At 34.5% G+C, this 144,179-nt stretch overlaps 10 protein-coding genes and 2 pseudogenes across 17 annotated transcripts; 7 read left to right on the forward strand and 5 right to left on the reverse strand.

The window, feature by feature from the left end:
- Positions 1-7,688: 7,688 nt before the first annotated feature.
- LOC147282264 (RNI-like superfamily protein) lies at positions 7,689-11,626 on the forward strand. The gene is made up of 12 exons (XM_086247920.1): positions 7,689-7,882; positions 8,017-8,076; positions 8,458-8,541; positions 9,023-9,153; positions 9,244-9,319; positions 9,503-9,573; positions 9,909-9,995; positions 10,075-10,147; positions 10,248-10,315; positions 10,406-10,474; positions 11,030-11,135; positions 11,214-11,626. The coding sequence occupies exons 1-12, from the start codon at positions 7,706-7,708 to the stop codon at positions 11,277-11,279; spliced, it is 1,068 nt and encodes a 355-aa protein (XP_086104046.1). The 5' UTR covers positions 7,689-7,705; the 3' UTR covers positions 11,280-11,626.
- A 1,498-nt stretch (positions 11,627-13,124) lies between these two features.
- Positions 13,125-20,902, reverse strand: LOC147282265 (DNAse I-like superfamily protein). Of its 2 annotated transcripts, none has more exons than XM_086248663.1 (12): positions 20,101-20,901; positions 16,155-16,908; positions 15,700-15,786; positions 15,506-15,589; positions 15,339-15,425; positions 15,154-15,240; positions 14,919-14,972; positions 14,732-14,823; positions 14,526-14,640; positions 14,188-14,335; positions 13,936-14,090; positions 13,125-13,328 (listed from the first exon to the last, which is right to left on the reverse strand). In XM_086248663.1, the coding sequence occupies exons 1-11, from the start codon at positions 20,256-20,258 to the stop codon at positions 13,945-13,947; spliced, it is 1,812 nt and encodes a 603-aa protein (XP_086104789.1). In that variant the 5' UTR covers positions 20,259-20,901; the 3' UTR covers positions 13,125-13,328; positions 13,936-13,944. The 2 variants fall into 2 exon arrangements, with proteins under 2 accessions (XP_086104789.1, XP_086104790.1); XM_086248664.1 differs by lacking the exon at positions 13,125-13,328 and adding an exon at positions 13,424-13,691 and having other exon boundaries at positions 20,101-20,902.
- Positions 20,903-31,159: 10,257 nt separating this feature from the next.
- On the forward strand, positions 31,160-36,182 carry LOC147282266 (serine/arginine-rich splicing factor SC35-like). 4 transcript variants are annotated; one of them, XR_015122835.1, is made up of 11 exons: positions 31,160-31,491; positions 31,599-31,677; positions 32,171-32,250; positions 32,366-32,432; positions 32,993-33,064; positions 33,601-33,819; positions 33,918-34,095; positions 34,197-34,327; positions 34,633-34,844; positions 34,965-35,242; positions 35,778-36,182. XR_015122835.1 is itself a non-coding variant. In XM_086246728.1 (8 exons), the coding sequence occupies exons 1-8, from the start codon at positions 31,416-31,418 to the stop codon at positions 34,200-34,202; spliced, it is 777 nt and encodes a 258-aa protein (XP_086102854.1). In that variant the 5' UTR covers positions 31,160-31,415; the 3' UTR covers positions 34,203-34,494. The 4 variants fall into 4 exon arrangements, 1 of the variants encoding a protein (XP_086102854.1); XR_015122836.1 differs by having other exon boundaries at positions 35,922-36,182; XR_015122834.1 differs by having other exon boundaries at positions 34,965-36,182.
- A 3,115-nt stretch (positions 36,183-39,297) lies between these two features.
- Positions 39,298-41,004, reverse strand: LOC147282267 (large ribosomal subunit protein eL21z/eL21y). Its single transcript, XM_086246847.1, has 2 exons — positions 40,669-41,004; positions 39,298-39,724 (listed from the first exon to the last, which is right to left on the reverse strand). Exons 1-2 carry the CDS (start codon positions 40,903-40,905, stop codon positions 39,467-39,469), a joined length of 495 nt encoding a protein of 164 aa, XP_086102973.1. The 5' UTR covers positions 40,906-41,004; the 3' UTR covers positions 39,298-39,466.
- A 2,222-nt stretch (positions 41,005-43,226) lies between these two features.
- Positions 43,227-44,029, forward strand: LOC147282268 (dirigent protein 22 pseudogene; annotated as a pseudogene).
- Positions 44,030-46,099: 2,070 nt separating this feature from the next.
- LOC147282269 (dirigent protein 22 pseudogene) lies at positions 46,100-47,069 on the forward strand (annotated as a pseudogene).
- Positions 47,070-52,326: 5,257 nt separating this feature from the next.
- Positions 52,327-56,449, forward strand: LOC147282270 (uncharacterized). Of its 3 annotated transcripts, none has more exons than XM_086247770.1 (7): positions 52,327-52,510; positions 52,610-52,660; positions 53,229-53,280; positions 53,355-53,413; positions 53,539-53,584; positions 54,953-55,105; positions 56,345-56,449. In XM_086247770.1, exons 1-6 carry the CDS (start codon positions 52,385-52,387, stop codon positions 55,093-55,095), a joined length of 477 nt encoding a protein of 158 aa, XP_086103896.1. In that variant the 5' UTR covers positions 52,327-52,384; the 3' UTR covers positions 55,096-55,105; positions 56,345-56,449. The 3 variants fall into 3 exon arrangements, with proteins under 3 accessions (XP_086103896.1, XP_086103895.1, XP_086103894.1); XM_086247769.1 differs by lacking the exon at positions 56,345-56,449 and adding an exon at positions 55,301-55,732; XM_086247768.1 differs by lacking the exon at positions 56,345-56,449 and having other exon boundaries at positions 54,953-55,275.
- A 6,498-nt stretch (positions 56,450-62,947) lies between these two features.
- ZFP8 (zinc finger protein 8) lies at positions 62,948-64,001 on the reverse strand. The gene has a single exon (XM_086247978.1). The coding sequence runs from the start codon at positions 63,874-63,876 to the stop codon at positions 63,055-63,057; it is 822 nt and encodes a 273-aa protein (XP_086104104.1). The 5' UTR covers positions 63,877-64,001; the 3' UTR covers positions 62,948-63,054.
- Positions 64,002-79,416: 15,415 nt separating this feature from the next.
- On the reverse strand, positions 79,417-87,403 carry LOC147282272 (C18orf8). Of its 2 annotated transcripts, none has more exons than XM_086249113.1 (12): positions 87,331-87,403; positions 86,963-87,222; positions 86,544-86,803; positions 85,126-85,279; positions 84,012-84,121; positions 83,833-83,920; positions 82,795-83,127; positions 82,608-82,682; positions 81,690-82,318; positions 80,575-80,683; positions 80,301-80,480; positions 79,417-79,896 (listed from the first exon to the last, which is right to left on the reverse strand). In XM_086249113.1, the coding sequence occupies exons 2-12, from the start codon at positions 87,128-87,130 to the stop codon at positions 79,720-79,722; spliced, it is 2,283 nt and encodes a 760-aa protein (XP_086105239.1). In that variant the 5' UTR covers positions 87,131-87,222; positions 87,331-87,403; the 3' UTR covers positions 79,417-79,719. The 2 variants fall into 2 exon arrangements, with proteins under 2 accessions (XP_086105239.1, XP_086105240.1); XM_086249114.1 differs by having other exon boundaries at positions 86,963-87,225; positions 87,331-87,401.
- A 10,642-nt stretch (positions 87,404-98,045) lies between these two features.
- On the forward strand, positions 98,046-115,635 carry LOC147282273 (P-loop containing nucleoside triphosphate hydrolases superfamily protein). Its single transcript, XM_086245948.1, is given in 25 exon segments — positions 98,046-98,339; positions 99,083-99,348; positions 99,434-99,531; positions 99,957-100,046; positions 101,402-101,454; positions 101,647-101,712; positions 101,801-101,854; positions 102,008-102,067; positions 103,152-103,230; positions 106,170-106,237; positions 107,495-107,557; positions 107,717-107,821; positions 107,987-108,091; positions 108,262-108,369; positions 108,450-108,596; positions 110,041-110,223; positions 110,361-110,522; positions 111,393-111,623; positions 112,858-112,998; positions 113,086-113,211; positions 113,360-113,410; positions 113,963-114,010; positions 114,102-114,299; positions 114,813-115,323; positions 115,326-115,635. Coding segments are annotated over 24 exon segments (3,033 nt in total). The 5' UTR covers positions 98,046-98,339; positions 99,083-99,100; the 3' UTR covers positions 115,364-115,635.
- A 22,966-nt stretch (positions 115,636-138,601) lies between these two features.
- Positions 138,602-139,503, reverse strand: LOC147282274 (transmembrane/coiled-coil protein (Protein of unknown function DUF106, transmembrane)). The gene has a single exon (XM_086248579.1). It carries the CDS (start codon positions 139,441-139,443, stop codon positions 138,865-138,867), a length of 579 nt encoding a protein of 192 aa, XP_086104705.1. The 5' UTR covers positions 139,444-139,503; the 3' UTR covers positions 138,602-138,864.
- A 2,234-nt stretch (positions 139,504-141,737) lies between these two features.
- LOC147282275 (DNA-directed RNA polymerase subunit beta) lies at positions 141,738-143,941 on the forward strand. Its single transcript, XM_086248106.1, has 3 exons — positions 141,738-141,825; positions 142,408-143,198; positions 143,551-143,941. Exons 2-3 carry the CDS (start codon positions 142,574-142,576, stop codon positions 143,754-143,756), a joined length of 831 nt encoding a protein of 276 aa, XP_086104232.1. The 5' UTR covers positions 141,738-141,825; positions 142,408-142,573; the 3' UTR covers positions 143,757-143,941.
- Positions 143,942-144,179: the final 238 nt, after the last annotated feature.

A 144,179-nucleotide genomic window follows, 5' to 3' on the forward strand; every position in this document is an offset into this window, starting at 1 on the left:
AAGATGAAGAATTTCAAGACCGTATATATATATATGGTAGGTAATGCTTTACTTCCCCAATATGATATATCACTCTCTACACACTCTTTACATGTTGTGCCACATAAGCTAATTAAACACGTGGACAACTTTAAGTTACGTTAGAGTGCATGTGGTTGTTAGGTTAATCACCTATTGTCCGCCCTTTTGATAAAGAAATCGAAATATTTAACTCAAAATCAATTGCAATAATTAGAGACCCAAAGTTTTATAAATTGTTAGACAAAGCTTAATATATTCCTAACCAAGAATCTTAACATTCCCAGTTTTGTTCACTAAATAATGTGCCAATTAATAGAAATTAGGGCCAATTACAAAAAAAAAAAATAAATAAATATTAAGTAAATTAGCAAAAAGCCACAAAAATTGTAAGTTTCACTTAAAAACCCATGTAAAAGATATATTTATTTTTAAGCCACAAGGAGTGGCTTAAAACTAAATATTTTTCCTGACGCCGTATATATATATATATATCTCTCTCTCTCTCTCTTTCACAAAATTACACTTTATCTTGTTATAATGCAGTATGTAAAGAGTTATATTTTATTTTTGTTATGATGCAGTATGTAACTCTACATAATTTCGTAGATTTACATTTTGTTGAATGATATAGTATTATTTTAAAGTTTAAGCATGTAGAATTTAGATTATATGACTTCATATTTAGGGTTTTAGAGCTTTAGTCCTTTAAATTCTAAAGACTATATTATAAACTCTAAGCTCTTAAAATAATTCAAAAATTAATTTAACTATAACTAGGGTATGCTTGAGTTTAAATAGTATTGCATGCTCTATACTTATTTTTCTTAAATTGTGGATTAGAAATACTTTTTGTTGCTTAAAAATAAATAGATTAGAAGTTTGGGTTTATGACTAAAAAATGTTAGATGTTGTGACTTATTAATAAAGAACTCTAAATATTTTCAATATTATACTTATTTTTCTTGAATTGTGGATTAAAAATATTTTTTATGGCTTAAAAATAAAAATATTAGAAGTTTGAATTTATGACTAAACAATGTTTGATGTTGTACGTGGCTTATTAATAAAGAACTCTAAATATATACCAAGATAGTACTATTGACTAATTAGAATGAAATTAAGAGAAATTATGTGAATTAACAACAGGACAAAAAACCAAAGGAATTTACAGATCCTACCACTATACTAACATGTTGCTTACGTCAACATGTAATGTCCAATTTTTAAAAATTACATATAAGTCAATAACAACTACATACTGTTTTTTAATTGGTAACTGTCACACAGTTACCATTTTTTAATTTGTAACTGTCACACGATTACTCTTTCTTAATTAGTAATTATCACACAATTACCATTTTTAAATTGGTAATTACAGGTTTTAAACTTGGTGATTGTCACACGGTCATCATTTTAAAAATTGAATCAAACTATTTTTGAAATGCATAATAGTAATTTAATTAACATGAGGAATATTATTGGGCCTCTCAAATTAAGTAGAACCCATTGATTATGATGTAATTAGCAAATATATATGTATTTTGACTATTATAAAATTTTCGATTTATTTATAATTTATTATAGAAATTAATATCTTATACCAATTATAAAATGAAACACTGACGTAAATAAATTTAATGGATGCAAGAGCTAGTACTTGGTAGCACACTAGCACTAGTACCTCTGCTATCTTCCCAAATTTGCGCGTCTGCATGCACGCAGGTTCTCACGTGAGCCATTGCTTACAACAAAAGGACTTATATTCCCTTATCTAACTCTCTCTCTCTCTCTCTCACTCACTTTAATTGGTTGGTTTATATCACTTCAGGAATACGGGGTCTGACTGATGTGAAGTATTAATTGGACAGACTCACAGACATGCATAATTAATAAAGTTGTATCAGATGATGTACAAGATTAGGTTGACTGCCACAGTAGTTGGTGTAACTTTTCCTTGGCTGAAACATGCATATATAGATCCCCCAATTTATATATATAAGCTTCACGCATGCACTTGGGAAATTAAGTTCAACCGATAAATATTCAAACAATATATATTGAAACTGCGAGCTAGCAGTAGCAGCTAGCTAAGGGCATACATGGAGATTACATGAGACGATGTAGATCGAGGAGGCAACACCACTCACTTTGTGGCATACATGGGGAGAGTCCAGGCAAAGAATTTTCTATCTTTCTTTATTTTCTCGATCTCTTTGTAATTTTCCTTTTATGCCTTGCTGGGAAATTCCCCTAGCATGCATGAGATCGATGTAATCGTTTACCTGCCTTAATTGAATTATTAGTTAGGTTTATTATACTCTACTCTATAACTCCTACACTCCCAACTCTCTCTCTCTCTCTCTCTCTCTCTCTCTCTCTCTCTCTCTCTCTCTCTCTCTCTCTCTCTCTCTCTCTCTACATATATATATATAATTTGATATATCTTAATTACAATAATTCTCTAATGTTGATCGCAGTATAAAAAGACTTCACTGTACTAGGTCGTCTATATGAGTGGTACAGTTTGGTACCAAATTAAACTGAAAGCTCGAATATTAATTTTTTATGAAAACATAACCAAGCAAACATTTTAACTTTTCGAGGGCACATTGTAGCCGAGTTGCTATTTGGATGAAAAATAGTCCATTAGGAGTCGGTCCCCAAATGAGTTTCACAGAGGATCTCTTGGGGGACATCCAATAAAATAGGAATTGGGTTTCATGTGGACCAAATTTCAATAATATATATATGAATCTAGTTCAGGGGAGCCCAAATGTACTTTTGTGATTATCACATCTTGATCTGAGATGTGGAGATGAGGAAACCATAAACTTCCCATCTCAATCTGAAATAAAGGGTGGGGGTCTCATTTCCCATGAATATATGGGCCTCGTTTGAATCATGGGACGAGACATGACTATTTCATTAAAATGAACAGTGTCATATCTTATGTTTGGTGTGCTTACAAGATATATAAAACTAAACACTTATGGGTGCCGCTATTAAGATTCAATAACTCCAACACACTTTTTACACAACTAAAAATTATAAATTATAAAAATTTATTATTATACCCAACAAATTTTTCCAAATTACCTTTATTGAAACCAAGACCACATCTCACTTATTCTACTCTCTATAACCAACAAAAACACCCAATACTATCACCACCACTACCCAACACCATAACCATCACTATCACCACCACCACGTACGTACCCAACACCATAACCACCACTACCACCATTATTGAAGGATAGAATAAAGTCAAATGTTGGACACAGCAAGATTGTAGGATTGTGTATTTAATATAGCAAGATTATAGGATCGTATCATTCTTTGTATATACCTTCCTAGAATAGGTTGTCATTCTTGGTGTATATTAATTCTTGTATTGCTGTACATTCACAGAGATTTTCTCTACCACATCTGCATGCTTTACTTCATTCACCATATTTTTACAACCACCTAACATTAAGGTATTTTATTTATATACCTCTTCCTCTTCCTCTTACTCCTCCTTCTTCCCTTTTTTTCTTTCTTTTTTCTTTTACTGCAAATTCATATATAAAAAGTTTGAACAAAACTAAAAAACCCAGCCCCTCCTCCTTCTTCTTCTTCTTTCTTTTTCTTTCTTCTTTTTTCCTGCAGTTAATCCCAACTGAGAAACTAGCAGTCCCTCTCCTCCGTCCCTACCCACCCCCTCACCCCGGCCGATCGAGACGCCGGCGATGACGCCAAGTCTGCATCATCTCTTGCTCTTTCTTGTTTCTATCTCTTTCTTCCTCTTTCTCAGTCTCTCTAATCTGCTACAATGAAGCCAAATCATCTCCGGTTGCATATGAGACTGACCAACAAAGACTACTTTCTTTTTGGGTAAAATAAGGAATTATATATTTTGACTAATTGTGAATGACTTAAACAAATCAATTAAAGCATTGATTGAAACAGGAGTGGTTCAGTACAAGCCAATAATTTCCAGCTTCTAAATTAACTTTCGGATTAAATTACACACAGCAACTTTTAAGGTTTCAGCGGTCGGGATGATAACTTTGTGTCGTGATTTTGGTCTAAATAAACAGAAAAGAAAACTAGGAAGAAAAAAACAAATAAGGTCTACGCATGCATGCATGTCACTATGGGATATAGGTTCATATGGGTGGCTGTATTTCATATAGGTAAATAGGTCTCCAATTATGCTGGGTGAATTTTTATTTTTATTTTTGGTAATAATTAGTATGTTTTTTTGGTCAATTTACATTAGGAATAATATGTTTATTAAATTGTTGAGGCTATTAATAAATTAGTTGGGGTTAAATAGCCGCACCCAACACTTATTTAGGACTAGAGTCCCAAATAAATAAAAATTTATGTCCCACACTAATAGGTGGGACACGAATGGACAATCGTAAACAACGTTGTACGTCTCTTGCTGCTAGCTAGGTCGACTTCGTCTCTTGCCCTGCTCAACCCTGCTCACCAGCTTGCCTTCATCTTTATATCTGCTTCTCAAGAATGAATCGCCTCCATCTTCTCCATTCTTTGTCTTTCTCATCTCTATCTTCTCCTCACCAAGTATTTCTCTAATCTTTGGATTTTTTTTTTTGGGGTTTTGGGGATTACAAAAATCTTTATAAAATCAAGGTTTTTTTTCCGTAGTTCTGTCTTGTCCCATGGGATCGACACTGTCCTCCAAACAAGGCCGGGAGGCCGGGATGTGCGTGTGACCTTACCTCTGAATATATACCGATCGAGTCCACATGAGTCATGTAGGTAAAAACGTTTAAATCCACAGTCAATTTGACAAATGGTACGTATGCAATACATAATCTTTAAATATTGAGAAAAAATTACATGTAATGAGTGTTTATACTTACTTTCTCATAATATTTTCTTATATACTAGTTATGTGATCATTTATTATGATATATACATAATTACACACATTACAAAGCATGTTTTTCTCTCAAATATTAAATTAATATTTCAACTTTTGTGAAGATATGATAATGTACGTAATATGAACTTCGCTTAAACTTTAGAGATATATACAAAATGTACGTAATTAACTTTTGGGTTGAAAATAAATGTAATTAACTTTTGGGATGGATGTACAAGTTGCTGTTGCAGCTCTCAATGATGCTTTGCTTGAAGGAGCATGGAGGAGGCCAAGGCTTATTTTCGGAGTTTTTCTTTTCGTGATTGTAATCGGGCAGCATATTTGCTTCCTAAACATGTGCTTATGACTCCTAATTTTAAGAGTAAATTATGATTTACACTCATGAGGTTTAGGGTGTTTCACAACTTGCATTCTATCATTTCAATTTTTTTGATTTAGTACATGATGTTTTAATTTACTTACAATTGATTATCGTTGTTATCTGAGAGTCTAGTTAGACATTAATTGATAACGTGATAACTGCATGTCCCACTTTGCTGACCTGTAAAACCAACCTCTCTTCATAGGACTTTATATGTATTGAAGCATTTTAATTGAAGTTTTTTGTTTGTATGTTTAAGGTGTTTGTGCTAGCATTATGTATTGCATATGCATGAAATGTCCATAAAGAGAGGTTGATCGGCCTTACATATTAGAAAAAATGTAGGACTCGCATGCAATTGCCACATCATCAAGTAAAGAAACAATTATATATATATACCGAAAGTTTGACCAAACAATGATAGTTACTTGTAAGTAAATTAAAACGTTAAGTATCAAATTGAAATAATTGAAATGATAGGGTGAAGTTATAATTAAAACACTCCAAAACCTTAAGGGTGTAAATTATAATTTGCTCTAATTTTTGTGTGTGGGGAGATGATGACCCTACTTGACTAACTAATGTATTATTATAAGGTATTATTCATCCTTAAACAAAGTCTTATGTGTGAAAAAAATATTGTTTGGCCCAAATTGATTATAGTTATATATATATCGTAACACCTTATATACTAATACAAAAGCACATGCTATATCGTAATGTTATATCGTAATGTTATATATCGTAACATGCACCTTATAATAGTATATAAGGTGTATTAGTATATAATCTAAATGAGTAAAAGCACTTATGTGTGAAAAAAATATTGTTTGGCAAAATATTTAAAAGTGCTTTGAGTCCAGTAAAAAAGCACTTGGAGTGGTTTTGGGAGAAGCACATGAGAGGTGCTTCTTCCTAGAAGTGCTGCCACTCAAAAACACGGGAAGCACTTGTGGTGTTGTTTTAATGAAAATTTTGGGATGTGGTGATTTGGGCAATAGGTCATTTGGGTATAATATATAGTTTCCGCATATGCAGACTGGAAGGCCAATTTGCAAATGCCTTCTTAGCTTTTGTGCTTCTGATCTCAACAATTCATGCATTATTTTAATAAAAAAGTTGTGTTATGCACTTATGCATCAGCTCTTTTTTTCCTATTTGATTTTGCATCAGCCTTCTAATATGCTTTATAAATATATGTATGATTTTAAGTAGCATCTTTTGTTTGTATCTTAAAAATTTTTGTTTCATACATTGTCTTTTTTTTTTTTTTATTGAAATATTTTCTAGTGTTCAATTTTTATTTCTTAAACATTTTATTATGTAGATAATAAAAGGTTAACAAACTAAAAAAAAAAAACTTTTTCTTTAAGTAGCCAAACGCTGTCAAAAGTACTTATCTATAGTGTAAAAGTACTTTTATGTTGACAACCAAACAAAATATGCTTCCATGTAAAAGCGCTACTAATAAGAAGTGTTATTAATAAAAGCGCTACAATGTAAAAGCGCTTCTTAAAAAACACTGCCAAACGGACCTTAGTCACATTAACTATAAGTAGTAGACCAACTCTGTCCAATAAAGTAATGACACGTGAGATGGTATAAGAATGTGGTATAAGAATGTGATAAGTATAACATTATTCCTAATTTAATTACCCAAAGAATAATGCTATACTTACCACATTTCTTATACCACATTCTTATACCATCTCATGTGTCATTACTTTATTGGACAGAGTTTTTCTTTTTCTTTTTGGGTTTTTCTTTTTATTATTTAGTATCCAATGTATGAATGCCATGTAAGTTGCCACATAAGGTGGTATGAAATTATGGTATAAAAATGTGGTATATCTAGCACTACTGTTACCCAAATTGACAGCCGCTTACATTATTTTGTTATAGGACAAAAAGCAACGCCAAATGATCAACAACTATAACTGCAGATGTAGCTGCAATTAACTATATCTGTAGTTAAAACATTGCAGCTAATCTAAAAAACACTAACCTTAAATCTTAAACTAATAAATACATTATAACATACTTAAATACATTGTTAATAAAAATTAATCGGCAACTGTATCTAATCTATATGAGCACTTGACGGTCTAAGATCCACTTATGCACGTGCAAAAATGATTCTTATTATTACGTAAGTTGGTTGTCCATGTCCTTTTGAATAACAAATCAAACTTGTATCGCTTTAACTAATTTTAAGAGTTTTGAGGGTAATAAATTCAGTCTTTACTCAAAAAAAAAAAAAAAAAAAACTATTCACCTCTAAAAAATCTTATTAACCGGGTCTGGCCTCATCCGTATAAACCCGACCCGGCCCATGCTAAAAAATTAGACATAACTGCAAAATCTCGTACATATAAATAGTTTTTGCGTAAAGCCACGAACCGGACTCACTCTCTCCAATCAAAATGGAAGAGAAAGTGGAAGTAGAAGCAGCTAAGGAGGTGGTCACTTGGAGCAGAGAAACTGTTCCTAAGGTTCTGAAAATAGTAAGCACAAGACTTCCTCAGAGAGACCTTATCTCTCTCTTGCTAGTTAGCCCATGGCTCAACGCAACTCTCATCTCCTACCCTTCCCTTTGGCTGGTACTATTTCCTTATATATTTTCAATATGAACCTTGTTTTTTGTTTTCTAATTTGGATGGGTATGTTATTTAAGCTATATGGCTCTTTTGTTCTATATTGGTTTATGTGATATGGGTTTTGGTTCTTGTTTCAGCTTCTTGATTTTCGTGAGATGAACAATGCTGGGAATCGCCTTGTAGCTGCTCTTTCATTGGTTAGCTATAGTAAATTTGATTGTTTTTTTGTGGGTACCCATTATTGAGTGATGTATTGGGTAATCGTTGGCCAAAGAAACAAAATAATGATGTGTGGGAAATCTCATATTTGAATGTATGGCAAAATAGTGGCTAATTTGTACCTAAATCCTTTTTTTTAAAATGAAAAATAAAAAGTTATGGGTTTGACCATTATATATGGGAATCATAAAAATAAAAAAAAAAATTAAAAAAAATAAAAAAAACAATATTGGATTATGTGATATGGTATTTTGAAATTATTGGGATGAGAATTTGCTTGTTTTAGTATTTAAACTGCTTTGAATTGATGATTATATACAATGCTATATTGATAATATTTTCATGGGCATTGTTTCTAGCCGAGGTACCAGAACGTGAAGCAGATAAACCTTGAATTTGCACAAGATATTGAAGACAAACATCTTGAACTCATAAAGAACAAGGTAACATGTCATCCTAATATGAGTTTGTGTCAAATTTCATATATTGACAACTAAGCTCCAATGCTTGTGATAAAGTACATGTAATTTTTGGGGTTAAGTTTCACACTTTCATATTGACAATTATAGAATCAACTAAGCTTCAATCCTTATCCTTTAAATTATTTGTGGTTATTGGAGCTCGGGGTTCTTACAATACAAAGGCATGTTTGTGTAGTATGAGATAGAGAATGGAAAGGAAAATAGTTGCTCTGTTGGACCTAGCTTTTCATAACCTCTGTCTCTGAATGGTGGATTATCTGTTATTTTAAATCTGAATATTCTTTTCTGAGATATGTAATCTAGATGATACAGTTAACCATAGTTTTTATAATTCTTGCATGAAGAGCTATGTGTGTACTTGATGAAGTATATGACATTTTCACAAACGGATGCTTTTGCATAGCTTCAGATTGTTTCATATTAAATTTAAGCATTTCTACAGTGTTTAGGTTCTCTTAAAAACCTGGTGGTTTTAAATCTGAATGGCTGCCAGAAGATCTCTGATAAGGGAATTGAAGCTATTACCAGTACTTGTCCCAATCTGAAGATCTTTTCTATCTATTGGAATGTGAGGTATTTAAGGTTTATTTGTACTCCAAATCATATTGCTAGTTGGAACTTTGTTAGTTGTTAATGAATTTTGGAATATGCATCGAGTTTCAGGGTAACAGATATGGGTATAACGCACTTGGTGAAGAACTGCAAATATATAGTTGATCTGAATTTAAGTGGCTGTAAGGTATTTGATCACTGGATCCCATTTTACATACATACATAATCTGTATAGATATCTATTCAATTTTATCTCTGCAAAAATTTTCTTATAATTGTAGGTTATGTCATACTGATTAACCTTTGAGTTTTAATAAATATTTCTGAAAGAATTTTCTTTGAATGGAGTACTTTGATGTGGAAATTGCAGAATCTTTCAGACAAAAGTTTGCAATTGGTTGCTCAGAATTATCCAGAATTAGAGTTGTTGAACCTGACCAGGTAGGAAACAGTGCTCTTCACTGGATCATTTTGAGAAAAGCTCACTTTGTAAGAAATGAATATATGTCATCTGCTTCTGTATCACAACAAGGTATTCACACCAATGATTTTTCAATCGTGTTGCTTCTAGGCTATGACCAATCTGAAAATTGATAATTGACATGACATGGGTGATGGAACTGGAGTTGGTCAAAAGAATGTTTAGCAATTTTGTTTCTCAATTCTTCCCTCTAAATACATTCTCCCACACAAAGTTGAAGTGGTGAAATTGATTGTTATGTGCAAAAAACTGTTCCTCCCTCTGGTGCTTACATTTTGTTATTTGATTTTCATAGGTGTGTCAAGTTAACAGATTCTGGCTTGCAGCAGATATTGCACAGTTGCTCACGTCTCCATAGTCTGAATTTATATGCCGTTTCTAGGTATTTGATTGAGCCTTTGTATAATTTTGAGCTATGTTCTTCTTGTTGTGGTTTGATTGGCTGCATTTCCTTTGTTCAGCTTCACTGATGAAGCTTACAAGAGATTATCACTTCTAGCTCATCTTAAATTCTTGGATCTATGTGGCGCCCAGGTAAGATTTATTCAATTTGGTTATGCCGGAGTAACTCTTTCGAAGCCATTTACCCTACTTATGATAAATACTTATGGGTAATCTACTAATCTGATTTCAGAATCTATCAGATGAAGGGCTTTGTAGTATAGCTAGATGCAAGAGCCTTATGTCTCTGAATTTGACATGGTAACTGAACTTTCTGAATTCCTAAATATGTATATGAAGCAAAAGAGATGCATTAATTTTAATTTTAAACCAATCTCTACTTTCTATTAGGTGTGTACGTGTCACTGACGTGGGTGTCATAGCAGTTGCACAGAGTTGCACCTCTCTTGAATTCCTCAGGTAAATCTTGATAAGATATTTTGAAAGAACTGAATGATTAATACTGGCCTGTGCATTTTTTACTTGAGAAATATTGAACTATTTTCATTACTCAGCTACATTTATATTTGTAAATATGCCCTTCTCCAAAGATGATGATATTTGAATGTCTTTAATAGTTTGCATGCAATCACAACTGCCTCTAAGTGGCTGCATTTTAAAGCTGTCACTAATGGTGCTTTTGTGCTTTATCTCTTTGCTTAAACTTTTAAAGCCATGTTGAGACCTTGAAGCATCTTCATGCTGCACTGGATTGAACTGCAACATTGATTTTATATTTCTTCAATATGCTTGCGCCACAATAGTCAAGGAAAAAAAATAATGAACAAAGTACAGATGGGAAATGTCTCTTTATCTTCAAAGTCATGGTAAAAAATTTTAAACTATATAACAGAAACTGAAATAGTAAAACTTGTTTGAAAATTCTTTTAAGTGCACCTACAGGGTTCCCATGTTGAATGATAATCTTCTGGCATTCCCATTGACCTTACTGCTTTGTGAAAAAACAAAATGCAGCTTATTTGGGATAGTTGGGGTGACCGATAAAGGCCTGGAGTCCCTTTCAAGGACCTGCTCAAACACACTTACAACTCTTGATGTGAATGGATGTATTGCAATTAAGGTAATGATGCAGTTAATAATTAGTAGTAACTTTTAGTTTTGTATCAGTTTTCGTAATTGTATATTTGCTCTCTTGTAGAAACGGAGTCATGATGAATTGCTTCAATTGTTTCCAAAGTTGCGGTGCTTCAAAGTCCACAGCTAGTGTATGTAATTTTTAGACTTGTGGATGAAATGGTCCTGTTCCCTTCCATCAAGGTATAAGCTCTACGTATTATGAGCAAAAAACAACCGCGAGTTTAGTAGATAAGAAAATACAATCTATCCATTAAAGTACTTTGCATTCTATGGCATGTTAGATTCTCTGAATTTTGAAAAACAACTATGGTTTTTAGAAGCTCCATATGAGCAGACAACGTATCTAGTTGTTGCTTTGATACTTCAATTCTTTTTGTATATGGGTGTATGAGCTGTGTACAAAGTCTCATATCGGTTGTATGCTACATTGATTTGGGCTATACAAGTAATTATAGGGAGCTTTATTTGTGACTAGTTCTTTTGGAATATTTCATTGATGTGGCGAAAGCATACTTACAGCAAATGATATCAGAGGTAATCCGGAACTGTTAAGTGGGAGGTGACACTACAACACAATAAGTTTTTTAAGTCCTATCGGTTATTTTTAGGGTCAATGGTCAATTCCACACATAATTGACAAAGGATAATTATCAGATGGTTACATGCATTAACATTTTGTTAGAATTCCTCCCCTGAATTGTTACTTATAAATTAGTACTTAGTGCATTCTTCAGATGGACGGTCTTATAATTCAGAGCAAAATGTTAGAGCAAGAACTCTTGTGTCACCACCCACAAAAGGTAGACACGAAGAGAGAGAGACCACTGATCTATGCAGCATATTTTTCACTATCGTTGGGGCCTTTTTCAAGTTGAATAATACAAAATCAAACATATAGGAGGCAGATGACTCCATGTTGCGTTAGGGTGTGGAGAACTAGTTGGGGATTTATTTTGGTTAATGCATTTTTTATTTTATTAATGAACTTCCTTACACTGGAATTTTGTTTTTCTTGATTTTTAATTAAAGTTCCAAAGTCAATATCTTACTACCAACTAGCTTTTGATCTTTCCAGATAAAATGGAGCAATTCCAAGTTTGAATCCCCTTTACTAGATTGATCTTGACTATAACAAGATTATCTTATATTAATAAGAGGATGAGGATCAACTATCAACTTTCTCCCGTGTTACAAATTCTATGTGTAAAGTAAAAATTCCGTTATATTACATTAGGACACATGTCATGCGACCATAGGATTGTGGACAGTTGTACAGCCTGCCCATTATATTATAGTGAGACAGCCCAGATTAAAATTAAAGATTGGCACTTGTACCTAATTTCGAAGTTACCCTTCAGTTTGATTTGATACAATACTCAATCGACGAACTCCTGATGCTCTTTGTTAATGCTATTTTCTTTCATACAAATTGTATTCACCCATAGTTTACCAGTCCAGCTTGTTTCTTTGTACATGGATCTTGGGCGCGTATGTATTAGTGGACAAATCATAATTTGACCTGAAAAACTTGGCGTAATAATTTGCTTGAAAAAGAAAATTGAGAGAGAGAGAGAGAGAACTAATGTAACCCTCAAACATCCTACTCCATGGCTATCTACATCATTTATACTGAATTGGAAAACCAATGCACTTCCATTGCAGATAAGCCGAGCTGTTTTAAAGTAAAAGGGAACCCGAAAAATGAAAATCTTATTCCTCATCCTTTGTTTCCTTGACCAAAATCTAAAAGAAAAAGGGGAAATGGCGCTGTGACCAAATCCTGGGGGACATGGAGAACCCAAGGTTAAAAAAGGGAAAAAACAAAATAAACAGAAAAAGAAAAAGAGAAATGGGGCATACAATTGCAGGCCACTAACCACTTGCCTTTCAGGAATTAGAGTACAGGATTTTGACTAAAGATATATAATGAGCCCGTGAGCATCTCTAAGAAATTCTATTGGCAAAAACGAGATGGGCAATTGAGCAAGGCATCATCATAATAGCTTTTCTATAAAGACAAAGGTGGCATAATACAAAGCAGATCATAGCAAGGATCCCATATCAAGGATACCTGGAAAGAACAGGGGGAATGATCTACCATTCTTACAATAACTTAACTTCATCCAACCGGCTTCTCTCAGCCTTTTTTCTTGGATGTCTCCGGAACCGACCTTTCCTACAAGCATTCAGATTTCCATCAATACAATAATCACATAGTGCAATCCATGATCCATCACACATGAATTTTATGCATTCAATTTTGCAAAGAAAGCACAAGTCTCTTAGCAATAATGTATGATATTTCACATTCAGAGGTTCCCCTATAGTACAAGGGTTTCCATTTAGCCCATTATCGACTAAGTAGATGTCATACTATGAAACTTGTTTTGCTGGTACAATCATAAATTTAATTGAAGTATCCTAACCCCCACGGCCAAATGTGTCTTTGTTAGTTTGTCTTAAAAATTGGATACATTTCATCAGTGCATCTGATCTCCCCCATGCCAAAAATTTCCCAAAAGACTCCCATAGACTGGACCTGAAAAGGGTCCCACAAGTAATAAACAAATAGACATGCTCAGGCTATGTAATCAATATTATATATTTATATCTGAACAAAACATGACTAGTAAATGACAATAGGAAAAAAAAAAAAAACCATTTAGCCAAACAAACGATTCAAGCTTTAGCAACAAACAAACATTTCAACCAAGACCAAATACAAGAAAGCAAACAAAATTTTCTTCTTTAATCAGACAAACAATAATAATTACAAAACCTACCTGAATGTGTCAACGTCTAATTCTAGGCTTGCAGCGAAACTCAGCTAGAAGTGCAATGTGATCTGATGACCACTCTGGAGAAGGAAGAGCTGTGTCTTTCCTTAAGCTTTCCTCATCCAAGAGCTCCAACAACGACTCCACCGTTAAAGAGTCCGCTGAAACCACACATTAAATAGCCTTATGCATCATTGATCTATCAAAGAGAGGCATAAAAATGAACAGATCTAACAGATTTTTTAAGGATAAACTCACCAGTGTAAAATATGTAATCTAGGGTACCAATAAAATCTCTAGTGCAATTTGTAAATAACGGTTCATTTGTTGTGGGGTCCATTCTCCTCCTTTGCTGCTCCAAACCAAGACCAACTCCCAGCCTCGCAAAGGATGAATATGCACTTACCTATGAGTTGCAATAGTAATTGTGTCACAACCAGCACAAGACCTGGAAACCAAAAACATGCATACCCTCTCTCTCTCTCTCCCCCCTATGTACTCTTCCCTTTTAACCACAATCTTTTGGTAAGAAGGGGAAAGAAAGATAAACTTTAAGAATGCTCAAGAAACCAATACATTTCAAAGGAATATATTACCAGTGGAAGTTGATGTATCAGCTTGCTGAGAGGGCGCAATATATTAAGAGGGTCTACTTGTAAATCTGGATGTGACGGATCTACCTTACCCATAGCAAGAAGTGTATGAGGAGCACTGCAACAAAGTTCAGCAGTACCTTAAGCAAGCAACATACCGGTAATAAATTTTCAATTCCAGCTAAAATCATCAGTAACAATGAACGGACCTTCCAGGAATTGAATTAAAATCCCCACACACCAGCATTGGAATATCTGCACTAGCAGCTATTTTCTCTAATCCTTTTAAGAGAGTATGAACCTGATAAGAGACAAGAAAACACAATTGAATGCCATCTTGAAAATATATATACAACCACAATGCTACATATAGAAGACCTAATAAATATAAGTTACCTGCCAGAGTTTGACATCCTTTAGTTCTTGGTGGACATTTACATGTGTATTTGCCTGTACTCCATGCCATGAAAAAAATGTGATTACAAAAGATGCCATGAAAGATGCCTGTGCATTGGCATATGGGCAGTTGAAAAGAAAACAGAGCCCAACCAATAAAAAGAAGTTCAACATACAAGGCCACGTAAATTTCACCACATGCAGCAGTAATAACAATACAACATGCATATCATACCACACAAAGAAGTTGCCGTTTCCCAGGATTATCAGCTCCCTGATTGCTAAATTTTGCTTCCAGAACCACTATGAGCGCAACATTATCCTATGGACACATTGAGATCTAGGCATGAGTATCATAGACCAACATCAACCGCAAAAGATCAGGTTCAACCCAGAAAGAATCATAATTAACAAACCCACCTTAACTAATCGGTTTAAAGCACTTTTCTTCTGATTACTTGGAATCATGGCATCAGTCAAAGACTGAGCAGCCTTATTGAATTCAACCTGCATACAAGCACAAATTCCTTCACAAAAGAACCAAATACAACTACAATTCACGTGCTCCTCTCTATCTCTCTCCAAACCTCGTATTTTTTGACATGTGAAAATCTGTCTCTGCGGAAAAATGTTGCACAACCATCAATTGTTTGTGTGTTCCCACTGTAAACCTGAAACCAGAGAATATAAATAAATGGCAAGAAGAAATTCAGGAGCTATGACCATAATGAATGAAAAGTTTATTAAAGCTATAATAAATAAAAAGGATGAGCTACGAGACCTCATTTGTTTTTCTCTTGTATAGCGCTTGATAACCATGTTTATCCAGCTCAGGGGCAAAAAATTCCTCGAAATGATCACTTTGAACCTGAGAGTGCCATTAACGGTTCATATTAAAGGCACAATGCATAACTACTTCAAACATTACATTGAAATGAATGATATGAGATGCAACGTTCATTACTTCCAAATATCTAGTTGACATGCCTGCATTCCAATATGGCTAGATAACTAAATAAGATCTGTATAGTTATTTGCATTGTCGTTAGTTTTCTTAAATTTAGCCAGTATTTCAAACCTGAAATCATCTTTGGGAATACCTAATTTTGATCAATAAAACAAGAAATAAAAAATTCTAGGCCTGAATATTTCAGACCATGCTACTACTGCTCCAGTTATCAGTTTCAAAACAATATAAAAATTCAGGAAACAACAGGAGAAAGTGATGATGTATACCTCCTGAAGACAAACAACATCTGCACGATAGCCAACAATTTCCCGCAACAAATTTTGTCTGCGGTATGGCCAAGAAAGTGCCCATGAAGGGCAGTAACTGTATGATTCACTAGTGGCATACACATCAGACAAAATGTTGTATGAAAGCACAGTAAAAGTTCCAGAAGATGAAATACGGCCATCTGAATCTAAATGCCCCATCACATCAACTCCATTGACAGGAATCAAATGGCGTGGACTTGGAGAGGGTGCTGGAATGACACGAGAAGTTAATATGGTATTGACATGTCCCACAGGTACCTTTGATTCAGCATCAACTACAACACACTCAAACTTAAGAACATGCCCGATATCATCAGCTGTTGGTGTATATGTTTTAGAGCGCCCTACTTCAAACCACGTTTCACCACCACTCCTTTGTGTAACAGCTGCAGGATATAAAGGTGCTGAACCATTTGTCAAACTAGTGCTTGACACAGAACCAGATAAGCTAGTGTTGACAACCCCAGATCCTGCGCTGTTGAAGCGCCCAAACACCTCTTCTTCCTCATTTCCATTTTCATTTACAGCACTAGCAGCACGGTCATGCAAAACACGATGATGCTGCCAAGCATCTGAGAAGCACTTGGGAGAACAGTGATAACTTTTGGCAACAGGTATTTTGGCCTTAACACAACCTAGGCACTGCAATGTAGCCTGCTCAGATGGATGTACACTACAGATTGCAACCTTTCTATCACTTTGAATACGATACCTACAAGCAAGACCAAGAATGGATCAGTATAAATCACATCAACCATCAATGAAAAAAAAAAACTATAACCATCAAGAGAAGAATATAGTCATCTAACAAGAAAAACCTATTCCTATAACATTAAGACATTACATAATTCACCATTATGAAAAAAAATCCAAAACTACACAAACTAAAAAGCATTCTGTCATATTTACCAGCAATCTTGACACAAAAAAATACAGAATTTGCATAAAATTCAAATATTGGTTTTTGCAGATGACAAAAGATGTTCATTTCTTGCATCACAGAGAGTAAGGGAATTAGTCAGATAATTTGGATAGCATCTTGTTCTATATAGTTTAACATTTCCCATCAGCTTTACTTGCCCCTCTGCTAGTCCATATTAGGGATGTTTGAATCAAGGAATGAACCATCCATATTTAATCCATTTGAAGCTTCAACACCAATCACCTTGTTGAACTCGCTATCCCCTAGCTTCCATCCCTCAATAGATGGAAATGATTATAAGAACAACTATATATCAGGGAAATAACATTTTGTGTATTCAACTTTGGAAGCTATTAATTATGACTAAACAACATAGTAGAGAAGTGATATGTTGGAACCTAAGTATACTGTCCCTAATAAAATTTGCTGCACTATAAAGCTAAACCCCAAACTCCCCCCCCCCCCCCCCACCCCCTCTCCTTCCCCAACACACACAAAATATTAAATACGTGGAAACCAACAATAAATTATCTTCATCTTCAATTTTTCGTATAAGAAACAAAGGGCATCATGACAAGAGATCACCTATTATGACTAGGTGCACTATCAAATGCAAATTAAATACCCAATATTTTATCTAATGACGAGAATCTCACCACATTAATTGCATCACAGAAGGAAAAAAATATAGATAAATCTAAGCCTGGTACTTCAAACCTCTGAAATGTGCTAATCCAGGCACAAATTAAATATCCAAAATCTTATCATTTAATGATAGAATCTGGCCTCATTAATTACATAAGACAAACAAAAACTGGATATAATTTAAGCCACTAAAATGTGCTAATCCTGATACTTAAACCGCCAAATTTTGCTATGAGTATACAATAGTAGTAATTCCAACTGCATGCACCAACATCCATAAAAAATAGTTCCAAGTTGAAGTACTCCAATTTTATTCCAGAAGCATCTATTAACAGTACGGAGAGGAACCAATTAACAAAATAAAAATAAAAAATATAAATGCACAATTATACCTAACGTATCACAAGGTATAAAATTAAAAACTGATGATGCTTATGGGAATTAAAACAAAACTGAAAACACTGAAGCACACGAAACAGATCTGCATAAGAAAAACAGTGCATTTAAACTAAATGTAGTAAAGAAGTATTTCAGGGCCTTAGTGACAGATAAGGCATATATTTAACAATATAAGGACAGGTGATTACACCACCAACACTTAAGTAAGTAGGTAACATTTTTTCCCCTCAATGACAGGGAAAGAAAAAGAGTTTGACTAGCTCCTGACATGACTCATTTCCAACTCAATATTAAAAAATAATAATAATAAAAAAAGAGGCTCAAAGAACAACCTCTAATGGGTTTGAACCGGAAAAAGTATATTTAGTGTATGAGAATTCAGGTTAAATATACATTAGAGGAGAAAAAAACAAGGGTTTTTTTTGTAAAATAACTCGTTCATATACACCCATTGCAAAGCTAACCCTTTTCAAAAAAATTTGAAAATTAATAACCTGTGGACTTGAAAAGACCAAAATGGGGTTGATATGTGAGTTGATATTTTGTATCCACATCCTGACTCTCGATTCGCTCTTGACTATGGCACGGTCTTCACATAGCCCAAAACATGTCAGTTTCTAATTATTTTTAAGGTTAGTTTTTTAATGAGCCTACGTAAACGAGTTAGTTTTTAAAGAAACCCACAAAACAATATGGCATCAAAATTAAGAGGATGTCAAAAGTTAGGGAAGGAGCGGGCAAGGATTGAACTATGAACATAGGTGTGAGAGTAAGTGCTCTACCACTGAAATCATAAGGCCCACTAGTAGTAAGGTTTTCATCACAAGTCAGCAGCACAATGAATGCTTTAAACATATCTTTAATACATACCATTGGAGGAATATATGCTCCGAACATACATTTGACAATTTGGCGTTTAGTAGTGTTACAGGTGTTGCAATATTCATCGCTCTCCTATTAATTCTAATGTATGTTCAACAATTTGACGTCTAGCAGTGTTACAACTGTTGCAATATTCATTGCTGTACTATAAATTCCTACGTATGTTCGACAATTTGACGTCTAGCGGAGTTACAGCTGTTACAACATTCATCACTCTACCATAAATTCTTACGTATGTTCGACAATTTGACGTTTAGCAGAGTTACAGCTGTTGCAACATTCATCAATCTCCTATAAATTCTTACGTATGTTCGACAATTTGACGTTTAGCAGAGTTACATCTGTTGCAACATTCATCAATCTCCTATAAATTCTTACGTATGTTAGAGAATTTGACGTTTAGCAGAGTTACAGCTGTTGCTACATTCATCGCTCCCCTATAATATTCTTACTTTAACAAACTATTCTACGATTGCAAGGACTAACTCATTACACAACTTGGCTTGTGTGCAATGTGTCAGATGACTGAAATGACGTCGGTGACAAATCATTTAACTTTTTATGTGAAAGTAAAGGATGGTATTGTGATCACTCAATTATTAGAATTTAATTGCACAATTCAAGGAAATTAATACTGCAACAATGAAAAAGATGGTATTCAAATTCAAAAAAGGAAATTGAACACTCAAGGATGTAAAACGACAAATACACAACACCACATAGATATCCCCAGAAATCTTTTTTTGGAAAAAGATACCCTGAACCAAAGTACTATGATATCATAAAGAAACCCAAGAAAATATACAGGCAATAAACACATGTAAACTACAGTTAAACATCAATTCAAAATACCCAGAAGACTTTCCCTATTGACCAAATTAAAGTTCATATCTTTACCAAAACCCGCGTCACAAAAAGAACCCCAAACCATCCAGAACCCCCAAAACAAAGCTCAAACCCCCAAAAACACCCGAAATCAAAGGCAACAAAAAAAAAACCCAATTAAGCAGAAACAAAAACAAAAAGTTAAATTTGAGTTGAGGAATTGGCACTTACCACTTGTACCTCAAGAAGTGGCCGTCGAGAGGGGCCGACTCGGGCACATCGTCGGTGGTGACGGTCTTGTCAGGGCGGCGCAAGAGCACGTAGGGCGTGAGCTCGCAGCCTACAATGGGAATATCCGAAGGGAGGTGCACGCGTAGCACGCTCAGCATGCTTCGTTTTCGTTCCTCACTCTAACAGGCAGCAGCAGAAATCTTGGTGACAGCAGCAACGTAACCCTCTCTTATTACCTAATCGACAAAAAGCACAAACAAGAACTCCAAGTCCAAGACCTTCTTCTACTTCAGAGGAACCACACGTACGTCTTAGTCGGCGGATACCTGGCGGATCCGCCATTTACTTGACCCGAATGCCCGCCAGCCTTGACGGACCCAAAAAGCCAAAACCCTAAAAATTAGTCTCCGAAATCGACGACCTAGATCGAGAGCTTTGGACTGGGAAATTTCGGGTTCTGCGGCAAAGAAAAGACGAAAAGGATCTTCTTCCTATGCGCTTAAGAAGTGATTGAAGTGGATCGATTATCGGAGAGGGATCGAAGGTTGTAGAGACAGAGACAGAGAGCGAGAGAGAGAGAAAGAACGTTGGGTTCTTTTTAGAGGGGGAGAGAGAGAATAGAAAGGGGGATCGACAATTAGGGTTTTACAGAGGAAGTGAAAGTGATAATCTTGTTGGCTCCATTTTTCATGAATTGGGGACACACAGAGGACGAGAAGAGAAACGGTGGCTCTGCCTCTTTTCTTTTATACCATACGACTCTCTCTCTCTCTCTCTAACTCTACGACTTTGGTTTTGGTTTCTCCTTCTCTCTATTTCATGTTTTTTTTTTTCTTTTTTTAATATCTGTGTGTTTTGTGTATGTGTTTTTCCACTTTTGGGAAAATTGATAATATTGGAATAATTTTATATTTATTTTGATATTGTTTTCTTGAAGACTTCAACCATGTTGTGAGTTGCAACATGAATACATGATGGTATGTGGTTAATGTCATGGATTGGCACTATGCTCTTGTTTAATATTGGTACTCAACATTATGCATGTAAGAATTTGTTTAATTAGTTTCTAAGAAAAATGCGCATAAATATTCTTTATTTTTCTATCATATAGTTACATGTGTCTACTAAGGCTCCATTTGGTTCATGGAATTCATTACGTGGAAAAAAAAAATGTAAGATTTCAATTCCTATAATATTTGGTAATGCCGAGAAAGTTCTGGAAAATATTTTTATTTCCTTTCTTATGTTTAATTTGTATATAGATAGGAAACAAAAATAGTTTAGGGTGCGTTTGGTAAAGTTTTACAAAACGGTTTTTCATTTTACAAATTCAAAAAATGACAAAAATGCGTTTGGTTGCCGTATTGAGAAAACAGTTTTTGAAAAACACAAAATAGAATTTCTAGTTTATAGTGTAAATTCAGAAAACGACTAAATGATGTTTTCAGTAAATTTAGAAAACATAGATAACACAGATACAAATAAAAAAAAATTACAACTGAAAAAAAAAAAATGTGATCTGCACCTCCTCCCCACCTAGCCATACTCACCTCCGTCAGCAGCCCTACCCCCCGCCGCTACCCACCTCACCCATCTCTCTTCATCTCTCCTCTATTTGTCTTTTTTTTTTTCTCTCTCTTCCCATCTCTCAAAATATATACTTTGTAATCCCTCTATAGTTTCCAATTCCCGCTTCAATAAACAGATCAAGACTCTCAGTAACATCCATGGCAGGAAGCTCACGAACCTTAACAACTTTTATATAGAGAAAATACATCTATTCAACTAGATCATAGGTGCTTGCAGTGTTGTCTCCATTAATAATACGACCACCAACAACTCTTCCACCTCCAAGGTAGTCGCGCCAGCCGAGGTGGGTTGGGTTTTATAAAACTTCTCTTCTTTTTAATTATATATTTTATGAAATTGATTAATAATAATTTATAATTAATATCTTTTGTGAATATAATTATTTTGTTGTAATAATTGGTTAATATCAAATGTGTTTTCATTATTTTTGTTTTATATAATTGTTTTTCAATTACGCTACCAGACGCCTTCTCATATTTTGAGAATGCAAAATTTAATTTGTCATTTTCATTTTACAATACAGTTTTTAGAAAATTGTTTTGTAAAACGTTACCAGACGGGCCCTTAATTTTCCAGTTATACCTCTATTTATTTATATATATTAACTAATAAAAAATGTCAACAAATTATTATAGACATAATTGGTATTTTCAATTATTAAAAGGGATATTATGGTCTTGAAAAACTATTATTAATATTTTCCGAAGGATAAATCAAACTCAAGCTAGTAGGAGGGTTCATTTCCCCCATTTTGGGACATCACTTACCCATGACCTAGGAATTGTTTTTCCAAACTGGCACTTACTAAATATAGAAATGAAATAATTTTTCGCATTCTCAAGTTTTCAATCCAGAATCGAACGGGCCTTAATTGTAAACAACCATTGATTATTGTGAGTTTCACATTAATCAATAATTCATAAATATTCACGCACATGTATGTGACCGACGACAAAGTTTTTACTATGTCCTTTAGCATATTTATGATCTTTTAATTCAAATTTGTATTTATGAAAATATTCATCAATAACTATTAAACAATAAATGAAAATAAAATTTATGTTGAAAACATTTCTAAAGTTCTGAATTATAATGATTAAGTAGGAAGTGAGGAATAAAATTGCAAGATTTTGTTTATGCCTTAATGAGTAATTGGCCTTAAAAAGAGAAAATTGTATCGAAGAACCAATTAAAACAGATAGATAAATCATAAATCATTAGTTATGTTGATTGATGAGTTGAATGTGTGTCATACCCTACACCTAAAACTCCCAATTTAGGTTAATTACAAAGTATCATTTATAAGTAAGTCCAAATTAGAGAAACCATACATAAAATAGTTCAAGTTCTCGAAAAATTGAACAACTAGGTCATGTTTTAAGAATTGTTGAGCATTCAAAAGCTAAAAGTCTTGGAATTAGATATGTCAAATGAGCCAAGTTGGCATGAGCACGGACACGAGCACAAACCAACACATTAAAGTGAGCACGACATCGCACAAGCACAAGCATGAAATGAGCTCGAACTAAGCATGGCCTATTTAACATTTTTTTCTTTCTTAAAAAACTTTTCAACAAAAAGAATCAAATTTACAAGCAAAAAAGTGTTAAGTAAGCTTCTAACTCTTAAAAAAAATATAAAAATAATAATAATAATAAGGGTGTCACTATTTAAACCCAATTTTTTTTATCAATAGCCCCAACAATTTAATGAAATGTTAATTTTCAATTTTATTCTAATGTAAATTAACTGTTAAAGATTTAACTGAAGTGTTATATGAAGTCTGCTGTATATGTAGTTGTTAATTCATCATGTTCAATCAAAAGGAAGTCCTTTGAGATTGTTTGGGATTTTATGTCCATATTCAGAGACTCAATTTATCGCAATGGCTCCAGGCTCCAGCTACAAACTTTACAAGAACCGCCAACCTTATAAAAAGATAAAGAATTTGGATTCAAAACTTGGGTCATTGGGGAAAGGCCTCAACATGACATCTCCCTGAAGGTGAATTTGGGCAGAAGAACATCAAGAACAATTAAGAGCAAGCTATTGAGACACCAAGGTCAAAGCGAGGTAGGCGGAAATTAAAGTATGCTACCGGATTTGAAGACAAAGTTTAAGTAAGATAGATGAAAAAGCTTCACCTGCATCCTTTTTTGTTACATTTAGCCCAGGATCGTCCCTGCCTACTAAAGCTGATCTTCTCAAAATATATGGTAGATTTGGAGAATTGGATGAAAAGGAAACTAAGATGTTCTACAACAATTTTTGTGCTCAGGTTTCCTTTCTAAGGAGCACTGATGTGAAAGAGGCCTTCAAGAGTTTCTAATGTCAATTTCTAACTGGGTGTAATATTGATTTTGTGGTGGTGATGGTCATTATTGGTAGTGTTAATTCGGTGGTGGTGCAATTGGATCTCACGTTTTGGTGGTGGTGGAGATGGAGTTAATTGGGTGCATGTTTATGTTAGGTATAGAAAGTAAAATAGGTTGGATGTGGTGTTGAGTTTTAGTAAGGGTAATTTAGGAAAACTTGTTAGGTATACTAATAAATGGGTCTAGAAAGTGTGTTGGGCTATTCATAAAAAAATTAGATCTAAATAGCGTCACTCTAATAATAATTAGCCGTTTAATGCACTACACGAACACAAATGGGTTGCGGGTCGTGGGCCTTGCCGAGCCAAGATCTTGCATATATAGGCTGAATTGGTATTATACATGCTCTTGTTCAATCCTTAGTACTTACTACTTAATATTTTTTTTAAAGAGTTTTTTAATTAGTTCAAAAGAGGAATTAATGCGTATAAATATGTTTAGGGTTAAATACAAAAATGGTCTACAAACTTTACAATGAGTCTCAATTTAATCCACTAATTATAAAAAGTGTCAATTTGGTCCATAAAATTTCCAAGTTGTACCAAAGCAGTACAAACGCTAAGTTTTATCAAAAAATTAACGAATTGGTCATATGAAAATGTGATGAACGGATGAAAATGCCTCTGAAAATGTGGTCACTTGCTGTGCACATGACCAATTTTCGTTAAATTTTTCGATAGAAGTTAACGTTTGTACTGCTTTGATACAACTTACAAAGTTCTTGTACCAAATTGACACTTTTATAGATAATAGATCAAATTGAGATTCACTGTAAAGTTCGTGGAGCATTTTTGTATTTAACCCATACGTTTATTTTTCTACCGTATCACAGCCATGTCCGCCCATAGCTAGTTAACAACCTATGATTTGGTGTGAGTTTTATACATTAATTAACAATTATTCACACATGTGTGAGTCGTGTGACCGATGCTCACAAAGTTTTAGGAGACTAACAACTACGTTGTTAGATAGTATTTATGAGCAAATTTATACACGCTTTTTTACATACGGTCGTTTTAGATAATATTTGTATTTTTAGAAAATATTTGTCAATAAATACTAAATAAGACCAATGATAAATATAACATTTAAGTAAAAAGAACTTCCAAAGTTTTGAATTACAATGATTTTTTTTCTATTTTTTTGAGATTTGAATTACAATGATTTTTTTTTTTCTATTTTTTTGAGAATTGAATTACAATGATTATGTAGGGAGTGAAAAACAAACTTGCAAGCCTTTTTTTATTTTTTATTTTATCAAGGCAACTTGCCAATTTATTCAATTGGATCAAGACGCTAGATGCATCTGTTTGGAGGAGAGATTGAAGCCAATCTAACCTTCTTCCTTCCAAATTTGAGGTATCATCACATGCCAAACCAACTATGCTAAATGGTGAGCAACAATATTACAATTACGAGGCATACAACAAATAGAAATAGCAAAAAAAAAAAAAAAAATTCCTCCATATACAAAAAGCTCGGTCGTTCTTGGAACCAACCCAACAGAGGCTGAGTAATACGCCTTAAAAAAATAAATACTGGAAAATTGAAGAATCAATAATAAACTAATACCCCACTCCCACCTTGTGCATGTCAATCGGGTTTTTTATTTATTTATATTTCTATTATTATATACTTTAGCCATTTGTTTGATTTGTGAATGCATGTGACAAGAGATATTTAAGGAATAGGAGAGGATCCAAATCTTGAAGTATTTTGTTATGTAATTAATGCTATGCAATTATGCATTGGCATTATGCTCAATATTTTATTAGTTTGGACTGAAGAATTTGTTTAATTAGCTGAAAAGGGGAATGGATAGATATGTTTATTTATAAGAAAACTAAAGACTATGACAACAGAGGAGAGCCAGCAGATAGATAGCAAGACAAAAATAAAGAAACCACCATAAATTACAGAACCCCATCGGCCCATAAGATTCTAGAGGACATGGAAGTCTCTCCCAATTGAAAACAAAGACAAGAGAGGTTGGGATCACAACCCAATTGCTCAAGCACAACCTCTTTAATGCAAGCCAGGCGACATTATTGGGTATCGGCACAACAGACAGAAGTCATGACTGCTCTCTAGCCACTTAACATTAATGCAATCTTGATGATAAAAATGTAAGCAAGGCAAGCAGAGAAGAACTTGCTCATCACCAATATTACCATCAGAGCCCTCCATACAAATAACACACGACTGATCTCCCCGCTCGGCTTCTTCCAAACCATCCTTATCAACTCTCATTCTCTCCAAACCCTCAACGGCGGCGCCGCCCGATTTAGTTGCCGGAGCAAACTCACCCTCATACGTTTCCATGGATTCCCTCATAGTCCTAACCAAATCAACAACTTGATCAATGTCATAAATGTGATTACCAAACTCCAAAGTGGTGACGTCTACTAGGGCCACAAGAATAGGCACCTTTAGGTCTGCAAATTCGGTCACCTTCTCATATAATCCCCCCAAAATCACAGGGCACATATGTTTTGGGACATGCAAGAACTTACAAAGAACGTTATTCATGAACGTTGCGCAGGTTTTGGTATTCGATACAAGGCCGCGAGGGACAAGAAAAGCTTCTTCAGTTACAAGTTGTTCAAAAACTGTTTCTGCAACATCATCATCATCATCATCTTCGGCGAGCTGAAACGTGTGTTGGATTCGGTTGAAGAGCTTAAAATTGATCGGAACGGCGTCGCATGACTCGCATTGATGCTGGGAATGGTCGACTTTGAGGAAGGGTAAGGTTGCTGGGAACGCACCTACACGATAGGTTACTCTATAGGGTAGTGACATGATCGATCGATTGATAACAAAATGGCCAATGGAATGTGTATGTATTTATAAGATAGGATAGACCACATAGACCTAAACCGAGTAGGACTAGGAAAAAAAAAGTGCTTTAATTAATTTATCAAAATTTATTTTTCTTTTTATTGTTAATTCTCTCCTTTTCCTTTTTAAAATAGGAATGACGTTTGTGGTTTTCTTAAAAGAATTAAAATTTTCAATAAATTCATTAAAACATTCTATCTGGTTCAAGATTAAAATTGTATCATTTGTGTCACTTATTTAAAGTTCATAATCTTGTAGTTGCTTTGGAAACAAGGAAATGTGCCCCAAGCTTATGCGCACCACGATGCTGGACATCAATGCATTGCCAATATTGCTGCTCGGGTACTATTTATGATTGTTATTGCTTCTTCAATTGTAAATGATTTATAAGAGTTTGATGTACCTAGTGCAATCATGATAAATAAACAAGCTAGCAAATAAAAATTTCCGTTTTATGTTGATTCGAATACTTTAAAAATGTCTGACAAGTGGTAAGAAAGCAATATCGACTTGTACTAAATTGTTGGAATTAGTAAATTAACAAACTTTCAATAAGCTTTTTGTTTATTAATTAATGAGTGACAAGTGGTAAGAATGCAACACTAATCAAATTGAAAAACTATACCGATGATAAAAGGTAGATATGTAAACCCAGGTTGATTGATAAAAGAATTTGCATTTAGGTTAAAACAGGACACCAATTGGATCGACCCTCAGCTCCGAATCTTATATTTTATCTAGCTACGGCAAATTAATTTTGACTAATTCTCGATCCCGGTTGCATTTGTATTAGAACTGTAATTTCCCTTGCATGTATTGAAAATAGTACGTTTCTTTATGTTGATTTTTACAATTCTTTAATAATAATTGATAATATACGATAAAGGCACACAGGACACAAGTGATTGGTCTCTAGCCACTTAACAATGCAATCTCTATGATAAAGATGTAAGCAAGGCATGCGAATTAAGAAGAACTTTGTACACTATGATCACGCTCAAAGCCCTCCATTTCCACAGCTGATCAAGTCACCTGATCCTCCAAGTCGTTTTGATGAAGAAGCTAGTTCGATCCAGTTCCAAGAATTGATGGAAATATGAAGATAATGCCAAAGAATCAATATATAGGATGTCAATTTGTGAATGATATTTTTAGTTTGGTTTGGTCATATCTTAATTAAAGTAATTCCTGATAGGTCAGCAAATGGGCTAAAATTGGGCAGGTGATGGGTAATACAAACATAGTTGTCATTTTCAGAGCTACAAATTCCATATTAATCAAATGTTAGACCTATCTTAACTGACCATGAAATGATAATATCAATGATGATGAATAGGTCGTGAATAATAGTTTTACTTTGAAAAAATATAATTTCCTCTAATATCTCAATTGAATCGCATAAATTATAATAATTTTAAGACGATAGTAGAAGAGTTTGTTATTATTAAATAAAACTATGGATTTATAGGTTGCAAAAGAGATATCTAAATAAAGTAAAATGGGCATCATATATGTGAATAAACATATCATTAACTACTCATGAGTTTGAAAGATATCATAAAATTCAAACCAAAAAATAAGTCACAATAAATTTATTTTACATGTCTATAGACAATGGTAAAAGAGAAAAGGTTGTTTTTGTGTTTGTTTAAAACTTATTTTTTCCTCACCCAAAAAAAAAATCTCTTTAATTTGTACTAGGGTCAAGGAGTTAAATTCCGTTTTTTTAGGGTATGAAAATTTTAACATTAGTTCATCAATTTTTTGATAGTATTTCGCCAAAATTTCGCTCAAGAACCCAGCTATTTCTGTCTTCTACATTCTCCTTGCTGGCGGTTACAAACCCAGCCACCGGAGTGATTTGGGAGGGAGGAGAGAGAAGGGAGAGAAGCCATCGGGGTGATTTGGGAGGGAGGAGAGAGAAGGGAGAGAAGAGAGAGAATAGATAGGGGATGGAGAAGATCAAATCGGGGAGGGAGAGAGAGATTGGCGCAGGAGAGGGAGGAGAAAGAAGAGAAAGAGATGATATATCATATATGTCTATATGCGACACAGTGGCTGGGAGCCTGGGACTGACTGGGAGAGAGAGAAAAAAGAGGGAAGAAGGAGAGAATCACGAGAAGAAAAGAAAAAGGAAAGAGAAGAAAAGGGAAAGGAAAGAAAAAAAAAAAAAAAAGGTTAGGGTTGATTGGGGTTTGGGGTTTGGGGTCTTTGGACAATTGGAAAGAAAAAAAAAGGTTTGGGATTTCGCTTAGGGTTTCGTTTAGTTATTTTTAAACCCTAACCATAATACATTTCTATATATAAAATAATATAAAATACTCTGAAGGCCTAAACTCTAATATCTTATACTATATATATATATATATCCTAAAGAATATAGAGTATATAAGATTTAATGTATAGATTATAGAATATAAAGAGTATTATGGTATATAGAGTATATATGGTTTAGTATTAGGGTTTAGTGTATAGATTATAGAGTATAAATAATATACTAATTTTATTTATTCATTATACTAATTTTATTTAACGGTATTTGCCTCCAATGTTTTTTTAATTTCATTATACTATATAATTTGGTTTCTTCAATGTTTTTTTATCAATGTTGTAGATAATATGTTAAATAAACATATGGTAAAGTTGCATTCAAAATTTCCATATTTTGATAGTAATTTCCGTCTAATTTTTGTTGAAATTTTAAAATCTTCGAAATTTCCGTTTAAATTTCCATCGAAATTTCCTCGAAACCCGAAATTTTATTCCTTAACTAGGGCGGCCTATTTAAAACTTAAAAGTGGAATTCATATATTGTAATATGTCCCTATTATAAAACTAGAGAGAGAAACGAAAAGAATATGCACATATAAATATACCATGATAAAAAGGAAATTGAATAGTGAAAAATAATGGTTTAATTATCAAAAACTAGTAATACTCTTATAAGAGTTCGTTTTCGCTAGTTGTTATAGTATCTGTTAACTCATGGTTAGGATTTATCTTTAAGCAAATGGTGTAACACAAGCCCAACTCATCCAAAACAACTTCAGCAAGTTAGCGCTAAATTGAAATTGCAAATTGAAAATGCGTCAGAAACTGTGGGTCAAATTACCGAAATTGTGAGTGCAGACATATTTTCACTACAGTTGGACAAATATAAGTTTTATATGCCAAAGAAACTAAGAGAATTTGAGAGAAGAAAATTAAAAACGAACAAAACTAAAAAATACGAATTGAAACTACACTAAATAAGCTAAGTGACCTAGATGCTACAAATGTTATCTTATTGTTACATTTTAACAATCGATGTACTAGAGGATGCTTGTCATGCATCTTACGCTAATTTATTGTAGATTAAATTTGTAATCACCTCAATAATGGATAAATCAAATTTTTTGTATTAGATCCAACCACTAAATGTAACATGTATTCAAAGTTGCTCAAAATATGTCAATTAGGTGAGCGGGAGTGTAAATATATATATAGTAACCAATATGGCAATATTTTAGAAATTATTTTGGAATAAACATTGCATAAGCTGATTAGTCTAAATTGACCAACCTTTTCAAGCTACTCTATTTTTTGCAAGGGACTTGTAGCTAAAGTGATTAAGAGTATTTACTCATGCACTAAAGATCTTGTATTCGAATCTCCCATTCCCATCCCCATCCCCACTATTGTTACTACTAAAATATAAATAATAAAAAAAAAAAACCCGCTCCATTTTTGAAATTTATGCAATATGCATTGAGTTACGTTAAATCTTTGATCTCTTTTAAAGTAAAAAAATAAAGGGTTAACTTAATTATTTTTAGTTTGGGTCACATAAAAACAGTATAATAAATGAAGGTATAATTGTAAAACCAAACTATTAAAACGAAAATTAAAAATTAAGAAAAAGGCACTCCACCACTTTAAAACATAGAAAGAATGATAAATTATAAAACTATTAGGACTCAATATACAACCAATTGACACAAACTCTGCATGTCAATGAATAATTGGCCAACATTCTTTGTATACTAGAGGCTCAATGGACATTTTGGGTGTGACCATTTCCTCATGGGTTACAGGACACATGTACTCCATAATGTTGCACCATTAGTGATAGTGGTGAGTTTATCTTACGAAAAAAAAAAAGAATAATAGGCAATTATGCGCGCATTTGTCTTATAAAAAATAATATTAAAAAAGAAGCGCGCATTTGTCTTAAAAAATAATAATAATAAAGAAAAGAAGCGCGAACTCGGGTTTGGGTTTGGGTCCGAAATCCAAAAATCCAATCACCGCCACCCAAAGTCCAGACTCCGGACCTCTACTTTTTCTCTGGATTTATTGCCAACCCAGATACTTCACGAACTTTCTACCTCTCCACCTTCACCAAGACACCAACCACAAACCACAAACCACAAACCACAAACCCTAACCCTAATCCCAATCTCTCTCTCTCTCTCTCTCTCTCTCTCTCTCTCTCTCTCTCTCTCTCACCGAGCAAGAACGACAAAAACCATGTCTCACTTTGGCAGGTCTGGTCCTCCGGACATCGCTGACACATACTCTCTCCTCGTCCTCAACATCACCTTCCGTAAATTCTCTCTCTCTCTCTCTCTTATTTTTATTTTTTTTCATTTTGTCTTGTTTGGATTTCATGGTGGTAATTTGTTTGTTGATTGATTTGTTTATCTGAAAAAGGTACGAGTGCTGATGATCTGTTTCCGCTATTCGATAAGTACGGCAAGGTTGTTGACATCTTCATCCCCAGAGACCGAAGGTTTGTTTAGATAGCACCTTTTTTTTCTTTTCTTTTTAACTCTGTATCCTGTTTGGTTCCTGAGAAAATTGGATACCTTTGACCGAAGGTTTGTTTAGATAGCGCCTTTTTTTTCTTTTCTTTTCAACTCTGTATCGTGTTTGGTTCCTGAGAAAATTGGATACCTTTGATATGTCTGAAAGGAGATTGTGAATAAAGAAATATCATATAAGAAGATAAAAATCCTTGAGTTATTGTTCTTATTTGTTATATAATTTCTTTTAATCATGTTTTTCTTATTCTTATGGATGCTGAGAAGATATGGAATTTCGACACTTTAGATGTGCGGAGGAGTGATTTAGCTTCTCTTAAAGTGGAGGGCTAGGAAATTGTAGGAACTGAAAATTTGAATTTTATGTCCTTTTCCTTTTTTTTTTTGTTTTATTTGTTTTACAAAATTGTTTTTCTTTTTGAAGACTGAATTTTGGGTGTTTATCTTCCTCTTGTTGTTTAGGACTGGTGAATCTAGGGGGTTTGCTTTTGTGCGATACAAATATGCAGATGAGGCACAAAAAGCAGTTGAAAGGCTTGATGGTATGCAAATTTTACTAGTTTATTATTATTATTTTCTTTAACTGGGTTATGGTTCCTATTTTTTTTAACTTGTCACTGCTCGCCAATTCTCTTGACCATTCTAAATATTTTTCAGGAAGAGTTGTTGATGGTCGAGAGATAACTGTTCAGTTTGCAAAATATGGGCCAAATGCAGAGAGAATGTAAGTTTTTCTTTTATTGGTTTCTTATTAGTGGATTCTTAATGGGTGAAGCTTATTTTGGGTTGGATTTGTACTTTATGTACTTCAAGTTCAAGTGATCTACCTACTTTATGTAGGTTGAGGTTTTTTTTTTTTTTTTTCTCTTGTGGATTGCTGGTCCACCTTTGTTTATATTCTGTTTGCCTTGGTGAAAGTTTCTCGTTTCCTATAAAAAAAAAAGTGATCGATGAACTTCTATTACAGTCTTCCATCTACTTTTATTACTTTTTGGTTGAAAATTATTCTCAACTGCTGCATATGTTGCTCCTTAATAGTGAATCCTTAATGAGGTTTCTCTCTTCCCCACCCTAGTGCTTGCATTATTTATTGTCATTATTGACTATTTTAAATGGGTGTATTCTAAATTTCTAATCCTGGTATTATGTATATACTGTAAGTTGCTCTTGTATGTTGTTAATTTGGTATTCTGACTACGTTCATAATGAAATTGAACCTTGAAAAGCAAATTTTGTTCATTGTGTGGCGTCCATTTATCTTTTTTCTTTTCTCTTTTATTTCAGTCATAAAGGAAGGATTGCTGAACCTCTACCAAAATCAAGGCATAGGTCGAGAAGTCGCAGTCCTCGGAGAAGGTCAGTCCCCTTTCCTTGGTCTTTCTTTTTGATGGATAGTTACCCTTTTATTTGACCATTTCCTTTTATTGTTCATTTGTTCTTTAAAAAAACACAATTTTACAATGTATGATAAAATAATTTATCTTCTTTAATGGAAAAGTGAGAGAATGGTGTTTGTTTTTTATTGTCATCAAGAAAGGGAAAATGAAAGTGAGAACACCTTTTTTGATAGGGATGAGGACCAGATTTGTTGGAAAGCATTGGTACCTCTAGCTGTTGCTGCCCCTAGAGCTATGCTGCATTATGTGGTAGAATGTAATGTCATGCATCTAACTGCCAATTTAAATGTACTGTATGGAGAGTGAATAGCTCAGGAACTGTGAAGATCAATTAAATATGTTTCTACTGAACTCCAAAATTGTTTTTGCGGAGTTTACAAAGTTTGAACTTAATTTGCTACTTCATGCTAAAATTGCATTAGTGATCTTCCAAGTTATTTTATAAGCTTGTGATATACAAGTGAGTCTGTATATGTACTATTTATAATCTGCCAGGTACCGAGATGACTACGGAGACCGGGACTACAGGAGGAGAAGTCGCAGTAGGAGTTGGGATAGGTATGACCGTGACAGATACAACGGGAGGGACAGAGACTATCGTCAACGAAGCAGGAGCCGCAGTGCCAGTCCTGTTTACTACAGGAGCAGGAGAAGAGGGCGCTATGATGATGAGAGGCGGAGCCGTAGTCCAACTCAAAGTCGATCTATTGATAGGTTTTAAGCTATGCTAATCATCCTTTAAATTATGTGTATTAATCAAATACTAGTTCTTCCTTTTGATTTTCTTTAATTTGTAATGATCTGTGTTGCAGTGCCTCCCCTGCTCGGCGTAGCCCTAGTCCTCGTAAGAGCCTTTCCCCGCTGAGCAGGAGCCGCAGTGCGAGCCCTGATGCACGTAGTCGTGATAGATCCTCCATTTCTCGCAGTGTTTCACCACGAGGTCGTCCTGCTGATTCTCAAAGTCCATCCCCTCGAAATTTAGATGTTGATGTGAGTTGATGTCTACAGTTTTAGTTTCTTCTAGAATGACTACTTTCTGCTGTATGGGTGGAAGGTTATTGAACTGGTAATCTCTTGAATCTATTTTGCAGGATTGATGTTTCTGGTTGCATTGAAATTCATGGAAGCACCTTGAGTTATGTACTTCTGGCTGTTCAGCTGATGTCAGGGATCCTTGATCATCGTGCTTGTTTTTTATCGGAATTTTGAAGTGCTAGTTTTGGTAGGACTGGTTTTTTAAGTGTTCGACTATATAATGCTGAACCTTATGCATCCTTTATTTTGGTTGGACAGTTTGGCAATTTATGGACTAATGTAGTTTGTAGGCTAGTATTACAGTATTGACAAAGGATATTCTGTTGTAAGTTCCATAGTGTGTGCTTTTTATTCTTCTTTGTGTAATTTTTTTGTTCACTTTTATTTGTGCACTAGCACTCTTGCTCATTTATGAGTGTATGGGTTATTAAGTTGTCTGTTCCAGTTTATAGGAGGACTGATTCATCATGAATTATTTCTTGGGTTTTATAGTTGTGTTCGTGAAAAGAGTGATTGAGGCCAGAATAAGGAGGATGTTGATTTGTAGCCGTTGATGCGGTTTCTAATTCGTAGATGGATGGTTGTGACCGATGCTGGTTGCAGCAGTGTGCTGGTTTTAGAAGTATGATTGTTTTTGCTGTGAGCTTGTTGCAGCAGTATGCTGGTTTTAGAAGTATGGTTTTCTCCATATGAAATAAATTTTGGTAAGAAATATGGTTTGGCTCTTTGTTTCTGAAAAGTGTTATATACTTTTAGGATTTTAATGCTTGACCTGATGGTCCTCTCTGGGCTTTCATTAATCTTGAAAAAATTGGCTGTGAAAGGGGTGGTAGTTGCTGTGATGGTCTATAAGGTGGATACAAGTTGAATGGGTCTGTAGCTGATGCTGCATATGAGATGGACCTGTAATTCATTGTGAAGCTGAAAGGGTCTATAATTGCTGTGATGGTAGAAGTTGAACTGGTATTTACCTGTAGCTGATGCTGCACATAAGTTGGACCTGTGATTCGTTAACACTGATGTGGATATCAAGTATGAACTGCCGATACTAATGAAACTGTGACTGCTGGTCTCAACTTTGCAGCCACAGAAATGAGACATGGTAACAAGTTTATGGTTAATTTATTTAGGGTGTTTAAGACTGCTTATTAAATCACAAAAATTATGACCTCTTCTTTCTGAATTTATATAGATTTTCACAAGTTCATGGCTCTAGCTGTGAAGTGGTAGCTTGTTCGTATCATGTACTATATATATACCAGAGGGTACATGTGTGATTCAGAAAAGATGTTTTGAAACAAAGGTTTTGCGTAAACTTCCATTTTTTAATTTTTTAGCATAAAATTAAATCCAAGCGTCCATTGCATTAGCAGTTGGGGCCCTGATGATGGCTGCTTGGCTATCTATTTGGCATATGCTGATACTAAAAGATCTTTGATTTGTATGTTATGCTGATAAAATGGATGTTCATTGTTGCAAGTCTTTTGCTTCAGAACCTTGATTCTGGATCAGTCGTCTCTCCATTATTCATGCGTCAACATAATCATGACATTAATAATTTTTTGATCTGACAAAGTTCACACATGGATGCTCTTGTATATATAGTGATCCCTTGGTTAATCTTTCATGCCTTTCAGATTACCAGACCGACCTATTGCTTTGCTTTGTGGTACATAAATGTTGTTTTTCGAGTTGGCCATTATCCGTTGGAAGATATGCCATATCCAAGTTTGCTTACAATGTTTTGGAGATGAGAACAGCTAATTATTGGTTGTGTTCAGGATGGTATTTAAGCTGTGCGGCCACTTGCACGTGTTGGAGCTGGGATTTTGCATGCTCGGTTATACATAATCTATGTGTTCCTAGACAAATGATTGTCGTGCAAATTTGCTCCAAATGTTGATATTCACCAAAATTTTGTAGGCTCTGAGTTAATATGTTGTGAATTGGTTTGTCTCAGCTTTTATATTCATCTTACTATTCGCTCAATGAAATTGACTTAAATATATTCTTTTGCATGATTGAATCAAGTGAAAGTTGAAGGTATTCTATTCAATTATAGTGCTATTATTTCTTGTGTATTTTTTTTTTTTTCTCTATAGTTAATGCTGAATGTTATTTTTGTCCTTTGTGGTTTCTCGTATTGAGCTATGGATTGAAACATGTTATGTCTAACTGGTCCTGCGTTCCCGTTACCACCTCCCAAAACCAAATTGTAGTGATGTGGGACAGATTTATGTGTTTGAAATTGCAGCACATAAATGTAACCATTTAAAACAAATGTAAATAAATTGAAATGGGAAAACAAGGGAGCTGTTCTATGTATTCAGATATGGATGCCTGATATAGTTAATGCTCAGACTGTTGCACAAACTAGAGGGAAATTTGCTGGTATCTTTATTGAATTGGATTTAACGAAGCCACTCACACCTTAATTACACGTGTGGATAGGGAATGGTTTGAGGTAAAAATGAGGGACTCCACTAAATCTACTTCTTGGGGAAGCTTGGACATAAAAATGAAAGTTGTCCGTAAAAATGTGGGTGGCTTCTGCAAGGGAAAATTCTAAGGGAGGTGGTGAGAATGTAGCTTTCCATACTGGAAGAACAGAAAATTGTAATGAGAAGTCTACTCATTTCAAGTTAAGAACTTTTAGTTCATCTTGATCGGGTTCAAATAAACTCAACTCGATCCCAAGATTCCCAACCCTTTAAAAACTCTTGTTGCCCAAATTGATGGGTTAGGCTCAGACTCTGGTAGCAATCTTTTAGCAAGTCGGTGCAAAATATCAGTAGAGGAGAATTTAAACGCATCCACGAAATATTTTAGCTCAGTAATCTCTGAACAACAGAAACACCAAGTTGAATAAAATGCTCCCAAAAACAATAACAGTCATTCTATTTCCCAAATGTTTGTGTTTGATTAATATTATGACCCTAATGTACATAGTAGCCTCATGATGATCCATAATATAGCTGGAGACAACCCCAGTAAGTCACAGCAACATTGCAGGAGTATAAATGCATTATTTTGGTGGATCCTTACAATAATATGTGCAAAAACAAGTGGTGCTTTTGCAGACTCCCACACCAGATGGTTCTTTGGAGCATTCATGAATGCAATTTTTCAGGTCAGATTTGCTTGACTCAATTAGCTTATGACATGAGTTCTCTGGGATCCTCACTCCAGGTCCACCATGAACCACTGCGGAGAAGCAACAGCAGAATTATGCAAAATTATAAGACTATGAGCCACCCTGACAGAGTTTTGATCACTTGGTCATAGTTGATCATGAAAATCCATGCTCACCAACTATTACATCAAAATCCAACAGTTGGTTTTCAATTTTGGTTCAAATCCTAATTAAGCATTTTACATTTTAGAATTAATACCAACCATTGAATTTTGATCCAACAGGTGATCATGGATTTTCATGGTCACCAACCATTGAATGTATATCATGGCACTTATATGAGTGAGTGTGTGTGTGTGTGTGAGAATAAAGTAGGCAGCTAAAAATCAAAAATATATAATATCCCAAAGAAATGGAAAATCATTGGGTTGTGGTGCTGAGAGAGCAACCTGAGACAAGAAGAAAGAGCATGATAGGGTAGAGTGTGCAGGATGTCTTCATCTTCTTCAGTAAAACTCAGTGGTCAAGACTCAAAGCAAATTTTTTATTTTTTTTTTACCACGACTCAAAGCTTCTTCATTCATCATGGTAAGATACACTGGGTCCTTACACTCAATGGCCAAGATTCTTATTAAAAAACGTGAAAGCAAAAACAAAAGGAAATATAACCGTGGACGAGTCCATTTTTGCTCACCACAAAAATATGGTGGTGAGTATTACCAATCATTTAAGTGACACGTATCCTACCATCGTAGTAAGCACATAAGCTACATATAAAATTGGTTTTTATTTATTTATCAAGAAAAAAAAAGGCAATTAGTTTCGAAAATACTTCGATAGTTATAACAAATATATTGTAGTCCAAATTCATTCACGAAATTTGTTATCAAATAATGTCCGTATATAAGTTAGTACTTTACTTAATAAAATATTTATTTATCGTTTTTATAAATAAATTTGGTGAGTGTAGTATTTCCCTAAATCCTAATTATTGTCCCCAACTCTAAAGTAAGATGAAAGTTATATACTTATATCTATGAGCTACAAACCTACGGTATTAATTGAAAAGTGTTTTCAAATCAATGTATCTTTGTTGGAACCCCAGCTCACTTTGTGCAGTACTAATCATAGGCTTCCATGAACACATATTCTTTTCTTTGGTCTTGACAGACCTGCTTCTTAAACCATGACAGATGGTAAGTTCCTGGCTCCTACATTTGTAGATCAAATGTTGAATTTCTATCTTATAAATTCGTCGGGTGTCACATTAAACATTATTTGCTTAGTAGAAAACATCATCACCAATTCACCATTGGGTGTGTTTATAGAAAATTGACCAAATTGTACATTTGGTTCTCATAGTTTAAATACGATTCCATAGTTTTTTGGAACATTTTATAAAATTACTGTAAAATTCATATGAACATTTTGGTCGTCTTGAAAAGAGGGATTGAATTTCAAAGTTGGAACCTCTTACAAGTTACAACAACCAATAAAGTGGAGAGAAATAGATATATACTTAATCGTTTGTTATTTTTTCTCTTAATCTTTGAGAGGAAGATACAAACTTAAACAACTTCTCACAAAGCAGAAAAAAATACCACATTAAAGCAATAGTTAGTTCGTTTTTCATCAATTTGATTGTCATTACTATCAATTTAATAGTTTATTGAAAAATCATCCTTGACAAAATAATTTGGGCCCAATTAGGGAATTATATAATTAAAATTAGATTGATTTTCTGCCAAGATTACATTTCTTTAAATTGAAAATACCTTGCAAGGTAGACCGAGGATGATTAGTTCTGAACACACATTAAGAAACAACACAAACAACTAGCCTTTGAAAGTTTGATCTAAGATCAAGAAGATTCTGATAATTCAATGTAAAATAATAGCAAAGGTTAGCCTGCAAAGCTCCAAGTAGATCAACAGTCGTTAAAAACCCACCCTTGCGCCTTCCAACAACTCAAAACCAGCAGTAAACAGCACAGGGAATCAATCACCAAGCAACACTTTAAAGCATAATCAAAAAGATTATATGTAAATTCCAAAGACAATTTCCATATTCGCACAAAATTGTACTTAAACATCATAGCAGCAAATAAACATCCCTCAAAAATTTATAAAGCGAAAAGCTAAACTTCCAAATAAACTAAACCAGTACCAACATGGACCAAGGCCAGAAGTAGATCTAGTAACCCCCCTTGAGATCATTGACGACATCGTAAGGAATGGGAGTAACAGTTTCCATGACTGTACCTTCAACCATGAAACCTGGCTTAGGACCCTTTGGCTGCCTCTTGGTGCTAATGACCTCACCTTTATCCTTAGCCTCAGCCTTCAGCTTGTCGTTCTTAATCTTCCTCAGGCGAAATTCCTCAGTGCACCTTGAAGGCTGAACATGCTCTACACGAACATGGATCCTCTTCTTGATAATCCTGTTGCCCACCTGATTTCACATAGAAGTACACAGTTTGAAAACCTATCAATAAAATCAAGTGCAGAATTGAACATACAACAATCACAAACAAGTGGGTTCTATAATGCATAATTAGGGGATAAAAACTAACACAGAATTCCTCAATGCATCAGACAATAAAACACTAATGCTCAAATGGACAGTCACCCTTTGATTCACCTAAAGGACCAAAGGAGTAGCCTACAGTGCCTCCAGTCTATAGAAAATACACATCTATAACCACTAATACAATTGAACACAGAAGCACACAACCGATTCCACTTAACATACTAACACCAGCATTTATAACAGAAAATGAAACTTGGTATTCATTCATAAACAATGACTCAAACTAGTGAGACATTTATTTAAATTATTAACCTCCATAAGAGGATAAAATATTAATAAATTTCACACTCAGTAGAGGAAAAACAATTTAAACCATCAAAAAACACACACCGATCATAGGCATAAATTATATATGATCTACAAAGCTTTCAGATATTATTTCCCAAATAGAATCTGAGGCTATTCAAAACATATATTTGATTTTTTTCATCTCACTTGCAATGTTTTATTATTATCTAAAAACTTGCATTCAAACAATGTGTAGTCAACAACTAACCACATAGCATAATATACACATCAACAGTGTAATCAGCAGAACGAACTACAAGTCCAGCTAAAACCATTTGAAACCCTTTTAAAGTCCCAGAAACATACATCAAAAACAACCATTTCCACCAAATAATACTAATCATTTGCTCAAAGGTCACTAACCACTGAAGCCCAAATCAAAGCAAAAAACAAAAATTAAATTTCAACAAGAACCCACAAATCCAGACTACCATTTTCACACAACCAAACCATCAAACACCTTTCAAACAACCCCAAAGTACAAAAAAACTGTAGAAAAAAAAAACGAAACAAGTTACCTGCTTGTTGATCTCGACACCGATGGCGCGCTTGGTGACGTTCCAGACTCGACCGGTACGGCCATGGTAGAACTTGTGGGGCATACCCTTGTGGACGGCACCATTGACCTTGACGTCGACGTACTCGCCGATCTTGTAGGTCTTCAGGTACGTCGAGAGTGGGATGTACCCCTTCTTCCTGAACGCCCGCGAAAACAAATCACGGGTTCGGGATCGAAGACCATGTCCAGCCGGCATTTTGAGCTACTCTCTCTCTCTCTCTCTAGGGTTTTCTCTCTGCGAGCGGCTGCTAAAGCCCTAGACGATGAGACTGCGAGTGGTTGTTTGCTTGGTTTTATATTGGGTGGGTGTGGTGAGGCGGGTAGGGTTCTGCTGATTCGTTTTTATAGTTGCGATATGGGCTGGGCCTATTGATTTCAGCAAACACAGTTTTGGATCGTTCGTTAGCCACAGCCCAAGTATAATGGGCCACTAGTTGGGCCTAGCTTTACATTATAGGGCTTAGAATCTGAACCCAAACACCACCATTACTTAAAATTAACTTGTATTTTTCTGTTGGATCTTTCTTTGGCCACGGCCCAAGTATAATGGGCCACTAGTTGGGCCTAATTTATAGTGCTTAGAATCTAAACCCAAACACTACCATTACTTAAAATTAACTTGTATTTTTCTGTTTTTCTTACAAGCATTCAAACGCTTATTTTTTATTTTTATTTTTTATATACTGTGACTACTCGGTCACACATTTTTGTGATTGTCATGCAATCACAACTTAAGATTTAGGCTCTTAAAGTTTAGAGACCACTGTAAAACTTAAAATTCAAATATTAATAAAAAACAAAAAAATTAGTTGCAATTGCTTGGGGATTAAATTGTGAGCATAGAACTAGTGTTCAAACGTTAGACAAGGTTTTTGGCCTCAAATGAATGCCTTGTCATTTTTTGGGTATCTAAACTTAAAATTTGTACATAGACTAGAATGACATAAAATTTTAGTAGTTGAAATAAAAAAGAGTTTTTTGATATCTAAATTCAACATACATTTTTTTTTGCCTCAAACTTGACCGAATTGCTGGCCCTACGGCCCATAATTGGGCCTTGAGCCTCAAGTTGTAGCCCAACTCCAAAATCTTGAGCCACCAATCTCGAGTGGCTTGATGTCATGACTAAGAATAAGATTAGTCTCATATAAGATAGAAAACACAATAATATACAATATATAAAAAATGGGTAATTTATTATAAATAATATCGATGTCTTATGAGATAAAACATCACATCTACTTGTCGTTTAAGCTTGACAATGAATGTATTTCCTCATTTCGTTCACATACATAGTTTTTTTTTCTTTTTTGTGACTCACACACTTAGATTACTATACACAAGTAAAAATAACCAACTAACTTGAGGTTTAGTGATATTTTTCTTTTAATATTGGAATATATTTTAAGTTTGAATTCCTCTTCCCTAAGATAAATTAAAACATATTAAATAAATAAAAGCTTAACGCAAAATATAGTATATAGCAAAGTGGAATGACACTAACAGTTGTTGGAATATTTCCTGAATCTGCCATCTACATTCAAGTTCGATTCACTCCCCCGAAAAAAAGAAAAAAAGAAGTGGAATGACACTATAGCATGCGCGCAGGCTACCCACCATAGTCAATATGACTCAATAATGTAATTATGAAGACTCGGAATATATTGAGCACAATTATGACCATCGGCGGGACCAAATTGACCAATGGACCATGTTAGGCTTGCTAGCTATGCCCTTTATTCTTTTCTTTCAGTCACAGAATTGCATCTCCAAGAGACTACCCCACTTTTTGTCGTCTTTAGAACTACACTCCCTATTCCCATTCTTTATTTTCTTTGCATACAATTGCATATTTCCAGTAGACTCTTCATTCTAGTCGTCTTCAATCATAACAGCAACATTTCTTCCTTTCACTTCATTCTGCTTTCCACGTGGCACCATCTGATGATCTTCGTCTTTAATCCGACGGTCCTAATTACGCCACCACTATCATTTCTTCATTTTCCTAAAACTATGTCACCACCTTATACTTGTTTTTTACCATCTCATGCATGAACGAGGCATCCTTTTCCTATCAAATTACATCCAATCAAATAGCATCTAATTGTCCTGCTCCAACTACCCCACCTAACACTCTTCTTGTTTGTCACACGTCTGGTTTTCTTCTTTTCCACATTATTTGCATCATTCATTTGGAAGCTCCTTACTTAGAAGTTAGAACAAATAGATATTAACTCATATATATAGCATATATAAACTTATTAGTTTGATTGTTAATTTATTTCTTAATAGTTTAAGATTTTAGATGAGTGATTGTCTAATATGATCAGTATCATAGTCTATTTGTAGTATGTCTAATCTCTATTTCTCATTCTTCACTTTGTATATATTTATCTCCCTCTTTAAATTTCTCCATCTTTCAAAATTGGTGACTGCTTGACAAAATTATTTCTTTACTCAAGCATCTAACATGTCATGGTATAAGACCATCAATCTACTTCTAATTGCAAACATATTTAACCAAATTGACAACAACATCACATATTCACAATATAAGATATCAAATATTTGATAAGAAAACATTAACTATTGACCCATTTGTCTGCATTATATAAGGGTTATCCAAATGCAATGCTTTCCACTCCCTCAAAGCTTCACCATCCTGTATTCCCTACACAATGGCCAAGACCCTCCAAACCCTCAACTCTACCATCACCATTCTCACCACCATTCTCTTCTTCTCAACCCTTACCAGCGCAAACAACCACCCTTTCTCCAAAACCATATCCCCACAAAAACATAAGCTAAAGAGAGAAAAACTAAGCCACCTCCACTTCTACTTCCACGACATAGTCAGCGGCCGAAGCCCAACAGCCATCAGAGTCGCAGAGGCCGCCACCACAAACACCTCCTCCACCGGGTTTGGGGCGGTGGTGATGATGGACGACCCGCTGACTGTTGGGCCTGAACTGGGCTCGAAACTGGTTGGAAGGGCCCAAGGGATCTATGCCTCGGCCTCACAGACTGAGTTTGGGTATTTGATGGTCTTGAACTTTGCTTTTCTAGAAGGGAAGTATAATGGGAGCAATCTCAGTGTGTTGGGCCGCAACACTGTGTTGTCGGCTGTGAGGGAGATGCCGGTGGTGGGCGGGAGTGGGCTTTTCAGGTTCGCACGTGGGTATGCGCATGCTCACAATCACAAGCTTGACCTCAAAACTGGGGATGCTGTTGTGGAGTATAATGTCTATGTTTTCCATTATTGATATTAATATCTTAATTGCTTTGTTTTTCATGCCTTATAAATTTATAATTAACATATATATATGCCTTTTCAAGATCACTAGATGAGGATCAGTTTTAATTTTTTTTTCCTTATTCCAATTAATATGAGCTGTTTAATATAAAATTATGCGAAAGTCTATAATAATGAGTTTTTAAAATTTTAGAAAAGTTTATATAGAGTCTATGAAAGTCAATAAAATCTATAACCTTCGTTAAAGTCTATCACTTAAAAAAAGTTCGTAAAATTCTTAATTGAATACATGCACCCTTGATTTAAAAATATAACATGAAGCAGCTAGTTTTTAAACTTTCTCAAGTAATGCTTGAACTCTCCTTGTAGTAGTACTTGAAAGGGCTACTCAATCCACTATATTTAGCAAACCTCGAGGGCCAAAAAGGGTTATTTATAGTAATGCCCCTCCAAACTATCATTCACTCCTAAACTTCATTGTCCAATTAAAGTTGCCCCAACCCGCCAGTGAGTCCAATTAACTTTTTCATTTCTCATGCTAATATGGCTTATAAATTTTTAGACTTTAAATTAGGACTTAATTAGAAAAAGAAATGGACCTAAAATTTATCTCTTCTTTGTTGTATCGATCTTCTATAAGTTTTTGGACTCCACTCATTTTTTATGGTACAAAGGAAGTTAAAGGCTAGGGGAAGGGATGTGGTTCATAATAGGCTAGATCATTTTGATGAGAAAGTTTTGCCTATCATGGGGATAAAAGAGGTGGCATCCCTCCTTCTCATCTGTCTCCGTCTTTCTTCACTTTTTCTTTTTCTCATTTTTGTCTCTGTCTCTCTCTTGGGAGGGATGCCACGTCCCCTATCACGAGGGCATGCATGTTTTATTCTATTTTGATTGATATGTGATTTTGTGAGCGATGTTTGCTCTTAGTTTGATGTGCCTCGTGAGTTTAGTCATGATGCTTTTCTTGAACACATTTGTATTCGGAATTAACTTTTTGGAATAATATGTTGCTTTCTCTTAAAAAAGAAAATTTGATAAATTAGCCAAAATTTGAAGCATTTAAATACATTATTGTTTTATTTTTTAAAAAAGAAATTAGACATATAATTCTCGAGAAGCTATAATTGGTGCTCGAACCCTCTTCAAATAGTGTTCAAACTATGTCGAGGAGTACTCAAGTGAAATTCGAACACTAATCGAGGGTTATATTTTAAAAACTCAAACAAATGGCTTAAAAACTTCTATAAAACCAACAAAATGACTAGTTTTTAAAATTTCAGTTCAAACTATGACCTTGGCGAGAGTAAATTAATGTTCTTTGTCGCTAAGGTAGCCGGCATGTGACTCCACTATTACTTAATTTCTCTCAACAACATAATGTTATTTTATTAAAACAATTGTCACGTGGACTGTAAACTTCTATTTATTATTCCACTTTGATGCCAATTCTTTTTAGGGTTAAATAGAAAAATGGTCCACGAACTTTACAGTGAATCTCAATTTGGTCCACTAACTATAAAAAGTGTCAATTTGGTTCACGAACTTTTCAAGTTATATCAAACCAGTATAAATGTTAATTTTCATCAAAAAATTAACGGAATTGATCACATGAAAATGTGATGAACGGACTAAAATGCCTTTGAAAATGTGGTCACTTGTTGTGCACATGACCAGTTTTTGTTAAATTTTTCAATGAAAGTTAACATTTGTACTGCTTTGGTACAACTTGAAAAGTTCGTGGACCAAATTGACACTTTTTATAGTTAGTAGACCAAATTGAGATTCACTGTAAAGTTCGTGAACTATTTTTGTATTTAACCCTTCTTTTTAAGTTTGTTTTTTTTTATTGATGATCAAGAGTATGCAATTTTAAATTTTAATGTTATTGCTATATAATAATAGATCAATCCGTGATTATGTATCTTAAAAACACAAAACAACTATTACCAAATAAAAACTGTTAATTATAAAAGATTAATTAATATTATTTTTATCAATTATTAAACCTTAAGAGGCTCAGCAGGTGAGAGAGTTTGTGTTCATCAGCTGTCGCAACAACTATGTCACAATGACAATATCATCACACTTGCTTTCTTTAACCTTTAGCAATTTACAATGGCCTCGAATTCTATATATTCCATTTCCATGGCAGCACTAAACAAACAAACCCATTAATATGCTCCTACATTTTATTCAAAATTAAACTTCCATTTCTAAGTTTTCCCAACCATGACCAAGTTAAGGTCCAAAACCCACCCAACACCCATTTCCTTCACCACTCTGTTTTTCTTCTTCACCACCACCATCTTTGTCAACGCATCAAAACCGTCGCAAAAACTCTCTCTACTACCATCACTCGGCCTCAACACCCAAGAGAAGCTAAGCCACCTCCAATTCTACTTCCACGACGTAGTCAGCGGCCCGAACCCGACTGTCATCTGGGTCACCCAATCCGCCACATCCAAGAAATCCCCGACCCTATTCGGATCCATAGCCATGTTCGACGACCCATTGACCATCGGGCCCAAAAGGAGCTCAAAAATCATGGGAAGAGCACAGGGGTTTTATGGGTCAGCGTCGCAGAGCGAGAATGCTCTGCTGGTGGCCATGAACTTGGGTTTTACGGAAGGGGAGTTCAATGGGAGCAGCCTCACGGTGCTGGGTCGGAACCCAGTGGCTGAAGCCGTGAGAGAGATGCCGATTGTTGGTGGAAGTGGGGGGTTTCAATTTGCTCGTGGGTATGCTCAGGCGAGGACTCTCACGTTTAATGCGACGAGTGGGGATGCTGTTGTTGAATATAATGTGTTTGTCTTCCATTATTGACAGACTTCTTCTTGGTTCTTCTTGTTGTTTTGCTTTTATCTGTTGATACTTGATAGGAGTGATCCCGGTGTTCAGACAAACTGTGGTGTGTGGGACTTGGGAGGGTGTTTTTTTTTTCAAATTGGTTTTAGATTTTTGTGGATTTGCTTAAGAGCCTTAATTATAAAGTTACATTACATCAATAGATCCTCAATTCCTTTAACAATAAGTTCAATAACTTATAATAAGGAAGTCCACCTTGGAGGCTCCCATAATCAAATAATTTATTTAAAGTGCTTAATATTAAAATGGTCCAAGTATGGTTTTAAAAAACCCACCTTATAAACGAACTCAGCGAATAATTCTTGTTACACTTTCTTTGAACATGGCTGAACACTCAAAAGTTGAACAGTTTCAAGTAAAATAATAGTGAAATGTGATTCTAAATGAGTGTATTTTTGTGTTTTGTATTGTTTTATTTATTTTTTATATGTATATGTAACAAAAATATATAAGACATTTGTATAAATACTAAGGATGTGTATATTTTTGTATTGAAAATCGTTGGATTGAAACTGTTCACCAATTTCAAGTATCAAGCACTCGGCTAATTAAAGTAGACTAACTAACTTACTTGATATAAGTTTTTGCTTGTGGCCTGTTTTGTCCTTGGAGTTCATCTTTTGGGCTAAAAAGAAAAAAGCTCATTTGCTCATAAATAGAGAACTCACAAACAAAATCTGAGTTTTTTCTTTCAAAATGAAGACACAGAGCCTCTCTGTCTCTGAGTGTATCAATGGCCAAGTCAAAGAACATCAACAATAAGCTCTCCTACATTTTAGTCCCTTCTCAGATAATCAACTCTTTGTCTTCATCTTCTCTACAATCCTTGCTTGTTTCACCCAAGAAATCTTCAAGGAGCAAAAACGGGTACTTGAGCTGCTTCACCAAGTACAGGAGCCCAAGGTTTTGCTTTTTGTTCCTCTTTCTCTTTGGCTTTCTTGGTATGCTGAAGTTGTGCTTTAACCTAGACCCCATTGATCCATTTTTTCTCCATACCCAAGTTGGCAAGTTCTGTGTGGATCGTTTTTCTTGTAGCTTTTTATTTTATTTTGTTTTTTAATTTTTTTCAATTTTTTTTTTTTTTTTCTGAATGGACAAAAATGCCTTCATAAAAAGTGATCACGTGCTGTGCACATGATCACTTCTGTCAATTAACTGGACGGAAGGACTACTTTGAGACACTTTGAAAAGTTTGTGGGCAAATTTATCATGTTTTGAAGTTCATAGACCACTTTGAGACACGTGTGAAAGTTGAAGGACCATTTTTGTATTTAACCTTATTATATATCATTTGACATTACTTTTTCACAATTTAAGATTTTTGCTCTAAAACTTTCACATGTCATTATAATTGAGCAACGATCCATTAAAATCTCTACAATTTCGCTTGTACCAATTTTATTACTATAGTTTTATAATATTTACAATTTAAGAACACATCCTTAACTCTAGGGGTGGGCATAATAACCGACGCACCGAAACACCGAATCAAACCAACCGTAAAAAAATCGAAAAAACACCGAGTTGACCAAAAAGTCAACACCGTAAGAGAAAACCGAACCACACCGTATATAGACGGTTCCGGTTCCGGTTTCATGCTCATATTACCCGAACCAAACCGAACCAAACCGTGTAATTTTTTTAAAATATAATTATATATTTTTATGCATATTTTATACATTTTTATACACATTTTATACATTTTTATTTTAGACCCTAAAATATATTTTATATAACCCTATGAGTTTAATATTATATATATAATAATGTTTTAGTATATAATTTTAGTTATATCTTATATAATAAAATTAGTATACTCTATAGTCTATATAATAATGTTTTATGCATATAGAGTTATATATAAATTTAGTATATAACTTTATAGTTAGTAACTTAGTATAGTTAGTTATATATAACTATATAGTTAGTAACTTAGTGTATAGTAGTTGTATACATACTACAATAGTTATATATAACTATATAAGTAATATATAATTATAGTAGTATACTAGTATATACTATAGTAGTATATAGTTATATATATACTATACTCATTACTCTATAATAGTTATATATAATCTTATATATAGTTATAACTTATAACTTAAGCAGGTTGTATTTACTTTAAAATTTTAAGTACTAAGTTAAATAAAGTTCAAAATTGTATTTGCATTTGTTTAATTTGTAGAATGGTAGTTCAAAAACTCAATTGTGTGGCCAAAATGTTTAAAAACCAAATGTAAGCACCAACAAAATAATTGGACTTAGGCCCACATTTTTTGGCCCAAAACCGTGCACACACCGAACCAAACCGTTCTTGCAATGGTTTGGTTTGGTTTGGTTTTTTTTCACTTTGTCCGGTTCTCAACACCGAACCAAACCGATATAATATTTCTGGCGCGGTGCATGGTTCTCGGGGTGAATTGAGCCGAACCGCACCGTGCCCACCCCTACTTAACTCTATTATTTTGTTCGATAAAAATAGCACATAACGCATATGAGAGTAGGAGTATGTTAGATTTTTTGGGTGGTCTAACTTCATTTGACAATCTAAAATAACCTTGCTCGTGGGCATCACAGACCATATGTCAACTACAAGTACTTGACCATTTTTTAGAGACATAGAGAATGAATGGGTGTGAAACAGGCGGCGGGAACGAGGCTGGTGGGTGGGAAGGGGGTACGACGGGGGCCAAGGGAGGGGGATGAAAGGGGTGCAACGAGGCCATGGGTGGGGGGACCTCCCTTTTTTTGTTTTTTTAGCTTTTTCTTTTATTTTAGAGCAAATTACAATTTAGTACCTTAACTTTACATGTTGTTTCAATTTAGTATCCTAACTTTGAAAACTTGCAAAAAAATACCTCAACTTTCATTTTGTGTCAAAATAGTACCTCCGTTAGTTTTCCTGTAAAATAAACCGTTATCTGTTGATGTGGCAGGGGTATTTTTCGTCTTTTTATCCACATTTAAAAAATAATAATACTTTTACAATTTTTGAATAAAAAAATTTCCTAAAAAAATTTCTTAAACAAATTAAAATAAAAAATTTCTTTAAAATTATTTTCCCTCTCCATCTTCCCTAGCCCGCCCCCTATCCTCCCCCCACCCCCACCCCCAGCCCCCCCACCCAGCCCCTCCCCTCCCTCTCCCTCTCCCTCTCCCTCCCAGCCCCCACCCATCCCTTCCCCTCCTCAGCTCACCCCCATGTCCTCCCCCCTCTCCCTGCCCGACCACCATCTCCCCACCACCACAGTCCCGTCGCACCCGCAGCCCCATCACACTTCTCTTCCCCAGCCATGCCCCACCCTCCTCCCCGCCCCCACCCCCAACCTCAGCCACCCAAACCCAGCCCATCCCCTCCCCTCCACCCAAACCCAGCTCGTCATGTCCCGTCCCCTCCTAGCCCCCACCCCCAACCTCAGCCACCCAAACCCAGCCCATCCTCTCCCCTCCACCCAAACCCAGCTCGTCATGTCCCGTCCCCTCCTAGCCCCCACCCAGCCCAGCCCACCCCTCCCACCCCATCGTTCCGACCCTCTCCCTCCTCCCTTCCTTCCCCCCGCTTCGACCCCCTCACCCTTTCCCTGCCCGACCCTCCCCCCAGCCCCCGCGCATCCCTCTCCCCTCACCCCTAGCCCCATCCCCTTCCCTTCCCGCCCCCACCCAGCCCTCCCCCAGCCATCCCAGCCCGCCCCCAGCCATCCTTCTCCCTCTCCCTGCCCGACCACCCCTAGTCCCGTCGCCCCTCCCCCACCTCACCCCCCTTACCCAACCCCAACCCCAACCCAGCCCCCTCCCTCCTTACCCAAACCCCGACCATCCCCCTGATCTCCCCCCAATTTTTTTAATTTTTTTTTAAAGGTTTTAATTATTTTAAAAAAATTTTGTATTTAAAAGTTTTAAAAAATATTATTATTTTTTAAATTTAGAGAAAAAGACGAAAAATACCTCTATCACGTCAGCAGATAACAGTTTACCCAACCTCAACCCCAACCCAGCCCCCTCCCTCCTTACCTAAACCCCGACCATCCCCCTGATCTCCCCCCAATTTTTTTAATTTTTTTTAAAGGTTTTAATTATTTTAAAAAAATTTTGTATTTACAAGTTTTAAAAAATATTATTATTTTTTTAATTTAGAGAAAAAGACGAAAAATACCTCTACAACGTCAGCAGATAACGGTTTATTTGACAGAAAAACTAACGGAGGTACTATTTTAACACAAAATGAAATTTGAAGTATTTTTTTGCAAGTTTTCAAAGTTAAGGTACTAAATTGAAATAACATGTAAAATTGAGATACTAAATTGTAATTTGCTCTTTATTTTATTTTAGTTTGTTTTTTAAAAAATTTCAGTTTGTTTTTTTTTTTTTTTTTCTGAATAGACCGAAATACCCCCATAAAAGTGGTCATGTGCACCGCACATGATCACTTGACGTGCACATGACCACTTATGTCAATTAACTAGATGAAAGGACCACTTTGAGACACTTTGAAAAGTTAATGGGCAAAATTGTTACGTTTTGAAGTTCGTGGACCACTTTGAGACACATGTGAAAGTTAAAGGACTATTTTTATATTTAACCTTATATAATAATATAACGAGTCAATGAGTTATTAATACCAACACTTACTAATTAAATATAATGGTGAATTAGTTAACAATATATAATCACCTTTATATTGAATTACTAAGTGTTGAAATTAGCATGTGTTTTACTCTCTTATCTTGACAAAACTCTATTTACAATAATACTAGTTTGTTTTGTTTGGCTGTCTATTTTCAATTTATTACATAAAACTAACATCACCTGAAGATGTACTGGGAGGAGTTGTACAACTTGTACTTGATTAATTTTTTTTAGATGAAATAGCATATATTCAAACTTGAGAAATATCATTAGACCAATAGTTAATTAGTGTTATTCTTGGTCCTTGATCCTTGATCCACTCACCAAAGGACCCATTTTTTCTTTCTAAATTATCGCTACACTCCATATAAGGAAAACATATGTGTAGGTTTTGGAAAGCAGAAAACCACTCCTTTTAGGGTCCGTTTGTCATTTCTTTTAGAACTACAAAAAACACTTTCAGATTAGTAAAAACGCTTTTAGTTGCATTTGATAGAAATAAATAAAAGTGTTTTTAGGTTATAAAAGCGTTTTTAAATAGTTTTTTAAAAAGCATCTATCAAGAAGCACTTCCAAGTGATTTTGCATGAAGTACTTGAAATTTTTATAAAAATTCGTATGTGCTTATGAACAAAAGCGCTTCTAGCAAAAGCGATAGCGCTTTTTAAGGAGCAGTGCCAAACAGACTTTTAGAATTGCCCTTTTTGTTTCGGACTGAGAGTCCAATTGATAATTAAACGGGCCATTACCTTTCACAACTTTGTGAGACCGAGGCCCATATGATATTGGGCTTTTTCAGCCTATTGGGCCATGGGGCTATATGCACTTGTGCAGTGTCATTCCCTCTACCAGAAGTCTAAACGACGCAAAAAAAGAGAAGCACAGTGCGAGTTGGAGCGTGCGCGCGTGGGTTGGCCGCTTCAGAATGGGGACTCGAGAGGTGTACGAAGAGAAGCTAAGGACTGGGAATCTGCACCACGATCCCACCATCAATCCAGGCCTCGGCTCTCCTCGCTGCCCTCGCTGTCTCTCTCTCCTGGACCACGATTCGGTACCTACCAACCCATAACGCAGAGTACTTGTTTGACGATTTGATTCAATGAATTCTTTAGTTTGGGACTGACTTGACTGTGTTTTGTTGATTTTTCAGGACAGGGGTGAATGGGCCATCACTTCGGTTCTTCATGACGCCACTGCTGTTGTAAGTTTCTCGCTTTTGAACCCACTACTTGTTCAATTTGTGTAAATTCGGTTCCAGTCAATTTTTTTTTTTTTTAAACCCAACTAGCCAAAGTTAGTTTCTTAATGTGGGAAGTGGGTTCATTGTGAATTTTCATGAATTTGGACCATAAAACTTTTGAATAGTGTTTGTTGAAAACATTGAATTCTGAATTCCAGGTTGGAACTCTGAGATGTTTACTATGCTCCTTGGTTAGTCTATGCATAGTGTTAGCTATGGAATCCTGTTGGATAGTCTGTATCAGAAAGTGTTGTGGTCAATGTCTTAATGCCTGTGTGCTTGTTAACAATGTGAGGGCCTGCCGAATTTGGTAAGAATTGGGCATAAACCCTCTGTAAATAGTGGCTTCATCTCAAAGAAGTGAGCCCAATAGTAGGTGTGTTTTTAGGGTCATTGGTCTAGGTTTATGGACAAAGATCATATTGGAGTGTAATGTTTATGAGTTGTGACAGTCTACAGAAACTTGGAAATAAATATGTGTCTTGTTATGCGAGTGATTAACCATTTCTATTTTTTTCTGTATTAATAGGCTGGCTCAGGTATTGGTGGAATGCTAAGTGCAATTCATGGCTTTAATACAGGTATACTATTGTCCCTTTGTCTTCACAATCTCTGTGTTTTCATATGCAAATTTCTTAGCATTGCTTGATTGCAGGGATCCCGTACCTTCAGAACCGGTTGAAGGGACCAAAGTGGCTTCCTTTCTTAGTTGGGGTAGATCTCTTATTTCTGTTGTTTGTAACTTTGTCTCCCAGTTAAATTGGCGTTTATCTTAAGAAAGTTGTACTTATCTTTGCATCAATTTAGCTCACTTTTGTTTTTTTCTTCTTAAAATCAAGCTTCCTCCATTGCTACTGTTTTCGGGTGCCAGTGCTGCATTTGGAGGTAACAATTGTGTCCTTTCTGCATTGGTTTTAAATAAGTCTGAATTAATTAGTTTTTGAATGTGATGAATGTTCTTTGCATTTCGCATTTTTGTTGCTCTTTTTCTTCCATCTTTTTAATTAAAGGTTCACTTGTTTAGCAACCACGGACTGATTAATTACTGTAAAAATAGAAGAGATTCTTTACTGATTCCCTAGACCCTAGACCTTGACTTACTTGGTTGTACCAAGTTTATATAGACTAAGCGAAGTTCATGCTATGTATACAATATCTTTTACCTCCATAACTGAGTCAAATGGGTTTCCCAATGTTCTTAATATCAGTCCAATTTGGTGTTCTTATGATATTGTAAAATCAGCATGTCTACATTTGTTTTAATTTAGGCTTCTCGAAGAGCTTATATTTGGTAAAATGACAAAAAGAAATCCTTTTTATGAAGTCATTCAGTTAATCTAAGAAATCCTTTTTAGTTCTTCGGACTCACCTTGCTGGCTTGCCCACTACATGGTTACACTCGTGGGCCTGTGCGCATGCATGGCTATGGCCCTGACTTCGTATGCATACCACACATCTAAATAGCATTTACTAGCAATGCCTCTTATATTTCACAATTGTCAGTAGCATGAACATTAACCTGCTGCTCTAGTATGATGTTTTTACTGTATAAATATATAAATAAATATTTGCAATTACATGAGGCCAATCTTAGTTACTTAGGCACGTGGATATCACGGATCATTTTTCTCCATGCCAAAATTTCTTCTTGATTTGGAAAACCACTGAAATTAGCCTTCTCCCTCAAAAGTTGTGCCATAAACTTTGGCACTGGATCACATGAGTAGGGGCTGCAGAATAATGTTGCCTGAGAAAAGTGGAAGAACAGTTATTGTTAGTTATATGTGGTCCTCTAACTTTTCACACTTCAGGTGGCATTAATAAGGCCATTGTTGTTGGAGTAATTTTATGGGTTTTGTTTCTTTCGCTCCAAGAGATATGAGAACCAAATGGTTTGAAGTTCATGTAGTGTTGGTATGCAGTCTTCTTTCCATGGTTTTTTGAACTGGGTACAAATATGACCATTTCAGTCGTTAAGCCGCCCTACACAATCCAATCACCAAGAGCTGGGTTTTAGGACCTTGTGATTTAGAATTCTGTCATTAACTTAATTAGTAGTATTTGGATATTCAATTTTTATCTGGGTTAGGATTTGGGTTGATCAGATGACCCAGGAGTGGCTATGTGCCACTCCATTATATAAAGAAAAGCTGTATGTGCACGAGTTTCTAGGTTTTGTATACAAGAAAGTTTTTGTTTTTCTTGGATGTACAAAGGTTTTGTTCAACTTGCTGTTAATGTGGAGTTTTTCAGGTTATGCACTTCCAAAGTTTGTTCAGCTCACTGTGACTTCCTATTATGCCACCTCAAGTGCCTCACATTATGGGATTTCGCTTCTCACTCGACATATTGAAGAAGCTCACACTTCCCGCTCTCAACAAGAAAAACTCAGATGATTTCTTGCAGGTGCACATATTAAAGAATCTACTACAATTTTGTAACTGATGTTATATACATGTAGTTCTAGATGCATGAACTTGTATATGGTTAAGATTTTTCCTTCACTTATTTTATTTCCTCATAATGCACTTTCTTTGAGTAACATTATTTTAATGAATAAAAAAATAGTTTATCAAGATGATTGTACATTATTGATTGCAGTTTGATTCTTTGTCTGAGGTGTTTGATAATGTGAAAATTGACTGGAGAAATTGTCACCACATCCCATTATCTCATCATGAAGAATTGCTAGTGTGTGCCATACCCATTGATTGTGACAGTGACAGCATAATGTGATTCAGGTCAAGGGCAATTCATAAAAAAATAGGTAAGGACCACAATGGGTTATTATTATGTTAGGAAATCCACTGTAGATTTGGGACACACACAGATCTACCTTAAGTCATTAATATTGCTTTTGATTTGGCTTAAGTGAATTCTGAGGAATTTGTTCACATTCGGTTGTGCTTAAACGCATTACCAGTTCCTATATGTAGCAAGGTAGGCCCACCTTTGAAGTAGTTGAGGCACCATTAAAGTACAAAACTATGCAAGCCACGAATTGGCATATGTTGTCCTTGCAGACAACTTCAGCTTTGAGCAGTAGAGCATCATAAACGTAAAGCAGTAGACTGTAGAGTTAAAACCTGGAGGTATAGTTACTTCTTCAACAATGGGGACCTCTAAAAGGTGAAGATGGAAAGATTACTTACTGCTAGCTGCAGTAGATCACACGGTTGATTGCTTTTGGTTGGATGAGTTATTGACTTGCTTGAGGGTTGGCCATGAGACTGGTTTTGACCAAAAAGTACTGAGTTGGTAGTGTCAATTAGTCAGGTTTGAGTATCTTAGGAGTTTGTAATTTAACTCCCTAAAATACCCTTTATTTTAACCAAATTAAAATAAAATAAAAAATATTTTAAAGATTAAAATAGTAAAACATAAAGACTAATCTATTGGAATGGAAGTTATCAAATAAGTTTGAATGCTATGTGAAGGTTATCCTATGTAGGGAACGTCACATTATATGAGAATCTCAAACCTTCCAGTTCGAGGACATGTATCGTTATTTATTCCAAGGAAATATAGAATACAATATTGGTGGCCCTAAATTTGAAATGTTATAGAATGATATGACTGGAGCTGTATATGTAACAATTACAGGTACTAACCATGAAGTTTTTTTTATTTTTTATTTTTTAAAAGGTAGAAGAGCCAGAGATGGAACCAAACAGAACGTACGGATCCGACCACTCGGCCTATAAGCTTGTTTGGTAGTTATTGCAAATGCTAATCTACATCTACCATCACCAATTCACCATGATATGACTCTAGACTGTAGTACTCTCCTTGTGGATTAAATTTGAAGAGTCACATTTTTTTTTTTTTTTGGGTTGAAAACTCAGGTAACAAATGATGGCAGTCAAGTCAGACAAAGAGTCACATTAGTACTTCATCATATTTAACAATGGGAAAATCTATACCCAATAGTGGAAAAATGAACTCGTTAAAACTTAAAGGTTAGAAGGTCAAGTTTGGTGTCTAGGATTAGATTGGATAGGTAAACTTTCTAAATTATAGGTATATTGAATGGAGAAATTGATGCTAATTTCTAACTTTTGTCCAAGTTGAAGGAAGAAAATGAATGAATCACCAAGAAATTTACCTCTTCCAATCCCCAAAAATTGGTGAGATATTAACCCTTTATAACTAATTCATCATATTACTTTAACTTGGACAAAATTTATTAGTTAGTATTAATTTCTTCCTTCAATATACCTTAAATCTAGTAAGTTAACCCAATTCAATTCTAGACACCAAACGAGAAATATGTTCCTATGTCATACGGACATATAGAATCTTTAGAGTCACATGTAGGAATCTTATCCCTGGCTAAAAGTTTATGGATAGCCAATCATATGTTTGCAAATGGTTACTTGATTCTCACTTGTTTTTGGAAACAACTAGACTATGGAAACATTAAGGACTTTTCTTCCTAGGTACATTGTTAAGAGAATCTCAGCTATTGTTCCTCTTGAGGATTATTTGTTATGGTGACCTACTAGTGATGAAAAATTTGGTATTAAGTCACAGTTAGTTGGCTAGAAAACAAGACTTAATGTACGTGTACGTTCTAGATCTACTCTTTTAAGCGAGTTATGGAAATTAATTGTTATGCTTAGAAATTAGAATTAAGAAATTTAGTTAGTTTCTATTGAGAGAGAGATAGAGAGAGAGAGAGTACGTACAAACATAATAACGATTACATTAACCTTTTTCACAAAGTTATAGTCAATTATATGATATTGTAAACATTCATAATCTAGAAAGTAATAATTGGATGCATGTTAATCATGATTGTCTATACCTCAAGAAAGTTTTGGATTGGTTATCTCACATTTAGTATAGTACATGTATATATACTAGCATTATTCATTTTACTATTGAGAAATTTGAGTCCTCTCTTGCAAATTTGAAACCATCAAAAGATCGATGTAGTCTTTTGAGTTCTCTCCTCCCTGCTGTACCCTCCCCGCGCTGACCACCATGCCAAGCTCGCACAGCCAAGAAGCCCTAACGCCCGACCACGGCGCCAACGCAAATGAGCTCGCGCCCGACAGCTTTGCCCAACTTGCATGACCACGCCGCAGTGCCAGCCAAAAGGATGAGCTTCGCAGGCCGTTCGACAGTCATCCGCCAAAATCGTCGGGTTCGTTCGGCAGCCATCCGTCGAAAATTTAAGTTTCCTTCGACAGCCACCCACCGAACATTCGCTGCAACTCGATCTCCTCAGCCCGGTGGCGTTCGCCGGCGAACCAGGCGACGAGACACCCACCAAACACTTCCTCTCTCTTCCTTCTTCCTCTCCACACCCGCCAACCACCCAGAAAACCAGCGACGGCGCTGAAACCAAAAGCACCACGCTGGCATTGATTCTGTTTCCGGCGGAGTTGGGAGACCGGATCACCCTCCTGTTTCTTAAGATCGAGGCTGGTGTGTGTGTTTTTTTGGTCGGGGTGAGGGAGGGAAATGGGTTGGTGTGTGTATGTGTGTTTTTTTTTTTTTTTTTTTTTTTTTTCTGTTGATGGGGTTGTGCAAAGAGAGAAAATGAAATTTGACTTTGGGTGAGAGAAGGAGAGAAGAGTCTTTTCCATTTGATTTTTTTATTTCTTTTAAAAAAGGTGTGCAAAAAAAATTTAAGAGTGATCAAATTACAACCTCTTATTTATTTATGTTGGGCAAAACAAGAGAAAAAAAAAAAAAAAAAAAGTAGATAGAAAACTTTATGTTAGGAGCTAGGGTACTGTATAAACTGTCAACCTCGTTTGCAAACTTTATAGAGGTGTGGGCCGATGTTTCTTAAATTCCACTGCTCACTGGGTCTCTCTCTCTCTCTCTCTGATACACTGATACACATACAAGGAGGGAGGGAGAAGGCAGAAGAAGAAAGTGGTCCAACTAATTATTGTGTTTGTACTCTGATCACTCTTTCACTGATCTCTGTATGCAATGCAATGCATGTCTTTATTATGTATGCCTTTTATCATCTTCCTCATCACATGCCCCCTTAGATTTTGCATTTACTTGTGGGCCCCCCTCTCCATAGTTGGACTGACGTTAACTCTGTCACCACTCTCTTTCTTCTTTGGGTGCCTTCTTCTCTTCATATAAAACGAGGCACCCCCCTTCCCATGTATGTCATAGCTGCTTCTTTCTAATTAATTTGCAATTGCAAAACATTATTTATGGGATATTCTCAATTTTGCCCTTCTTTCTAGTTTATTTCCCTTTTGTTTTCTTTCTTCTTTTTTGTAATTAGAAAAATAGTAAATGTATTTTGTGTGTTAATTGCTTTATGTTGCCTTTAGAAATATTGCTTTCATTTAATCCTTTCATAGCATTTTTTTTTTTCTAAAAATTCACTGCTAATGCAAAAATCAACATCTTAACAATTTCTAGTATCATATAATTGTACCTTAAAAGGGAAAATTTATGTTAAAATGAATATGCATTAGATTCCTCCAATTTATATGATTGAGAATGACCAGAGGCCGGGACATTGCCATTAATTCTATGAATCTTTGGGAGGTTTATTTATTTAAATTGGGAAAACAAAAACTTCAACGTACATGATAATAACTTAGACCAAAAGAAAAACATGATGACATGAAATTGATTTCAACACAAGGAAGCTTCCTACAATACGTACATTTTACACGTACACACAAAGGTGCATAATAAATTTTTTTTTTTTTTTTGTGTTTTTGGAAATAAAAATTTCATTAAATAATAATTGCGGAGAGAAAAATTGGGAAGTAGTTAGAAGCACCCTTCCACATCATTGAGCTGGAAAAATTGTCGAAGTGTTTTTCCTATTACTAAATGCTAAAGTTCTTGTATTGAAGATATTAATGTTATGAGCAGTACTAGATCTAAAAAACATGCTATCATTAATGTTTGTAAAGAAAACAAAAGTACTTCATTATTGCTTTATTCTTATTATTGCCCTTTTCATGCTTGCGACCACACATAATGAACTAAATACCCTCACCAGGTTGCTATTTTCTCTTATTAATTTAGTGGCTTATATTTCCAAGGTTCACATTTAGCATGTACCAAATATATTTAAAGTTCTGTTTCAAAGGGCAAAGGGCACATGTCCCCTAACACAAAAAAGGTGTTTTAATATTATTGGATGCTCAATACCTCCTTGACAATAAAAATTAACTAATATTTTCTTTAGGTAATTCTTTTGGCATTTTGTACATTGATTACATAAAAGAATAACCAAGAATGGGTAGAATTGTGGATATTATTAGATGGGAAATTCTTGAAAGAGTTTCTGAATTTGGTTTCAAGACAAAATCTCTACCTAACTGACTTGGGATTTGAATGGGAACAGCTCATTGCCCAATTCCTTGTTGCTGAGATGACTGGCCAGCTTTGGATCTTTCTGGAGTGGATATATATTAGATCACATTACTGCAAAAAATGCTTTGGTTTCTGTAAATGGCCCTGAGATTTCTTTATATATCTGCTCTGCGAAACAATTTTTTGTTCATATGCTAATGAATAATCCATTTCTTGTCTAGTACTTACAGAGCCCCTGTCCAAATAATGAAAAACTTGTTTGAAGTGCAAATCATAGAGTATATAATTCCAGTGCAACTAAAAGTGGATATATCCTTGTAAAAGTGGTGTAATGTGATAGTTATGATGTTAACTAATTAATGATGGACATCTTCCCAAAATGCTTCAATTAAGTTAGAGATGCAATTATTAGGACAATGAAAAGAAACTTTTCCAAGGGCTTAATCAAATGATGGATAATTATTTTGCAAAAGTGAGCAACATGGGCACCATTTAAATTCAAGTACTTGGCTTGTTGCACAAGCAAGATATGATCTGTAAGATCATGAATTAAGGTAATGGAAACTGTCAAAACTTTATTAAGATGCGATTTAATTTGGAAACTGAAATTACTTTTCCTCTTCTTTTTGTTTTAAGATTCATTCAGAAAAAGATTAATGAATTCTCTGCTTGTCTTGACATTATTTGACTTTTAATCTGAGTTGTATATTACAAATCCAAACCCGGTTTAATTTTATAAGTTCATTAATGTAATTCGCAAGTTTTAATGCCTTCAAAAGAAAAACAAAAACACACACAAACAAAAAAATACGGTAGAACAAATAGGCAGACAAGTGTTCTACAGTACATATTTTTCCATGATGTTCTGCAAGAGGTTGAGACAAAACACAAATCCCGACATCAAATGAACAATATATATTTTAGCATCTTTATGATGAGCATGTGTTGGTTTAATTCATGAGATTCATTGAGTTAAGTCCAATTATATATCAAGGTAGCCAAAAACTCTGACCCCAAGTTGTGTTCCCACATGCAATAACAGATTGATAAAAATCCATCAAACAAATAGTAGTACTAACTGAATTATTGTTGAAAGAGAAAATGCATATATGCCCCCTCCTCTTCTTCACTTGTAGTACTACTAGCTAGCTAGAAAAATCTCTAATTTTACACCTATCCCACACCTAAAACTATCCCACCTAACATCTCTCTCTCTCTCTCTCTCTCTCTCTCTCTCTCTCACACACACACACACACACACACACACACAATGACACAAATTATAAAAGCAAAGGTACGTACAAAAGAAGGGGAAATAAAGATGGCAGTCTAACTACCATCTTCATCATATATATGTTCCTTCAAGAGACTGATCGATCTCTTAAGAGAGCAAAAGGGGACACATGCTTTTTCCAAGGGCTGGCTTTGCCATTTTAAAGCCATGAAAGTTTTGGTACTGCTGCCCTTTGAATGATGAAATTTGTGTTTCTAATCGATCAGGCAAAGAAAAAGTCACCCAATATTTCCTAGTTGTAGACCCTCTTCAACTTAGCATATATATCACTATCCACCATGTTACATATATATTATTATTATTATTACTTTTATTTTTGAATAACGTACCTTCACCCCCTTCGATCTCATTCAGTACAATGCCCCATATTTTTCACTGCAGCTGCTTCAGTTAAAATGGGTTTCTTTAAAAAAAAAAAAAAAAGGAAAAAATGAATGGCCTTCACAATCACATTGACACTTTGTCTCTTCAGCCATTGGTCTCACGAATAAGGAGGTTCTGCCTCAATCATACAATACATACTGACAACTCTCTCTCAATTGCACTGAAAATAAGTGATATATATGATGGAGAAAGCATATATATATATGGGATTAATGTCATTTTGCTCCCCAGACTATTACACATGTATCAGTTTGCTCCCCAGACTTCTAATTTGGAAAATTAAGGACCCTGACTTTTTCAATTTTGCCAATTAAGATTATTCCGTCAATTTATACATTTTTCATCTAAAATGTCGAGATGATCAAGCAAAATTTAGCAAGAAATAAAAGAGGAAAAATGATGCATGAGGAAAAAATGATAAGATCTAATTGGAAGGGACCATTTTGCCCTCAAGATTTGGATAAAAAATGTGTAAATTGACAAAAAAACCTCAATTGGCAAAATTGAAAAAGTCAGAGTCCTTAATTTTCCAAATTAGAAATCTGGGGAACAAACTGATACAAGTGTAATAGTCGGGGGAGCAAAATGATATTAATCCCTATATATATATATATACATCAATTAAAGTGTAGTAGCAGCAAGCAATGGCGCCACCTGCAAATTCCATGGATATATCATTTTCTTTCTGCATATTTTGAGGCAGAGAAGCAGAACAGTAGTCATCAAACCTTATCACCTGATCATCATCTATCTCTCTCTCCGCATTAGCTAGCTAGTAGTGTTACACTCAATCAAACCACTTCACCTCTTTCATCACCCCACCTGTCTAACACAACAAATATCGACACACCTATGCACACGTGTGTATCTTCAAAAGTCCCATGCACCCCTAACTGATACCATATATTCTTCACACGCGTGGAGAACAATTAATTAACTCTCAAGCAAGAGACATAAATTATAATATATCATCCTGTTGAAACCAAATCTCATCATCAAAGATTCAAAATAACCCTTTTTTTTTTTCCTTCAGAAAATGTAGGATTTTCTTGCCAATGTAGTTTTGCTTTCAGAATCATGAAAAAGTACTTCCTAATCTAATGGTTATGAGGATGCAAAAGATAAATTAAGAGGCTAGCTAGCTTTTACATGAACACATCATGTTGGGTCAAAATTAAAAAAACACATAAATAATTAAGGAAAATGCTTAATTTCATCATTTACACACTGAATCATACTAAAAATTGGGTTCATTTGCATTTCAAAAGATTATATATTAATTGATTAATTACTAATTCCCACATCGATCATGAGATCAAAATTAAATCTCAAATTCTTCTCCCTAAAATAGTCATCCAAGTTATTATTACAGATGAAGATCCAAACTCACATGGTCTTGCACACTCGCCTTCGAAGTGGAGTCATACATGTAAGATCCGCTGACTGCCGGCGAGGACCTCATTTCCTCGCCGGCAAACAGCTGTGGCAGCGGATTCGACAAGGAGCGGTCGGCGCTGTGACCAAAACTAGGGTTCGTACTTCGGACGGCGGCGGAGGCTGCAGGGATCCGCCACATGGCCAAGGGGCTCCCATTGATGGGTTGTGATTGTGTGTGGTAAGGGTAAGACCCAGCTGGGTTTCCATAGAACCTAGCAGTAGTTGCAGTAGCACTCGTAGAATTACCATTCCAGGAGGGATAAGTGGGGTGATGATGAAGTGATGAAGATGATGGTGATGAGGCGTTGAGCCTGTAATTCATCAGGCCGTACACGTGTGCGTCAGATAATGCTCCATGCACCATGGCTGACTGGAGGTGCTCGCGTTTCGCGTGCTGGCGCTCTCTCTTGTGTGCGTTTTGGTGGCCTCCCAGGGCTTGAGAGGTTGGGAAGTTCCGGCAGCAGTAATGGCATTCGAATCTCCGGCTGCTCTCGCCGTTGTTTTCGTTGTTGTTGTTGTTCTTGCTGGTGGTGATGTTGTTGTTGGAGTTGTCTTTTGTGTCTTCGCAAGCATTGGTGTCTATGGATTCAGAGTCGTCAATGGGGTGGTTGGCATCGCCGCCGCTGAATTCTATGCCGAAGAGGCGGATGCCACCCTTTTCTTTGTTAACCGGGGCGGGGCGGATAAAGGGTAGCTGAGAGAAGGACTCTACGTTCATGAAGTCTTGGGTCTCCCTCTCAATCTTGTCCATGAAAAAGAGTAGTGTGTAGAGAGAGAGAGAGAGAGAGAGAGAAGAGGGAGGTGGGTGGAACTCAGATATATGGTGGAGAGAATTTGGAAGGGAGAGGAGTCAAGAGGAGAGGCTGTGTTGTGTATGTGGGGGGTGAGAGGAGGGATGGTGTGGGACCTATAAAAGGGAGTGAGAGACTGTGAATCATATGGACAATTGGGGCTGACCCATCTGAGAGTGAAGCCTGACAGGGCCACACAAGTTTGAGAGTGGCTTTGGCTTCTCATAAAGTACCACATTTGCTTCCTTTCACTTGTTTTTGGTTGGTTTGATATTGGGGGAAAACAGTGGGAAAGTTGTTAGTTACCCCCCCCAAACTTTTGATAATTTTTGAATCCACCCTTCACCCTTTGTGTTTGCTATCAGAATTAAGGAAAGTCATGATCTATCAAGCAATTATGCTTTACCCAATTTGATAATAAAGATATTTCATTATCTACACTACTTACCATTTAATAGATTATTAATTAATGATTGCACTAACAGTTATGATGATGATGGGTATGTTAATATATATACGATGGATATATGCATAAATTTATATTAATACTAGATGGCCAACTATTATCTCAACCTTTATTTATTAACCGATTTGTCATGCACATGATAAACGGAAGTTTTTTTATTTGCAATAAATAAATGAGATCTAAAATGAATCCAATAATGAACAATTAAATAAAATAGTGCTAAATAACTCAGTTGAGATTTCATAAAGTTAGATAATGATTATTGGTGCCTCTAATACTATTCATAAATTTAAGATGCAATGATCTTATCTAATTATAAGGAATTCATTATGGACTGGCATAAGTAATTAATTATAAGAGGTTGAAAGTGCTAATTAAGGTACTAGGGCAGTAGAGTAGGGATTGATAACTAAGTACTTCCTAATTCATTTTTAATTACATTACCAAAATGGGAATGGGTTACTTTAAACTAGGAACTTCTTCTTCAGATAATAAATGATTGAATGGGTTACTTTCTATCAAGACTATTTCCATTCTAATTAAGTAGAGTGAAGTTCCAAAAAGTAATAAAAAGGAATAACTAAGTGATTGAAAGGACACAAAAACATGTTTAATTAGGATATATATATATATAGTCTCATTCAGGTGCGAACATGCCAATGTTTGCACCTAGCGCCGAGCATTTGGTGATTACTGCTGAGCGCTTGGTAATGTAAAATTTTTCTGCACCGAGCGCTCAGACCTGGTTTTTCGGCATTTATGTTAGGGTTTAACTTAAATCCTAACATAACGCCTCTACAAATTTCATTCTATTCCTTATGAATTATGAGGTGAATCCATCAACCTATAACCTAAAAAACGGGCAGAGGAAGCAGTAGCGAGCGCTGCTTACCTGTTTTAAAAAAACTTCACCGAGCTCTCGACGAAGCTACCAAGTACTTGGTGGCTTGTTCACACGTCCGCACCTGAACGACGATATATATATGTATAGAAGAGTGTTTTAAAACTAACTTGTTAGCAAGTTAATATGAAGCTAATCATGCTTTTAAAGCCACCACATAACTAATCTCATAATCCGAGCCGTTCATTTTTTAGACCATACTTTGAAGATCATTATTGTAAAAAATCAACTAAATCGAAAATCATTTAGTTATCTAATTGTGATCAAATAAATAGACGATTACTGATTTCGATAAAAACATATAAATAATTGTTATTATAATCAAATGACTAAATGACTTTCGATTTTGAAAATTTTTTACAGAGATTATCTTTGAAGTAGGGCCTAAAGAATGAATGATTCAGATTTTGAGATTACATTGTGCGGTGGGCCCAACATAGTGGTTAGTTTTGTATTAACTTACTAACTAATTAGCTTTAGAGCATTTTTGATATATATATATATATATATATATAAGATGAAGGGATACCCATACCGGAGTCTAGAACATCGTTAGTATCACGTATTTAATGCAATAAAATTTCTATATAACATACTTCATTAGCTTCATATTCAACGGCTAAACCTGCATGATAGTATGATACATAGGCCACGTTTGGTTCGAGATTCAAAAATATTTTACAAAATTTTCTTTCTTATTGTATGTACGTATAAACATTATAGATGAAACAAAAAATAATACTAAGAAAAAATAAACAAATCCTTATTAACTAGTTATTAGTGAAGTAGTATTTCTCTTCTTAATGTTCGAAGAGATTCCAAGTTCAACTCTCTCCTTCCCTAATAAATAAAAATATCCATAATTATTTGCTAACTAGTTAATGCTAACCAGATATAAGGATAGAAGATATTTAAAAATAACTTACTAGCAAATTAATACGAAACTAACTCCTTTTTTTGATCCACCACATTATGTAATTTTATAATCCAAACAATTCATTTTTTAGGCAACACTTCAAAAGATCATCTTTGCAATTAAAGACTTCAACCAAATCAGAAGTTGTTTAGCTAGTCATTTGATTGGAATTACAATCATTTCAATGCTTTTATTAAAATATTGTGTTTATCTATTTATTTTATCATAATTAGATAATTAAATGTCTTTCGATTTGGTTAATGTTTTGTAAAGATGGTTTTTGGAGTGGATCCTAAAAAACAAACAGTTTGGTTATGAGATTATTCGTGTGTTTGGCCAAAAGAGTAATTAGCTTCGTGTTAATGTTTTAATCAGTTAACTTAATTTAGAGCAATCTTGTATATATAAAAAATGAAAAAAATAATTAAACCTTTATTATTAAATGATGATGTCCAATATATGAGAGTTCATCAAATGTCTTTTTATTAAATCTTTAATAGGTAAGCTGAATTAATTAAGAATTTATCGTATTGCTTGTATACCCTTTTCAAGTTATTAGTGCAGGTAGCTATTTTCTTCTTTTTCTGGCCTGCATAACACATGCTGCCTGTAGCATTCAGTGTGATGCTAATTAATATTACAAGCAGTTATCATTCAACAAGTAACAACTTAAATGGATGCCGACCAGCGACAATATTGTAGCAACACAAACTTCTAATCTAAGATGATTTTGATGGATATATTGTAATTGACATGGTTTAATTCGACTCTACAGAGCCAACAATTATATATGTTTTATATATATTACTAGTTAGATGACGACTAAATAATTTTTTATTTCATTGATTTCTTACAAGGAATTTATGGGTGGAACCATATATATTTGTCGTTCAAAGTAAGTTATGTGAAGTTTTTATTTGATTGATTTTTGTAAGGACTTCAAAGGGAGACAAAATTGTAGTTCAAGGTACGTGAGCTATATTGGAAGATGTGGGGTGGGTTACCGACTCAAAGGCCTAAGGCTACTGATCGAGGAAAAAAAAACTAGGTCTAGGGGCCGGGGTGCTGCATCCCAATTTTTAACATGTAAAAAATTTATTTTTAGTAGACTTACCTAGCTAAGCTATATATTCCATGTGACGATGTTCCGTCATTGACAAGGATCAATAATTCTTGAAAAATGATTTGAATCATAAGTTTATATTGCGAGGTAAATTCAAAAGAGTAGTTTGTATTTTATTAATTTACTTATTAGTTGGTGTCTGAGCGCTTCTCTCTTTAAGTATTAAATCTTAAACTAACAAGCTCTTAAAACCTCAAACACCAATGGTGTTTTAGACACAATATCAACATAGACTAGGAATATATATATGCATGTCATTCTAATTATATATTGAAAATTCTAGCTTCAAAAGACTTATTAGAACACACTATGGTAGTGTGTCTCCTAATAATCAATTCTTGTCTCGCAAGGACAAATCAATCATTATACGTGTGTAGAGAAATTTTTTTCACCTCCACTATGTCGAGAGAAATCTCATATTAAAGATGTGAGAGTCTTGCTAGTAGCTTATAAGGATTTGGGTTACTCCTCCTATTTCCAATTGATTTTGGGATGAATGCCTAGATCTTTATGGTATCACATCACCCAATATAAATTGTCCTTGTGTTAGGCTTAAATGACGCCACACGTGCGGGGGTGTGTTGAGAGAAATCTCACATTGAAGATGTGAGAACCTTGCTAGGATTTGGGATACTCCTCTCATTGCCAATTGGTTTTGGGATGGATACCTAGATTTCTTCACACTTCACAGTTTAGCTGGAAGTGGATCTAAATTATCTTACCACACCGCATTTTAGATTTAGAAAAATCTTAAAATCAAGTGATTGTATATGTATAGTCATTCTCTGCACGTTGATTAAGTTAACCACAGCGTGTGTTTGCTTGCACTGCACAAATCATATACCCTAAACCCTTGTACAAAACGTACCAAGGCTCATTGCAATTTTGGCGTAACCACACTGCGGTTGATTGCAATATTAGAATTTTTTTTATATGTTATCATTAATTAATTAACCTGTTCAAATCCAGTATGTTTAAAAAGTTTTGGCTAACTAACCTAATTTGAGAGTAATATATGTTCAAGGATATAAGGTTTCGATCATCAAACATGCTTTGGCACACGCAATTTTTTATAATATATACATATATACAAAATAAAAGTTAATTAATAAATATAGCTTAATTTATGTGCTTATGTATATTACTGCACAGTATATATATATACCAAAGTTGCAGAACACACTCTTTCCTGTGCGATCTGTATCTCTTCCTCTCATTTGTACGTGTACCCCATCACTACTACCCATCCGTCACGATTTATGGCATCTCCTTAGTAAGTTTATTTTGAGAAAGTATGGGAGAGAAAGAAATGACTACTTTGATGGTCTCTCTCTCTCTCTCTCTCCAGGACCAGTGTACTAGTAGTTGGTGTTGGTTCTTTATAGCTTTGTTGGCTGTTTTATATCTGTTGCAGGGGTTCTGTAAAAAGCTAGGTGGTCCTCAAAAAATGTTAAGCAGATAACATAACATAAATGGAAAGCAAGTAATTATATATAATATTATATACATAGAAATGTTCAAGCACAAAATCCGTATGCAACTCAATATATATGACACAAACCTTTCTTTAGTGTACATCATGATGTCCACTTCATGATGTAGTCTTATCGGGCAGTTCATTATAGATACTTTGAAAGGGTTATTCTTGTTAAAAATTAACTAAATAAAAATTCGTTTTGATAATTAACATCATGATGATTATAGTAGTCTATCAAAAATAATTTGCTATCTATTGAAAAAATATATAATTGCAAAACTTAATTATATAAGCTTAATTAGTACTTTTGCAACTAAAAATGCGAGATGAGTATTGTTTAAGTGATGCTTTAATTGATGCTAGTTAGCAAATAAGGTTTATCAATAGAACCTCCTAATTAATTAAGAAGAATTGCGCCTAAAATTTTGACAATGAATTACAAGAGAAAACAAAGGATTAATAACCTGGCCAAAAAAAACAAAGGATTAATAAAAATTTAGTATTGTATAGCCCTGAAATGGAAATAATCTTCCAAAATTATTTTGTTATATATATATGTTTGAATAGGTTTATTGAATATATGTATGGAAATATTTGATTAATAAAAAAAATATTTGTATGGAAATTGTACCTCGATTTAGAGAGCCATGAATCCAATCTATTTAATTAATAAAAGGAATATAAGACACATAATTCTTCTTAGGGGAAAAAAAATAAAGAGATCAATCTTTCAATACATAGAGTAATTTTTCCAAGTTGTTCCGTATTAATTGGCACCCAAAAAACTACTCATCATTTAATGAAATTTGTAACAGTTATTTTACCCCTCTTTTATTACTAAAAGAAGTTATCATTAAAAACAAATAGAAAACTAAATACTAAGGCCTCCTCATACTGACTTCACATCTAGCGTCGATGTGAGGAGGCCAACACTTGAAAAAATTATTGTGTATATTCGATACACCGCCACGTGATGTAACTAATCCAACGTATAAGAATATTATTAGACGGTATATTCATATTAGTAGGCTATAGTATTAATAACATCTACACATATTATGATACGTTAGATTGGTTACACCAAGTGACAGTGTACGTATCAAATACACAGAATAATTTCTCCAACACTTGATGGTCTGAACGGAAGCCAATCGTGGCTGGTCTTTTTTTTTTTTTTCTTAAATTCTTTCAGTTGTTTTTAAAGTTTTAGGAAATAGAATAAGAGTGTTGCTATTTACACTTTTTTTTTTCTTTTTGCACACCCCCACCAACTTATTTTGTGAAATTACTTAATTGACATAAATTAAGAGAAATTACTTTAAAGGACAACCCACATCATTTGAAAAAAAAAAAAAAAAAAAAAAAAAAAAAAAAAAAAAAAAAAAAAACTCTCCTTACACACCTCAAACCCAACACTCATAAACCACAACTACACACCCCACCCTCAACCTCACCTCCAACCATAACCAAAACACACCCCACCCATGACCCTACCTCCATCCCAAAATTGCCGACACCCACCTTCCGCCATCAACCCGCCTTCATCGCCGCCCATGCATCCTCTCTCCACCATAGCCATTGGAAGTTGGAGGCATGCCCTAACCTAAAATTTTTGGATTTGAATGTAAATCTAATGCTTTCTTATCTAATTTCAATTAGTTAATTAATCCTAATACTTTTTTCGTTTGTTTATGATGATTTGGAGTGAGGTTTTTTAGAGTGCAAGAGTGAATTTTCGGGTTCGCAGATCGTTCGGCACTGGTCTGCTGAACATTTCGGTTTCGTTCGGTAGTAAGTAGTCGAACCTTTCAGTTTCGTTCTGTAGTAAACTGCCGAACAAAACTGAAAAGTTCGACAGCTTACTACCGAACGAAACCGAAATGGTCGGTAAACTAGTGCCGAACGACATGCGAAACCCTATAACTCAAACTCGAAATTTCAATCTTGAAACCCAAAAAACCCGCACTCCAAATTATTTCAAACAGAAAAAAAATAGATCTTGAGATAAATTAACCAATTTAAATTTGATAAAAAAAAACCTAGATTTGCATATGAATTAAAATAATTTAGCTTAAGGCATAACTATGAGTTGACAACAATGGCTATAGTGTTGTAGTAAGGTGGTGAGACCACCAACGGCGGATTGACAATAATGAGTTGACGGCGACTTCGACGGCTGATCAGTTGATAGCGGTGGTGACGGCTCTGATGATGATGTTGGTATACAGGGGTGTTCTTGGCTAGGATTGGGTGGGCGTGAGGTTGGGGGTGGGGGTGTGTATTATTTGAAAGGGTTGAGTGAGTGTGTATTGTTTGAATAAATTGAGTGAGATGTGTAAGAGAAATTTGGTAAGATTAATGAAATTACAGGTATTTTGGTAATGAGAGGGGTGTGTTAAAGAGAAATTTTACATTTAAAAAATAATAAGAGGTGTGTAGGAGAAAAGTGTGTGCAAAAAGAAAAAAAAAATTGTGTAAATAGCAGCTCTCTAAAATAATTATAAATTTGTTACGGATGTTTTGGAATTATGCTAAGGTGTATTTAGTAGACGTACTCTAACTTCTTAAATATGAGTCTGAGTGTGAAAAGTAACTGAGGATGATGAGGTGTGAGTACAATTTTTATCCTTCAACATATATGCTTCTTTTTCACTCGCTTTGTTCGATGAGAGAGAGATTGTTGGTTGTTACATATATATAGAGGGTTTTTAAGGGTTGTGATGAATGTGTGTGACTGTGGATTTACCTGAGTTTAATCAGAAATAGCAAGTTAATGAATAATGATCGACAATGTTGCAGTGTCTCTGGCACTATCTTTCTGCCAAAATCAGTGCTCTGCTTCATTCGTGCATGCTTCAGCTTCAGCGCGCTTCACTGGTTTTGCAATTAAATATATTTCCAGCCCCAACTCAACTGCCTCTCACTGCTTTCATAATTAATCTACCTTTCTTTGCCATCCCAAGACAAACCACTATCTCCCTTCTCTCTCTCTCTCTCTCTCTCTCTCTCTCTCTCTCTCTCTCTCTCTCTCTCTCTCTCTCTCTCTCTCAATTTGTCAAGTAATGTTAAGAGGTATACATATGTTTTGACCACATTAACAAGTGAATTTATATGAAAATGTATTTATTACGATAATACTAGAGAGACCGTATTTTTAAACTGCATGATCGAGTAAACTACAATATATAATAAAAATGTATTAATTTTTAACTAAACTACGGTATATAATAGATAATGTATTAATTTTTAACTAATCATAAAAGTTGAAGTAATAAATGAATTTCACCTATCACACGTACATAAATGTGATTTACTAATGCAGTCGTAATACCTTTAATATTGTTCGTGTACATTTTATTACCAATATTCAAAAGAATTTGATTCTATCTTTTACATAATAAATATGATCAACTAATTATGTGATCTAAAAATATGATTTGTCTAACATCATTAAACCTTCTTTCACTTTTGTTTTTGTGTTTGGTTTCAATCGAAGTAGCCTTTGATGGATCCCCTCTTAGAAAGCCACATCTTCTCTCCTAACCCTAACAAGAACAGCAAACCTTCATTGACATAAGCTTCTTCTTTGCCATTAAAGTCATAGTCATAGAGGACTTTGGGAGGGGACCATGTGGCTTAAATGCAACTGCGCACCACTTATATATAATATATATACACACCCCTTTTAATTAATTAAAGTAAATATTAATTAATTTATCTGAAGCCCAGTTTGCCTTTTTTCCTTTGGCTCATGATGTGGCAACGTCGCATGCGACGTCTCATAACTCTGAGGAGACACACACCTTTATTTGACAAGTTAAACTTAAACCCCTTCTATATATAATTAAGCAGCCTATGATAAAATTGGACCTAAATGAGCGAGCTAGGGGTGCAATCAATCTAGAGTGTGGTGAATTTGGATAGAAGTTGGCTTGACTTATAAATTCAGGTGTAGTCAATTCAGAGCCATAAAGACTATAAAAACTACTGCATCGATCTGATTTTCTGCTTGATTTTTGAAAATTGTTACACTCATTAAGTCTCTTTACCAAACGTTTTATGAAGCAGATTCATAGAGTTATAAGGATAAATTTTCTTATAATCATGATAAAGGCCAGCATATATTCATACCACTTGATTAAGACTTATGGGCAATTAACATTAAATGTTTAACTTGTGCAAATACCTAATTAATTCAATTAATTAACCTCGCATGTAGTTATTAAAATGGACACCTTAGAGGCATGATATTAGCTACCTAGGGAACCAACGACATGTGAACATGCATGAGTACAAATATGGCCATATATTGCCCACCAACAAATGGGTCACCATCCTGAGAAACCCTAATTCTCTTTAAGTAGTAAATAAGGGTTTGGACTGGCTTGCCTTGGGTGGTCATGCATATATATGGTGTGTTATTCATATATAAATCATCTATCATGCACCTCTCTCTCTCTAGCAGCCGCGTTGTTTATTGTCTGTTGCGGCACAGGGAAAGGGAAGAAAAGGGTCACTATCTTCTTGTTCCTCTCTCTCTCTCTCTCTTTCCCATTAGGTGGCTGGAATGTGACATTGCCTGAGAACTCATATATGTCTTGGGCCTCCCACGCACTTTGCTCTTTCACATACAACACCATCCATCCTCCTGCAACATATGTGTTGCCATGTATGGACCAAATGGATAGATAGATGTGTCCCTTTAACCAAAGGCTAGCTAGCTTCTTTAGATATTGGATATTGCGACACAACTCCTATTTAATTTTGTCACTATTATTGTTCAAATTTGATGCTTCCATTTAACGTACAAATTTTTATTGTGTGTGGTCATAGACTCCATTGTGTATATATTCAATGTTTTAATTAATATTCATCACCATATGTTTCAGTCAATTCCACTTCAGGTGTCCATATAATATTAAATGGTTTGGTATTTCAGATATGCAGCTTTAAAAATCTTGCCGACAATAAGAAGAATATTGAGAAGTAAATAAATAAGAGGTTGGTTTTTTACTTTCTCATTTTTTAGGTATCTTTTCAAGTATTATATTTAAAAAAGAACAAAGATCAGTTAAATTAAAAATTGTTTAATAATTTAATTTTTTTTTTAACTGTTTTTCAAGAAATAATACAAAAAATATTTTAAAAATGAACTATTTGAATTATAAGTGTACTTTCTAAGGTGGGCCTAACAATGGCATCCATATTCGAATATGATCTAATACATCCAATCCAATTCAATCGTATACCAAACATATGATAGCATTATTATAACTAATTAATCCAATCCAACCTAATAGTCTGGTCCAATCTTGTACATGCACCAAACCAGTCTAAAGCTAGGAACTAATTCCAAAAAAAAAAAAACAACAGTGAAATTCCATTTCAGAAGTACAAATCCAACAGCTGTTGTTAGAGGTGAAAGCTTTTTTCTCTCCTTTTGGTACATCTTAGAGAAGAAAGTTAGTTTTATGGTTTACCAGCAGCTATAAAATGTAGTTGGAGAAACGCAAGCAGGTCCACCATATATAGCCTGTCTTTTATTTAACTCATCAGTTCCCTTTTTTGGTAAGCTATTTAACTTTAACTCAGTATGTGCCTTCATAAGAAAGAACAGGAAATGAATTATATGTAGCTGTATTTAATGATCATGCATATACATAGGTCATGCTATATATATTTTGAAGTGTATGATCACATGCTCATGGGTGTTATATATGCATGTCCCAGCTGTGCATATGTGTTGCAATCCTATTGGTTGATAATCTAAAATTCCTGCAGTTGACTCCAGACGATTTGAGTTGTTGATGAAGTGAAAAAGGAAAAGGGCCGGGTTAGCAGACATTCCTGTTTGCTCTTTGATCACATGTGACTTCACATTCTAAGCTACCAAACCAAATTTAATGTTTGGTTGGAAAGAGACATTTAATTTGGCAGTAGCAAACAGAAGGCAGGAATGTGGATGCAAGAGAACCAGTGCCAGTTGGCAATAAAAACATGAAAGCAGAGAGCCCCACCATGCAATATTGAATATTTCTCTTTGAAGATAGAAAAAAGTTTTAAAAGGAAAAGTAAAATCAGACCCACGAAATAAACTTGTATGTGACTGTATTAATTAAAATGACAGTATAATTAGTTAAAAGATAATATGTGTTCAAAAAAAAAAAAAATTGTTAAATTCAATACTATCACAAAAACAATCTCACTTAAATTATTATCTAGACTAGCACCATATCAAACACGCATAACAATATATGGGACTAGCTAATTAAGTCCAAGACCATGATGGATGGTGGGCTTTTTTCTACTTGTAAGAGCCTTAACTGTCATTATAAGGATGGGTCTTTGAACTCCTTAAATTAAAAGCTTGATGGGTATGATATATCATTGTTGTCTGAGACTGAAACTAGAGGGGTTTGGACCACCAAAGGCATCTTTTCAGATGTTGCATTAACACTGTGGGGGCAACTTTCAATTATGTGAAATCCTTGGTCACTTTCCTTTTTATTTTCTAAATTGATATGTCATATATGTTTCGGCTATGATTCAGTAGGCTCGACCACAGATGCTAAGGTATTGCCTAGAGGGCTAGTGAGACAATGAATTTCCAAACTAATTAATAAGGGTATAAAAGTGATATGAGATTGCATGCCAATTGGCATATTTTCTCAATAAAAGTTTTTGCTTATCGAATCACTTTCCTTGTGAATCAACTTGCAATGATAATTAAGAACTTCTCATTTGCCTTTTCTATTTTATATGATAGGTTTATATAACTATATGAGTACCATGATTTTGAAAAATGATTAAATCATTCATTCTAAAAAAAAAAAAATGTATGATCATTAATTTTAATTATTCTTTGTCCATCAAAAGAACTCTCAATGGCAGGGCCGATTAGCTATTTTCAACACGACACAATAACATTAGTAGGTTTAGATTAACTATTATTTGACACAAACTAAAAAATTAATAGACATGCTAACATCAATATTGACTGATCTTGTCACGGCAAACTGTTTAATTAGTATTGTACCAAAAAATATTTTCTTCATATTTTTTCCATTTATTGATATGTGATTGTATAATGATAGGGGATTTTTATTTTTTTTTTACCAACATATGGATCGAGAGGATTTTCATATTTTTTACCAGCATATGGATCGTGATGATTTTCATTTCATGGGCATGTATGAGTAATTAGAAAAGGCATGAATAACATGAATGTGACATAATTATTAAATGGGATTAACGTCATTTTGTTCCTTAGACGGTTACACATGAATCAGTTTGGTTCTCAGACTTCTAATTTGAAAAATTAAGGACCCTAACTTTTAAATTTTGCCAATTGAGAGAGGTTATTCCGCCAATTTACACATTTTCCATCCAAATTTAACGGAAAATGAAGGAAAGAAAAATGATGCATGAGGAAAAAATGGTAAGATATAAATGAAAGGGATCATTTTGCCCTAAAAAAAGGACCTCACATGATTGGCACATAGTGCAATGCAAACGGAAATTTGGATGAAAAATGTATAAATTTATAGAATATCCTTAATTGGCAAAATTAAAAAATTCAAAGTCCTTAATTTTCTAAATTAGAAGTCTGGAAACTAAACTGATATAAATGTAATAGTCTAGGAATCAAAATAATATTAATCACTTATTAAATAGATTTGTATATGAAATAAATTTGCAAGACTTGACGACTATCACTCATAAATAACTCAATAATCGAATTAAACATATTAAATCAAATTGGTTGCAAATAGTCCACACCACACGACTTAACTTGGATTACAAAAGCACCTGTTAAAATCTTGCAATATAGTGAATCACGTTTCTATGTTTATGTATATTCAACTTTCTCATGTTGATGCATGTTCACTTTTTTCATACTTATAAGAGAATTTCTCTATTTATAAAAACTTTTGGAGGGAATGTAGAAATCAAAGTACCTTAGTTTATTCAAAAAATTTACATCTCTTAAATTCATAAATTGATGGTTATTTATATATTCAGTTCAATTCTACGTTGTTTGAGTGTGACATTAATTTGCTACAGCCATGGTTTCTGAATTTGGTAGCTGCAAGTGAACCACGATCACATGAATAATGTTCCCCCCATTTACTTCAATCACCCAAAATTTGGTCCACATCTTTAAATTAAGATGTTGACATAAGAGACCATCTTCAATGATCTCTTCCAATTAGATCTTGATTTTAACCACCGTTTTAATGGTCATAAAAGTGAAGTTGAAGCAAAAGAAAAATGAAAAATAAATGTCATGAAATTGAAGTCAGTAATTAATGAAACCATTCGAGGCAACATCCATTAATTGTGTGCAAAACTTCTAGGAGGTGAAACTCACTTGTTTACATAGGCAAAAGCTAGTAGATGCCTCTCGACAAGAAAATCTACACAATGATAACCATAGTACCAAAAAAATTATTAAGAACCAAAAGAGATTGCATCTGGGTAAAATATTTAATATGATTCAATGATTTGAATCCTCTATTTGTTAGATACTCATTCAAAGAATCATGCTAAAAAATCAACCATATCATAAACTATTTAGTCACTTAATATGACCAAGTGAATAGTGGAACACAATGTTTTTTATAAATAATAAAATACCTGTGACAATCAAATGGTCAAACAATTTTCAATTTTATTAATTATTTACAAGCATGAATTTTGAATAGAGATCTAAAATTTAGATGGTTCCATCGTTGTGCAGTGGCCCCAACAATGCAATCGTTTTTTATTCTTATCAAAAAAATATCCCTCTTAAGAAGGAGATTCGTCAAAGTACAATCAACACATTCTTTAAAAAAACCAAAAAAAAAAAAACAATCAAATCTCATTTACAGCATCAAAACCAATCCTAAAATTGTGGATACCAACTGGGTAGTGTTTGATTTGTTTATATTTAGTCTCACTTTATATTTCATTTATTTCTAACAATTATTAATTAAGATGCTTGCATGTCACCAAACCACATCATTTGGCCAGTGACTAAAATTTGAGAATTTCTCCTTCTGCAATTTAACATGAGCAACTTGACTTTTCCTTCTTGTTTGAAGTTGTTGAATGGTGTACTTGTTTGAGCAACCCCACATATAGATGAGAGAGAAGTTTAAGTCCATGCATTCAGTAGGCCATAGTACTTGGCTTAATTGATCATATATAATCAATGCTCTCTCTCTCTCTCTCTGGCATTCTCAAGTGGTCCTAAACAAGTACTCTCCTATGTCTTGTGTTTTTATCTTCTTTTGAACTACTTCCTCCACACATAAAATCAATTTGACTTTTGCTTCCAATGCTAACTAGCTACTGTAGGACTCTAGTAGGGCCCTTGATGGGCACTGGTTTGATAGAACAAGCTTTGCTACCCAAATACACATATCACACCAAAAAATCCAATGTTGAATCAAATCAAAGTACAGAGTTATAGCTAGTTATAGAAACATAAGTATAAGTACCTCCATAATTTAGTTACCTATAATAGCACTTGTGTGTCTGAGAACATTTTTTATCAAAAAGACAGGAACAATATTGTAGCCAATTAATCAAGTTGCATATTCTCATCTGCCATGTCTACCTAAGAACTAATTCACTAACAAGTAGAGGGAGCTAGCTAGGCTAATGGGTTCCTTGTCATTAATGTATTTGGTTGGGCAATTCCATCATTATTTGCATTTTAGAGCATCCTAAGAGATTGTAAAATAAACTTTGTATAGAGGTAGAATTTTGATTAGAAATTTTAACCAATACACGATTAAGTGGACAAATTTTTTGATGTGTGGTAAGACCAGAGATACACCTATTCTTACATGAGTATAAAATGTGTCACGAGATGTTTTATAGCTAAATATTATGTTTACGAGTCTATGGACCGTTTGATCACTAGTGAGACCACTTGAGTTCTTCTGTCGTGTGGAGTTTCCAAAATTTCAAGCTCATTCCTACATAAGGCTGTGAAGACAGTGTGATGGATTATAGCCATATAAATATATAATATTTTTAATATTAAATGTGTTAAATGTGACAACTTATATTGGTCGATAGAATTGTAATTTTAATGAATAGCGAGTCAATTATTTTATATATACAAGTGAACTATGAAAATATTTGTGAAGTGTGTTTATATAACTCGAACTGCATATTTTTTTCTACTCACTGAGTTGTTGATGCTTATTCTTGCGGTACCTTCCTTTTAGCTGAACAAAGGTAGATGAGAGAAGATTTGGACATCCAGATGCTAGGTTTAATTATTTTAGATCTTATGCAAGTAGAGTTTATTTTTAATAAAGTGATGATGTTTAAGTAATTGATTTATAGTTTCTGCACTCTGATATTGATGTAAAAGGCGCAACTCACCAATAAACTTCTTGGTGAGTTAATGCATTAAAGGTCACAACCATATGTGTGTCTTACCAAGTAATGTCTTGATAAAGCTCATTATAATGACCTAAACTACACATATTAAGACATCAAAAGAAAAATATTTAGACCATCCAACATGTTGCATGCTCTCAAATAATTTGATCAAACTAAACCAAGCTGTGCTTGAGAAACCCATAAACTCAGCTGGATATTATTTCATACCCAATATAACAAAAAAAAAAAGCAATTATTCAGTAGAGCCAGAATAATGTATCAGTTAATAAACAGAAAAACTGAATAATCAAAAGCATGCACATGATTTTTCTTTTATGGCAAAAAAAGAAAAAGAAAAGAAAATTAGTGCTAGATGATTCATCGATCCTTTTCACATTTATTAGTTTAAATTTCTGGCCACCTGATATGGTAGTACATGCGAGAGGAGTTGTGAAAACTTATACAGAACTAACGCACTTCATAATTTACCTGATATGTCACAACTCTGTTGTCCTAATCGTCTTCTTATAAGAAACTTCAAACAGCAATGGATGAGTTCATCTCGTTGAGAATGCGATAGTAAGTGTTGTGATCTGATGTGTCTCTGAAGCCAGGAATGAAGTCTGAAAAGAATCTAAGCACTGCAGCTAAATGTTGAGAGTCATTGGAGGCAAATGCTGACTCAAGAAACAGTGAAGGTCGGATGGTATTGACCTGAATTTTTTTTTATAAATAGTGTTAAGCATTTTGAAAATATAAGAGATAATTAAACCTTTTCTTTTAACATAGTCAGGAAAACAATTTGGCAGGGAAAACATAAGTTATCTATCCTCTTGATATAGGATATGCTTTGAAACATCAAAAACCAAACAATTGACTAAATACATAACACATCCTAAGATTTTGGAACATTACTGCAAGAAGCAATCATTGAAAAATAAAAGAAGAGAAAACAGTACATAGCATGGAAAAGGATGCAACAATAACAATAATTATCTTCATATACTTTTAAGAAAGCATCAGGCATCAGTCACTAAAAACAACATAATAGGTTTAGCAGTCTCAACAGAAAGAGCCAGAGAGTTGGGAAAAAACACGAATTCCCAAGTTGGAATTACCTTATACTTTCGAGCATAGCGTAATGCTTCAAGGTAATATCCATCTTGCACTAGTAATAGTACATAGTCATCATGTAAAGAAAGCTGCCTAAGCATATCTAAACCCAACTTCCTTGTTTTGGAATTCTGACGGCCAGACTCTAGGAGCTGCATTGCTACTGCTTTAGAAGGTTCAAGAATCTGTTATGAAACAGTTTTCACCATGAACATTAGATCAAGCATAAAAAGCACATTGTTCCAAGCAAACATTTATAAAAGGCATGTATTTAGATACCTTGTTTAAGACAAACAACCCAAGTTCTGCATATCGCTCACTGCGTGATAGCAATTGTATGGTCAAGACATAGAGACTAGGATGGACTTCAACCTTTTCCGAATTAGCGCTGCAACAGAATAAACAGAATAACAAATAAATAAACGAAAGAACTGTGTTCATTCCTAATAATTTCAAATCCAAAGTTTTCACAGGTCTTTCTGAGACATTTTTAAACCAGTTTTTTATATCTAAAGTTCATTCTTAATCCCAATATTTTTGAGACATTTTTAAACCAGGTCTTGGTCTAGGTACACTGGCTCATTGGGCTGAACCAAGCCAGCAAATGATAACTTGATATCAACCTGGTTTACAAGGCATTATTGCTTTCTTTATTTTATATAAAAATTTTGAATTTATTCAGACTTGTAAAATTATAATATATGAGGTTGAACAATTATCAAGTACTAATAGAAGTATTTATGAAAATACTTGACAAACTGATGTGGGACATAGGAAAAAGAGGAGAGAGGAAGAGAAAAGAAAAAGAAAGAAAAGGGAGGAAAGAGAGAAGAACAAGAACAAGAGGTGGGCAGCTACGGTCTCAATGTTCCATAGCCAAGTCTGCCAAAAGAGTTACACCATGACCAATTTATAGAGAAAAACCAAATTAAATAACTAATCAACTCTGTTCCCACAACAAACCCCTAACATTTGCATAAAGTCTCAAAGTAGTAATAATTCATGAATAAGTCTTCTTAGGATCTCCATTATCCATCACAAACTTATCATACATACTTAAAAAGATTTTTGCCTTTCCAAGTCATTTTACTGTAATAGCATCAACCTGTTTCAGTAGCAACAATCAACCAACTGATCAAATCAAGGTGTTTTACTCCTCAATTCAAATAAACCACATTAACTGATATAAAAACATAGGCTAACATGATTTTATATAAAAGGATGGCAAGATGCAAATTCATGAGAGCCTCACCAAAAAAAAAAAAAAAAACCAGTGTAGGACAGAGAATGCATATCAGCAGGCTAATAATCTTTTTACCTAGGGCCAGCAAGACTTCATATTCAAGGTCCCGAACCATTTAAAGATTAATAAATATATGCCATATGGCCTATACCTGCGAAGAAACTCAACAATTATGGCAACCAAGTAAGAAGGTTCTCCAACCATCTCTTCCTCAACAGGAGCAAACACAAAACTGTACATTTCATCAGGCGAAATTGCTGGAGAGGTAATTTGAGACTCTTGCTGCTCGAAAACATTAGCATCCAATGAGTTGTTACCCGATCTGAGAATCTGATATTGCAAAGATGAAGACCGAACTTCGGAGCCAGAAGTTTCAGCAGCTGTTAACTTCCCTCTGTCCATTTTACCATCAGGAAATTGAAAGTTATTTGAAGTGGTCTTAGGTGGTTCAAAGCTAGCATTCTCCTCAGAGTCAGAATTCGAAAAGGTTAGAAATCTATTAGGCGATTCACTATCCACTCCAGAAGCAGAATCATATTTAATGGATTTTCCAACTGCATCTACTCTACTGGCAGATGCATCAGCACTGGATCTAGGGCCACTTGTGTGTGGCACACCAGAAGGTAATGTCTTCCCAGATTTTATTCCCTTAAGATAGTTTCCTGTCTTAACAGATTGGGAGTAGGAGGAAACTAAAACATCTATCGCCCTAGCAACCACAGGCACAGGTCTCCGTTCTAGAATCACAGTGCATGCAATTGACAAGCACAATTGTTTAGCCTGAAAAGGAAGTGGATAAAGTTAAAGAAGTTCAGACTGTAGAAGGGGCAATGGAACACCACAACAAGGAAACCATACTAGATATTACAAAACATGAGGATTTTTCTTTTAACTGCAATGACAATATTTTATCTGGGGAAACTGGTTCTGTAATAATGAATGAGGCAGAAGGAAACACCAAAATAATAATATAATTGTATGCTGTAAACAGATGCCCTATTAAAAAAAATCAAGTAAATAATGGGGATACTGAAAAAAAAAAAAAAAAAAAAAGAGTTAAGAAGTCCACCTTAATGGCTTCCAACTTTCGCCGCTGCAAGAATTCTAGTACTGATGGTACTTCTGAGCTACTGGCAGAAATTGCCTACAAGCAGAGAGAGAGAGAGATTAATGCAAGAAATACAACTCCACTTTTCTCATTAGTAAGAACAATATTATTAATAAATGATGCAAAAGAGAATGAAAGAAAAACTTGCCTCCAAATCTAAATGAATCTTCCACAACAACTGATTAGCAACATCACATATGAGGTCAGGAACAAGAAAAGTCCAATCATCTCCATAGATGATTGCTTCACGGTCACTTATAACATTAACTTCTGAACTTTCATTATCTTCCCTATTTGGTCGCAGGGAAGAATTGGACCGGGGGAAACCCCTGAATAGCAGAGGAAGTGGAGCAGATATGGGTGCTCGAGAATCCGCAAAGATATCATACAGGATAACAACTTTCGCATCAACTTGGTGCACAAGCAGTACATTATCAACCACACTCACAGCAACCTTGCTTGAATAAATTGGCAAAGAACCCTGCAAAGTATATACAGGCATCATGGTGTAGAATACCTCCATACATTGAGAAAAATTGAATAGTGATCACATGAAGCCAAGATTTACTCATAAATGCACTGAAACTATCTCTCACGAGTCACAAGTATCACTCTCCCCAGACTTCACAGTAGTTAAATCAAATTATTCATCTTTTCAAATCCTTCAAACTAAGAGCTATTGGGATCTTTATTTATTTTATTTTGATAAATGAGAACTATAATAAAATATATATATATATATATATATATTGAGTTATTGACAAGGAGGCCAGCCCAAGTACACAAGTAATATAAACACGAAAACAACCAATGAGAAATAATATAAATCAGGATTCTCAAGGATTGGCAGTTTAAACTCATGTAATTCATTACTCTTCATCAATTTGAAACTGTACCCATGTCATGCATGTTCCTCTAGTTATATAGTCATGCAAGCATCCTTGATTCAAACATCAATAAAATGGATATATTAAATACTTATGAATAAATACAAAAAGATAACAATGACTAAATGTCCAACATCTAATGTATACATATCACTCGAGTATCTGAGATGTATCAGTGCAATATAGTTATAACTCCCTCCTAAAACATATCCATGCTAACATAGCCTGCCATCAATTGGTTGAAATTTCAACTTAGAGTGGATCAAAATATTCTAACAGAGTTTGAACACAAAATTTACCTGTTGTACAACCACATCACGGTAAAACCTATAAGAATGGAGGAGCATAGCAATCCTATCAACTTGCAGGCAGTATATTCTTCCATAGCTGAACAAAGAAAGACAGAATATAAGTTATATAACCCTTCATTTTGATTGGCAAATAAAATAGAGAAAACGAAAATACGAAAGAAACATACACAGTGACGATAAAAATATCTTCAACAGCTAGGACAGGCTTACTGTTAGCCTCGGATTTAGCCATTGCCATCTCAAACTTTGGCAGACGAATAATCCCAGCAGATGAAAGCTACACAGAAAAAGTAGCAAATGTGTCAGACTAAATTAATAGAATGCACTGAATGCCATTACAAGCAACTAATATCAATAACCATGTCAACAAAACAATTACATCAGAATAACCAAAGCAGCTACACTGACAAATGTTTTGAGAAGAAAGAATGAAACCTTTTGTTCCAGAAACCATGAAATGACCCTTATTCCCAACCACCTATATATATACAATGCTTTGAAGGATACAAAACACAAAGATGGATTAATTCATAATGACGATCAATTGTTTGCATATAATTGTACCAACTAAAAAAACATTGAAAAATTATAAGTGTTTAATCACTTCTGGTTTTTGCATTAAGAAAGTAAATAGTGCAACTTGACAAGCGCTAACCAAAACAAGAACACCATGTAGATGTCAGTCATCTGAAGGCAGGGAAAGAAGATGAGACACCAAACCCTAAACTATCTACTTCTCTTTATTATACCAAAATTGTTGCAGAAGAATACTAGTAGCTGTGTATTATCTTTTGCCTCCAACCAAGTTACTATTCATTTGACTTAAGTCATTCATCAAGACATCATGTTAAATTTAAAGCTTAAAGCAATTACATACTGTGAGTGATAAAACTGAAGATGAAATAATTTGGAGTACATTTAAGGTTGAAGGAAAAGATCTAGGGACTTGCTTTTGGATTTCCCAACTATTTTCATGTCTGGAGCAGACAAGAACAGTACTTTAAATGCAACAATTCAACTACCTAGAATTAATGAGACAAAAAAAAACGAAAGCAAAAAGCTTCCACTCTTCTTTTAAACATGCTTCCACAATCATAAGCTGGGTATGCCACCCCATTTGCAAAATACAATGGAAAACAATTAATATATACTCCCCAATGTGTCACAGCAGCAAAGTTTGGGGAACTAATTTCCTAATCCAGTTTTCTTAGTACTCCAAGAAAACAAACATAAAGTATTCAAACAAAATTAATTAAGCCATAACGAAAGTGGTAAACATACCTGAAAACCGCTGAAGGTTTTGCACTGCATTCCAGAAGAAAGAAGGACCAAGCGACTTTCATGGGTGTAAACATACCAACTCACATTCAATTTTCTTGTCTCAACCAATTGGAGTGATCTTGACTCGGAATTGTAAGAAAATAAGTCCAGCCCACTGAGATTGAACTCAAGTTTAGAAAAATGAAATAAAGGAAAAATCTTCGGCACAAACAAATGGGAAGGGACAAAAAAATATATGAAAATAAAAGAAATGTTATCATAAGGATGATAGCACTATAAACTTTTCACAAAACATGCTCTATATCCCGTCCATCTAAACTCAAGCTTTGAGAATCCCTTCCCCACACCCCACCCTCTGCCTAAAATCTCTTGCATGGGGCCACAACAAAGACAAAGCTTCCTAAGCCCTAACCATGTAAGGAAACAGGCACAGTCTACCCCAAAAGCATGGTATGTTTTGAGATTGGAAAATGCAAGTGTATGCAAATAACCAAATGACCTCTCATTAAAATTATCTATTTAAAAACCAAAAAACAAGAGCCCTCCAGCAATGGCCTGATTATAATCTTTACAAGGCCACTGCCACTTGATTACTAATGCTACTTTGAAATTAACAACAGCATAACTTCTTGATGAACAGACATCCTATACTATGTGACACAAGTGAAGAAAAAGACTGGCCATAACAATAACCTGTTCTCTGCTTGAATCAGAACAGTCCTTCACCTCCAAAGTTTTATAAGTCCACTACCCAGTGTTGGTCCGACTTAATGTAGGGTCCTAGGAGGGGAGATCACGATATGATCCTACCCTTCAACCCTTTTGCATGAAGTGGCCCTCAATAATTTGTCAATTTATAAACAGTAGGTTCATCTATCTTGTATGTATAAATATCATTACTATTCTTCTTCATATATGAAGCTTCCTAGATTTACTGCATATTTCAGCACCACAAGAAAGGTACATTTTTGCAACACAACCAAATATGTTTTTCGTTCCTATGTGCATGACCAAGGGAAGAGTATCCCCAGATCTCTACTAAATACGTAACCTTCAAATATTCTGCTTGTCATCACAAGTGGGTCATCTACTAAGGTATAATCATTCTGCATGACATGAACATGATTTGAAATGGCAGAAGCAAAACAAAAACCATGACATCCAGTCATCGGGATACTAGAATTTCCTTTCAAATTATAAAAATCTGCCTATTGGATAGATCAATGATTCAACTGAACAGAGATCTAAAAGTACAACTTTTATATGTTTTAACATTTTTTGCTTCCCAAGAAAATCATATTTCAATCAAAAACCAAATAGATACTGAACATAGTCAACATACTAATAAATAAAGATTGCAAGTAATGTATTTCATTCTTTAATATTCATACAAAACATGTGGAATAACATCTCCTTACCTGGTCTTTACAAATACAACATCACACAATGGACAATCTGTCCAAAAAAACCCCAGTATACTCTCTGACTCTGACTTGCACCTCTGACTAAATGTTTCCCCACTTCCTCTATCCCAAAATTGTATCTCATGCTCAGATCTTTGGATTGCTATAAATTTTGCATCTAAAGAATGTCGAATAGATAAGATGGGCCCTTCGCTAATTGAATCAGAGGTAGGAGCAACCGTAGGATCAAAAGGAACAGTTTTCCAACAGAAGACCTATACCAAAAGAAAAACAGAAGGAAGAAAAAAGGGAAAAAACACAGACAAACACTATTTGGATCAATTGAAATTAAGGACTGGAAAAATTAAAATACGTAATTTATTATCATTGAAAATAAAAGGGTTCATGAACTTTAAGTACAAATATCATATTACCTGATCTGATGTTGGGGAAAGCAGCAACTTATTTCCATCATCATAAAATAAACCCCTTGATCCAGGTACGCTGCATCTTAGGGGCAGATATTGAATATAAACATGTGACAGAGCACCAGATCCACTCAAACCAATACTAGGCTGTGAACTTGATGCTTTTCCAGACATCTTGTTAATCGCTTTTCAGACTTTTGAAGAGTTATTGCAGAGTTTAGCAAGTACTGCTGCAGAAAATCCTAAACCAGGCTCATTTGCAAATACTGCTGCAGATAATCCAAAACCAGGCTCATTCACTTTGAAAAACATAATAATAAGATTATATATTACATTAAAATGTTAAAGGATCATGTTAGTGGAACAGTATGAACCTTTTTCAGCATGTTTCCAACTACCGTCTCCAAGCACTGAAGATGTGTTGCAGACTCAAGCCTTTCCTCGCAGCTATTTAGAAGCAGAAAGAGGAATCAAATGCAATTGTTATGGAAGAGGAAAAATACAAAGCTGCCATACACTAGCGCATATCCACTACAAATTATGAAAATGGTACCATGTTCTGCATGCAACTCTTTAATCTGAGAAATTCTTTCAAGCACATATCACGTTCAACTTGTGGAACCTTTGCTGCAACACAACTCCCGTATTCTCTTGCCTACAAGGAAGACATATTTTTAAAATAATGCACCATGAAGATTTCAAAATTTTGTTTAGCAGCAGCTCCTAGAAAATGTCTTTTAAACCATATGTATCAAATTTTGTTTTTTTCACAAACCGTCTGGGTAATCTAACCAAAAAGAACTGTGGGAGCATAAAACCGCCCCAGGCCCAGAAGGGTCAGTTATCCCAGACTAAGAATACATGTTCATTCTTTGGGATACTTGCCCAACTTCAGCGCTTGAGGCTTACTGACCAGCACCACACCGGTGCCCCATTCATTTCAGAAGTTTGTTCATGCTGTTCCGCAGGGGCTCCCTGGTCTATTTGGCTTGTGAAATTTCTGGTCCCACAGAAACTATACATTAATTTTATAAGGTATGATAGTTATTCTTTTTCTACATAATCTCTCTTCTTCTACATGAACATGATGTAAAAGTTTAGGATAAATTAATTCCGGAACCCGCTTTCTCCCTTCAGCACCATCTCCCCACCTCCCACTCCCATATGCTAAAGATACTTCTATTCAACATGAACTTAACTAATTATTCGATTCCGTACAAAAATCTTTTCTGCTTATATTCCACTTTCTAACATTTCCATTTAATGGGATTAAATAGATGCAAACTCTACATAGTGAGATTTTTATCTCTTGGCAAAGCTTCAAAGTTCACAGTAGCCGAAAATTTCCAATCATAAAAAATCTAAGGTCAGCATTTCTCACCCCGAATTTATAACCTTGTTTAAATTCCCAAGTACCAAAAGTCTCTGTACAGCTTCTCCCAATCCTTTAGCATCATCCTAAGTTTAAATTGATTATACCCAACCAACAACTCGATCGCAGAACCACCCAAAACATGCAGAATACACCTTTTTATATCAAAATTTATGCACGCATAAACAATTCAATCAAAATGCACCAAAACAGAGAGATATGTACGGACCTGGGCTGCACAATTCACCAAAATGCGCTTAAGAGTGGACGTAGAGTTCCTTTCTTTCATATCCACCGTACTGTGAAAGCAATAGCACAATATATAAACACAATTGTTAATTGAAAAAAAAAAAAAAAAAAAAACTCGTAGCATTGAAAATGCACAAGCACAGCTAACAATGTCAGCTAAACAACATTAAGCAACAATTCAAAAACCAAAATTAATCCCTAACTATAATTCATGAAGAAGAAGAAGAAGGGAGAGAAAGTTGCCTAGTGAATTGATCATTGGGAGTTTTCAGTGTATTGTACGGACGATTACGATTACAGAAGGCGAAAATCTAAGACTCTGTGTGAGTTTATGCATAGACTTTGGCGAGGTGAAGAAGCTAACCGAACCTAACAGTCGTGTCAAGTGTCAAGTGTCAAACTGCCTCGGTCTTGTTCTGATCCACCGCGGTGGGCCGATGGCACAAGCGGCCTGCTTAACAGGTGGGCTTTGGTTAGAGCTTCATCACCTGGCCCAGTGGTCCGGCCCCCTCTGCTTTATGGTTGTTTAACATTCATATATTATGTTTTATTTATTTTTTAATAAGAATTAAACAGTCAGAGACTCAGAGTAACGTTGGTTTTTTTTTTTTTTTTTTTGAGAAAACGTAAATTTGTATCCCAAATTTTAAAACTTAAATGGTGTGATTGTGTTCTATACAAAAGTTTTCTGTGCATGACGTTTAAACCTAGGTCTTTTAATAATCTTTTGTCATTTTTTATTTTATTTCTTACTCGGTTCAACATTTTAAGATATAACATACCAAAAATATATATTTTTGGGTATATGGCTCTTTATTTTATGGTATAGGATCATCTAGAGTTTTGTTAAAACCTAGGGTAAAATCTAATTGAAAAACAGGAGCTGAAAACTATGAGAGTTAAATTAAAAAACGAATTAACGTCCAAAAAAATAAGACTAATGTTGCATGTATTCATATTTGGATCCACTTTAGGGTTTATTTATTTACAACAAATACAAACACTATCACATTATTTGATATTTGAATTTGGAACACAAATTTATGATTCCTAACATTATTCAAATTAAGACAATTCATGAACCTTCAACCAATCAGAATCCTCCACTAACCGCATGCTCTTGGAAGAGCAAATTGAACAAGTTCATGAGCAATCAGATTGCATTCTCTAAAGTTCAAGCACAACTGCAACTGCAAGAATTTGAATCTAAACCCAAAGAGAATAAGAGATCTCCCCTCCTCAACAATATTAATATTTTTCCACAACCCCACGTTCATCTTGCTATTGATAAGGCGATATATTATGTTTTAATTTGTTGGACAAAAATTCAATGATTAATGTGACAAACGTTAGCCGTTAGGTATGTGATTTTTTTTTTTTTCCTATTGATCATAAAAGTTCCATCTAACAACTTGTAGTACCATACGTGTCATATTAAACTATTTTTATGAGACAATCTGGGAATAAGTCTTATAATAATAATAGAGAAAAAAGGTTTATATATGTATATATAACACCATTTTCATACACTATATGCCATTATGGTTTCAAACATAAAAGCTTTACTAATTTGTTAAGATGCGTACATCATCATAAGTGAATGATGACCATAAGTTCACATTATCTTTCAGAACTATAACAAATTGTGGTGCATCAAAATCAAATGTGTGGAAAATGTATTTTAGTGGTTAAAATGGACCAAAAGTCTTTATCAATAGGACAATAAATTCTACCTATTTATAGGTAATTTAACTCGACCAAAAAAAATAGGTAGGATTAATGTTTTTTTGGTGAATAGTTCAATGATTTATCATATAATGGTCATTTAATCATTGGGTTTGGTACCAGTTGTGGACCTATTAGTGGGTCCAGCCCATCCAAGTCTTAACCCACCACCCAAATAATCTGCCCACCTCTAGATCTCTAGCCCAATAGGCCGAGCCCATAATTCTGGGTCCACATTTTTTTATAGGGTTTTTCGGGTCCACATTGCTTAGGATCCTGATTTTCACATTAGGTAAACTAGTCCACCACCACCAATCACCATGGTCTTTTTACTGATCTACTGTTGTGAATTCCAAATACATAACTTATTTGACGTGCAAAAGTTTTTGGTTGGGTTGTGCCTTGTGACAATGAGATTTGAACTGCTATTCTTATTTTGCATAAACACTCAACATAATCTGTACATTAGTTATCAAGTGGCACCAACTGGCTTACTATATTTATTGGTAATAACTGGCTTATTATCAATAATACATTTGATAATACATAAGACGTTAATTTGGATTTATACCAATCTCTCCGTTTTGAATAAAATGAGAAGAAATTATTATGTGTGACCGTAACACCATGTGACATGATGACGTGGTGTTACCAATTCACTCATATTATAACACGTGTATAATAATTAATTTATAAAACCCTCAAAATATGGGAAAACTTCTAAAATCTAGGAAAAAACCCTTAAACGCGTCAACGTGTTCTAATTTTAGTGGATTAGTAACACAACGCTCTTATGTCACATGATGTTACGGTCATATACAATAATTTTTCCAAAATGAAGGAGCATTTAGAGGAAATAATTTTTTTTTATCCTAAAAGTCGTAAATTTTGAAAAAAAAAAATTAGTGAATTCAACTCAAAACTAATTTGTAATAGGATAAAAGGTCCTTATAAGTTCTTACACAAATTAACATTTTGTGGATTTTCAATTGGAAAATGTCACAGATGATTGATTGCCTTTATAACAAGGAGAAATCAATGTAAAATAACATTTACAAGTAACTTGAGTGATAGAGATTATGACTTTCACTCTCTTCTCCATGACTTATTCTCTTTTAGTGGAAAAAAAAAAAAAAAGGAGAAATTAAATCTGCCATATAAATATCATTGTGTCTCTTTGTTTTTTAAATGGGACAACAGGAAGTGGAGCATCCAACAAGAAACCTAAGGTCTTCCTAGAGTTTATGTTGGTCCAGCATGGAGTATAGTAGAGCTTCCAACAAGAAAGTTAGATGGAGAACTTCCTGATTTCTCTTCTTTTAGATGGGCATGGTCTATAAGATTCCCAATCATATCAATGCAAAAGAAAACAAGAAAATAAAAGAAAAGAAGAGAGAAAATGTAAAGTATCCGAGACAAAAGGAATACTTTAGTTACAATGAGTGGTTGTTGGACATGGACAGGCTTTTGGGAGAGTAGATAATTCATAATACAATACACCATTACAAAGATTTTCTTTGCAACCATAGACAATTCCAAGGAAGCTAATTCAACCCTTCAACCCTTCAACCCTTGGGACTTCCATGATACTTTAGGGTAAGTAAATTCTAGGGGTTTGGCATGATCTATACGACTAACTAGATATTCATCTAATGTTATTTTTTCAACTTTGTTGGAAAATGTTTAAATTCAAATTTGCCTTTCAACAGATAAAAAAAAAATAGTGGTCCTATGAACTCATTGCATAATGTTTTGAGAGTCAAAATGTTTAAGTATAATCAAAAAATTTATTGGAATAGGATGACAAGTAATAATGTGCTAAAAATTTATCGAGTTGTTCGAGTTGAGTGTCATAAGCTAAACATGAGTGTGAATGGTTCGTAACTTGAATTTGGATTGTTTCGGTAGCTTACTGCCAAATAGTATACCATATGAGTAGTGTTTGGCAATAGCACACCAAATGTTTAATGGAGTGTTTGATTTATTGAACAAAACACAAGCTGTAATTAATTCTAACAAACACTAAAACGTTTCACTCAAATTGAAAAATCGCCAACTCATGCCTTATCTGAAGGCTCTGAAGGGCACCATTTTGAGTATTCATTTGTAAAAAGACAACTTATTTGAATCAATGTGAGAGGTTGTGAGCTACAAATTATTTTAAAGAGTTAATTACACGTACACCCCCTGAGGTTTATTTTCTTTTTATATATATTCTCTGAGATTTCAAAAATTATACATACACCCTCTGAGGTTTCAAAATTGTTACATATAATCCCATGTAAGAGAAAATAATAAATAAACAAAAAAAAATATTTTTATTTAGGTTAGACCTTATATCTCGAGTAATCTTATTAAGCCATTTCACCCCTTAGCATGTATTTTTTCATATTTTTTCATCATTTTTCGTGTTACTCTAAGGGTTATATGCAATAATTTTGAAATCTTAATAGGTGTATATATAATTTTTAAAATTTTAAAGAGTATATGTGAAAAGATGATAAATTTTAAGGGGTGTAAGTGTAATTAATTTTTATTTTAAGATTACTTAAAAAGTAAAATTTAGTAGAAGAAGATGAGTGAGTATGTTGAGTACCGAGTCTGTGAGGGGTACGATGAGTAAATGATAATGAGTTTTTTAGTGTCACTTGTCCTCAACTGTCTTTTACAAAGAGTCAAACTTATCTTTTCATTTGACTTTTAAACAGGGTAATAGAGGGGTAGTGAACAATTTGCAGCCATATATATATATATTAATATATATCATCATTGTACCACTCAGTCTCAATCTTTATTAAAGGTAGTTCTTTTTTTTTTTTTTGGCCACTTAAAGGTGGTTCATTAAGCATCGAAGATATACACATTTTCTAACTCAACTATAATCACCACTTGCTATATATTAAAATTTAAAACAAAAGCTTTTGTCAATATTAATTAAGGATCATTGATTTTAATTACTAAATTTTGATGACTTTTTAGTTTAGGTATCAAAATTAAATAGTATTTTAGATTAAGTACTAGTTGAAAAGTCAAATAAATTAATAAAGTAAAAAGTATTAGAATTTACAAATATTACATTACATGCCACTATAATAAAAAAATATATATTACATCATAAATATTACATTAATTTATACTATATTGTATTAAAAACCAAAAATCAATCCAGTCACAACTTAATTGTGACTGTCTTGGTAAATTGAAATAGACAACTCACACCACTATACTATATATTATTTTGAGTAAAAGTATTGTTTTGACTTCTATTTATACTATATTATAGTATAATTTTTCTAAAAAAAAAATTCAATTAAGTCACAACTTAACTGTGACTATCTCACAACTTAAATGTGACTGTCGTTCAGTCACAACTAAATTTGAAGTTGAGATTACATTAGCAAATTTTCAATATAATATAAAAGCCTCAAGAGCAATTTTGTCAAAACCTTATAAATTTTAACTAACACTCATCATATGTGGGCCAAATGATAAAAATGTCAAATGAAAAAGGCTTAAATCAAAGGGGCCAACATATTTGTGACCTAATCTAAAAAATTACATTTAAATTTGATAGTTCAATTGAAATATTATATAATTTTTATACTATACCAAAAATTATTGAAATTTGATATTTAATTATAATTTTTTATATTAATTAATTGGGTGTGTAGAAAAAAAGAAAGATGGTTGACAACTTGACATGTATATCAGTATATCTCCCTATATATAAAAAAGGGACAGCCACCCTATATATTTATTTGTTGGTCAGATGATCTTTATTTATTTTAATATTTTACTTCACCTACGACCTTTATTTATGAATTCCAACAAGCCAGCTCACCAACATATATATTTTGTTTTTTTTTTGTCCGAAACACATATATTTTGTTAGTTTTACACTTTGCCAGGCTAGTTTTTCTCAAACTGCTGACTACAATTTTTCAGCCTTTTTTTCTGGATAGCTTATTAAATTTCCTGCTTATATATTAGTGCCTTTTTTTGACCTGTTGGGGAACGTTTTCCATTTTTGTTTTTAAATGTTTTAATAATTAATTAAAGAGATAGTGACAAAATATGTGAGAGAAAAGATGAAGAATTGAGGGAGAAAGGTCAGAGATAAGAAAGGTAGGGAATAAATGTATGAGAATGTATCAAACAAAAAATTGAAAAGAAAAAATTATGTACAATTGTTTTTAGTTTTTAGTTTTTGTTTTTTCATTAAATATATAATTTAGGAAAAAATGTACTAAAAGACCATAGAGCAAATTATAATTTGCATTCTCCGGATTTGACTCAATTCACAAGTTGGTTCTTCTCTTTTAAATTTTTCAAATTGCAACACAAAAGCTTAAAACTTATAATAATGTGGTCCCTCTGTCTATTTAATTGTTCGGTAAACTGCCAAGAAGTGATGACGTGGTAAGATTGAGACCCACTTTTTCTGACATACCATGCTTGGAGGCCTTGTTTTTGTTTGCGTGGCAATGCATGTAGATAAAAATATTAAATTATTTAATATTTTAAAAATGTTTAAATCCACGTGGCAGCACTGACATGATTGCCACGTGAGCAAAAAGATGGCTCCTAAACATAGCATAAAAAGTGGGCATCGGTCTTGCCACGTCATCACTTAACAACTTACTTGATAGTCAAATAGACAAAAGGGTTATATTGTCATAAATTTCAAATGTTAAGGTGCAATTTGAAAATTTTGAAACAATATGGACCAACTTGTGAATCGAGTCAAACTTGGAGGGTGCAAGTTGTAATTCGCTCAAACTCATAAATTTTGATAGTGTGTCAGTTCAGGGTATGAATTTTGTTAAAATAGCCCATTCTGTCATATATTTTTTATAAAACAGATCACGTGCGTAGTATGTGATCACTTTTAAGAATCAAAATCATAAATTCAAATCACATTAAAAGCGATCACATACCACACAAGTAATCTATTTTGGACAAAATATATAATCGACAAGATAAAATGGGTCAATTTGACACGAAATAAAAGTTTAAGAAAACGATTGACACAAAACAAAATTCATATCCTCAACATGACCCAAAGTTTACACCATATGTTTATGTTTCGTCGTGTGCATATTTCTATATGACAAAATGATATCGTCTTGGTTAAAGAGAAAATATATTATAATTAATATAAGTTAAATGTTCTCAATACAAATCACCAAGTTATAAATTCCGATTTGCTAGTATAATGTTTATACATAATCTAACCTCTTTTTATAACTAACCTCTCATGATATATTCAAGTACGAAAATTCTTCTTAAGAAAGTTTTTCTAAAATAGAATTTCAAAATAAATGAGGAAAGACAATGATATTTTTAGAAGACTAATCTTATACCGGCACACAAGGAGGCCTTCTATCCATGTTGGCATTTAATATTAGTTTCGAAATTGAATAATTTGTTGATTAAACTATGTATGCTTATGGATCAAGGCTCTAATCTAGGTTACTTGTTTTTCTCACTCTTATATTCCTTTTTTTTTTTTTTTTTGCAAGGATCACTCTTATATTCTAAAAGAATAATGCTATATTTATCACATTTTTATACCATATTTTTATACCATCTTACGTGTCATTATTTTACTGGATAAAGTTTTTCTTTTTCTTTTTCTTTTTAGATTTTTATTTTTATTTTTTAGTGTCCAATGCATGAATGCTATGTAAGTTGCCACATAAGGTGGTATGAAATTATGGTATAAAAATGTGGAATGTCTAGCACTACTGATTCTAAAATGGGGTCAAGTGACTCAAGTTTCATAAACAGTAATAAGTAGTTATTGTTGGACCAGCAGTTTTGGTACAATTAAAGGGTTTGTAATCAATGTAATTAACCACTGGTGGTGTGAGTGGTGACCCTATATAGGTAGTCAGTATTATATGTTGCAAACTTGCACTTTGCACTAAACTTATTTTAAGGACTACAAATTAACTGTCATTTTAAAAGAGCTTGTCAGGCCATAAAGCTATTTTACACAACTCTGTTGCATGTGCAGTTAACTCAAAGTGTATTGACCCAAAAAAAAAAAAAAAAAAAAGTTAACTCAAAGTGCAGTTAACTTTCATATAAACGTATTTCTTTGAGTAGATGGAGATGGATCTAATGTTACTGACCATCAAAATCTCGAAACTAAATCTTACATCTTAGACGATGAACGAGTGTTGATCAATTTTTTTGGTTTAAATTTTGTTTGATAGATAGATTGACATATTACTTGCTATAAGCTTGGAATATAATTAGACTTATTTAACTATCACTTGATCAAATTTCATGATTGTAACTAACTATTGTAATAACAAAATTAGAGTAAATATGATTCTATATGCTTGTAGTTTTGTGTTTTTAACTTTTATATTAGTGTAATAATTTTTAACTATATCTACGTTATAGAAAAACAAAAAACCATTTATATGAATATTATTTTACGTGATTTTTTTATTGTAACTAAGTAATAATAATTAGGAATTGTATGATCAACAATAACAATAATAGAAGAGTTCTCGTGTGCGGATAATCGCACCTTTCTTGTTCTTGCAAATCTCCACTATTTTTTTTTTCTTTTTGAAATGCTGATCGATGCAAGTTGCTTCCTCTGTCAATTTTTTGATTTCATTTCGTGACTAGTTTATCCTAATAGGACGTAGAATTGCTTGTGGAGGTGTGATGTTAGATTTAAACTTTGCGATTTTGAGTTTGAAAGGCAAAACCTTAAACCTAAATTCAATCGATAAACCATATATCGAACGGTTGGAAAAAAAAGCATTAGGGAGCGATTGGTAGAGACCTCTGACGCTCGGTGTTTTGTAGATTCGTTATTGACATCCACTCTAGAAAACAAATCAATAATAATAAAATAGTATCGATCAATTATACTTTAAATTTTTTTAATGCCGCTCTTTATTTATTTTTGTATATATCAATTTGGCTTATAAAAAATAATAAATTATTCGCAAGGACAAAAAACGCAAGGTTCTTAAGTGGAAATCCATTTAATAACAAAATTAAGTCAAATGATATTTTATTTTGCCTGTGTGTGGTCGGCATTGTAAAAAAAGATGTCGAGCACTCAACCAATGCAGATTGCATTGACACTTTTTAGGATATTTTGAGCTTACATATGAAGTTTTTAAGATGTATACATGTGTTTAGGTTATTACCGAGTGCTTAGAAAGAACTACCGAGCGCTCAATAAAAAATTTGTCCTAAAAATTAAATATTGGACCGGATAAACTGTGGATTTCTTATTTTGGCATTCTTTAGTACCCTATGAAAAAGACTCCATTTTCTATAAAAAAAATTTATCAAAATAAAAAGTTAGACACAAAATTGTAATGTACCGTACGATAACATGATTCCAGTAGAGGAAAGTTCACAGATAGCTACATCCACATGATGCTTTTTGGTAATTTTCCTCGCAATTAGGGGAGTGTCATTTTCTCGTGGTTAGTTTTTCTGACAAGACAATTATAATTTATAAATTAGCCAACTTTCCCCTACCTCATCGCACACAACTCCTGTGACCCTGCGAGTTTCTCTGCCCGGTCAAAAAAAGAACAAAAAAATAAATAAAATCGTAAAAAAAAACATAGCCCCACCATTCCAGCCAGCCTTTCACTCAGCTACAGCGACTGTACCCAATTAACTCTCTCTCTCTCTCTCTCTCTCTCTCTAGGTGGTGGTGGTGGTGTAAGTATATAAGAGGTTCTGAGGAAGAGTCTGTCTTACTCTCTCTGTGAAAAAGTTGGAGATTGAGAGAGAAATGCTGTTTGCCTTTGCTCAACTTTAAGGACATCCCTTCCAAGGCAAGCAAGAAAAGCAAAGCTCCATCCAAATTATTAAAATAAATCAAAAAATAAAATATAAAAGCTCAAGTATCTCTCTCTCTCTCTCACTCATACTGTCTCTCAGATCCGTCTCTCTCCGACTTCCAAGAAGATCTCTGTGTGAAGCTCGCTTGCTTTGTGGATATTACTCCATTTGGTGCATGCAATGCTCGTCTGGTTTTGATTCCAGGTAAAGTTTTGTTTGGGCTTATTATTCGTAACGGCTCTGTTTGGTTGCTGGGAAAATGGAGCATCGTTTAGTTTTCTGTGTTTTGGAAATTGGAAGCTGAAAGTAGTAGGTGGTTGCATATATGTTGAAATTTGGATGAAATGAGTCTCTCTCTCTCTTTGCTTTTCTTAGCAGCGTAAGCATAGCTAAGGAGATGTAATTAGCAGTGATTTAGTGTGACTTGTTCTTTTTCTTTTAGTTTTCTGAATTTTCTCACCGCCTTTCTCCTGTTTGGTTGCTGAGAAAATAAAGGAAAGTAAAGTAACAAACAATTTTGGCATTTGTATTTCTGCTATATACATATGTATATATATATTTTTTAAATGATGTGGTAAACTTAACTAATCCAAGGACTAGATGAATAGAGTTTTTTCGGTTTTCTTTCATTTTCCTCTCAGCAATAGGAGTTACGACCTCTACAATTTCTTTCTTATATTTTCCCTACACTTTTCTTGGCAACCAAACAAAGTACTCAAAGCTTGAAGTTATCACTTCAATCTGATTGATTTTGAAGTCACTTCTGTTGTCAGAGTTAAAGTATGGCATTAGAGCAAAAACCTCTTTGAATAGTTTAGTTGCGTATTCTTTCTTGCATTTGTCTTTAACCAAACACTGCCTAAGAAGGCATTAACAAATTGAAGAATTCAGAGTTGAAGTTGTCGCTGATTGATGCTGAAGTTGAGTTTGTTCCGATTGTGTTAAAGGGTTGACTTCCGGTGGTAATGGCATCAAAACACGGATCAAGATCGAAAAAATTAGGTCCGAGTGGTTCAAAAGCCGCTAATTCTCATTCATCTTCAACTACATCGTCTTCAAAACCATTTTTGGAAACATCTATTGAAGGTCAGAGCTCGCCTGCATCTTCTTCAGCTCGAAGTAAGCCACAGTACTTTTACTCAGAAAGTTTACCACAAGATGCGGAAAGATCGAAAGAAAATGTTACAGTGACAGTCCGCTTTCGTCCACTCAGGTTCATTTCACTATTATGAATTGTACTTCAGTGATAAAGTTTCATGAGTACTTAATAGGTTGGCCATTGTCCATGTCTGGTGTAGCCCAAGGGAAATTCGTCAAGGAGAAGAAATTGCATGGTATGCAGATGGAGAAACTATTGTGCGGAATGAGCATAATCCATCAATAGCTTATGCATACGGTATTCTGTCTATTTTCCTTTAAACAGATAATATTATATTCTCATTATTTTTTGAACTTGTGTGGAGGAAAAAATTAGTAAGACGAAGCTTACTGCTCTTGAGGTTTATTGTCCAAGCATTTTAGGGATGCTTTTCAGTTTACTTCATCTTGATTGGGCTGGAGTTTTGGAATGATCGTAATGTTTTTCCTGTCATTTTTCTGGTTTGGATATTTGAGCATAGATGGACTTCTTGTCTATCTTTTCTTGTAGTTCAATTTTCCTTTTTAATGAAAGTTTATGCTTCCTACAAGAGAAGAAACAGAATTTTATATCTTATTAGGGAATTTTTTTTGATAAAATGTGTTGAACGTAAAACTCATATGAGTTGATGTTTGGCTGAACTTTGTATTTTGTCTCATTGTTTCTTTATTCTGTGCTACTAGATCGGGTGTTTGGCCCTACAACCACAACACGCCATGTCTATGATGTTGCTGCTCAGCATGTTGTTAATGGCGCTATGGAAGGCGTCAATGGTAAATAGCCTAGACTTCTTGGCTTCATGAACTTAAATTTCTGCATTTTTTTTCAGCTCGATTAATTTCCTATAATTTGCCTGAACTGTAGTTTGTCAGCATTGTCTTTTTCCAGTTATAAATCATGGCCAATGCAAATATGTTTTTCAACTAGTATTAAAACCAATAATCTTAACCCAACTATTTGTTGTCAACTTCGTGAATTACCATTGGAAGTGTGATTTTCTCGAGATATGCTATTATTGTGTGCCGTGTGCCCTGTTCACAACCTGAGTCGGTGCTCTTGATGGTTACATTTCAAATAACTTTGGGACAGATTGGATACAAACAATTGGGAAACACATAAAAGATCAGTACATTTCACTTATATATATTTTATAAAAAATATATTTTTAGTGCCATTCCTTTCCTGCTGGATTAGCTGTAAGTTGTACACATTTTCTTTTCACTTTTGTTTCCTCTACATTCTCATGTTAATTAGATCACCTACTTTATCATTATAATTTTGATGAATCATCTTATTGGAGTGCCAGTTATGAAAGCCATTTGACCTTTGTTGTTTACTTTTGTCATTATATTTACACGAAGTATGGCTTTATCACACTGGAAGAAGTGATAGAGCCCTTGCATGCACGAAGCCACAAAAAAATTGCAAATCATTTGGCGAACTTTTTTCCATGTGTAATTAATGTCATATGATGAATTCTTACTTCAGTCACTCATTTGAACAACATGCCAAGGACTTCCAGCTTCCCTCTAAATCTTCTTGACTAGTTTTCTGGAACTTTCTAAACAATGCTAGGAGTTTAAGTATTCTTTAGTGCTGAGTTGCCTAAATATAGTTGTAATTGGTGAGTAGTGAATGGTGGTAATCAAATCGTGGGACCTAATGGTTTGTTGCATAGGGAAAAGGTGGGACCACTAGTTTTGGGTGAACTCTAGGGATCGTAAGATGACCAATCCTTTCCTATTCTTGGTCTACACAGTTTCCTTGACCGTCTAGAGAATTTGGGATATTTTCTTTGTGAAGCCTTGTGAATCTGGCTAGAGATTCTATTGGCTGAAAAAGACCATCTCGGTCATTTCTGCCATCAGTTTTGTTTCCTGGGCACCCGATACTTTTCTTGTCAAGACTGACGACTTCTGCCTGCTGTGGGTAACTTGGACATTTAGGCGGTTTGAATAGGTTAGGCAACTAATTGTTCTACTGATTGAAGTTATCTGCAGTTTGCACTAAAAGTTGATGGAATGATACTCTTTTTTTTTTTTTGGTGTGGTATTCAGATATATCTAAGTTGTAGATATGATAAAATATATTGTTTGTTTATTTAGTTTATGATTTCTTTCTATGACAGGTACAATTTTTGCATATGGGGTGACCAGCAGCGGGAAGACTCACACTATGCATGTAAGATAATATTTATGCTCATCATGTTCTTATACAGAGTGTAACTGGTTAATTTGCATTGATCGTGCATCTCTATTTCATAATTTCTTTTAAACGTAACATACATTGTGCTGTATTGTGGAATTAGGTATTGATGTGTTTGGATCTATAGTGCTTATCTATGTGTTTCCCAATTGTTTGATCCAATTTCAGGGTGATCAGAGGTCGCCTGGAATTATACCACTGGCTGTGAAGGATGCTTTTAGCATCATCCAAGAGGTACTTTATATGTGATACTAACTTCTCGTTACTTCTAAGCTTCTGTTATTAGAGAAACTGTATGTTATGATAATTGTCTATTCTCCAGACTCCAAACCGAGAGTTTCTTCTTCGTGTGTCATACTTGGAAATCTATAATGAGGTAAGATTTTTTCCGTGCCCATTTCTCTCTAGCTTACTTATGATGCTATGATATATGGCTTCTGTTGTTCTGATATCTATTCTGAATTGATGCTCGATGCAATGCTCAATTTATACTAACTCCAAGTGTTGTTTACGGTTTCTTTCATTTCAGGTTGTTAATGACTTGTTGAATCCAGCAGGACAGAATTTACGAATTAGAGAGGATGCCCAGGTGATTAATTTATTTTGTGATCTTTGTTTTAGTTGTGATCAATCTTTATAGATTACTGTTCTATGAATAAAAATAGTATGCATGTATCACATCATTAATCACATCTTTTCATGTTTCATGATGAATTTGATATCCATGGTAAGACGGAGATGAAATCTTACCGTCTTGAGCTTTAGGCTGCAAATGGATGCCTATTACCTGCACTGGTCCTAAGCCAGGTGCACATTGAAATCTGTGTAATAACGTTCCCTTATCTATTTCCTTATCAAACTAAAAAACATGTCCTTATCTATCTCACCTGCTTTGATCCCGAGGCAGTCCCTTCTCCATCTAACTTTTTGTGCTAAATCCTTGAATAATTTTGCATTCTTTTTCTACTAGTTTGTACTTTCTTTTATTTCAGAGGAATTTCTGCTCTTTCTTCTTGTATGTAATTGGACCAAATTGCATCTGAATTTAGTTAGCATAATGGTGTAGTTTCCATGGGATTATGTGTGTTGTTCCTCGTTTTAAATGCATGATAAGGTGAGTGGTTGTGTTGGCATGCTTTGGACAATGCTTGCTATATGCTTCAATTTGCATGTTAGAGTGGTGGAGTTAATTATATTATTTGTATTGGTATTAACTAAAGTCATGTGGAACCTTTTGTTTTCTTTCCTAATCATTCATCTGGGTTGGTGTCCTTACTTACCTTGCTTTGAGTGCTAATGCTATAACTTATAATGGCTCCAAATTCTAATTTGTTTTACATCCCTCGGCTTTGATCTCCAAGAAAATTGGTGTCTCACACTGTTGCAAGTGCCAAGGTTTTTCCTCATTAGTAATCGGAACTTCCTTCCCTCCAATTGTAGTTGTTGTTGCACCTACAAAGGGATATGGTGTGAAGTCTGTTGACAATTCTTGCATGACTCAAGACACCACACAAAATCTTTTCTCTAACTTTTGTATGATGGAGCCGGTTAAATTCATAATATATATATATTTTTATATATTATTATAAGACTATGTGGCTTGTTACTTAATCTAAGCTTTTGTTTTTAAACTGTTGTGCATGTCTTGTTTATTGCTTAATTAATGGTTGTAGGGCACCTTTGTCGAAGGAATAAAGGAAGAAGTTGTCCTATCCCCAGCTCATGCCCTTTCGCTTATAGCAGCTGGAGAAGGTAAAAAAAAAAAAAATATATATTTTGTTATTTTGGTGGTTTTTTTTTTTTTTTTTAATAAAAATATTGAATCTTGTTTCTTTGTCTAGTTGACTTGATGATAATGGGTGTTATTCATTTCAAAACCCCTTCGTTCCTTTTCATAGAGGTAATTAAGTTGACATGCGACATGCATATGTGCACACAATTTTCTGCGTGCTCGTTTGTATGTATGAATAAAAACTAAAATACCTCTCCTAACTTTCAAATAACTAAATTCAGCTGATGGAAGTGATATTTAATTGATAAAAAGTATACATGTTTTTATGGATTCATGGACTGCTTAATGAAGAAGATGATGAAAATAATATGGTCCTAAGGTTATTGACTGAAATATTATTATCATAAGACATGAAGAAGATGGTATTTAATTAATAGGGCATATTTGATAAACAAAATATGGACTACCTTAACACAAAGGGAGAAAGGAAAGTTACATCAAGCAAATTCATTATGTAGCACAAATATTGGTAAATGATAAACTGAATTAGCAACTATTGTTTTATATCCATAATCTAGATGTCATTAAGGTTCCAAGCATAATGAGTGTCCTTAGAACTATGGCTAAAAGGGGTATAAGTACACTTTTCCTTGCTGTAGTTTGCTAAATATTTCAAACTGGGTGTTTCTAATTTGAACAATGTTAACCCTTTAGTTTTGAATTTGTATCAATCCCAACTCCTCAATGTCTGTTAAATGTTATTGATGGAAAACCTGTTTGGCACGTGACACAACTAGACACAGTACCAGAAATGATGCCATCCAGAAAGACACGTTTCATCTCAAAATGATGTCTTCTTGAAAATGAAAAAACCTTTGCTTCAATTCAATGCTGTTGCAGCCTTGCGTGGCACAAAGGGGAGCTCCAAAATCGCGCATCAGATTTAAGGGTCTATGCCCGAGCCTGAGCCTCAAGCATCACAACTCGATGGCATGGATGTAATTGAAGGAGAGTATAAGTAAAGGGATACAAATATCGCCTAGGGTCCCACATAAGGAAGGTGCTTCAAATAAAAACTTTGCTTTATATTTTAGGGTTAAATTCTAACAAAAACAAGTTGGGGTCCAACCATTCTCTCAAATCAACTCAAACAAAATTATTTCAACTTTGCGGCCACCAAAAAATAAAAATAAAAATTTAGGACCCAGTATGCTCTTATTAACTCAAATTAAATAATGAGATACTTTTAGACTTTCACAATTCCAATTCTGTGTGTGTGTGTGTTTCCGTCTCTCCCTTTGAGTCTCTGTGGCTTGAAAAAATTTAATTACATAGACTTAATTGTTGATTTTGCATCTGAAAAAGTGAAAAGAATAATTTTCTAATTTAATTTTAATTACATTCAGAGTTAGTTGACATTAGTTATATTGAATATCAAATATCACAAGCGTTAGTTTATAGTTTTTGCCTAAGGCCCTAATTTGTATGCGGCTGCCCCTGCAGAGGATGCAGTGGTGGCGGAGAAGACAACGACTAAATTTGGCTGAGAATTGACATGGGTGGAGGAGACTGTTATAGCTGATGTGGAGGGGATGCCTGTGGTTGATTTGGCAGAGAAAGTGGTGGTGGGAAAGGAGACATTGGTCGAAGATCGTTGATAAGGCATTGGAGATGGTTTAGCCTGACATGGTGAAAGAGGTGTGTTGCCAAGGCTGCTGCCGTGGCTCACTTTATAGAGCAAGTTGAGACAATGGTGGAAGAGGAGACAGAGGTTGCAGGGAAGGCTGATGTGGAGAAAGAGATGGCTGAAGTGGTGGATGAGATTATTGAACCCAAGGCTGTGGAGGCAGATGTGGCATAATATGTAATGGAGGAGGCCGCAGAGGCAGATGATAAGAGGTAGCAAAGGAAGATGAGAAGACACTTTTTTCCCTTTGCAAAACGATGTCATTTTGGTATGGTATAGTGTCACATGACTGGTTTCCACATTTAGCAGATATGGTTGGAGGGCTTGGATTGACATATATTCAAAATTATAGGGTTAACATTGGTCAAATTAAAAATAAAAGGACGAATTGGAGCATTTAACAAACTTCAGGGATGAAAAGTGTATGTGTTATATGTGTGCTTGCTTCTACGTTTAAATAGAAACTAAATACCTCCCGTGAATAACTAAATTCATCTGATGAAGTGATATTTAGTTTGAAAGGTCCGCCTTTTTTTATTTTATTTTTTATGAGATTACATGTCATGCTCAGGTGAGGATTGTGATGTGAGTAAATAAATCAAGCAAACTCATTATGTAGCACAAATATTGGTACACGATAAACTGAATTAGCAACTACTATTGTTACATTCAGGGTCCACGTGGAATAGAGTTCCCTAGAAATAGGGGTTAAAAATGGTCCAGTACATGAGACTCTTAATATTTAGTTTGAAAGGTCTGCCTTCTTTTATTTTATTTTTTATGAGATTACATGTCATGCTCAGGTGAAGATTGTGATGTGAGTAAATAAATCAAGCAAACTCATTATGTAGCACAAATATTGGTACACGATAAACTGAATTAGCAACTACTATTGTTTCATTCAGGGTCCACGTGGAATAGAGTTCCCTAGAAATAGGGGTTAAAAATGGTCCAGTACATGAGACTCTTGTCAGTGCATGTCTGGGAGGGTTAGATGGATGTAGTTTTACCTCTCCCCAGTGCTTGCAGAGAGGCTGTTTTTTGTTTTGGACCTAGAACCTTTAGGTCACAATGGAGCAACCTTACCATAGTGGCATAGTGCCAAAGCTCACCATCTTTATCTTATGATCATGATAGAGTTGTTTAAAATACTAATCCTTGTTTATTTGTCCAGTTGACTAGATGATAATGGGTGTTGTTCATTTTAAACCCCCTTGTTCCTTTCAGGTATCTTGTTTGACTTTATGATTGAATTTTAATTGTTTCCAACAGAGCACAGGCATGTTGGGTCGACAAATTTCAATTTACTCAGTAGCAGGAGCCACACAATATTTACACTGGTGAATTTTCTTTATCTTAAATATAGCATGTAACTTGATTGATTTTTCAATTCTCTTTCTGTTTTCTCTATATCATTTCATTTTTTTTTTGGTGCTATCTTACATTTGAGATCCCGTTTTTAATGTTTTTTTTTTGACAGACACATGCACATTGAATGATGGTTAATATTGGCATGAAATTCTCGATTACTGATTTTTATCTGTTCTTAAATTACACTTTGCTATCTAGTTTGAAAGGACAAAGAGCCAAAGACATGAAATGAGTGCCACTGAAAGATTGATCTTTGGGAAATTGGCTTGAGCTTATGAATTGGAATCTCTACAATCTCTAAAGCATGGTGCTACTGCTTGCCAAGCTAGGCCCCTCTTACCTTTCTTTCTCTTTCCAGCTACCAAACAGCGCAAGCACATTTTTTGGTATCCCTGAGATATACCCAACAAAGTAAAGTGTAGCCTATAGTTTAATATCCGAACAAAGTAGAAGCTCTATCCCGTGGTTTGAGAGCTACTGAGCAATGAAGTAGAATAACCATTTGACTTCCCTTGTACTTTCTACTAAAATCACTGACTGACGAGTTATTCCTTTACATTTAGTTATTTTCCATTGACATCCTCCTTAAAGTTGTATTCTACCTCAGAAAAGCCACCTAATATTCAGCAAGGCCTCCTAAATACTCTTCTAGTGTAAGAGTTTCTGATTATGTTAAGTTGGTGTGTTACCTGTTATATATATATATATTATTTATGTTTAAAGAGCAAAAATTATGATATTTATTCTTGAGAACCTCCAGCACCTAAAGATGCTCCAAGAGAACACACACACACAAACATGCAACAACACCTATCTTTTTCACTAACAAGTTTGAAGACCTCATCCGGAAATATTTTGACATGGTCAACATATCCTACAGCACTAGCCTTTCTCTGATGTTACTTTTCTATTTCCATTTCCTATTAGTTTTTGTTTTTCATTTCTGCTATCAAATTCTACCTCCTACTAATTGTTCAGCCTCTCATTTATTAATAGTATACAGTAGTATATTATATTCATGCTTTTAATCTCAATTTTGATCGATGCATGTTTTTACTCCAAGTGAGCAAAGTGTATTTACGACTTGAATGATCCACTTTTAAACAAATAAGGTAATCCTTCATTTTGAAGGATGGTTGAAATCCACCTTTCGTTTTTTAATAAAAAAGGTAACGTTTGACCCCCTTTTAATGACTAATATGTTTGTATGACTACCTTGTTTACAGACAATAGAGAGTAGCCCATGTGGGGAAAATAATGAAGGTGGAGCTGTAAATCTGTCACAATTGGTAAGTATTCAACACTAAGGACTGACTTCACTTGTTTGTTATCTTTCCAAGTTACAATGGACATGTATGCTATCTTTCTTGGTTACAATTGGAATATATTCAGCCTTTCTATATTTTACATTTAGGATTTTCTTATGACAATCTTATTTATATGTGCAGAACCTCATCGATCTGGCAGGTTCTGAGAGTTCAAAAGCTGAAACTACGGGTGTTAGACGAAAAGAAGGGTCCTATATTAATAAAAGTCTGCTAACTCTAGGAACTGTGAGCCCTCAAGCGTTGTTTTAAGCCAATAAGTTCAAAATATTGTATTACATTTTCTTATAAAAAAAAGTGTATTAGATTGTCCTTTGTGTACTGCAATCATGCTTTCAATGTTTATGGTATGTCATATACTTATTTTGGTATATTGTAACTTTGTTGACGTAGGTTATATCAAAGTTGACAGATGGGAGGGCTACTCATGTACCATACAGGGATTCTAAATTGACCAGACTTCTTCAATCTTCGCTAAGTGGTCACGGGCGTGTGTCTGTAAGGCTTCCCATATGTTCATGGAAACTTCCATTCTGTTTACGGTTTATCCGGATGAAGATTTTTATTTCAATAACCTACTGCAGAATAAATCTTTGTAACAGAACCAATACTGCTTGATAAGAAAGTTTTGTGTTTAATTTATTTGCTTCTATTGTTTCCAATTACAGCTCATCTGCACTCTTACTCCTTCATCAAGCAGTTCAGAAGAGACACATAATACGTTGAAATTTGCTCACCGGGCAAAACACATTGAAATTCAAGCAGCACAAAACAAGGTATGTTTGTTTGTCTCTTTTCTTTAAACTGCCCGCAATTTCATTATTTTCTTACCTGACATAATTTTATGAACATGCAGATTATTGATGAGAAATCACTTATTAAGAAATATCAAAATGAGATTCGTAGTTTAAAGGAAGAGTTAGAACAGTTGAAGAGGGGTATTGTTACAGTTCCTCAACTAAAAGATACTGGGGGAGATGATATTCTGCTCCTAAAACAAAAGGTGCATTCCTCTGCTGGGTTGATCTCAGGGTTATTTCTGAGGCTGCAACTTTTCTCACGTCTTTTTTATTTTTCTTTTACTTAATATTTGCTTTTGCTGCAGTTTTTGGTAATTTTAAGATATTGGGTACTTTAAAGATCTCTTTGCATACATTTTGTACTTTGGTTTCTGAAGATTAATTCTAAGTGGGCATTACACATATATGAAATTAGTTTTTATAGTTTTACTGTCCGTACTATGAAGAGAAAGTCCTGCAAGTAGCATTTTTTATCACAACCAGAGAGAAAACCATAATACAAAATGCTATGTGTAGAAGGGTAAACTCCATTTTTTCTTTGGCAGCCCATCTGCTTTTCATACCCTTACCTTCAAATTGGATTTAAAAGCCCTGCATCAGAAAGTCAAAGGGGAAGGCTTGAAAAACACAGGGAAGATTTAGGGCATTTGTATTATCAGTTATTTTCCTTACCTTAACCTTCCTCAAAATGATGTTTATGTCTAAATTACAGTTTTCTCTAACTCGTTCATGTTTTCCTTATGTTTATTTTTTCCCACTTTTATTCCTCAGTATTATACTTGCAAAGGGGAATGGCTCTTTTGGTCACTTACAAAGAAATCACACTTGACTGAAATGAGCCATGATTAGGAATTGGTTTGGAAGGCAGAAAAAAAAGGACAATAAATTACTGTTTTTTGTGTTGGCACATTAAATTTAGGGTTTTTTTCATATTTAGTACCTGAACTTTGACCACTGTCTTAATGTGGTACCTAAACTTTTATTTGTCCCAATTAAGTACCTAAACTTTTATTTTGTGTTTAATAGGTACCAAAATGAATTTCTGTTAAAATTATCAACAAAAGTTAGGGGCAATATAGTCACTTCAAAAAATTTATATTTATATTTTAATTTTTAATTTTTTTTGTTTGTTGTGTGTTTTTTTATAATAATTTTAAACATATAAAGAAAATAATTAAAATATACTTTGACTATATTGCCCCTAATTTTTATTGACAATTTTAACAAAAATTCATTTTGGTACCTATTAAACACAAAATAAAAGTTTAGGTACTCAATTGGGACAAATAAAAGTTTAGGTACCACATTAAGACAAGGGTCAAAGTTTAGGTACTAAATATGAAATAAACCCTTAAATTTAAGTATAACTAGTTTTGAGTTTGTTGTTGTTGTTGTTGTTGTTGTTGTGTTGTTGCTGTTGTTTTTTTGTTTTGTTTTTTCTTTTAAAGTATACTTAATTTATTGTTATTAGTTTCTTTATTATTGTTTTGGGTCAATTGTAAAGGATTCTTGGTCCCCACTCCTTGATAAAGGTGGGATTCAATTGATGCACAGTTCTCTCTTAAAACTATTAATACATCATATGCTTCTTAATGGTCAATGTTCTGTGACTGAACTGTTTCTTTTGCTGTGATATGATGTTTAAAGTTAGAAGATGGTACATTCAAACTGCAATCAAGATTGGAACAAGAAGAAGAAGCCAAAGCTGCTTTATTGGGAAGAATCCAAAGGTTGACAAAATTGATTTTGGTCTCCACAAAAGCAACACAATCATCAAGGTTTTCTCACCGTCCTGGTCTGAGAAGAAGACATTCCTTTGGGGAAGAGGAGGTTGGACCGACTCCTAAGATTTCCTTCTGCTAGATGACTATACTAGTTTTGTTTACTTAGTTGCTTCTCTCCTTTTTTTATTTCCGTATTCTTTATACTGGTTGATATGATTATGGCTTGTTGTGTAAAAATTTCAGCTTGCATACCTACCATACAAAAGGCGGGACTTGATTTTAGAAGATGAAAACATTGACTTGTTTGTTCCTCCTCTTGAGGGGAATGCTGAAACTACGGATAATACACTGAAGGAGGAGAAGAAGACTCGGAAGCATGGACTGTTAAACTGGCTAAAGCTACGGGTATGCTCCATGTGGTTGTTAGAAATCTGTGTTCCTTTCTTAGGGTTGATTCTTACAAATTTATAGTATGTTGGTTTACTACTACTCACCAACACAAAATTTAGTTTTTGGGCTGACCAATAGAGAATTTAGAAAATATGGCATTTGGTCTCGATTTTATCCCTTTCATGTGTCAGCAAATCTATCCAGAGTAATGTGCTCTTTTCTTATCTGCGGTGTCTGTACTTTTCCACATCACAATAGTTAGAAATATAATCTATAGTATGGCACTATATGAAATTTGCTAAGTTGGGGTCATTAGTATTGATGCATAACTTTAAGGTGTTTGCTGCTGTGGTTCTGTTTCATAGAGTGGATCTGGGTTTGATCCTGTTCCTTTGTTATAATTTAGACCTATATTATATTCTCGACGCTGATGTACTTATACCTTAACTTACATGATTTAGTTGGTTGATCTTGTAATTACTTGAAGAGCTTTTTTTCTACTTTGGATTCTTCCATGGCCATAAATGCTGCTAATTAAACTGGTTCTAAAATTCCATGAGCAGCAGTAAACATGGAATTCTGGAAGCATGATTTTCCCCCTTCGAGAATTATAATTTAAAAAAAGAAATCACTTTATTTCTTGTGATTTCCAAGTAGTATAGCCCTTCTTCTTTTCTTTCTTAAAGCCAGTACCCCATGTTGATCCACTGAACTGACATGGCATCCTATGAGAGACTTCTGAATACGGTTGTAACCTTCAGCTTTTTGCATGAAGTGGTTTCCCTAAAGAATCAAACTTGTGCATGACAGCGCAAGATATATTTCATTGCAGCAAAATTTTGTTCTCTGTAAGTTTATTTTTTATCTTTTCTCATTCTTGAACAGAAACGCGATAGTGGTGTGGGGACATTGACAAGCACCAGTGATAAATCCAGTGGAATGAAATCTACTAGTACACCTTCAACACCTCAAACAGAAAGTGGTAATTTTCACACAGAATCCAGGCTTTCACATTCTCTACTTACAGAGAGCTCTCCATCTGCTGATTTTTTGTTGGAGGCTAGAGAGGACGGTGAAGTTCATGAAGATAATTTCTTGGGACAAGAGACACCTCTGGTATGTGACTCTTTTGTGTAATGTATGTTACCTTGTACTTGAACCAGTTTATAAACTATATTTTGTGATACGTGCTCATATGACATGATATCCTTGCTTTCTCTTTTGGCCAGTGTCTTATTCTACCAAGTCTTATGATATCATTGAAGCACTTCTTTCTCTCTTGTGAAATTGAATTAAACCAGAGAAAATTAAGAGAATAAAAGAAATGGCTGCATTCTTCTATTCTATTACAAGAAGAAAGAATACACAAAAACTAATAAATAAACCCTAATAAAGTATCTCTATATTCCGACCAAATAAAAAAATAAAGTAGCCCCTATAACAAGCAAATTACAAAACTACCCTTAATATATGATTGTACTGTTTTTCAATATTAATAACTTTTGTCTCCCATAAGAAAATTACAGAACTTTTTTTACAGAATTAAAATTATAAAGCACATTCACGCTACAAACATCTTATGATTCCAAGTAGTTTGTTTCAACATTCCTTCTTGGACACTTTTTTTTAAAATACTCATTGCCCTGAATATTCATAATGTATCAAGATGTATAGTCCTCCGTTCTCCACCCAGGGAAGGAGAAGACCTTGTTGCAGAAAATCAAAATACTTGCTTTCTATCTCTCATTTGCTAGACTGTTTGATGATTGGCAAGACTAACCTGCCTTCTATTCTTAACAATGAAGTGTGTTGCTACCAGCATGGCAAAAGCATTTTCCATTACCATCTTACTGCCCCCAATGAAACATTTCTGGTATCTCTAGTGTCAAGTATTGCCTTTTGGCATGCTACTGAGTAATGAAAAATGTTAATGTCAGTTTTGATGCTGTGCTGACATTTATAATTGCTAGCCTGCTACGAAGTAAAACTGTGAAAAAAAAAAAAAAAAAAAAAGAGGTAACTGCCCATGTTTTGTTTCTAAAAGACACAGTTCTCCAAAGGAGTTATCATGCACAGCTTTCAGTTTGTGAAATATCATGTTTTCCTTCCCACAGTGTGCTTTGCCTGAATTTAAAACCTTTGATTCTTAAATTGACAGGTTGAGATGTTTCAATTTAGTTGAAGGATATGCATGGTTCATATGATTAAATTTCCATGTCTTCAATTTGTTTTTTTTTTTTTTCTTGGATCAGAATCTCTTCTATTTGTTTATATATTTTATTTTTCAGTAAAATATATTTATTTATTTCTTGATTAATTCATTCACTCATTTATTCACTTATATTGCTAGACTAGCATTAAATCAGTTGATCAAATCGAACTCTTAAGGGAACAGCAAAAAATCTTGTCTGGAGAGGTAGCACTCCATTCAAGTGCTCTGAAGCGGTTGTCCGAGGAGGCTGCAAGAAACCCCCAGAAGGATGGAATTAATGTAATTGTCTTATATCCTTACTATCTTTGTCTCTAAACGCTGTTAATATTCCTGGGACCTTCAATTTACGGTTGTTCCGTTATTAAGATGGAGATGCGAAAGATAAAGGATGAAATCAAGGCGAAGAATGAACAAATAGCTTTGCTGGAGAAGAGAATTGCTGATTCCATCATTGTTTCACACAACAAAATGGATCAAATGGAAATATCCCGAGTAAGTTTAGATTTCCTTATTATTGGGTCAGTTGGTATATTTTAAAGAAATATGTCCTTAATTAGGAGTTCCTTTCTTTTTTTTATATTTTTATTTTTTCTTCTTCCAAGTCCAACGTTTTTTTGTTTGTTTGTGGTTTATGCTGCAGTCTATTTCCGAAGTGATGTTGCAATTGAATGAGAAGTCCTTCGAACTTGAGGTGATGAAAACTTGACCTGAGAAATATAGCACAGTAAATTTATTACACTAAAATAAATGGAATGATGTATAACCGACTGGAAAAAATCAGTCTGATATCTTTTTGAAGTTCGAACGTGAGTGGCTCAAAATCATCTTTAAAACTGGGTCTTTAATGAAGCAATGTTGGAGTCCCTGCATATAATTGAAGTCGATGACATTACAATCATATGTAGGTTTTTAAGTCGTAAATCATGATTGCTATTATTCATGTTTCCTTTTTTATAATTAATTTCATGGCCAATAGGGCTCATGTGATATGCCTTTTGACACACAATAACCATTTGAATTCCATGGGAGGTCCAAAAATCCCATCATTAATTGGTCCATTTGCATGACCCTCTTTGTGTATCTCTGAGTGTTACATCAATTTCCAGTTTGCAAGATTTTAAATACTATACAAATTGCAACTGCAATATTAAAGAAATGGAAAAATTTTCCTAGGCCTCTACTGAGGGTTGTCCTATAATTCTAGTCCATTCTGTTGAGTGTCGTTTCATTTTTTTTGTTCCAGGTTAAAGTTGCTGATAATCGTATAATTCAAGAGCAGCTGGAGCAAAAGGTACAGGAACCTTTATTTTATTTGTGTAGTATTTGTAAATGAGACTTCAGAGTTCAGAGCCACATATGACTTTATACTACCTTGCTATCAGATCTGTGAATGCAAAGGATTGGAGGAAACAGTTGCCTCCTTGAAGCAACAGCTCTCTGAGGCACTAGAGTTGAGAAATTTGAGCCCTACAGTCAGGTGTCCTCAAACTGATACAAAAAGCTTGCATGAAGAACTTTGCACAGAGAAAGACAATGCAGTGTTGAAGGACACAAATGAGATTTTCCTTTTACAAAAGCAGGTTTTCCTCTTCTTTTGGTCTCCGAGATTTTGTTTAGTTTGAAAATTCAAGTTTTGCACTGCTCCCCAACAAAAAGAAGATGGGGGCTGCAAAATAGGTTGCAATTAATCATGGTGTTAATCTACCAAGTAAGTCTGTTGATGCATGTAGAAAGTTTCTATGTTTAGAAACAAAACTGAAAGAGAGATTCAGGAAAAAGTTAATTATTTCTACGGAACAGTCTTTTAAGAGTTTATTTAGCAGTGCACTGAATATGAGTAACTCTAAGATTACAGTTTCCAGTGAAAGTACCACTGATCAATTTTTTGGTACATTAATGTTGTGACGTGATTGAACCCATGACTTATCCAAGTCCTAATGCCTTCCCCCAACCTGGCCCTGCACAGCTGGGATAGTATCACTGATCAGTTTCATGAGTGTATTATTATCTCTATGTATATATTTCTTTTTGTTTAGCAGTTTAACTCTGTCAAGCAATATCTCAATTGAAATCTTGTTTTTCCCCTCAATTAGGCGACTGAGATTGAAGAACTGACGCGGAAGATGGCTGAACTGACAGAGTCAAAAGAACAGCTAGAACTTCGGAACCAGAAACTGGTGGAGGAGAGTTCGTATGCCAAAGGTTTAGCCTCAGCTGCTGCTGTTGAGCTCAAGGCATTATCAGAAGAAGTTGCCAAACTCATGAACCGTAACGAGAGACTAGCTGCCGAGCTGGCTGCATCTAAGAACACTCCCACCCAGCGTCGAAGTAGTAACACAGTCCGAAATGGTCGGAGAGAGAGTCACATCAAACAGAATGACCAAGGTGGGTCTGTCTCAGAAATAAAGAGAGAGCTGGCTGTGAGTAAGGAGAGAGAGCTATCATATGAGGCTGCTCTTATGGACAAGGATAAAAGAGAGGCTGAACTCCAAAGAAGAGTTGAGGAATCCAAGCAAAGAGAAGCATATTTGGAAAATGAACTCGCCAACATGTGGGTTCTTGTGGCAAAGTTAAAAAAATCCCATGGAGCTGAAACTGATGCTTCTTGATCAATGAGACTAGACAAACTGATGGTTTTGGGTGATAGGGATTCATGATGATTGAACAAGTATGAGCTTTCAATAAGACTGGTTTGACACAGAGAGAGGGAGAGTGTGTAAAAATGTGTTTTCTTGTATTGCCAAGGGTTTTTTGTTTGTGTATAATACAAAATTAGGGCCTCTTTTTTTCTTTCTCACCAAGGGTTTCTTGTTTGTTTATAACAAATGTATTCTACGAATCGGGTATTCGGGTTCTCTATTTTTCTCCAGTTTAATATTTGTAGGGGCATCATATTGAAAGGTAATTTAAATTTTACATGTGCATTTATAATGTTGTCAAGCTCTTTTAACATTCTGTGGTTTGTGTGTTCATTCTGGTAGTGATGTGCCTTTTGTTTGAAGGGAGGACAGTGGGTAGGGTTTAGTTGTTTGGGGTCACCCCACACTGTGAACACATTATTTATTTGGTTATGGATCAAAATGAAAAATCAAACTGGGTGAGGAACAATAAAAACAAAACAATGATGGCTTTATTTAATTTGCATATGGTGTTTGACATGTTAGAGGTGGGTAGAAAAAAAAAATGTAAAATCAGTTACAGTTGGTGTGGTGAGTTTGACAGTGGAGATAGAACAATGATCAAAGGAGGGGTTTAAATAGAGCCATCCATAGTTCCAAGTTCCAACCATTATGTCTTTTACTAATTCATGGCTAACAGCCTAATGCCAATAGATTTTCAATCATCAATGATACCTTCATTCGTCGGATCCACATAATCTATTAATTTGTTGTTTCTTTGTTGTTTTCACTTGACTTTAATTTCGGCCACGTATTTATTATCTAAGGGTATGAAACAAAAGATAAAATACAGTCGTAACACTTTTTAAAAAAATCATTGTCAATAGTCATAGCGGTCAATATAATATTAATATTTTAGATCATTTTTGTAATAAAATTAAAAAAATTAAGATGTTATATATGGTAATTACATATGACTCCATCTCAATTTTTTTCTCATTTACTCTTATATTCATTCTTCTAATTAATCAGCTTTCATCCTACCTACCTCACATTTTCTTTTCGTACACTAAACTCTCGTCACATTACACATGAATTGCATGCATGATGATCTTTTGGACTTTTATTAAAAGGATGGTCTTTGGGTATGAGTGTATGACTTCTAATAGAATGCATCATTTTTGTCTCTCTTTTCTTTTTCTTTTTTGACATGAAAAGAAGGATTCGACTGTGAAACATTTTTCAACAAAGTGAAGAGGAATCAATGTTTGTGCATAAACTTAGAAGAGAGTACCATCTTTAAAAGTAAATGATCTGCCGCTGATTATTTTTTTTAATGAAGCTTACACTAAATAATGGATATCATTAAAACTAATGGTTTTATCTGCACTACTTTATAGAGAGCTTCTTGTTTTAAAACTGTTAAGTTATACTTTCAAATTTTTGATAGATTAAAATAGCTCAAAGTTATTTTAGTGATTTCACTTTAAAATTTACCAATTAGTTATTGATCTCATTTTTTTCTCTCCACAATATTGGAGAAGTCCCTAATTTGAACCCCCCCTTTCTAGATAAAAAAAACCACTTTAAAATGTTAACATTATGTTCTCTAAAGAGTATGGCTGTAAAAACCTGATGTTGGTTTTTAGTTTATGTTAATGGTTTGTATTAGAGGTGTCAAACCGGTTGTGCAAATATTAAGTCAGGCCTATGCATGCTTCGTGTCGTACTCATGTTGGCACATTTAGTAATCATGCTATGCTTGTACCGGTCCAAATAACTAAGATTTTTGGCATGGCCCGCGGTCCATTCGTGCTTGTGTTGTGTTCATGTCATGCCTTAACTAGCTAGGCCCACAAACAATTCTTTTTTTTTTTTTTAGAAATTTATCGTATATTATTTTTTCTATTTTATAATTAAATCTTAATATATGTTTGCTTGAAAAAAAAAAAAATTTCTTGTTGAAAAATCTTTATAAGTAAAAAGAAACATATAAACAAGTCATGCCCTAGTTTAGGTCCATTTCGTGCTCATACTTTGTGTCTCGTGTTGTGCTTGTTATGATAGGCTAAAAACTTCAGCGTCGACCAACCAATTTACTTGTGTCGTGCTTGTGTCGACCTAACCTATATTGTGTATGTGTTATATTGTGCTAGTTTGAGTTGGCTGTTTTGACACCTCAAATTTGTATATTGAATTTTGGGAGAAAAAAAAAGTTTGTATATTAAATATTTTATAATAATTTTAGTTAAAATAAAATTATAAATTAAAAAGTAAGTAAAAAGGAAACAAATACAATAGCATATGGAAAACGTAAACGGAAATGGAAATGAATTCTTGGACTGAAATTGAAATTTCCTCCCGCAGATTTGGTGGGCCCAGCATACTCAGAAAAAAGAGAAAAAACTCGCCATGCAAGAATGACAAAACAGAAGTGGATCGTGTTCGGCATTAGAGAAAAAAAAACATGAAAGAAAAAAACAAAGTGGCAGATGTTGTCATTAGGCCTGACCAGTTGTAGCTGGGAGCCCATTGACAAAAACATTGACCAGTTATTACCATATTGGCTCTGAATTTAATGGACCCAAAGAAAAAAGAAAAAACATTGAGTCACCATTGAATTCTAAGACTTAGAGCATAATTTTCTTAAGTCTATTTCTCTCGTTATGTTATTTAACTCATGATAAAAGAGATAATATATAGAGTATACACATAAATTTTTTTTTTTTCTTCTAACAACATATATAGTCTACTCCTTATTTACAGCCATATATCATCATTAATTGTAACACTCAAGTCGATCTCAACCTTAGTTTATTAAAGGTAGTTCATTAAACACTGAAGAAATATAACATTTTAGGGCCATTATTTAGTCTGATTGTTTGTGTTTGGGCCTAGTTCCCCGTTGTGTTTCACCAAAAAATTAAGAAACAGATCGAAACCAACAACAAATGATATATATACAAGTATTGGTAGTCATGAAATTTTTCGTTTCAAACATTAATTGTGATATCAAATTTCTTTTTGTTTAATTTTGTTTGGATTTCTTTTAAAGGGTGATGTTTTATTTCCATAATATATATGTTAGACGTCTAACTATCGAGTACCATATATTAAAATAATAAACAACTTATGATTCAAATTTACAATTTATAATATAATCCATTAAATTGTTTGATAGACAACATTTTTCTAATTAAGTATATTTGAGAACAATTTCAAGGTTTGTATTTTTCTTTACCTAAATTTACTTATAATGAAAAATCTAATATTTTCACATTTATTAATTAATTATTTAATTAGTATTGAAAAGATTCTCTTAAAATTTTCCCTGTCTACTAAGATACATTATATTTTGAACAATTCGAGAAATTCGAGGAACCCTAAACACTGACTTGAGAAAACATAAGCGCAATTTTCTGTGCGATAATTACTGACCAAATTTTTCACAGGGATAGAATTGCAGTAATTTCTCTATATCTTCGTAAATGGCTCTCATCTTTGCATTTTCTGGGCTACTTAAACTGCATATATATGAACTATGGCTTAGCATCGCAAAAGCTTTTCAAAAGGATCATTAATTAAACAAAGACCAACACCATAATCACAATGATCGATGCTTACATGCAACATATATTTCATAACATTAGACCTGTAATATTATTGCTAGGAAAAGAAAAAGAAAACAGAAAAAAAAAACTTAGACCTCTATTATTTCCCAGACAATCTTTACCAACACTAGGTACATCCACATATTCCAACCCAAATTCCAAGAAATTCCCCTTGTTCATCTCAGCTGGCTAGAGCTTCAAACTGATCCAAACCCTAATTTCAACTCCAAGTCCAAATCCTCATTTTTCTGACAGGTCACTTCCTCATCATCCTTCTTATTCTCTCCCTTGGCACCTGCAGCCCTAAGATTTGAATCAGACACAGTTCTTTCAGAAGATTTCTCCGATTCTGCACCACGAAGACCCCTCATGTTGTTATTATTATAATTATTATACATCCGTCCCCCAATATAATAATCTTTTGCACTCTTACCCTCTTGAGGCTTCACGTTTTTGGGCTCATATTGGTACTGATAATAACCACTTCCTGCAGCCATTAGCCCATGAAACACATTCACAGCATGATGATGAGTCCCAGCAGCTGCCAGATCATCAGCAGCTTCAGCCTTAGCCTTCCCTCGGGCAGTGGTGACAGCGGTAGCAGCAACAGGAGCAGCTGGCAGCTGGTGGTTGTTGTTCTCATGGGATTCAATGACATGCCTTATTTTCTCCACCACCCGGTTCACGCGGTGGGCGTTCTGGTGACCGCCCAGCGCCTGACGGGTGAGGAAGGCCCTTTGGCAGTGGGGGCATTGGAAGAGATATTTGGGGCCTGAGTTGGCTGTGCTCTCATCAGAGTCACTGCCTGACATGGCGTTAGTGAATATGAGAGAGAGAGAGAGAGAGAGAGAGAGAGAGAGAGAATCGATGAAAACAAGGAGAGGAAAAGAGAGAATGGGGTTGGATGAAGTAGAAGTAATGATGATGAAGAGATTTATATGTAGAGGGGATGAGGGTTTGGACTTGAGAATTAAGCTATATATGGGTTAAAATCAACTTCAATATTAATTTTTAATGCAGTGAGATTCTGCAAATGAAGGACAGATTTGCTGCCGAGACCTTATCTCTATGTCATTTTAATGGCGCATTTAGGGAGTGAGGGACTTGAGAGTACATGTGAAATCTAAGCACAGTACTGGATTAGATATCCATGAAGTAAACATGACCTTGTGTACTTTACCAAAAATTGAAAAACAATATTAAAAACAAAACAAAAAGTTTTTTTTTATTTGTTTTTATTTTTATTTTTTTCTCATTAATTTTTCGTAATTGTCATGTTAATTGGTGCAGAAATGTTATCCTAATTACTTCTGTCTGATGAGTTGTGGTGTTCTGTCATGATCTGCATGCAGTGTAACGCTTGTAAGACAAAAGTACTTAAAACATTGACAGAAGATTATTATTCCCCTCGTAAAGAGTCTCTGTTTGTTCTCTTCTACATTGAAAAAGTCCCTTTAATGATTAATATTTTGAACCCTTTTCACACAGATGAACCAATTATAAATAAAATAAAATTAAGACTTTAATTTGCTGTTAATTAATAAGCATCTTGCACAGCTCCTGTATAGTACTTCCTTAACGGATAATGTTTGCCATGGATATGTGTATAAGCTTAATTGTCCAGGTTATATATATATAAAGAAAAATATTCTAGAGTAAATCTTTATGAGTTTACATGGATTGCTAATTAACTGGTTTTTCTGAGCTGATTTTACCTGCACTAAACTTTCCTCACAGCCCAGCTTGTACTCTTTTATACAATTGGGATTTCACATAATTTGTTTTTAATTACCAACTAGTTATCGGCGGTTTAGTAAAATTTTCTGCACTTTATTAAAAGAGGTTCCAAAATCAAGTCTCCATTTTCTGATAAAAAAATGATTTTTTTTGGACATGACATTATTTTCAAAAAAAAAAATCAAAATCAATGATCAACAACACTCTAGGGTTTAGAAAACGGCCAAAGAGTACGTACTCGATCCTTAAAAAGTCTACTTACGACCTTTAATTAATAAAGGTGTGAGATCGAATTTGGAATTTGTCGGATATGTGTATATCCTGCAATAGAATATGCGTATGTCCAATGTGCGTAAGAGTATCCGCAATAGAATTTGTCTCACGATAAATATGCACCAGATGGTGACATTTAACGTACTGTAGTCTTAAATAATTGTTGGATTGGATATAACATGTTTGTCAGAGTGGATCATTGAGAAAAACAAAATCATGGCCCAACTTTTGAAAAGTCATTAATTATTTTGACGGCGGTTGTCTGTGTCCGACTTTAATATACTACACGTAAAACCTACGATATAACAATGGTCCCCACATCATTTTAATTAGTAATAATATTTAAAACTCTTTTTTGACTACTCGATTTCAAGGATGATCCCGAGATTCTAGGGGCCCTAAGCGAACTATTAAAATGTGTCTACGACTCTTCATGTATATATGGACTTACAAGTATATATATATAAGTACAGTAGCACTCTATAGCTAACCAGTTAATAAAGATAATACGATGCTAATTACCTATTTAGACCCACTATCCAATATGATCTCATAATTTGAACAATTCATTTTTTAGATGCACATTCAAATATCATCTTTATAAAAAATTAACTAAATTGAAAATCATTTAATCAACTATTAATAAGCTAAATGTGCTCAAATAAATGGATGAATAAATTTTTTTTTTATTTTATAAAACATTGAAATGATTATGATGATAATCAAATGACTAAATAATTTTTTATTTGAATGATTTTTGTAAAGATGATCTTTGAATGAAGACTTAAAAAAATGAATGGCTCAAATTATGAGATTACATTGTGTAGTGAGTTCAAAAGAGTGATTAACATTGTATTATTTTTAACTCGAAAAACATAATTAATTAAATAAGTAAAATTGTGAAATAATTAATTAATTATTTCTAGCTAATTAATTAATTAAATAAGTTAGAACTTCATAAAGGAATAACATAATTCGAATTTTCACAATTTTAATGGCCATAGTTAAATGTTTGAAAGCTAATTGAAACTTTTGCGTCGGGATTTGTATGTTGAACTTAGTAATGATAAATGAATCCTAAACAGAGTTAATATATATTCATCTTGTTTATTCTTAGAGTGAAACATTAATGTGACATTACACCTATATATAGTGTATTACTAATTCTTAATCAATTTAGTACTTGTATTTTCTGAGGAGAGAGAGAGAGAGAGAGAGAGAGAGAGAGAGAGAGAGAGAGAGAGAGAGAGAGAGAGAGAGAGAGAGAGAGAGGAAATTAACCCTATTCTTCTACTAGAGAAAGCAAAGCAACCAAACCCCCTTTTTAATATTTTTCTTTTGCTAAAAAACTAGCAGCTCTTCCGCAAAGGAAACAAAAGAAAACAAGAGGATAGCATACAAAACAAGATAAACTGGATTCCACAAATGGTGAAGAGAAACTCACATCAATCATGTGAGAGAGAGTGCTGTTAGCATACAAAACAATTTGTTGGCCCACATTCTAACAGCTTAAACTTTGAGAATAGTGATAATTAACAACAGACCTTCATTATCTGTACTATTGAAAATTGCAATTCTTAATTAATTTGGTTGTGGCTCTCTCTTTAGATTCTCCATCTCATTTCACCAGCTAGGTATACTCTGGAGAACTAGCTGGGATTGTTAATTACCAGGCAATAGTTGCATCCAATTCGACAATCAACATTTCTAGCTATCTGCAGTTTGAACTTCCTTCAGTGCAACAATATTCAATTTAAATAAACATGCACAAACATAGCAATTATTCTTTAAACCAAAAACATTACGATTTAGATTTGATACATATGTCCCATGATGTCTTACAATTACATTTTTGAATGAACCGGAGGAGATCGATCGACCTCACAGTTCATCACTAGTACTAAGCATCACTGGCGGCAACAACAAGAAAACCGAAAAGGGTACATACTAAACAAGCTAGCTAGCTAGCTAGGAAACAAACAAACCGCTCTGCTCTCTCTCTCTCTCTCACTCTTTTTTTTTTTTGGGCAATTACTATTTGCACTCCAAAAATAAGTTCTTGCACTGCTCTATAAACCAGTGATATAGACCGGATCCAGCACAGAGAATTATTTTAGGAGAGCAGATATCATAATTTCCTTGATTTTCCAGCTAGGTTATATGCTTATACCCCTATAGATATAATGCATATACATACACACACACAAACACAGTACACACTCACACTTATCTTGTGATGATAGCTAGGATTAAGAGAAAGAACGGTAGCAGACACTCTGATGATTATTCAGAGTGTGAGAGCCAAGTCCAGCTCTCCATCATAAGTGCCATCCTCACAACCTGCATCAACCATGTCTTCGTCGTCATCATATTCATCGTCATCGGTCTCATAACCATCATAACCATCATAACCACCATCATCATCGTCATTAGCAGAATCGTCAGCTTCAGTTGCCAAAACCAGGTCCAACATGGGAAACTTCTTACCCTTGTTGCTGCCGCTGGCCTCACCAACTTCATATAATGGTATGTCCCAACAAGTGCCCGGCATCCCGATCCCCAGCTCTAACCCTTTGGGATCAAAACTCACTGGGATATCATCTGCGGCCATTGGCATGAAGTTGATGAATTCATGCCCAGCAGTGTTGTTGGTCTGAGGACCCTGACTCTGATGACCTTCATAGCGATGAAGGTCATCCTGATGATGATGGTGATAGCCATAACATTCACCATCATCATTAGCGACTGGGGATAACCAGCGCAAAGGGTCAGGGTCCAGAACGAAGTCGGAGTCCTGAACATCATTAGTGGGTGGGGGTGCCCAGAGCATTGGGTCAGCGTCCAGAACGGAGTCGGAGTCTGGAACATCATTAGTGGCTGGGGGTGCCCAGCGCAAAGGGTCAGGGTCCAGAACGGAGTCGGAGTCCGGAACGGGGCCAGAGTCTACAACGGATATGTTATTGTTGTTGTCGTTTTCCACCGGGACACCGCAGCAGCCGTGGTCTTGAAGGAACTGCAGGCGCAGCTCGTTCCGCTCCCGGCGGTGGGCGTTCTGATGGCCGCCGAGAGCCTGAGAAGTCAGAAAGGCCTTGGAGCAAAGGGTGCAAGCGTAAGTGTTATCATGATCATAGTTTCTGAAGGTCAGGCAAGCACCAAGAACTGGTGACATTAAAGGGTTGTATCGGACGCGTGGACGTGGTGGTGGTGGGGTGTTTGAGCTCTCGGCGGAGATAGATCTCCTGAACATTTTGATGGAAACTCCTAGAGAACCAGAGACCCAAACAGGCAACAACAAAAGGAGGAGGAGGAGGGCTAGCTTGGGTGTATGTTTGGAGAAGGAGGTGAGTTTAAATAGGAAAGTTGTGGCTTAATGTACAACTGTAGAAGGGTAAAATGGGAAGATCGATTAGTTTGAGCAATTGGAACTCTAATTAAGCAATGTGGGTGTGTAAATTGTGAAGGAATCTATTTGAAGTCTGAGATGAGGTTAACATTTTAGGGTTGGAAGGCAACGTGGGAGGGGAGAAGTGAGACTTGGACGGACTGCATGCAATGGAGAGTTGTATCCAAGACACGTGGGCAAAGAGACTAACCAGGGTTAAGAGTTAACTCTGATCACTTTTGAAGCTACAAACCGGCCAATTGTACATGCAAAAGCCTGGGCTTTAATTTGGTCTCACTCAAAATGGCTGGTTGTTTGGTTGAGAGATTGCGTATATCCCACACACCCATCACCCAAACACCGATCATGGATAGGGATCGATGTAGACGAATATATATGTGGTTTAACAGATCAGCTCCACAAATGATTAATTCATCTCACTAATTTAGAGAGTTTAGACAACATTTTTTGGTAACAAGTTTAGACAACATTAATATATAGTTCAAGAACAACCTTAATTATCATAATTAATTGTTATTAATTTTTCTTAAATTTTGGATTCTATATATCTTTCGGTCATGTATGAATATTCCGAGTAAGAAGAAGAAGATCACATTTACGTATATACATTATATCATTAATGTCAAACTATAAAAAGATAAAGCCTCAAATACATTCACATCCACCAACTATGAGGCCTATTTCAAATTAGTCCACGTATTATTAAAGATTTCAAATGCACACATAAACTAACCAAAACATACCAAATTGCCCCTCCCCATCTATTCCAGCATTCACTCTAGGGGTAAAATCAGATTTATCTCTTTTCTCTCTCTTCTCTCTTCCTGAAAAAATCTAGGCATCCATTCCAAAACCAATTGGTAATGGGAGGAGTAGCCCAAACCCTTATAGCTCTGATACCATGAAGAAATCAAGGCATCCATCCCAAAACTAATTGGCAATGGGAGGAGTAGCCCAAACCCTTATACGCTACTAACAAGACCCTCACATCTTCAATGTGAGATTTCTCTCAACACCCCCGTCTTTTTTTTTTTTTTTTTCTCTCTCTTCTCTCTTCCATCTTCCATCTTCTTCCTCTCCCTCTCCTTTCCCCTGCCTAGCCCAGCTCACCCAGCTTGCTTGAAGGCAACAATGGAAGCTATTCTGCAACTCCTCCTCGATCTGATGCTCCAGCACCAGTTCTCCGGCGAACCAGTCGAGCTTCTCGAAATTGCTCTGCTCACCAATCCTCTTGCCACCAAAAAGCACAGATTGAACATTCTTATGTTTCAACATTTCCTCTGATAATCCCACGTCACCAGCATCTGAACATTGTTGGGGCTTGGGTTTGTATCTACATTTGGTCCACACCTCCCCAAGCTTGTCCCATTTGCTTGGCACATACCAAAATTGCCAAAATATGAGCCTTCAATTACACATAGTTAAAGAAAACGTAATAAGAATTTCCAAATAGTTTATTAATTTGTTATGCTTGTGTGAACATTGATTCAGAAACTAGGCATGCAGTCAATAAAATCAGCTCCTAGATGTGTTGCGAAAGAATAAGAAAGAAGAGAGAAAAGAAAGAAAGTGACATGGGAGAAGAGAGAGAAATCCAATTTTACCCTTAAGATGAATGCTTGAATAGATGGGGAGGGGCAATTTGGTATGTTTTGATTAGTTTATGTGTGCATTTGAATTCTTTAATAGTATGTGGACGAACTTGAAATAGGCCTTATAGTTGATGGATGTAAATGTATTTGAGCCAAAGATAAAAGTACGTGTATTATGATAGCGCAAATCAATCATTAAGTCAACATTGTGCCACGTTTTTAATTGAAAAATATGCAGTGAGTCGACTAAAATCTCTTCATTCAATAGTCAGACGATTCCACGACATCAATATATATAATCAATACAACAAAGTATATATCCGACAACACAATGTTGGACGGATAAGACAACTCTAGTAGAGCAATTAGACTCTGCCACGTCAAGATCGACCTTGATCGGTCTTGACTTTGATATTTGCATGGAACAAATGCAATGCTCCAAACTTAGAAAAATTATAGGGTATTACCGATATATCGCCATGTGATATAACCAATCCAATGTGTAAGAGTATTATTGGACGATGTGTTTATATTAGTAGGGTATAGTATTAATAACATCTATTCATATTATAACACATAGACTGGTTATACCATGTGTCAATATATCGGTTATACAGAATAATTTCTCCCAACTTAATGTTATTAAAAATGTTGTTAGAACTTATCTTTAAAAACCGGCTTATATGAAGGAGAATGTCATATGCTTATAAGACTAATAAGATTAACTTTGCCCAACAATTAAGGGCTATAATCTAGTCCAGTTAGCACGGACTGGTCATGTCATGCGACAATGAATTAATCCAATCACTTTTCATTTTCGAACAAATATAAATTCCTAGAAATTAAAGAGAAATTTATGTTGAATTACAAATTTAAGTTAATCACACAAGCTATAACACCAACAACCTTAGCTTATAACTATGCACCTTTTTTTTTTGGCCATGAGCTTCCTTCACACCTTTAATTATGTTATTCTTCTCTAATTTTCTAAAACAATTCTACTGATTTGAGCATTGGAGAGAGTTTTTGGAAGTTAATATGCAAATCGGTGTTCTCTTACGTACTCTAATGGTCTTCTATGTGTTTTATATAAAGGGGTAAGTGAGTATTCATTATCATGTGGAAATTTTGAAGTTTACTCCTCTCAAATGCGTCATGTACAACACCTTAAATTGATATATTAGAAAGAATTTGTAAGTATACATGCACTTCTTCAGTTCAAAGGGTCTTTATCGGACCAAAAATAATATCAAATAATTAAGAATATGCACAGTGTAGATTTTTAACTAAACCGGTTACACATACGTTAATTAATCTTCTTCTTAAAAATAGTTGTCTTTCCTTCACAGTGACAGATCGATGCAGATACATGCAGTGGTGAGTTGAAAATGATTACCACTTACCAGATAAGCAATGAAGCAAAACTGTTGTCGTAATACACATAAATAAGATTCTATTCACGCTTGCAATGGGTGCATGAGTACTGTAGACTTAAGAGATGTAACCAAACAAGTTTGTCCTTATTCGTCTTAATTTCAGTCAACTGATTTCATTGCTATGGCCAATATAATGCCTATTCTTCAACTAACACTGTCGTCGAATGGGAATCAAATTAATGCATGTTTTTGTATATTATGCAATTAACTGTGAAGTTTTCAGTGTATAAGCAGATGAGTTTTTTTTTTTTTTTTTTAATAATCGGGCATTAATGATATGTAAAAGTTTACCATATATATGTCACCGTGTCACTCTTTTTCAATCCACTTGGATTTGGCTTAGAAGGTGCTGAGCATATGTAGTATGAATAGTTTAATTTATTCATATACATTTCAAAGTACTTTTTCACTATAACTTTTCTCGGTAAAGAGTAACGAGCTAGGTCGCGCGTGGTCATGCAACCCAGTTACCCAAATGTAAGCTTTTTAAGAACTAGTTTAGTGGAACTCAAAGTATTAGAAAATAATGTGAAATGTGGTTCAAATAGTTTTATATATTTAAATACATATACCGATCAGTACTCTTTAGTACAATAACTTTTTGTACGAATAGCCAAGTCATTACTTGTCAACCCAAATGTATGTTTGTTTGAAGGGTCAGTCACTTAATCCCACTAACCAAAGCGTCTAGTAAGTGTCACCTCCATTAGAAGGTGGTCAATGTATAAATTGAAGTACCCGGCCAACCCAATAAATAGAGATGCTTAAGACCTTATATTTTGTTATGCAAGATTTTATTAATATCTTATTATTCTCAACACGTCCTCTCACATGTGAAGCCACTTAAGCCCAATACATTGACAACTTTTGAGTAATGTGGGTGTGTTGTCCCATGTGGGAAAATTATAAGTCTTATGTAAGTGCTTATAAAGTTATTGAGTCTTTCCTTTTTTTACCAATTAGTTTTGAATTGGATGCTCAAATCTCCTTCGTACTATCAGAGCTGGTTGACATGCGTGTGTTGGGCCTCACACATGTTTCACTTCACCAAATATGAGTTATCCACGTGTTTGGCTTAAGTGGTACCACATGTGTGGAGTGTGTTATCTCACATTGAAAAATTATAAATCTATATAAGTGCTTATAATTAAGGATATTGAGCCTCTCCTTCTATTGCCAATTGATTTTGGATTAAATGCTCAAATTTCCTTTAGTGGGAGCACGTATGACTATTGGGTTTGACACGAGAATTTTCGTGCTCTAATATTGCATAGAAATTGAAGCATTCAATCTAAAACCAATTAAAAATAGATAGAGAGGCCCAAAACTCACTACAAAAAAGACAAGCTTTTTAGTATGGACTCAATCAAATCATAATTGTGACTAACGATATATTTAGTCACAACCCATTACACTTAGTTGCGACTAAATTTAACTTTTAGTCACAATAGTGAAACTAATTCTTTTTTAGCTACGAACAGTTGTTACAAAAGCTTTTTGCTATGGGTTTTTTAGTAACAAGCTTTAGTCAAGAAATCACATTTAGCCAAAAAAAAAGTCGTAACCAAAACTCCAGTAGCAAAAAGTTTCAGTCACAACTTTTAACAACTTCTTGTAACTAAAATTCTCATTAGTCTCCCTTCAAAAAAAATTCACACAGCACTATAAATTTCGTGAATAAAAGATTTAGTTACGAGACTTACAATAGGTTGTGACTAAATATATTATTAGCCGCAATTTGTGACTACATAATCATGATTCATGACTAAATTAAAGACCTATATTTTTAAATAACTTTATATTTTTTTATGTAAGGCTTTACTCCCTTAACATAGGAAGTACGTTACTCTTAACAGTCAACAAGATGGTGAATTAAAAAATGAGGTTCAAATAGTTTTATTTATAAATATATCAACCACTCTTTAGTTCTAACTTCTTAGCACAAATAATATCCCCAATCACATTTTAAAACAACTTTGTGTGTGAATAGCCGTGTCATAGCCAATCCAAATGTAATTTGTTTGAGGGGTTATATAGTGATCACGCTAGTCACCCCCTAGCCAAATTGTTTGCTTCTATAATCAAACAACGGGAGTTGCAACTCCATTGGCCCAACCAACAGAAAAAAAAAGTTAGCTTCAAAATTAAGCTGCCTAGATCTGCATGGATTTTTATCTTCTCTAAGTTCTTAATTGCTGATATTACTAGCTCCAAAAGTTGTGATCGCCATTAATGCCATTTGGTGTACGCAAGAGAACCTAGCTTCTACTCAACGGCCTTCAAATGCATGCTTTTGTCTTCAAGCCAATTGCCTTCAAATGCTTAATGCCTCAACGGGTTATTATGAGTTTATATATGACTGTCTTTTCACACAGATCGAGTATTGTTAACTAAATGATCAATGGGTCCTGTTGACACAATATATGTGTAGTATCGTTAGATGATCCATGAACCAATAGCTAATTTTTTTTCAAAGTTGCTCCAATGCTCCATGCTATTTAAGTGTGCCAAAATAGGGAGAAAGGTTAAAGTGAGTGGATCCACATTGAAACACGTGAGGTTTCAATGTGAATTTAACAATAACTATTTCCATGATATAAGTATATAACCAACTTAATTACATTACAAATTACTGAAAACATGTTGCAAATATTCATTTTTTTTTAAATTTACGTACTCTTGCAATAGAGCGAAGTTAGCACCTATTGTGTATTACTAATTTTCAATCAATATTGTACTTGTATTTATTGAGAGAGAGCACTTATACGATTTAATTTGCTACTCTTTAGCTACAAGAGAAAGTGCCTTTAGTAACGACAACCTGAAATGTTACCCTATTCTTCCACTAGGGAGAGGCGATAGCAAAGCAACCAAACCCCCTGTTTTAATGTGTTCCTTTGCAAGAAAAACCAGAAGATCTTCTGCAAACAAAACGAAAGAAAACAAGAGCATAGAAGAGCCTGTCACATTATGCATGTGACCCCTATATTGCAAGAGAAGAAACCACAAGCACTATATATATATTACTGACATACAACTTGGCAGAGTGAGAAGAAGCTCTTCATGACCGACTTACCTCAACAAAGAAACCATTAAAACCGGCTAGAGACAATGAGGAAAACCAAGAAAATTAATAATCTTATAATTTAAGTGATCATGTCGTGTTTGTTTCGTGCCTTATCAGGCACACGAACCATTTTTTGTTGAAAGATTCTTTACAATGAAAAAAATACATTATTAAATGGGTCATGCCTTGTTCGAGCCCATTAATTTGTATTTGTGCTCGTGTCATGCTTTGCCCGTGTTCATGTCATGTTGTGTCTAATGGATTAAAAACTTATTCCCGACCCAACCCATTTACTTGTGTTGCACTCGTGCTCGTGCCAAGTTTCGGTTTTGAATGTATAAACAATTATTGTTCTTTTTGGATGATGAAAATACATATTTTCATCTTATAAAATAAGTTCGGACAGAAATAAAAAATCTTTTAGACAAGTTGGTGTTAGGTTGAACCCAAGAGTTGAGCACATGAGTTAAGCCGAAGAGTTGAGCACATGAGTTAAGCCCACAGGTTGAGCCCATGAGTTGAGCCCAACCCAATATAATTGGAAAATCCAAGCCTAACTAAAGTTTGTCTGAATTTATCATAAGTTGGCTTGGTTTCATTTGTTTTCAACCACCAAATCGGAATGCAAAATATAAAAGATGGCTTGAGGCATTTCAATTATTTATACCTTGATGCATTCTAAATTGTACGTAAAGACATCTCAAGTCATGCCCTTAACACTTTCCAAGTCGTACCTTTGTACATTTTAATTAAGTCGTGTCTTGGGACATTCCAAGTCGACCTAAATCCATTAAGGAAAGACAAGAGACAAGCAACCAAACCCCATGTTTTAATGTGTTCCTTTGCAAGAAAAACCAACAAATCTTCTACAAACAAAACAAAAGAAAACAAGATAGGATAGAAGGCTAGGGTCTGTCACATTATATGACCCCCTATACTACAAGTAGGATTGCTTATCAGTCGGTTCAGTTTGGTATTGGGGCTTACCAAAACAAAATAAAAAATTTTGGTATTTTTCAGTTTAGTAATTTTTGGTAAACTTCAGTTTTCGATTCGATTTCGATAATTTTGGTATCGAATACTTTCGGTTCATTTTCGGTTTAATTATAATAAAACTAATTATTATATACCAATATAAATTGAAATTTAATCAAATATGATGCATAACATATAATGTTTGATGGATATATATTTGCACAAGTAGTATTGGTAGTTTAGTATATATAGTACTAGTATTAATTGCAATAATATTAATATTAGTACATATCATATTAATTTAGTATGTATATATACCGAAAAATTAATATGAGTAGATATATATATGCATTACTTATTTTTCTAAAAATAATAACATTTACTTTATTAGAGAATGACTATATATTTTAACTCACACTTTTGATAATATTAATATGATAACATTATATAATTATATTTTCATACAGTTGTTTCTAATATTATTAGTTTAATATTTATTGTACCACTAACATAATAGTATTATAAAAGCATATACAACTAAATTTCGATAATTGTTTCAGTTTTTTTTTGTATATATTTCGATTTTTTCGATAATAATCGATTCAATTTCTTTCAATAATAATTTTCGGTAATTAGTCAATTTACCAACTTTTTTCGGTTTTTAACAAACCCAAACAAACTTTTTTTGGATTTTTTTTCAATTTTTGAATTGTGAAAATCGGTTTACCAAACCAAAAAATTTCGATCAATTCGGTAAAAACCAAACCAAAGGGCAACCCCTGCAAGAGAAGAAACCACAAACACTATTATTCACGTACAACTTGGCAGAGTGAGAAGAGGCTCCTTTATCGACTTACCTCCACAAAGAAACCATTAGAACCGGCCAAAGACAATGAGGAAAACCAAGAAAATTAATAATCTTATAATTCAAATAACCATGTCATGTTTGTTGCATACAAATCCTTTTTTTGTTGAAATTTTTTTTACAAAGAAGAAAAACATTATTAAATGGGTTGTGCCTAGTTCAATCCCATTTGTATTTGTGCTTGTGTCATGCTTGGCCTTTTTTGTGTTCGTGTCATTCAACCTGACCCAACCCACTTGTGTTTTGCTCGTGCTGAGTTTTGTTTTTGAATGAATCAACAATATATTATTGTCCTTTTTGGATGATAAAAATTCATATTTTCATCTTATAAAATAATTTCTAACAAAAAACAAATCTTTTAGACAAGTAGGTGTAGGATAAGCCCAGGAGTTGAGCACATGAGTTTAGCCCACGAGTTTAGCCCAACCCAATAAAATTGGACAATCCAAGCCTTATAATTTTGTCCGAATTTATCATGGTTGGCTTGGTTTCATTTGTTTTCAACGCCAATCGGAATGCAAATATAAAAATGAGTTGACGCAAATTATTTGTTTTCAAGCCTGTTTGGAAATTGGAACATATTTGCATTGAGAAAGAGTAAAAATTAAATAAATACAATCTTAATGGTGTTATCATGAGGTTGTGATTGTCCTTTCACACATAAATTACTTAACGAGTCTCGTTTACACAATTTTTGAGATAATGTGGAAGACTAGTTCGAATCACTTATTAAGTAAAGAATAATGCTATACTTACCACATTTTTATACCATCTGACGTGTCATTACTTTATTGGACAAAGTTTTTCTTTTCCTTTTTGGGTTTTTATTTTTATTTTTTAGTATCCAATGTATGAATGCCATGTAAGTTGTCACATAAGGTGGTATGAAATTATGATATAAAAATGTGGTATATGTAGCACTACTGTTAAGTAAATGATGGGTCAATGATTGCAAATCAAGAGGAGGAGAAAAGAAGAGAAATCGCGAGGAAAGAGAGAAAGAGAGTTCAAGAGTTGAGAATCGATGAGGTGAGTCGAGAGAAAAGAGAGAGAGAGAGAGAGAGAAAAAAAAAAAAAAAAAAGGGTGTGTGTGTGTGTGTGTGAGGAAGGGAATCAGAATGGGTGGAAAGTAGCGCAGAAGGAGGGAAGGGGAGGCATGGCGAGAGGTTGTGCAAGTAGGCAACTATCATGGAGTATGGAGTTTTCTTTTTTCATATTGAATTTTTTTTTTTACAATTTGTTAGAAAACTTAAATCATCTAGAGCAATTTTTATTTGATTTTTTGACTATCCATAAAATTACCCTTCTTAGCTACATTACATAAATAATTGGGCCTTTATTTTTTGTTTCGAAATCACAACCCACTACATCAATAAATAGCTTGAGTCCACCTAATGACTTGGGTAGGATTGAGTTTCTTCCAAACCATAACCCACTAATTAGTAGCCTTGATATGGTTATACAAGATAATTTTTCCTTGAGTATGCAGACACGTGCACGGATGAGAATATTTTGAGTTGTTTGGGGTAGGGTTGTTTAGGTTTCATTAGTAAGAAAAAAAAAGTAATTAATACTGCCATCTCCAATCCACACCCTAAAATTGACTCAAGGAGATCAACTTTTCTTTCTTCTACTGAATACGGTTAGCTTCCAAAGTAATAGACGTTATGCAAGAATTGAAAGTTACCAATTCTGGTAGGTTTATTTTTGGTTACAAAGGAGGGAAAGGGGAAGAGGGGATTCCAACTCTAACCTTAGGCCCGTTTGGTACTGTTTTTTTGGTAATAAAATCACTTACATTGACAGTTTTGGGCCCAAGCCCATTTGGTTAAATAAGATACAACATATTATTTTTTTTTTCACAATTATAGACCGGCCACAAAGATTTTAGGAATAAATTCAATTTAGACACATAACTATATATGTTATTTCAATGGGGTCTACGAACTTTCGAATATTTCAAATATACACCATATTTATTATGTAAATTGAAAAATAAAATTTCGTCCATCAATTTATTGAGAGATTAGTTAAATGTCAGTTTGGCTTTTGCTAACGGGGATTAATTGGAGATGTGGCACCAACTCAGCATACATTTCCCGCTAAATGAGCAACACATGTCCACTTGACACAGGCCCACACACCCATCACCTCTTTCCCGCTCGTCGAACGCTCTTCTGACCATTTAGTCTCAAAAAAATATCTCGTTTTCCCCAAATTCGAATATAAATCTCTCACTTGTGTTCAACGAGCGCGAAAGAGATGATGACTTTGTGGACCCGTGTCAGGGGTTAGGTGGACCTGTGTCGCTCATTTGGCGGGAAATGAGCGACACGAGTCCACCTAACCCCTAATACAGGCCTATAAACTCTCACTCTCTCTATTATTATTAAATTGTGGGCCCGTGTCGCTCATTTGACGGGAAATGTTTGCTGAAATAGCGTCACGTCGTCAAGTAATCCCGATCAGCAAAAGTCAAGCTGTCATTTATCTGATCTCTCAACGAATCAATGGACAGAAATTCATTTTTCAATTTAGATAATAGATCGGGTGTATATTTGAAATATTTTAAAGTTCATGGACTCCATTGAAATAGCTTATATAGTTATGTATCTAAATTGAATTTATGCCAAGATTTTAACGAGCAGGAGGCTGGTTTTGAAATTCACTTTGAGGAGAAGTTGAAACTTGAAAGGAACCGGTGATGGATTTAATGAATTTTTTGTAAATACCCAGAATATAAAGCTTTATATTACATCATATATAAGGCTTTACCCCTCCCTTATGCTCTTCTCTCTTTTACTATTCTTCTTCTCTTTTTTTGTCTTCTTCTTATTCTCTATTTTCTTCCACTCTCCAGGAGAATCGAAACCCAGCAAAATTTCTTAATCTTTTCTTTATTAATTCTTCCCATTTCTCTTTCATTTTGGGTTTAATATATTGTTTTCATTTAGATTCAAAATTAGTTGCTCTGTCTTCTGTTTGAGCTCACTGCACTCTCAAATTCTCTTCATTGTAAACATAAATCTCAAGGGAACAAAACCACAATACACTGTAGCAAAAAGATAGCCTTTCTTATGGCGACCCTAGGCCGAGCCAAAGCCCTGCAACACCCAGAAATCAGAAACACTGAGAAATAAAACAAGTTTCTTTCTGCAACTTTGTTTTTTTTTTTTTTACCAATATACAAAACAGAAAATGCAGAAGTAAAAACAATGAAAGGAAAATGTAAAACACTTTTGGATTTGAAGACACAAATACACCATCTTACATGCCATATATATCAAAATCACCGACCTTTACCTCTAAAATAAAAACTAGAAAAAGAAACAAGATCTCAAAATCATATTTAGGTTTGTGCAAATAGTATGGTTTGATCTTAAAGTTTGCGTGCGCGCGCGCACACATATATATATATATATATAAAATTCAACATTCACCTAACTATATATATAAAATTCCACATTCACATAACTATATATATATAAATAGCATTATAACTTTTTATTATTACAGCATTAGAACTCTTTACGATTAATTAGAATTCTTTGTTATTATAGCATTAGATTTTAATATATGATTTGGGTTGCACACAAACCCAGTATATATAGACTATAACTCTTACTTATTGTAGACAACAAGCTCGGCAGATAATTAATTTCCATACCTCGAACACATAACAAGTTGAAGTTGTTAAAATGATGATGAACATAAAATTATGAACACATAAATTCTGTATGTATTGAAAATAAAGAGTAAGTTAACTTTAACTTGTTATTATTAAAAAGAATAAAAAGAAAACTTGTTATATGTTTATGGTTGATATTATTTTCTGCTACCTGCAAACTAGGAAAAGGTCTATTTTAGTCATTATATATTAAAATAATGACTAAAAAAGTATACATTAAACTAAGAAAATGTCTATTTTAGTCATTTTAGACATTTTATATATTAAACTAAGAAAAGGTCTATTTTAGTCATTTTATATATTAAACTAAGAAAAGGTCTATTTTAGTCATTTTTTTCTTTAGGGAAAAAAAAAATATACAAATGAAAATGAAATTGTTTTTTGCATCATATCTATTTTAGTCATTATATATACTTAAACTAAGAAAAGGTCTATTTTAGTCATTTTAGTCATTTTATATATTAAACTAAGAAAAGGTCTATTTTAGTCATTTTAGTCATTAGGGAAAAAAAGAAGAATAAAAAAAAAGTATACAAATGAAAATGAAATTGTTTTTTGCATCATGTCTATTTTAGTCATTATATATCGTTACAGTACATCATGACTAATATTTACCAAATATATAAAAAATAATTTTTATGTCCAATACACTTATAAGAATACAATTTACCAAACACTCAATTATTTTGTTTCACAACGGGTTATTCTCACAGTAGTTTTGAAAGTAATTTTTCTGAAAGTAATTTTTCTCACAGTGCAGCGATACCGAACTGGGCCTTAGATGTAGGGCTAAATGCTCTCAACCATTAGAGCACACTACCAATTCTTGTAGTTCATAAATATTTACCCAGATAAACGCTTACATGCATGAATCGTTTTCCGCTTCTCATTTTTCTAAATATCATGTTACAATTTCAATTGCAAATTAAATATTAATACCATAGCAACAAAACAAATTTCAACTTGCCTATGCTTTCATCAATATAATGGATCAATGGCCAATTTGATAGAGAAAATCATGGAAGAAGAAAAGAGCACAATCACAATCACAATCAAGAACGAAGCAACAACATCAGATGGCTAATGAAAGAATGCACAGAGACATTGCAACTGTAAGCTTTGACAAACTAACCCACTCCTTAACCATTAGAACACTAATGAACTTAAAAGAAACAAACAGAGAAGTCCTTTTCCTCCACAACCAAGCTATTATTTCCAACACGACCATTGTCTGTGTGTTTACCAGAACAAAAATGACCATCCTACTCTGCAACTCTTTATCAACAATGAAACTTACAAGGCACTTCTGTTATATGAGGCAGAAAAATTACTTTTTACTTTCTTAATTATATAAAGAAAAAGTTTTGAATTGCCAAACTTTCATAATTGTCTGCGTGCAAGACACATTTCAACCTGCTAATAGCATCTATGAATCAAAGTTACTTAATATACTTCTAAAGACAACCCCAATTTTTATATAACATAGCATAAACTTTTTCTAAAGTGAGAAAAAGAATGCTTATGACAAGATCTATCATTCTACTTTCATATACATCTGAACTGGCTGCTATCAGAACAGGCCCTATACCCAAATTGTGCCTCTTAAGCAACCTAGCAGATGCCTAGCAAATGCAAATTCTGAACATAGAAAGTCAGTCTTTATGCATTATGGTACACAAATGCACACAGTGTGAGTCTGAGTTTCTTTTCTCAGTGTTAATTGCCCCCCCTTCCCTCTTCAAGAGCCAACTAAAACAGAGAAGCTTTCAGAAGTTGGAAAGCGGAACTATGGTAAGAAAGCAAGAAAAACTTAACTACAACATTACGAAAATGGTGAAACAGTTCACTATCATAATAGTCAGTTTGTAACATTCATGAAAATGGTGCAGACATTTCTATGTAAGAATATAAGGAAAGAGGTGCAGATAGGGTTCAACGAAAAAAACTTATTTAGCATACAAGTTTGTATTAAATCCAGCTCTCGACCAAATTCCAGACTAAAACAGAGTTCACAGAAGTACATAAACGGAAACTCAATGGCTGAAAGAAACATAAGGAGCTTTGGCATGATCCACGAATATACGCGCTGCAGTTAGAAGCATATTGATTTTGAAAACTAGAAGGCCCGCCGCATGTGCAATGTGGTGTTGTGGGTGAAGAGATGGTTGAGGTGTAGGGAGATGTGTGGGTTGGTTTAGATAGCGAAAAATAGGAGTAATGTACAATAAGTATATTATACTTAATTTTTAATCTATGGGTATATCATGCATTTCATATAGGCCAAGCAACAAAAGGGCATCTATAATAATGTAGATAAATTTAACATCACAGATGATGTTCAAAACCTTCAGGTTGAATATGATCCGAGCAAGGGGGCTATAAAAATGCATTCCAAGGCAGAAAATGTTAGAGCATCTTGAGTACATATAATGTTCACAGCTTAACTAATTAACAATTATGGCAAAAAAAAAAAAAAAAGCTTAACTAATTAATAAAAATGTTAACCCTTTTGGTAATAATACCTTTTCAGCCTCATTTCCCCAGCTCAAACTAAATTAAATTAAAATTAAAATTCACATAAAAAACAGCAAAGAGGTTCGGAAACAACACAATTCACTAAAAGTCTAAAACAAATTAAACTAAATAAAAAAAGGAGTAAAATTCGTCCCTTTTTCTAGAGACCCAATGATGATAAAATTACAAAGCAAATCAAATTCATCCTAATTGTCTTAAAAAAATTAGAAGTTTAGAACAATAACAACAACAATAATAATAACCTAATAATACATAAGGGGAAAAAAAAAAAAAACTAAAAAAAAACTAAAAAAAAACTAAAATTTAAAGCAAACCGGGTCGGGCTGCGCGCAGTGGGTCGACCCATTAATTGGTTTTCGGGTCGGGCATGGGGAACAACCCGGCACTGGCACCTCTGGGCGGCGAGAAGCCCAAGAACTTCTGCAAATTGGTCCGAATGCTGATCGAACAGAGAAAGTACAAAAACGCCATCGAACAGTCCGTCGGATCCTCCCCCTGCAGCCCTCTGTGGCTCATCTTCATCACCAGCCCGAAGGGTCTGAACGGTAATTTCGCCACCACCTTCCCCTCGAACAGCGAATTGAGCAATCCGAAGACGACGAAGAGCACGAGCGCGACGACGGCGCCGGACTTGAACTTGAAGAACGAGAGGTCGCGGCTCGATTCTTTGAGGCTGGTCTCGACGCGGTCGATCTTCTTGGTCTTGGATTTTTTGGTGAGTTTGAGGGAGGAGGACTCGGTTTTCATGGTCTCGAGCTTTTTTGCTGCTTTGTCTATGGAGGAGCGGAGGGACTTGTAGGAGTTGGTGCGGTAGATGAGGACCCAGGAGATGGCCTCGCAGACTATGGCTGTGCAGATGGAGATGCCGACGACTGTGAGGCCGTCCGAGTATCTCAGGCTCGAGAGGAACGAGGTGGTCGCCATTGACGAGCAGAGCAGTGCGAGAGAGTTGGAATCAGTGTTTTGATCTGATTTTGTTGGGTGCCAGATTTGTTTGGTTTGGTTTGGTTTGTGAGAGTGTATAGTGGGATTTTGTTATGGGCCTTATTTGTGTTACTGGGCCTGATTATGGGCCTAAATGGGCCTATGAGATGTGGATGTTTTGGGCCTTATTTTGTACTCGTGTCAAATACACAACAAGAGTTTTTGTATTGTGTATTAGGAAAAGTTTTTAAAAATGACTTGATCACTATGTCAATTAAGAATGCTTATTATGAAGGCTTATTCATACCATTGCCCGCTGTAAGATACACTTTTTTTCACTTTGCCTCCTGAAACTTAAATCCTCTCAGTTTGCCACCTGAACTTCAAACAGTTGTTGCAAAAAACCCTATGCCGTCAACTCTGTCAATTTTTCCGTTAAAAAAGATGACGTGACACCTATATGGCATAGGTGGGACCCTTTTCTAGTTACGTAACATCCATACAGACACTAAAAATTATAAAAAATTGACATTAAGCTCGAAATTTGCAACGTCCCATACTCATATAATCATATTTTTTATAATTTTTAGTGTCTGCATGGATGTTACATAACTAGAAAAGGGTTCCACCCATGTCATATAGGTGCCACATCAGCTTTTTTAACAGAAAAATTGACAAGAGTTGACGGTATAGGGTTTTTTGCAACAATTGTTTGAAGTTCAGGTGGCAAACTGAGAGAATTTAAGTTTCAGGGGGCAAAGTGAAAAAAAGTGTATCTTACAGGGGGCAATGGTATGAATAAGCCTATTATGAATTGTATCAATGTGTTCACCTAACTTTAAAAGTGCTTTAATTAGAAACTCAAAATGAGAAAGAAAGTTAAGCCAAATTTCAGTCGGCCCAAAACTTAAGTATAAATTCAAATTGTCCACATAAGGGTTGCGTGTAAGCTAAAACATGCATTTACAACCTTAAACATATCATCTGCAACCTAAAAACATGTATTTACAACCTAAAAGGGCATATGCAAGCTAAAAAAATGCATCTGTAACCTAAAAATGTGCATCTGCATATGCATCCACTGAGCGCTCAGTAGTGCATTTTTCCATCTCCGCTCGCGTGTACATGGATAGATTGGGTTGAAACTTAATTTTTTAATTAGTTGGGTTTGTAGTTAAAAATCTTTCAAAAACTAGGTTTATGAGTAATTTATTATAAATTTTTTTAATTATGAAGCCAATTTGTCTAATTCATTAGTTCAATTACATATTTCGTCCAAAAAAGAGTCATGTCAATGAAATGGTTTTACTTTTATGGACTTGTATTACAAGTGGAATGATGAATTTATCCTTGAAAAAGTGATCACGTGCGTGAAACATGATAACGTTTGGACAAAATTTGCAACCGAATTGACAGAAGTGACATATTGGCATCCAAAGTAAAGTTGAGAGGAAAAATTAGTACAACCCATAATTCATATCCTGAATTAACACAGGGACAAAGTTTAAGTCATTTTTAAAATTGTTTCCCTTGTTGTATTTTACACAACCTGTTGCTTTGAGTGACTTGATTTCTACATGATACATCCGTTTAGCTAGTATTATATGAAGAAAATAATAAAATTTCCTATAATATGTATTGTGTCAATGCGATATAATTATAAGAATGGTGGTGGGGAAAAGGAGGAGGCTGGTGGGGTGGGGTTTGGTAGGGAATGAATTGCTGGTTTTTTTTTTATAAAAAATATATAGGTGAATTGTTAATTTTATATTCTAAAAATAAGTCACATGCGTGTCACGTGATTTATTTTTAACGAAAAATATAACAGAGTTGACGGATTGTCTCAAAATAATAAAATTTCCTATAATATGTATTGTGTCAATGCTGATATAATTATAAGAATGGTGGCGGGGAAAAGGAGGAGGCTGGTGGGGAATGAATTGCTAGTTTTTTTTTAATAAAAAATATATAGGTGAATTGTTAATTTTATATTCTAAAAATAAGTCACATGCGTGTCACGTGTTTGATTTTTAACACAAAATGTAACGGAGTTGACGGATTGTCTCATAATAACACAAACTGTAAATATGTGTCTTATACTATTACAAATATAAATACAAACGAGTGTCCTAAAATAGAATTGACCCAAAGTATATCTGTATATGTAATTTTTAAAAAAATTTTCCAAAAAAAAAACAGCTTGTTAGCCAAATTTTACGAGTGAATTAAAAAACAGGTTATTAGTTATTAACTTATTACCCAAGTCCGTTTACAGTTAGGGGTTAGGGAGAGAGAAAAGAAGCGGTCTATTTAGGATTAGGGCTTTGCAGTGATAGCCATTGAGAGGCTCCAAGCTTGCTTTCACTTGAAAGAAGGACTCGGGTAAGTAGATTTGGTTCTCACCATCTGCAGAAATGAAATTTGAAAATTCTGTGGAACCGGACAAAACCCTTCTTTAATTTTCTACTCCCTTCATTTTCTTTTCATGTTTTGAATTTTTTTTTTCTGAGTCATTATTTGTATGATTTTTGCATAGAATAAAATCAGTTGTTTTATTTTTTTGGTTTTTGATTTCTTCACACACAGCTCTTTTGGTTACTTGAAAATGGAGGGAAAAGAGGAAGAAAGATGGGTAGTATTGAGTTTTATGTTCTTGTTTTCATTTAGGTTCCAAAACGTAAAACAAACGAACCCATTTTTTGTTGGGTCTGGCTGTTCCAAGAAAGTTAATAATTGCTGCAGAATTCCAATTTAATTAAATAATCTCCATCAAATAGGTGTAGGGTTTAGGGCTTTGTAATGCTACTGTGGTATCACTGTATACAAGTCTGGTATATGTGTATTGTTGTAGCTTTAAGTTAATGTCTGAAACTAAGTTGATGTTAAGCTTAGAACTTGAAAATAACTGCTTCAGTTATCAGTTTAGGGATTGAAAATAGTGGTTTTTTTGTTTCATATATGCAGGGGGGTCTAATATGAAAGAAGTGCAAGAGGTTGTGACAACAAGTTGAACCAATCTACTTTCAAAATATTAGCAGAAAACCTTTCGGTTCATTTCTCTTATCAAGAAATAAGCTGCTGGAATTGCTTACTTAAACTTCCCAAAAGGAAAGTTCAGTAGTTCTCTGCAATGAATTCTGTTTTCTCATCCCAGTCTCTTTTCATTCCCTTATCTAGCTGCAAGTTCCTACCTTGCCTTCAAACACAACATCAATATATGTTCACCAACCATGTCTGTCATCGGAATCCCTCTGTCTCTCCTCTTTCTCTTTCACTTCCTTTTAATTCACGTCGTTCTTTTCATGCTCGCCGATCATCTCTTGGTGCTACAGCTCCATCAAATGAAGGAGTAGTGTCTGTAATCAACTTTGAAGATTTTGCTGAGAAAGATTGGTCATTTCTTGATTCAGATGAGTTCAGTTCCAAACAAGATTATAAATTAAATATTGATCGCATTATATCTGCAGGAGAGATTCAAGAAACTTCTAGGGTTATGGTTTCAATTGGTTCTGAAGGATTTGTGGATCGGTTGGTTGAATCATCACTCTGCAATCTCTTGGTTATTGTCCATGATTCACTATTTGTGTTAGCTGGAATTAAAGAAAAATATGACAAGGTTAAGTGTTGGCAAGGAGAATTGATTTATGTACCTGACAAGTGGGCACCTTTAGATGTTGTGTTTCTCTACTTCCTTCCAGCCGTGCCCTTTAAACTTGATCAGGTGTTTGGAACACTTGCAAAATGTTGTCTGCCAGGTGATTTCTTGTAGAAATTCATAATATAATCAAGTTTTCTTCTCATTCATGTCATGTGTTCTGTATTTACTGCTTCTCTGGCTTAATAAAGTGTCATTAATTGCCTTCCACTCATACTGACATTTTATTCAGGACTGTAAGTGGAGTATCTGAGCCTCTTCAGTTTGTTTCATTTTGGGACAAAAACAGCTTAGCTATTTTGTACTATCTTAACTAAAACCAAAGTTGTGATTTTCATATTAAAAATAAAAGAAAAAGAAAGTATTTTGGAGAAAGTGGGACTCTAGCATTGGCTGCTGCATTCTTTTGCAATACTACTGTTGGTTCTGAGTTCTTGCTGTTGCTTTCATAGGTGCAAGACTGGTTATTAGCCATCCCCAAGGAAGAGAAGTTTTGGAGCAAGAAAGACAACAGTATCCAGATGTTATAACTTCTGACTTGCCTGAGAAGAGTACTTTAAAGGAAGCTGCAGCAGAACATTCCTTCGAATTAACCGACTATGTTGATGAGCCTGGTTTTTATCTTGCTGTATTAAAGTTTGGTGGCGCAAGAAACTGAGTTGATTTAAACTTGACAATTTCATGTGCAAGAAACAGTGGATTCAACTGAAAATTTATAGATTCACACTCCCTTTTGGGAGGTGTTTTTGGTCTAAGCACTCCCCTTTCTGTAGTAATGATCGCTTTAGATAATTTTTGAGCTGATTGGATGAATCACTTTCTTTGGCCCTAGTGCATGTATCATGTTTCTTGGTTTTAAAACAAAAGGTTTTCCGGTTATTTTCCCCCGGTGCCAGATGCTGAGCTAGTTAGGCTTTTGCATAAGTGGGTGTGGAGTGAGATGGGGAATTGGGGATGGGTTGTGTACGGTTCTCTTTGCTTGTCGGAGCTCGATTTGTACAATAAATGAGTAAGTCATGTAAAATATTAGGCTCGTTAGGAAAATAAGTCAGGCTTGAATTTTGGTGTACCCGGCTCGTTA

The sequence above is a fragment of the Dryas octopetala genome, chromosome 6 (assembly GCF_963921425.1).
Source record: "Dryas octopetala chromosome 6, drDryOcto1.1, whole genome shotgun sequence".
Lineage (NCBI taxonomy): Eukaryota > Viridiplantae > Streptophyta > Magnoliopsida > Rosales > Rosaceae > Dryas > Dryas octopetala.

Bases quoted from the DNA above. Each gene is read 5' to 3' on its own strand.
- LOC147282264 (XM_086247920.1), top strand. From the start codon at position 7,706: ATGGAAGAGAAAGTGGAAGTAGAAGCAGCTAAGGAGGTGGTCACTTGG. The intron at 8,077-8,457 runs GTTAGCTATAGT...CATTGTTTCTAG, and splicing joins TTGTAGCTGCTCTTTCATTG to CCGAGGTACCAGAACGTGAA. The intron at 8,542-9,022 runs GTAACATGTCAT...GCATTTCTACAG, and splicing joins TTGAACTCATAAAGAACAAG to TGTTTAGGTTCTCTTAAAAA.
- LOC147282265 (XM_086248663.1), bottom strand. From the start codon at position 20,258: ATGCTGAGCGTGCTACGCGTGCACCTCCCTTCGGATATTCCCATTGTA. The intron at 14,336-14,525 runs GTAATATATTCC...TGCAACTCATAG, and splicing joins TGATACATCAACTTCCACTG to GTAAGTGCATATTCATCCTT. The intron at 14,091-14,187 runs GTGAGTTTATCC...GTGTGGTTTCAG, and splicing joins AGATTACATATTTTACACTG to CGGACTCTTTAACGGTGGAG.
- LOC147282266 (XM_086246728.1), top strand. From the start codon at position 31,416: ATGTCTCACTTTGGCAGGTCTGGTCCTCCGGACATCGCTGACACATAC. The intron at 32,251-32,365 runs GTATGCAAATTT...AATATTTTTCAG, and splicing joins AGCAGTTGAAAGGCTTGATG to GAAGAGTTGTTGATGGTCGA. The intron at 33,820-33,917 runs GTTTTAAGCTAT...TCTGTGTTGCAG, and splicing joins CAAAGTCGATCTATTGATAG to TGCCTCCCCTGCTCGGCGTA.
- LOC147282267 (XM_086246847.1), bottom strand. From the start codon at position 40,905: ATGCCGGCTGGACATGGTCTTCGATCCCGAACCCGTGATTTGTTTTCG. The intron at 39,725-40,668 runs GTAACTTGTTTC...ATGTGAAATCAG, and splicing joins GTGTCGAGATCAACAAGCAG to GTGGGCAACAGGATTATCAA.
- LOC147282270 (XM_086247770.1), top strand. From the start codon at position 52,385: ATGGGGACTCGAGAGGTGTACGAAGAGAAGCTAAGGACTGGGAATCTG. The intron at 53,281-53,354 runs GTATACTATTGT...GCTTGATTGCAG, and splicing joins AATTCATGGCTTTAATACAG to GGATCCCGTACCTTCAGAAC. The intron at 53,414-53,538 runs GTAGATCTCTTA...CTTAAAATCAAG, and splicing joins GGCTTCCTTTCTTAGTTGGG to CTTCCTCCATTGCTACTGTT.
- ZFP8 (XM_086247978.1), bottom strand. From the start codon at position 63,876: ATGGACAAGATTGAGAGGGAGACCCAAGACTTCATGAACGTAGAGTCC.
- LOC147282272 (XM_086249113.1), bottom strand. From the start codon at position 87,130: ATGTCTGGAAAAGCATCAAGTTCACAGCCTAGTATTGGTTTGAGTGGA. The intron at 86,804-86,962 runs GTAATATGATAT...CTTTTGGTATAG, and splicing joins TTTCCCCAACATCAGATCAG to GTCTTCTGTTGGAAAACTGT. The intron at 84,122-85,125 runs GTATGTTTACCA...TTTTCTGTGTAG, and splicing joins AAACCTTCAGCGGTTTTCAG to CTTTCATCTGCTGGGATTAT.
- LOC147282274 (XM_086248579.1), bottom strand. From the start codon at position 139,443: ATGGCGACCACCTCGTTCCTCTCGAGCCTGAGATACTCGGACGGCCTC.
- LOC147282275 (XM_086248106.1), top strand. From the start codon at position 142,574: ATGAATTCTGTTTTCTCATCCCAGTCTCTTTTCATTCCCTTATCTAGC. The intron at 143,199-143,550 runs GTGATTTCTTGT...TTGCTTTCATAG, and splicing joins TGCAAAATGTTGTCTGCCAG to GTGCAAGACTGGTTATTAGC.